Genomic DNA, 144,179 nt, shown 5'->3' with positions numbered 1-144,179 from the left:
AAAGGTCAATTTCAAGATTCTGTATTGCTATCCAACAAGATTTGAAGCATTCAGAGTCAGTATATCTCTGTGTGTACAGAAAACTACAGCAAATTCAAAACCATGAACAATTGCTGTGCAATGAAGTCCTGAACAGGATAATGAGATCAAAACAATGTCGATATTAATATTCAGCCTGAGCTCTATAATCATTTCAACAGTGACTTATGGGTTTTGCTTATGTTCAGCCTGGAGAAAATGTATGGCAGAGACTGGAGCTTGATATAAGACGCAGTTGGCTGATGTGTTCTGAGCTGTAAAAGTTGGGTCTGGGATCAGACCATTTTCAGTCAGGATCCATTGAACAGAAAAATCTTTCCAACTCCAACTAAAAGGTACCCCCTTTTCTTTATTTGCTGAGATGAAACAAACTTGGAAGGGAGCAACTGAATAACAGTCCTGAAGGTGGGAAGTTTTGTGCACTTTCATTGACTATGATGAAATAATGACCAAAAAATGCAATAAAATTCAAGAATTCAGTACAGCAGAACAGTACTGCAGCCCTGTTCATCCACTGAAATAATCAATTCTCTGTGTGAGAGATAAAAGTGTCTCTACAAGCCATTTTTTGTGATGCCATTTTTCATATGGTGCTTTCATTTCACCACTAATGTTTCTAGAGTAATTTCCAGTGGATGGGTTCATTGTCAGAGATGAGAGTAGGGTTATGTCCCATAGCACCAAAGCTTTCTTGTTTCAGAGTAATCTTTTCTGAACCACTTTCCTTTGCAGAATATGTGGCAAATTCCGACAGTGAGTCTCCTGTTTCATTTGTGAGCTCATCATCCAATCCCTATATAACAAGGGAGGTTATCAGACTGGGGTGAACCATAGGACAAGTAGGGTCCTTTAAATATTGATGAGTCTTGCTCAAGAGTCTGGAAAACGATTCTCAGGACAATAGACATAAGCAGAGAATATAACTGAAATTCTCAGGGATGCCACTGAAATGCTTCATTCAGATATGCCCCAGTACGTCGTCACCTTTCATGAACCACCAATTCAAAAGCACCAAGGCCATATTTCAACAGAATGCAACCCGTACTCTGTGCCATGGCTGTGTTTGCTGTTGTCTGTGTCTCTTTCTGGATAAGTAAATTAGACCTGTGAAGGAGAGACCAAGACAGAGACAAAGGGGACCGCAGACTCAAATGTCCAGTCTGCTGTAGCAGTTATGCCCTTGTTGGTGAAGACTTCAGTGTTTGGACGCAGGTCTCTGCTTTCAGCAGTTCTAACCTGCGAGCTTTTAAAAAAATTACATAAAATAAATGTACAGAGCAAATATATGGGATATTGGCCAAGTTGTTTTCTTCACTGAAGTAATCAATTTAGCCCTTAATGTATTAATTTAGCTGCTTAATAATATAAAAGCACACTTAGTCTGTATTTATGTGTCCATTCGTGAAAGTTGCAGCCAGTCAAAAAAATATTCCATAAAGTGCTATTCCATGGATGCTACATAATGCTGTGAGTGAGCCATGAAATGAGTGTTCCGCTAGAGCAAAAGCTATAAATGGCCACATTCTGTATATGTCAATCATAAATACAGTATTCATCCTAAGTATTCAAAAATAGAGTTACTCAGTCTCAGCTGTACATTGGGATAATGTTCAATTTAGTATGTTCAATTATTGTTATGAAAGATGCTCAGCATATAAAAATGAAGCAACTTGTTTCAATATTTCATACTGTAAATTACATTTTAACATCTTGTATTTTTATAACTATGATGTCATCTGCACTGATGTCAAATGTACAGGCTTGAGTGCCAGGAGGATAATGTGGCTTAAAATAACACAAGACAAACAGAAGAGAATACACCACACACTAGATCACACTCTGTGATTGAATACTGACACTACTGAACAAGGACACAGCATGAGTTTTTTTTCCCACATGGGTTTCCCATTTGTGACTGTGGCCAAAGAGGATGTTCATTGCCAGAGAGGCAGATGATTGGCCAAAGGCAGACAGCCCGGGAGAAATGACTGGTGGATCTTCTGCAGCAGTTCTCTGCAGTGAAAGCCTGTCTCCACTTAAGGTGAATTAGCAGATTTGCAGATAATGGTGCTGGTTGGGTGCCTGTCACAGACCTTTTAGCAGATGTTTATAAAATCCATCAAACCTTGACACATGGTGCAGGTGCACCATTCTGGGGAGTTAGGCAGATGGTTTGGGCTATAAGCAGCGAAATATAAATGGGGTAGTAGCTTGATAAGAGAAGTGAGAGAAAGTGGGGAGAGAGACATGCCAAAAGAGTGAGAGAGAGGGAGGACGATGGAAGTGGTGTAGATTGTGCCTGTTTTATATGCTGCCTCCCAGGCACATCACTGCAGGCTTGGTTTTATTAGCCATTCCTGCAGCATGAAAGCAAGGCTTCTGTTTAGCATCCAAATTGATAAGTTGGAAAGCAGGGAGCCCTGTCAGTGTCTTTCTGTTTCTGTCGAATGCTACACAACACGTGCATCGTTGTGCTTTGGTGCAGCGTTAGAACATTTCGAGGAGGCATAGCAAAGGCTCAGGAATCAACAAATATCTCGTCGGTATTTCAAAGCTTCTTATCCTGCTTCTGACTTTAATCTAAGAGGTCTGCGTTGAGCGAGGGAGACTGCCGACAGTCCGGGAAGCTGCACAAATTGAGCGGCAGGAGTCCTCAAATGCTGGAGATCTCCAGAACGCCAGGGGGAAAAAAGGGAGCAAGAGAGAGAACCCCAAAAGTGAAATACTTGCCACAGCATGGGGGAAAGTGGTTTACGAGTGGTGCCGCCTGCAAGACATGCCAAAATAACTTTGATTTGCTTGCCTCACACTGCCTGAGATGGCATTGGAGAAAGGCTACAGGTAGAGGAGTGTCACCCTCAAATGAGAAATAGGAGAAATCCATAGAACAGCATTCAGGTCCAAGGCTCAGGGCTAAATTAAAAGCTTGCAGTGCTGCAACCACTGGCCATGTGCCTATATGGAGGTGGCATTGGAAGGCAGACACATCCAGGTGAAAGTTACATCCATGTGCCGCTCATAGCACCATATTTCATGAACTAAATAAAGAGCCTGGATGGGCTTGACAAGAATGAGGAGCACAGCTCCAGCTGGCACATATCCCCTGCCCAGAGGGCCTTGCTGTAGTGAGTAAGTCAGTCATCATCATGTTGTGCACCACTAGGGAGCTTTAGGACTCCTGAGGGCTTTGATCAATGAAGTGGCATGGGACTATGGTTGGCAGCACACTGTGAAAGCAATGGGACATGACCTTCACTGGAAGAAAGTACCAGGGCACCTGCATCAAGTTCACCATCTGTGGAGCATCAGTACAACCACTGCTTTACTGCGGCCCAGTCCATGTCACATCCGTGGTACATCAGTCATGAGGAAATATTAAGGCATTCTTGTCTGATCCCAGGTTATGACAAGTGGGGACAACTTTGAGGCATGGGCCATGTTCACTGCATTTTTATGTTCCTCACGTGCTCCAACTGCTGGACGCACTCACCTGTGACATCAACCTGAAACAAAAAAAAATAGTAGTCTGGCAACAGCCATTTGAGAAGAATCAGCACTATAGCATGGCCTCCTGCCAGGTCAAATGTGGATACCATTGCATCACATTGACCTAGTGAGACCTTTCATAACTCTGGACATACAGGGGGAAAAAAAAGGTAGCACCCTAATTTGGAAGAAATATTGCCTCTTCATGTAGTAGGAGCAGCTGCTGACAGAGACCTTTTCCACTTGGTTACGCCAGTCCTCTCTTTGCTCATGGCTCAGGGCTGTGTCTGGGCTGCACTTGGGAGAGCTTTGTGCTTCTCCTCTGATAACTTTGCTAATGGCAAAGTTTCAAAATCAAAAATGATGGAAGTCTTTTTGATGGAAGCCACTTTTGAATGGGCTCAAAGTTTTTCCACAAAACTTTGAGCAAGTTCAAAAGTGTGGGGATGGAACAGTGAGCTGCCATCAAGCAGGCGTCAAATGGGTCATGCAGAAACGATGACAGCCTGTAGCAGTACAATAAAATAAGGGGGAGGTGGGGATGATAGTGGACAAACAGTTTTCTACTCCCTTCACATTTTTGTCCCCTGTCCTTGACACTCCCCCACCTCAAGAAAGGTTGGCTTGCTTTCAAAGCCATGAAAAGATTTTGCTGGAAGCTTAGCCACCTATTTCCATAGTAATGGGAGAATAAAAGATGGTCACCCAACGGAATGCGGTTCTTTTTCCCATTTCTGTCTCCTTCCCATATCCTCTTGATTGAACAAAAGTGTTTAAGGATGTCTCAGAAAGCACCTCTAAATAAAGCAGTAAATATGTTATGATTTTCAACTGCCGGTGCAGAAGGACATCAGGAAGGCATGTGGGGATTCGTTAGGGGATATTATTTGCCCTAGCTATGTGCCACTTGGGTAAAAGTTTAGACCTCCAAGACTATTGACTCCCAAGCATACACTCTGCTGTCTGTCAGGTAGAAACTCAACATGCTGCAAGTAACATGGTGTAAGTATTATATTTTATCTGGATTCATTCACCAGCTATCTCCATCATCCCATAATCAAAGCTGAATTGTGTAAGCAGATGTGTCAGTTGTTTATCCAGAATAGTTTTAGAGGTATGTTGTGCAGCATTTTCAGAGCAAGTATTACCACTGCAAGCTGTGCTGACATTACTTTAAACTTCAACAATTTTACACTTACACAGTGCAAATTATTGATATATTGAATTCGTAGGTTTTCCAATAGTAAGAGGAACCATATCTGTATGTAATCTTTCTGTTGATCTGATTAAGCACATTTTTGGTATTAAGGCATCTACATTAAAATTAATATGCTACACTATTATGTACTGCACCTGTTGAAAAACGTATTTAGACTACAGGTTACAATTTATATTGCTTAGCCACTGTAACAGTGCAATTACACTAATAATCACACTGATGTACTGAGTTAACAATGTGTATCAACACACTGTCCTTGAAAAACTGAAAAATTTAATTTCAATAGTGAGTATTAAACTGTAGTTACACACTGTTACACTCATTACATTTACTTAATGGTGATTCTAAATATTTTCTCATCTCATATTTTCTCAGGTGGTGGTCAAGGCTCTGTGTGGTGATTTGGAACAGCTATACCATCACACAAATATATGCAACAGCACATGGAGCATTTTTATCAAGGGTGAAACGGAGAAGGCAATTAGACCCATACAAAATGGGCAAAAAAGCCCAAACGTGTTAATCATGAGACAGTATGAAAATAACAGGGTCTAGCCTGCTGCAAGCACAGTGTTGTGATACTGGCATAAGCATAGCAATATCCATTTGCTTTTCCACTAATCAATGACACCCTGAACACAGCTACTTTACCAAGAATGCTCATTTATTCACTAATGGACACATGAATCATCCATGGGGCAGCTGCACCTGCAAACAAGGGCAGATATAAACATCAGCTAATGATTCCCATAGCAAAGCCATGCTGGCCATTATCACTGTCCTGGAAGGAATCTTTATTAATTAAGTTGAAGAGCATGATCAGAAGGCAGGCACATGCAGCTACAGGCCATCTTTGTGTGTAGGAGCTGAGCCGTATTCTCTGTTTTTTTATTCTTCTCATACTCCCCTCCAGGGGAAAAATGTGTGTTCTGACCCATACCACACCAGCATGTAGCCTTCCCATCGCTCACTGCCCTCCACCACAACACCTACATAGGTGGCACAGACGCCGAGCTGCTCCAAAGACAAGGTCCCTTGCGAGAAAATGTGCTTGATTTAGTTGGATGAGTGAGCCTATTGTTGTAGACTTTATTGAGGAACAGCACTGATGGACGGTGTCCAACAGTCACTGGGGTGCCGGTCCAGTGCTGGCATTTGTCAATTCTAAGAGCACTGCTGTGCCGTGCCTCACATCCTGTGTGGCGTTTCATCTTAATTATGTGCTTTTTTTGTTTGTTTTAATTGCAAACTCCAGCAGCATAATAACATCCAGGGCCACAGAGGAGCTGCATTTTTCTAAATGTCTGTTGATATTTAGGGTGGCCTTACTATTGCCTCCCCCAGAACCCCCACCACCCCTGCACCGGCCCCGCCCTCTCATACAATTTCACTGGTTTCCTCCTGTAATGGGATTTTACAAAGTGTGTTTCTTAGACTGATGTGATCAAATGTGTGGGCTGAGCTTTTATACTGATGTTTGTTTCTTCTTTGCCTGGAATCTATGCTCCTTAGCCCTAAAGCATGAAACCCAAGATTCTCAGAGCAAAGCCTGTAACATGCAAAAAGCATCTGTGTATACTCTCATAAAGATGTTGCTTCAAAACTGGGAGTAATGTAACATTCTCTTCTTCAGCAGCAGAGACCATTTGATCCAAAACCAGTTTTTAGCTTTATTCCTCTTATTCATCACAGGTGGAACTGATGGAATAACTTATGAAAGTACCTGGGGCCTGGCTGGCTAATTCAGTTGCAAATTTATACAGCTATGATAAGTAACCATGTGTTGCCTGCTTAAAAAATCCATCAAAGCAGAGAGAGGTGTAGGAGGATCCATCAAAAAACTACCAGGATCACGATTCTTCCTCCCACACCTTATTCATACTGTAATAGATGTAGAGATATCTTGGAAAACAGATTTCAAATGGTTAATGGGTTTTACATAAATCTAAAATGTAATCTAGACTACACTGTGCTGTTGCTTTCCCTATTGGTAGAGTTTTTTGCGGGGTGGGGGGGGCAGTTTGTGATAAGCATACCAAGTTTCAAAGGGGACCTAAGAGAAGCAGCTTCTTTAGAATGTTTGGCAGTAGTGTACACTCCCTAAACCAGGTTCTGTTAGGTGTTAAGAGAGCTGTACTCACAGATATAATTACTGTGCAAAGGGGTATAGGCCATAAGGGACTTAAAGCAGCTGTGTAAATGAGCAATGTAGAATGGTAAAGAGCAGGGTAGAGGGAAAACCAACCCTCTTCCACTTTGCAATCACACAGACCTCTATCTGTGTTTCTGTTTTAATCTTGGAGGTCTATATCACTCCAAAAACTGACATACACATTGTTAAGCCTAATTCTTAAAATAGCTCCTAAACTATATCCGAGTCTACCCATTAAATCCATCTGAGACATACCAAATTATATTAGAATCTGGTGCTCCGAGCTAATAATGCCATTAGACTCTCTTGATAAAGCCATGCAATTCGAACTGAAAAATGCATTTAGTATTTCCCTCTGTACCCCCCATCCCCTATTCAGTGGTAATACATCTTTTTTTTTTTCAATAGGGGCATGTCTCAGACCCAGCACTGAGCTGTGGAATAATAAGCTGCGAAGGCTCATTGTGAACTTTGTGAGGTCTTTGTTCTATGAGCCAGAATGACAGCACAAATATCTGCTCATTTGAATTACTCTTGAAATGAGCCCTGAGGCTTGGGGATCCCACAACAATAAACACATTACCTTCACATCTAGCTCCTTCTAAGGTTCAAAAGTCTTGCTTCATTGTATCAGTTAGCAGCTAGTGTTACTTGTCAGACAGTGTTTCAAAGGTTTTTTATAGTTCATTTGGAATTCTTTTGGATTGTTTTCTTTTTTCAATCTCTCTTTTTAATTTTTTTTAATTTTTTTTTTGCACTGGGCCAACAATATCTGTATGCGTATAATGGTCCCATTATGTAAATAAGATATAAGAACTGTTCTTAGACTTTCTAATGATCTTTCTGCAATTTTTCAAACACATAAAATTAAAAAGTGACAGAAGAGATGTTTACATAGCAGTATGTATTAAAGTCTGAGGCATAAATAACTTTTGGAGAAATTTAAAGGGGGAGCTTTGGAATTAAAAAAGCTCCTCAGCAGACAGTACTCAGAATGATTCAGTTTTAGTTTAATATCATTAACTCTAAATGTTAACAATACATTTCTGATAGACCATCAAGAGCAAACATCTTCTATATATCCCAAGACATTTTCAACATATTTTTATATTCACTGGTTACACATGAACATCAAAAGAACTTTGTTACAGTAAATCTGCTGGAAATCTGAAGTAAAGTCATACAATAAAATATAAAACAATTGCAATTAAATGAGGAGTGTCAGTGTAATGGTCTCTGTGTTTCTTGGAATTCACAGGATAATAATTCACATTTTCTCTTAATCAGTTATAAAAAAAAAAACAATGTTGAGTTTTTTCCCAGCTGCAACCAAACATTTGCTTTGAGATATTCATCTTTATTTTCTGGAATTATTCATTTACACTAATAAGCAACCCTTAAACAAATAATTTGGGTCTTGAGCTCACAAGATGCAAGGTGCCACAAACCTTGTGCAAGCACTTAACTAACCAAGCCCTAAGGCTGGTGATGTTTTAGGCTTTTGAAAAAGTAGGCCCACATATTTCTCAGCAATCTCACAGACGTAGATAATGTGCCCTTTGTGTGAGCATAGGCCCTTCAGTTAGGGGACATTTCCGAGGGAAGCTCTGTTTCGCCAGGGATGTCAGGCCAGAGCTGGGATCATTGATGTGGTAGGTGAGAGGCTCTGCACCAATCCTCCTAACTAGACAAAGGAATGAGCCCACTTCAGTAGACCAGTCGAAGCTAGTTCCACGCTTAGGCACATTTTCCAGCTACAGCCACTGCTGAGTATTTAACTAGTTCCATTTTCCCCCTGACATGTGCTGATGGACGTGCAGTCTTCTGGTGAAGAGAGCGTCCACTCTGCCATGCTCCTGTGTGCTGTGGTGCTTGACTGATACCGAAGTAAATAAAGCATTTTAAGATTTCCCCTGGCGTGAACTTACTCGGCTGACAATAACAAGAAGCCCCTTCATAAAAGCATGTCCATCCATCGTGACATTCCACTGGAGAGTGTGCAAGAAAGGCTGTCAAAGCTAGAGGTATAAGCATTTCCATATTCAGATAAAAGGTAAAGATGCTTTTATCATAGGTAAAGATTAACAGTAATGCTCTGATCAACTGATCACCATGGTGCTCTTGATCCAGTTTTTTATTTTTTAACTAATCATAACAGGCCATAAAAGAGTTGTAATAATGTGGGCTGGTGGGGCAGCACAATGTAACCATGTTTGGTAAGTTGCTATGTTCTTCCATGTGGATAAAGAAAAAAAGTTTAAAAACCCCTTTACTTTTCCTAATTAATGTATTAGCATAGAAACAAGGAAATGTTAAAATTATTGTCTGTTACCTAGGTCATGGAAGCAAGTGTTATACATATTTAATTTTCTTTCTGACATAGTTTTATCATCTTAAACTGATACTATGTAATGTTCATTCTAATGAATAAAAATGCATTACGTTCTTACTAGATTCAAATCTTTATTTTATTCCCTTTAGGTGTTGATTGGCATTGTTCACAGTACATCTAAAGTTGTTCCTCCAAGAGGTTAAAGCAAGCAAAGTCAAGAAACAAGGTCAAGGCTTCAAATTAATATTGAATAATCACTACATGGTTTCTATGCCTGAGGATTATAACTGAAACTTGTACATCTTAAGACGAAAAAAACTTGTTTTGTTTTTCGAGGGGGCTGTAAAACATTTTGTTAGGCAGAAACCATTTAAACCAGTTTTCCCTTTGTTTTTCACATTTGTTATTCATCTATTGAAATGAACACTTCATGCATTCTGGGACCATCTTATAAGATCCCCTGGAGGTGATTCTGGCTGTTATGCTCAGATGCTGCACTGCAGTTCATGAAGCATTAATTTAGTGATTATTCATTAATTCAGTGATTATTCATTAATTCTGTGATTATTCTGATTGTGTGGTTCACACTTTCATGCCTGTTTCTATTCACTATTCAAAAGCATGTTTACATGCTTTTAGGGCTTTTTACCACCAGTAAACGAACAAGGACACCAGCCTATAATTACAGGCACTTGTTTATTCATTTTCTCAGTTCCTATGTTGTATTGTATAAATATATACCAGATTACATATCATACTTATTTCTGTGTGAACTGAACAGTTATTATTTATCCTGCATTTTGTGTTGCATTTGTGTTGATCTAAATTAAGGGTCTAAGTGGTGACATTGATAAACTGACATGTAATTTGGCAAGAAATGAGCAGCCATAGATCCAAATATTAGGCTACACAGATAAAACAATGTAAACACAGAGAAAAAAGAAAATGCATCTGACTTAATTTATGCATGATTTAGCTGCATCAGTATAAGAACATATGGTGCATGTTGTGGAAATAATGAGTAATTGTGGTCAGGCTGTTAAATATGCACCTTGTGCCCCCACATTGTTCAGTAGGAATTTAGAACAGTGTCTATTATAAGAAACTGGTTGATTTGTGCTCTCCAAGTCAGTTTCACAAGCCAAACATAATAAGCCATTTTTTAAGAGACTAATTCTCATGTTTACGCTGCTTTCAAAGCATCTGTTTCCTGTCTGCGGTGTCTGCTGGGATTCTTCAGTAGGTGTTACTGGCTCTAGTCTCTCTCACAGATTCTCACATTCAGCATATTATTTATAAAGTCATCTCTATCCATCTCCTTGAATACAAATGTAGATTGAGTAAGGGGAACAGACTGTGCAGGCCTGGAATAAGATTACATCGAAAGCCAACTGTCTTGCAACTTTCTTTCTCCTCCTCATTGCCCCCCCCCCCCCCCCCTCCACCCAGTGCTGGGCATGGGTGGGTATTGATTCCACTCTAAAAATAAATTCCTGTCAGGAAAGAATGAACTGCATTCTGAGGGTGGGCGCTCCGCTAAAAAACTGCAAAACAACAAATCCCACAGCACCCTGGTCCTCCTCTGCCATAGCTACAGGCAGTCAGATGGATCAAAGAAAAGCATCTCTTTGTTCAAGAGACTGACACAATATAAGGAAAGGAGATTTAGTTTTAGGAAACAAAATGATAAATGTCAGCCATAGTCATCTAACTTGAAAATCTTGTCATTTCCATAGCAGAGGGAGTGACTATAAGCACTTTAAAACAGCATAAATACATCTAAATGTTTGAACGAAGAATATCTTATGGAAAACCAACATTAACAGACCCATGTGTAACAGGGAATGTATAAGTTCTTCTTTTTCACGGGGAAGTTATAGTGTTCAGGGGTTCAGTGATTTTCTGACATGCATTCCTCTTCTACGTCATTAGGGAATTAAATTGTTTGACTTCCATGGATGTCAAGGGAAGGGTTATGAAGCACTGTTCAGGTTCATAAGCCCTTCACACAGCTCTCTGCATTCTAAAATAAAAAAAGAAGTTGACTTTGGATAAAACTTAGACAGAATTCAAGAAATCAACTGTGTACTTAAAGCTCAATCTGTATGATCTCAATGAGCCATCTAACTGCTTGTATCTTAATTGACTTGAGCTTAATTAGCTCTCGCAGCTCCAACACTTCAGGGCAGCAGGTATAGCATGTATTTCTATAGTAAGCATTTGAGTGAGCAAAGTTTGCAGCATTATATGTTACCCATTCTATTATATACTATTAGGACACATGCTCAAGCTAAAGAGTTTGGGTTCTTCCCAGCACACCTCCTGGACTTAACCAATGGACCTGTCTTCCATCCTCAGCATATAAATGCAGAACTTTGGAGATGAGCCAGTAGATTTAGTCCACATTTGTTTTTTCTGTCTGTACTTTGTGCAGGTGCATTAGACAGGTGTCCAATAGTTCTTGAGCAATATTATATCTACCTGATCCATTCTCATTGTGCTCTGTGGTAAGAGCCAGTCCATACTACCAAGATTTGTAGATTCTCAGAGTCACCATTGACCTGGACAACAACCATAAGTCATAGCAGTTGAAAGGTTAATGAGGCCTAATTTGATTGAATAGACTTATTGTAGGGCACACAGTTTTTATTGTATGACCCAGAGATGGAGAGAAATGTATATTAACTTTTGGCATTTCATTTATTTCTTTTCTCAAACTCCTAGACAAACACACTCAACACATCTCTTAAGAATAAAAAAAAACAACTCTGTTAATTGGGTGTCATTTCTGATTCTTATTGCTTTGTTTTGGTATTGCGGTTTCATTTGGGATATTGATTTGGTATTGCTTTGTTTCATTAGGGATACTGATTTGGTATTGCTTTGTTTCATTTGAGATATTGATTTGGCATTGCTTTGTTTCATTTAGGATAGGGCTGTTGCGTCTCATGGCATGCTGGCAAGCTTTTATGCAAAGGAAGAGCTTCCCGCATGCAGCGTCTTATCATCTACTAATGCAGACCTTCAGAGAACAGCAAGTCAGCACAGGACAGCTCTGAGTCACACTTTTCATGATTGGGGAGTGGGATGTTGTACCATTCACACACTGAGGCAGAAGCAACAATAACAGTAACAATGCAACACATGAATACCAGTCTCTCCTTCTGTTAGAATACATGGGCTTTCACCAGGACAAGGGAGTCCACTAAGTGCTAGTACATCTGTCACATAGGCACTGTAACCTGCCTAGGTGCTTTTCATTTCACTGCCAAAGGGACAAAGTCCCAGCCTCCGTTAAAGGGACTGGAGAAGCTCTCTGACTTCGCCCCCTGAAAAGTGTGTGTGGGGGGGGGGGTGTCTTGGAGGGAGTTCAAATGTAAGTTCAAAGACTGCCAGGGGAATCTATGCATGCCTGCACATCTGCGTGTGTACATGTCTCTGCATGCAAGAGAGACTTTAGTCCATCCAGCTGAACTGCTCTTGTAGTCCTCCATGTAGGGGAGGCAGAGTAGATTTCAGTAGCTACCTATGGAATTCCTGTTGATTACCAACCTTTTGCAACAGGAAAGCAAAAAGGGAGAGAGAGGGGTGGTGAGAGCGTGCTGAGAAAGTGAGCAGAATAGAGGGATAGAAAAGGGAGGGGGGAAATCAATGCTTTATCTGTGTTCCCATGCCTTAAAAAGTGTTTGGCAGAACATCAAGATAATTGCCTTCACTGCTCTCTCTGTCTCTCACTCCCTTTCCCCTCATTTCTCTATCCGTGTGCTGCAGCAATTGATTGGATTATTCAATTAATTAATGTATCTGTCATTGCTTTTAGAAATCTAGTCCTGCATGCGTTGCCTATTGATGTCTAAAACGGGTTGTTTGTGGTATTATTAGCAAGGAATTAAAGGAATTATACAGAAGGATACTGATGGCGCACTGTAGCAGGCTGCATTAATACTAAAATCATAAAATCATGCCCTGTGGCCCTTCCGGCGCTGTAGTGGAGTGCTGATCTCCTCTGATGGGTTGGATCAGCAGTGAAGATACAGCAGTATTTGGTTTTGATGTGTCACCTACTTGACGTAAAACATAGTACAGTGACACTGATGGAGGTGAATCAGCATTCACACTGATGCACCTTGTGGGATTTTGTGTGTGTGTGTGTCTGTGTGTGTGTGTGTGTGTGTGTGTGTGTGTGTGTGTGTGTGTGTGTGTGTGTGTGTGTGTGTGTGTGAGTGGGTGGGTGAGTGAGTGGATGGGTCGGTGCATGTGGGTGTAGCCCTGTAGCAGAGGGAGAATTAAAAGAAAAAGAACATTCCTCTGAAGGGAGACATGAATTCTTAGGTTAACAAACATAGGCTCTACAGCATGGCAACGGCTGCTCAATAGCTAACCAGTTCAATCACTGCAGCAACTAACCCTCCACTGCTTTGCTGCTCAGGGTCAGGTTAGTTTGAGGTTTAGCTGCAGTGAGTGAGCACAGTGAACATGTGAGTGTGTGTGTGTGTGTCTGTGTCTGTGTGTCTGTGTGTGTATATAACTTATTACAAGCCATAGGCTTACAACAAACTGTTCAAAAAGGCCAAATGTGTCCTTCCTGCATCAATCTTCTCTTCTGACAATTTCCAATCAATAGATTTTTTTTATTTCTCAGAATTCTTAGAAAATGTATGAAATAGCCAACTCAGGTGAAAGTAAGATGGTTAAAGGCAGTGGATGCACTTGTAGCAGCTAAACTGTAACACAGGCTGCATAGCTAGCTAATCTTAACTGTTCTGCAGGCTAAGGCAGAGAAATCAGCATTTAATTTCAAACGATGAGCGCAAAGGACTAAAACATCAGTTAATCGGTGACCGCCTTCACAATATCAGATGTGCCTAACTGGGAATGCTTGGTTTTGTGAATGCAGCTGTCTTGAAGGAAACGAGGCTATGTTGAGCTTGCTGCAAGATCCATCCCCGGACTCTTTCATGCAGGAGGCAGGGGGACGTTACACCACAGGCTTGTTTACAAGAGAGCCTCAAATGACATGAGACGTATATACTAGATAAAACCTACCACAACTCGAACGAGCGGAAGCACATAACTCATCGCATGGCAGATGAAGTTGACTATCCACCCCCACCCCCATGATACCGGGACGAGCAGTATGCTCTCGCCTACTCATCTACCCATGCACACTCTCTTTTTCTTTCTATCTCTCTTTCTCTCTCTTTCTTTCTCTCTCTCTCTCTCTTACTCCCTGCTTCGTGCTCTCTTTCGCTGTCTTTTACTCGGTCTGGTTTACCTCTCTCTCACATTGCGATGGTTATTTGTCCGTGCTAAGCAGGACCTTGACAAGCCTCTTTGGGCTGCCAAGTTTGCTACTGACTGCCTTTGCGTCAAGCACACTTCCTCCTCACTGCTCTTTGCCTTGTATTCCTCTCAAGCCAGTTTTTCCACATTATTCTTATTTCTTTCAATTTTGAGTCACAAGACAGTATTGTTTCAGATACATTATAACCTACAGGGAAACTGTAACAATGTTTTAGGGTAAAATATGTTACAGATCTTTAATTCATGCCCTAACACACTTTCTAATCAATGCTCATGAAATTGTTTAAAATGAATACTCTGTGGATATGTTCAATAGGTTTCCCATAAACCTGGCAGTTATTATCTGTTACACATTTTGCGTGTTGTTGCATGAAAATGCATTCTATAAGATCTGAAGCACTGCCTTCATATGTGCAGTAAAAACAGTACAACACTCATGCCTTTGCACCCTCTGATAAGCGATGATATTTCTAGTTCAAGCCAGTAATCAATGGGTTACATATTCTTAATGGATTTTATGGGCATTATAAAAATCTGCCAGTAGATTTTTATGAGCTCCTTTTTAGTGGCTAATTTGACTACTAATACAGGCCACACTAGTATGGGACAATGACATAACTGAGAGAAATTGTTGTGTTGTACGGTGCTGTACTGTTCTGTGTTGTGTTGCGCTGTTCTGTGTTGTTCTGTGTTGTGTTATGCTGTACTGTACCATGCAGTAATGTGCTGTTCTGTGTTGTGCTGTGTCTTGCTGTGCATTGGCCTCTGGGACCATACAGCTGATGAGTACTCCTCTCCCAGGATCAGCCAGAGGACCCAAGGTGCACACCAGTCACAGCCACACCTCCTCTGCCATGCCCTGGGGGATCTCTGCTCGTGATGAGCTGTCCACCAGATTGCATTGGCCATTCAGCATAAAACCAGACTCTCCAGGCTACCATGGTACCCAAGGCCATGAGGGGATACAAGCAGCGCTACCATAGTGACGGCAGATAACTAAAATGATTATGGAAAATGCTTCTTTTATGGATTACACTTCCACAGAGAGGCGCCTGTTATTCTCAGCAGTCCCCTGATACCATACCATGCACTCACTCCATAACATTTAAACAGGGAGCTGAGGCTTGCACCATGTTTCAGATGTTGCTAGGGACCATCTTTCATAATTGACTGCCCACGCCAACAGAAAGGAAACAGGTTTTCAACAAAAACAGGAACATTCAAAACATGGGCCTTGACAAGGCACCTTCATTCTGCTGTAAGTATTCAGTCATTTTAGCTCCTAAAATCCAGGGCACATTAAACTCAAGTTCCAAAATGCCCTTATATAAGGAAGCAGTGTTTTACGATGTTCATTTATCACAGGTTTATTCCAAATATTTCTTTGACACAAGAAAAAAGAAAACTGAAGCCATGTGAATTTCTCTTGGCTTTCAGTCGGGGACAGACCTTTACTATTGTTTGCCCAGTTAAATGTTACAGTCACAGAAATACGCACAAGGTAAGTAACTATAAAATACAACTGTTAGTAAACACTTGGGTTCATCAAATCTACAATGTGTAAAAGTAACTTGGATGTTCACAGATTAGGATGTTGGATATCAATTTACTCAGGGAAATATGGTGGCAAGACATAATCAACCAACAGGCAGTAGTCCGAGTTCATTTGTAACAAAGTCAGAACAAACAGGCAATTTTTTTTTTTCCCGAATTGTAGGCAGGGACATATGTGATTCGAAACCAGTGTAACAATAAACAGGCAACATACAAAATGGGCAAAACCAAACAAACGTAATCCAAAGTACAGGCCAGCTAGAAAACACCAGAACAACAATCCAACGAGAACGCTCAGTATGCATACTAGAAGAGGCAATACTTTGCACTGAGGAATTGTCACAGTTCTATTTAAATAAAATGCAGTTAGAGTCAGGTGATGTCAATATTCAGTAGATGCCACTCTCTGGTGATCTCCTGAAGCATTATGGGATTGGAGTACAAATGGCTGGAGTAGGGCAGCATGACAATATCTTATTAAAAATATATAAGTGGTTTTAGGTTTTTCCTCACACTCAGGTCTTCGACTTCGAAGGCTTAAAAGCTTGAGGGTTTTGGTATCTTTTCTGCTCCTAGGATTGCACTCTTCTGGATTGAGATTGATGTAGTCTTTACTGGGATCTGTTAGAACCACTCTGCTTAAGGGTCACAGCCCCAAGTGCCCCTATCACTGCTGAGAAACAACCTTTGTGTTAACCTTCCACTTTCTCTTTATTTCATCTTTCACTCCCTGGTATGTTTCCAACTTCTCATATTCCTTCCTTTGGACGTTTCCATCTCTTGCGACTGCCAGATCTCTAAGCATTTTGTCTACTGTAGCAATGTCTGCTTGGTTTCTCATTACTTTTTTATCTGTTTTGAGCTGGAGGTCCTACAGGATCTTAGCCACAACTTTCTCCGGTTCCAAAATTTTGGCCTTGGATGTGTCCAGCTCATTTGACTTGCATATTTTCCTGTATATGATCTCTGCCACTTAATTGTGTCTCACAATGTATGCTTTCCCTGGGTCAGGCAAAATCATTACTAATGCCAATAAGAGTCCTTGGGCAAGACTCCTAATGTTAGAATTCACCTACCTCTGAAACATATAAGTGCAAGCTATACATACATACATAAATACACAGTATTACAACAAATACTATGAACCTGTGTGCCTGAGAAGAGAGAGAAATGAGGGGAAAGAAATAAAGTAAGTAAAACTAACTTAAATTGTAAAAATGGATGAATTGGGATAAATAATTAATGAAGTTGGTATCTGAAACTTAAAAAAACACTTTAAATCTTGCTTTCATTAGGGACACACACAGAGAGAGAAAAAATAAATAGTCAATTTACTAATGTCTGTAGTAATATTTATACTCAGAACTCCTCTGTTAAATAGACCTGTTTTAGAGTATGTGTATCTGTCAGCTGAAAAAACATACACATTATTTATTAAATGTTATGGCATGCCCCATCCACATATCCCTACTATTCTCTTCTCTTAACCCACAGGGCAAGGAGAAGTTTAACCTCAGACATATTATTAATAGCTCATGCAGTCTATTCCAATTTCTATTCCACTCCAGGATTTTTTAGATTAGTAAGATTTGCTTAATGAAACATAATAAACACAGTGAAACTCTCAAGAAGCGCACATCCCTTCATTTGAAATGATTGAAAGCACTTCAATTACATCCTAATCATACCTGTGTCTCAGTTAACATTGATGTATTTCTTAATTTTCCTGCAGCCAAACAAAACTTTTTGTATCTGAAACAGACAGGAGATCCACAGCTCACAATCAGAAATTCTCACTCTCCCTAGTGAATCAGACACCTGTATGACTATGTATCATGATATTACAGTTCCATCCATAGTCTTAAACATCTTTAAAAATATGTTTAAAGCTGTTTATCAAGGCAGAGAGTGTATTTGCTCAAAAAGTGGTCCTCCCTGGTAGTTCTTTATCCAAACACTTTTAAAAAGGTTTCTCTGCTGTTCTGATCTCTGAGCATTGGGTGTTTAGATTGTTGTCAGCTTAGTCCATTTTTAAAATTGAAGACAGATGTGTTGATTGTCACAGTTTCCCCCTCTAGTATTACAGTTGCCATGGTGTCAGGCTTCTCATGGGTGTTTCCTTTCATTCCTGATCACCATGTGCTTCTGTTTGTTTCTGTTTTGGCTCCACCCTTCATTTAGTCCAACTGTTTCTTGTTTGCACTGGGGGTTATTCCACAAAGCAGGATTTCTCAGTTTAATTAGATATGCTCACAGCTGAGGATTGCGCAGTAGGAATGTCCTTCAACTGTCATTCTATTGGACAGTCTTTGGGCTTAAGTTATGTGGCTAAACTGAAAAATCCTGCTTTGTGGAATACTCATCTTCTTTTGTATAAACACCTATCCCATGTTCGCTACTCTTCTGTGTTGGTCTTTTTGCTTACCTCCATGTGTTTTGTATTCCATGTTGTATTCTACTCCATTTGTATTTGTTTTGCTTTTATTCTGTTATGTATTCCAGTTTTGTTTAGATTTCTGACTATTCTAGCTTTTTGACTCTAGGCAATTGTAAGACTAATGATTGTGGACTTGCCTTAAATATATGGTGCTCTACTCAGCATTTGTGTCCTGCCTCTGTTCGCTGTGCATTACACTGATTACATTTAAGATTCCTGGACTTTTTTGCTGTTGTTTTTATGTGTCTATTTGTGTGTGTGTTTTGTATGTATATATATATATATATATATATATATATATATATATATATATATATATAAAATGTGTGTGTGTCAACCAATCACTTTTGTAATGACCCTGGTGTTTCAACATCTATCTGTTTCTTCTTTCAATTCCTGGTATTTTTTCATCAAATTCCTGTACACCCTAAACATTATGTTAACCTTTACTGGCCTCTTTCTTGAGTGACCTGATTTTGACTAAAGATGTTAGCTGTATTACCACTTGTATATACTGTTGTATATACTGTTAATGTAGTATATATATATATATATATATATATATATATATATATATATATATATATATATATATATATATATATATACGCATACATACACACGCAATAAAAATTCAGGCTTCACCTACCCTTTTTTTTAAAAGAGGTCATTCATGAAAGAGGCCACGGTTTTCCATAGCAAAGGCAAGCTACCAGCAGTCAGTTAACTAAAAGTACACAAAACTAACTAAAAAAAGGACTGGTAGCCTACATGTAAAGTTCTAGGGTAGCCATACCTAATAAACTGGCAACTCAGTGTGCATACACAGAATATCCAGACATCAACTGCCCTGTTTTTCAAAACAGGTCAGTCATGAAGAAGTTTACTGGAAAAAAGGCAGAGTTCTGCAGAGAACAAGGCAAGTTACCTTCAGGCAACTTCTGAGTATTGAGAACACAGAAAATCTATATATTATATGAGCAAAAAAGTATTGGTAATCAATGTGCATGTGCGTGTGTGTGTGTGTGTATGTACACATACACACACACCACCACCACCACCACCACTAATGAACAATTTCATTGCATGTCATTTTTAGTTTATGTGAACAGTGATGTAAATTTTATTTGCAGTTATTAACTTTCCTTAACACTGAAAATAATTTACTTCCATTTCTCTGTTTTCAGATGTTGACACAAAACATTGACTTCAGTGACACAAATGTGAATGATGGGCACTGTAGACCAGAAAGCATGGGCAGAACGCATTGAGCAACAATCCTAAATGCACTTTACTTAATTGAGGGCCAGGTGCCTCTCCCTTTGGTGGAGGATGAAGGGTTTGCCTTTGTTATGTACACAGTCAGTTTTCTGAGGAATGGGCCAAGCTGGTCATGAGATCACCAAGATCAACTCAGCGACAGCGAGCATTCAAAATATGACCTTAATTTGAAGCACAAGTGCAATAATTGCTCGCCGTGGCAACAAAGGCTTGTCACTTTGGGTGTCCATGTGGCTCTGCAGCCCGAGAATAGGCTTTCAGTTCTTTGCTGAATCCTTTGCCAAGGTTGGAAATCTACATCTAGGTGTCTGCAATAACATGGTTTGACACCTACACTAACAGTGGGGAGTGTGTAGCACATGGTTTGAGAAGCAAACATTCTAAATCCCGTTTCTCCAGAAAATAATATTTCGTGAGCCTTCATGAAAATTCCAATTAGCTGCATTGTTCAAAGGCAGACCTGCCGACTCGATCAACCCATTCTAATTTCTCGTAGTGCCCCCTATACAAGTCTGGCATGCTATGTATGAAATGAGTTCCCTGCATTTTATGCAGTTTTCAGGGCTGCCTGCAGTATTTTATCAAATTGATTTTTATTGATCATGGCATCTTCTGTTGGCACTGAAGAGAAGATGCTTTGCATATGTTGGCTGAGGACATTGTGATTTAGGGGCCTGTTTCATGTGAGACTGCGGACAAGGACCTACAAAGTCAGGAATAAATTAGAAGAAAATATGCATCACATGTCATATCAAGAGGTCTTTTCAATGGAAAGGCCCTCCCATAAGACTGGCTTGGCTTCTGCACCATTCCAACAGTACATACCATCGTTTGAACTTACCATGCATAGCACGTGTGGACATGAAAACTGCAATTTAAAATAGCTAATTAGTTAATTATCCATTGCACATGTGTGCATTCAAAGACCCACTTAAAGATGCTTAAGTACATAGGAAAATTTAGGAACTCATTTAGGAGCTTTGAGCATTGAACCCATATCGTGACACTGTCTACGCTATGTGCAGGATGTAAAGTTTTGTTCAATATTGAAGTGAATGAGTTCAGTTCATGGCAGCCTTTGTCCTAGTGACCTGAATGAACTGAAGTGCTAACTGAGATAAATTGAAAGTACCAAGTGATTTTTGTCTCACTGATGTTTAAACTTTAAATGGTGAAACCCCTCCCCACCCCCACCCCCCACCCCCCCGGAGTCTGTTTCAAACGACAGTAGAATAAGAAACACGAACGGTTCAAATAATGACTCGTGCAGTGCTGAGTCAGCTGGAATTACTGCTTTTCTGCAGTTTTTTATGATACTCTTTAACAAGTTGGCCCCACAGCGCTTATGAGACAGGACTGTGCCTGACAAGACTAGCGATCTTGGTGCTCACTCCACCTTCTTAGTTTTCTTATCCTCTCACTATTTTGGCTTTATAGTCACTTCCAGTACTTTACACTTGCAGTCGGTAAGACTGAGAAGGGTGAACTTAGCATGAAATTTGGAACAATTACAATTACCAGGCCCCTCCCCTTCTGCTGTGCTCTAGCCCGCCTCCAAACCCATTGTGAAATGTGACATTGCGAAATGTCAACATTGCTGGCCAACAAACGAGCAGAAATCTTTTGGATATGGAAAGTGATCCACAACAATATTTAAAAGAACTAGCAAACACTTATTTCAATGTGTTTCTGATAACAGAAACTGTTATGAATAGTACTATGTGATCAGCTTATGAGAACATTTAACTTTGAGAGAAAAAGCACACATAAATATCAGGAGAATCAAAAAGCTGTGACTCCTTAGTGTGGTATCGTCATAATGATAAATAAAATTAAGACTTAATAATGTGTCTTGTCCTAAATTACATTAAACAAATGTTTTCTAAAAAGCTACCTAAAAAGCTTGAACGATTATATTTAGGATAATGGAAGCTCCTTTATTGGCAGCAGCCATAACCAAACATTTTCTGGAACTGCTGATTAGCATTTATGAGAGGTTTTGGCCCAGTTCTCATTTTAAAACCTTTTAAGTGCTTGCATATTTTGGGGGTATCTTGTTTAAATAGGCTGACTTAGGTAATGTCACAGCATCTCATTGGATTGAGATCAGAACTCAGAATTCTGTGTGGTTTGCATCATTCCATTGTTCATTAACTTACTTTGCATAAAAGCCTATTTTGAATTTTAGATCAGCAGCAGCTACCCTGATACTATGCTGTAGAAAGTCCTGATGAAATTCATTGACCCCCTCGGTGACTGCCAGTCATCCAGGTCCATAACTTAGATGGGCTAATAAATCATATTGTACATATTGTAGCAGGATTTTGTTCTGAAAAGTAGGCAATGGGAATAGTTTGTTGTTTGTTATTTATTTACTTATCTATTTTTTAGGATTGGTCATACCCAGACTTAAAGTAATTGGAAAATGTGTCCAATTACTCTCTTTTCAAGAGGTGATTATCTTAGGCTAACATACGTTTTCCAAAAAAAAGACCTTGATTTGTTAAACCATTTGTTCTGTAAATATATAGCACTGTATTTTATTTGTGCAAAGTTTCAGCTAAAGGAATCACAAACTTTTCTTACAGCTGTATATAACATTTAAAAATATTGCAACAAAATAAGTTTAATATACATTTAGTTATTACAATTTTATTACTTGATGGAGGAAACTGGGAAATGAACTGACAATGAAGAGAGCTCTTTAGTCTGATCCCTCCTTGGAGCAATCTTCATAGTATTATCAGCTCTCCACTGGGAACCAAACACATCATGTTCAGACAATACCCATGAGCTTGTTGGGGGGTATGGAATCTGTATGGATGTCAGTATCTTTAAAAAACAGATGAGCCTGGTGTTCTGGGTAATTGAGTAAAGAGAAGTAGTAGTCTCAGCGGTAACCCAGGTACTCTTACATGAACAGGAGTGGAAAAGTCACAAATTATGTCCTTCCTCAAAGAGTAAATCCATGTACTTGCTTATAAGCCCAACACTCCTCAAATGTGGAATTTCATATGTGCAGTAGATTTGTGTTTGCATACAACAATTCGGAGCCTGGTTCTTTTCATTTTAAGAGCATCGTGTTTCATTTGGCTGCCATCTCTCTTCCTTGAGATGGAAAGAAATATTTTCCCAGGCCTTGCTTTTATATATATGCAATTCCAGAAGGAAAAGCCAACACCCACCCCCTCCCTGTCCCTGAGTCTCTGTCTCTTAGGGCCTGCACAGAATATGAGGAATACCTGCCCTGTGGCAGTGCAGCATTACCATTCATACACATGCGGAGTTCCTTATGTATCACACAGCGCCTTCTCACCCTGCATTATTTATTTAAACATCCCCAACTTTATTATCCGGAAGAAATATCAGGACTGTGCAACAGTGTAGAAGCAGTGGGGAGATGCTATCAGATGAAGATGCAGGGCCCGTTGCACAGAGGTGAGGAAAGCCACATAGGTCTACGTTAATTAGGTGCCAGGGTGCCAGGTCTATCAACCTTTGGACCTCTTCGCATTTTGATTAATGGGTTGTAAAGCATAAACTTTCCCCCAAGTTTTAAATAAATAAGTGAGTCCCACACATAAGTATGCACAGTAGCACCAGTAAACCGCACGGGTGTTCAGGAGGGGCCTGTTCATAATTACACTGAAGCATTCCCAAGCAAGCGTGTATGTGGCCAATCTAGACTGCAGAGTAGCTTGTTTCATATCAGACAGGCAGGGTCCCCACCCCGACTTGCCCAACATAAAGAGCATAATGCTTGATGTCAGAGTGGATCTGAGTGCCCGCCCCCTGCTTGGCCATGTTTTGCAAAACGTCTCTGCTGTAGAAGAGACATGTTGACACGAGCGGCTGATCAGTTAAACAGATCTTTAAACACTTTGGCCTGTGACATCACTTCAACTTGCCAAGGCATTTCGAATGCAGCTGAGTTGTTCTGATGCTGGAAGGATATATGTGGCCCGCAGGTCTCTTGCCAACCCTTTCTGTTAATCAAGCAGCCAGTTACTGCCTAATGAGCCTCTGCCATTTCTTTGCAAAGACAGCACTGTCTCAGGAGTGGCAAATATGTACAGATGCATATTAACTAAAGGCGATTTTCCAAGGCACCATTCGCTCCTAATATGTTAAGACAGTCTGACCCTGTTGCCTAGGTGACAGGTATGTAGTGTCCAGACTCAGCTTCACAGTAGTGCACAATAATTTATTCACTACCTACTTTTAGCACAGTAGCAACTGTGATCTCTTTTTTTCTGGTTGCCACGAGATCCCTCTGAACTAGCAGGATAAATGAGCTGTTGTGTGACAGTGACAAGAAAACCAGAGTTGAATGTGAGTGCTGATCGTTTACATTGACTGCCCTACTTCAAGAAAACTCTGCCAGAAAAAAACAAGTGTCTTCAGCCAAAACAAGACGGTTTCTGCAGACCCACTGGGGCTGTGTCGTTGGCTCCTCAGATAACTCACTGTGGAGGGAGAAAAAGTTCATGATGTCACTCTCATGCAGAACAGGTGCAGAGACAATCTGGAAAAGAGCACTTGAAGAGCACATAAAAGAGCTCTTTGGTATAGTTTTAGCCAGGGACCTTCCAGACATTGCCTTGTTTCTGAGAATCCAGCTAGGAACAAACATAACGACAGACTACACCAGGTTTGTTTGTACCTATGAAAAATTTTCATAATAATAGGTTGCAATTTGGGAAGATCTCTGCTCAGAAACATTATTTGTGAGATGGATTTTATATTCATAAGATCTGTGTTGTATTTAGGAAACTGAATTTTCAGTGTAAAACTGATTATTAAGACGTAATGTACAATTTGTAGTGAAGGTGCATATAATGGTAAAAGTCATGGTAATATAATGATAGTTACATTGTATCATATTGGTTTTTCTGTGAGTTTTGTATAATCATAGCATTAGCCTGTGGAAATTATTATTCCTCCATTATTCTTGCATTGACCTTAGAAAAAAAAATAAGCATGGCTGTGCAGATGCAGACATGGTAGAATAAATGACAGCCTTTTTTCTAAAAATAAAAAACATAGCCAACCAAATGAAATCACTCTTGCGGGACAAGAAAAAAGAAAAAAAGCCACGACTAAACCATTAAAATAACAAATATATATATATTAGCACACTCACCTAATTTCCCTTGAATTTTTTTCCTTTCTAAGTTGTCGCTTCCTCCCCCAAGCTGGCAGATCCAGGCCTTTTAACCCGGCAGAAGTGCCTTTAGGTCTATGGGCTCTGCCCATGGACAGCTACACAGGCGGGCCTGGACAAATGAGGCTGATCAATCAATGCGTCCCCACGCAGGGTAAGATCAGCAACCCCAGAATCACCAGGCCCTGCTTCTTACAAGGCACTCCACTGTGACAGTAGGGAGCTGTGTAGCTAATAAAACTGCTAGCCAGACCCTCTTCCTCGCTCACATACCTGCCCCACAGACGCATGCACACACACTTAGTAATGCTATGGAAATTTTTTGGTCTTTTGTCTCTTCTAGTTTTTTAGATAGAGCTAAATACACATACACACACAAACACACACACACACACACACACACACACACACACACTCTGACTCAAAACAAGCTCATTTGATGTCAAGAATCAACTTCACAAGACAAGGTTATATATGAGGGTTAAATGTTCATTTGAACACTGGCTGACAGCCAGGGCCAAAGGCTGGTTGGAAAAGACAGATATGACCCATGTGTTCCACTGTAGTGTACCAGAGGTCATGTAAATGCAGAGAAAAGAGCACACAAATAAGAATGGAAACCAAGTTAAAACATGGTGAGGTCATTGTGGACTGAATATGAATGACTAAAATAAAAAGCAGCTTCCTCACAGTTTGGAGCTAAAAATGTTTGACATTTCGCAAGTGAAGAGAGTGACATTTATTACTGCCAAGTCGAGGGCAAATGCACGTCAGGATGTCAGCTACGAGCTTTTAAAGACCAACTCCCAAACACAATTTCTTTTTCCCCAAACCTAGTTCTTGTCGATTTTTATTCTGTGAAGTACACCTAAGGAGGGGGTATCATAAGCCTTTGTTAAACCCATTTAAAAAAACAAGTCTACAGTGGTATTATTAAGATATTATTGTGACTTGTCATGAAGAAGTTCATCTTAAAATGTTTGTCTTACAACCAGTCAATGTAATTACAAAGTGAGTGTTACAGTGTGCATGCGGCTCTTGTATGTGTGACTCCTGTTTGTATGTGGCTCTTGTGTGTATGTTGCTTTTGTGTGTATGTGATTTCTGTGTGTATGTGAAGCCTGTGTGTATGTGGCTCTTGTATGTATGTGACTCCTGTGTGTATGTGACTCTTGTGTCTTACAACCAGTCAATGTAATTACAAAGTGAGTGTTACAGTGTGCATGTGGCTCTTGTGTGTATGTGACTCCTGCGTGTGTATATGGCTCTTGTGTGTATGTTGCTTTTGTGTGTATATGATTTCTGTGTGTATGTGAAGCCTGTGTGTATGTGTGTGTTTGACTCCTACGTGTATGTGACTTTTGTGTCAATAAGATGTTCTTCAAACAACTCTAGATTAGTGAAGCATAATTGCTTTCTTTTAGAGTGCATTCATGTGGTTTCCTTAAGGTTCCTCTACTGAGGTAATTTTCTTTTCTCTTTTGCAGTAGTCAGAGGGACAAAAGCTTAAATGTACATCCTGATAATTATCTGTATTTGGGGGTCTGATATACTTAAGTTTCCTGGTACTTTCAACAAAGCTGTACCTGAGGAGAAAAAAGAGCTATAATTCAACTTTGAAGAAAGGGAGATGGAACTTAACTGCCATTCATCTTTAAAAGCCCACATATGTAGGTCTATATCACAATAATAGCAACTACTGCAGTAGTATTAATTTTGCATCTAATATATACTTTAGCAAAATGCATGCATTTATGGAGCTGTTTTTCCTGACAATAAAGCGGTGTCAGGATTAAGTCCTTTGCTTGATGTGATTGTAAGTCATTTTTTGATGTAAATAACTGATAAGTAGCAATTACAGGAAGCCTTTATTAACACACCCATTTTCAGTTCTATACGTCCTATGAGTGTATAAATTCATGTAAGTATGTCACTGTTAAAAATTAAAATGAGGAGCCATTGCATTTCATTTGTCTTTCCCTGTCTGACCAGCCAACCGCTGACCTACCTGCAGGCTTGCTATAAATGCCTGACAGTGGTTGAACTCTGAGACCCGAGCCTGTTCCAGCACAGACAGAATAGCTCCGCCCCAATCTAGCAAGCTGTCACAAAGCCACAAGCAGCGAGTCAGGTGAAATACAGCCAGCTCTAAAAAGTGGTAGGCGGGCACACAGCGCTCAACTTCTCTGCATCAGAATAAAGTCCACAGCCACATCGGTGGGGGTGGTGGCCCTGCATAGCCCAAATGCGTAAGGCTGTTGCATATTCATCTCCCAGATTCGCCCCGTGTTATCCAACAGATAAGGCACCCTCATCACCGTGTAGCGATGGTGACCTTTGTCAAGGTCCCATTGATGAGTCATTTATTACCTGCCAAACAGCACCTCGGCCAGGCATGTTTCGCCGGTGAGCCGGTTGGTAAAACAGGGACAGGCAAGCGTGTGGCCCGATGTTTCCCACTAATTTAAAATTCCCCCACAGGGGATATGTGTGCCCCTGCTGCTTCCGAACTCACACGGCCACCATTCCAGCCTTCTGACAGAGTGCGTATGATGAAAATGAATGCAATAGCCCCAGACTAAACGCTGTAATGGCCATAAGTCTAAGAATAAGGCTCTCAGTGACTTGTGGAACTTTATATTTGGATTAAGCATGTGCAAGCCTGCTCCCTGCGATGTCAGAGTAATGGGGTGACCGGGGATCCTTGTGGAGAAAGTTACTGACAAATAGAACTCTGTATTTTATAAATCACTTCATCAGCCCTCACCCTAAAACAGCTGCCGGGTGTTTAGAGTTGAGATGAATTCACTTCAAATGAGTCAAAGATGAGTCACCCCAAATAAAACAAAATTACTAAATGGCTGGTTGAGATGCTTATAACTGCTGTTGTACAACTTACAGTCAGTTGCTGCCCTTCCCCACATTTACAACCCTTTCATGATGCCCCAGTTATCTTACCAGGACCCCTGTAGTTGCCTGCAAAGTAGGAAAGCAAGTGAGCTTCATATTTCTGCATACATCATGGGGACATACGTACTGTGATCCTGCAGTTAACAAGTGTTTCAAGAGAAACCAGCAGAAGAGGCCCAGGGGTATGTGTCTCAATAACTTCCCATTTTCTCTGGCTTTCTTTTACTTGAGAGTTTACACCCTTATACGCTTTCCCAAGTTAGAAAAACTGAGAAATATTGCCACTTGTTCAACTGTGACATTTAAAGCCAGGTGCAATTCTGCTTTTTTGTAATAAGTGGCAAAGAATACTGTCATCATTAGGCTCTAATGGACATGAGGGGGTGCAGCGTGTGTAATAAAGTACCAAGAAGGAATAAAAGGTGAGTGTCAGCAAGTCCTCTGACAGCACCCCCCCCCGCCCGACACAAAATGAGCCTTCACTTCTGCATTGTCTTATCTGCCCTCCAGAACCGCCCAGACTGCACAGCAGCTACATGTTCCCTGAGCAGGCCTCACTTGACTCCCACGCACCTGTGCATTTTCTAGTGCTGATGATTTTGAATGCTACAAACCAAGATCTTAGTTATTAATGGCCCTTTTTTTCAGCTCATAGTCAGCAAACAACAACTTCTCGGACCAATCACACGAAAGCAGTGTGGCATGCAAACGGAGCACCCGAAGCTTAGCGTGTCCTTGGTCTTTAAGCGCAACGCTGCCACCCTTGCTTTAACCCTGATAAAGGCATGTGCCCGTTGAGATTAAAGCAGTCAAGTGTTTATCTCACAGCTCTGCTCAAAGGTGGGTATTTTGAGGCACATTTGCATAGCATGCATATGGAAATCGCCACATGTCGTGCACCCAGACTAACTTGTCCCCCTTTTGAGTTTATCTTGGCAGAAATGTGTTTGTCCCAGTCCGATTCAGAAGTGAGTCCCCTAGCGCCTGACATTTCCGAGGACCTCTCTCTGCCGATAAGGCAGGCAACACTTTGGAATACAGCGGATCCCATAATCAAAGCCCGCAGCCTGCCTAATTTCCATGTTTCCCTGTCTCCCGGCAACCTGCATTCCCATTATAACTTGTTTATTATCATGTTCCACGATAGATGAAAAATATATCATCTACATGATGAGTTGGGTTAATATAAAGAGGAGAAGCCATTTCCTCAGATCAGTGCACATCCTTTACAAACTAAAAAAAAACCCATCTCTCTTACATACTGTCCAACTGTTTCAAATTTGCTAAATTATCTTTCAGCTGCATTTAGAAGCTGTAAGCACCTCTTGCCTGCAGTGAGAATCACTACGTGTGTCTTAACCACCTCTCTCTAAGTCTAGTGAAAGCCTAATTATTATTATTTAATTGCTTAATAGGGAAGATTGAGGTGGGTAATTAGGATGAGGGAAAAGAAAGATAGGTGTTATTACATAATGCAAATATTTCTATAACATCAGCCATCGTTCGCTAGAGTCACATTTAGCTCCAATGGAATAGGAACCTTGGGCCTGAGTGATATGTGGGATTATCGGCTATGCCGGAATGGTGGCTTTAGCGAGCTGGATCCAGAGGTGAGCCGACACCACGACAGGCCACTCACTTCAGGGAGGGGGGTCACATGCACCCAGCACTCACTTCAGGGAGGGGGGTCACATACACCCAGCACAGCTAACGGCTGTGACATGAGCCACAGTGTGGAGAGATAAGGTGCCATATAAGCACCACAGAAGCCCTCCAGCCATAGAGACAAACGGATGTGTTGTTCAAAGGGATATCTATTTAATTCCATATCAGTGCTCTGTTTTGTTAGATAAACCCTATTGACAAAAGCATTTACCTTCAGGTATGCTCAGACTGGGCTAGTCACAAAGAATGACAGCAGGACAGTTGTTTCTTTTCAACAATTGGAGTTTTAGTGAATTTTTCTGTTGCAGCAGCAAGATTCAGAAGTATATTTGGTTGTTCAGTGTTTAATATCTGGTTGACAAAAGCGCTAGTGATGAAAAAAAAAAGTAAAACCTGGAAATAGATCTGAGTCTGTTTATGAACCTGACATCCTAGGATCTTACATATATCTCTTGTTATCAAGCATCCATATGAGTTATTATAATGGTGCAGCATTTTCTCACCGTGCAGTAAATCTGCTTACAAAAGTGTGATGAACACAGGCATTTAGAGTAAGAGACTGCTAAGGTCTAAAACCATTCATGAGAGCACCTTTTTGAACATGCTGCTAGTGAAAAGATATAAAAGTACTCTGGGACATGGCCCCACATCTCATATTGCTGCCCAGAGGGTATAAAATCTCTAGTTATGAGGTTTAGGTAAATAGCATGGGGGACTTGCAGGCTACGTCTATGTTCTGGATGTTGCAGCAAGACCACCCAAAGGGGGGGGTAAAAACCCTGCTTTAATCTTAGTGAAGGTGGAGGTCTCTGAGTGCATTTGAAGACAGGTTGAGTTTGCGTCTACCCACTCAACTGAGAATGCATTCTGTTTGAAGTGCCGCATGGCATGGAGTTGTAGACAGTGCAGTGTGGAGGATATCAAAGGGTTATGTGCTCCCCTGGAAGGGTTGTCAGTTAACAGAGTATCTTAGGATCCACTAGACCCATTTGGTTGCATGTCCCTGTTTGGCAATCTGCCCTGCTTGCACCAGCCCCGTCACATGTTTTCTTTACCTCTAAGGTGTGTATATGTGTGGAAGAACTTAAAGCCTAACCTAATGCCTGCCACTGGTGCCTCTTGCACTGGTAACCTACAAGCAAAGCCGTTCGAATGGAAATGCCAGTCTTCGCCAAAGCAAAGAATCCCAGCCACGTTGGGATTTGAATATATTCATGTGCACTTGACCGTCGTGCATAGCAATGCTAGGAACCATGATGGGAAAGTTTGCGGACCTGCCTGGGTTCACCATGCATCTGAGAAGAAAGACGATTTATTGAACACAGGAAAATTAGGAATCGCATTAGCAAACATTCCAGACATACTCATCTTTATATCAACATATCAAAAGTTAAAACCGTGCCTTGGAGCGATGCCGCAGACGGCAGAGAAATTAATTAAAAAATCCCCATGAAGATAAATATGTTTCCCTATTAATAAAAATGCAAGGATGGAGGAGACCGGATACAGGTGACATCTTGGAGATCTGACAGCCCATTTTCCAAATGTGACCAATCAGCTGGTGCCAGACGCTCACTCTGCGCTCCTCTGGCCGGTTAATAACGCTTGGATCATATTAAGCTCGACGGCTCCAAGTGATGGATCAGACCACTGACTACTAGTTATCAAATGAATGGTTTTACAATGGAGCCCTTTATCAAGACGCATTTGCATAGGAAAGCCAGCTGCACCGACTATAACTATGCTGGTCCCAATAAAGTGGGCTAAGTTTAGCGCTAGAGGATTCTTCCAGAGCTTCTTGGCATAGCAGCCTTTTAGAGGTGCTCACAATTTTTAATGAGAAAACGCGATCGTATCTCGAGTAATTAAAAAGAGGCCAATCTGATTCACTGTAGACAATGACATCTGCTAAATTAAAAAATATTTTAATATTTTGTGTGTGTTTGTGTGTGTGTGTGTGTGTGTGTGTGTGTGTGTGTGTGTGTGTGTGTTCCACATGCCTGCTACGCTGTTAGGGAGAGTGCACGAGTCCAAGTAAACAGCAAGCTTGGCACTGAAAAGTTTTGCACTGCAAAGGAGCCGACAGAGTCACGGTTGAAAAGAGAAATATCAGTGCATTGATAAATGCCCGGGCTTAATCACTGTTCATTCCCAATTGCCTCCCAATTACCTTGTCGGAGGCATGGAGGGAAAAGCCGGAGCGTCAAAAGGCAATTCTCTGTCTAATGTCTCATTTTATGGACTAATTATGGTTTTGTTTTAATAACATTCCTGCCTGGCATTTCATAATGTTGCTATCACTCAGCATCAAACCCGTTTTAATAACATGTACTTGCCTGATTAAAATGTACCGCATTTCAAGTGACACTTTCATACATGGGTTCAGCGATTGTGCTTAAATGGAGCCTGTGTGTGCTGAATTCGCAGTGCCGTTTAAAATAATTGCTGAGATATAGCATCACAGTAATCAGCTTTCATACTGGACCTCCTTCTGTAAATGGTAAATGAAATAATAGCAAACATTTACACAAATACAGACATACAGACACATCACACACACAACAAATTCTCTGTTCCTCACACTATGACCCAGGTATCAATCTCGGGAGGTCACCGGCAACCTTGTAGGATTCAAGCTCTTGATTCATGATGGGCTATCAACAAGCTTCAGCTTAACTGCTCCTGAAGGGCAACCTTAATAGAGGGAGGGAGGCGCCATATTTTTCATGTCACGTTCGTTTTTCAGCTCTTCAGGTTTCATCATTAGCCGCAAATGTGTTTGCCAATCGGGACCTGCCTTCTCTCACGTTTGCCTGCATGTGTACTGTATGTGCCTTGTGTGATCATCCAAACTTCAGAGCTATGTGCCATCTCCACTTGCCGCCGTGATGGAAGCAGGTAGTGCGTGAGAACGGTCGCTTTATTGTTTGAAATAAAAGCGCAAATAAGCTGTGGCTTATCTCATAAGCCTTGCCTTTTGACCCTTGCTGACATCTATATTTCATATCCATTGTACCTTTCACCTTTAATATCGTTTTTAAAAATTGTTCTTCAGTTCTTTAGAGAGCTGTTATTGTTTTCCTTTTCGTTTTTTTCTCCTGTTATTTCTTCTGTTGTTTTTCTTCCCTTTGTAGCTCCTGATAGCTGTGTGAGTAATTTCCAACTGTTCTGTCGGGGGTATTCTCCTCACCAATCCACTGACTCATCTAAGAGCAGGAAAGGGAAAAGGTGGCAAGTAAGCACAAATGGAATTGCTGCTGAATGCTTGCATGTGAAATAAGGGAGCAGGCTCTATGACTTTGCCCTATGCAGCCATTTACAGTGGCATTTATCAACAGGCCTACTGACAACACTGGTGGTACAATAAAAATGTAGACTCAGGATTATGTGTTAAGAGCTGGGTTTCTCCAAAATAGATTTAGTGCCTAGATTTATATTTGGCTGAAATGTTACTTTAATCATTTTTGGCAAGGTTTTTTGCACAAGATCGCATCTGAAAATTCAGCCTTTTGCTTTGACTTTTGAAGTTAACTACTGCAGATGAATGGTGGGAATGAAGTCATGTGGCATAATAAATCTGGGAGCAGATTATGATAATCTACCAGACACTAGTAACTGACATGATATAAGTTCCATTCTCGTTTTTTGCTGTTTGTTTTTTTGTTTTGTGTATGTACATATGTGTGTGTGTGTGTGTGTGTGTGTGTGTGTGTGTGTGTGTGTGTGTGTGTGTGTGTGTGTGTGACAGAGAGAGAGAGAGAGAGAGAGAGACAGCAAGAGTGAGAGAACAAGAGAGCAAGTAACATAACAAGTCTCTATGTCTGTTTTGATTCTTCACCACTTCAAAGCCAGTTTCCTTCTCTGCGGAAACGTCCCTTGGCCTCTGTTTCTCCTCTGACTTTCTCCGTCTGTCCCTCACTCATCTTATCTCAGCTCTGTGTCACCTGTTTCCTTTCACTCAGCCAGTCTGCTCCACAATCCCCCACCCCCTGCTGCCTGTCCCATTCTTTGGGTAGATCAGACACCTCTGCACTGTCTTTTCTGTCTGTCTACCAAAATATGCCTCCTTTCTCTTTCTTTTCTCTCTCTCTCTCTCTTTCTCTCTCTCTCTCTCTCTCTCTCTCTCTCTCTCACACACACACACACACACACACACACACACACACACACACACACACACACACACACACAGACACACACAAACACATTTTAATTTCTTTATCAAAGCCTACAATTTACGATACATGTTTAAAAGACCCTAATCTTATAGAATGCATGAATTGTCCTGTAAGGCATAAACAAGTTATGAACTTAACATAAAATGCCTAAACATACATACACACAGAGAGAGAAGATGTGGTGATTATCTAGTAGACAATGCAATCAGTTGATTAAAAACTGCTTCAATCACAGCATCAGTTATGACCCACAAGCTGCTGACCGTCATATGATGAGAGTGACATCCCATTATCCTCTGTCTCACTTTCATCATATGACCTACAGATGGGTCTCAGTGTCTTCCATCAAGACAACTTCCATGAAGCTATTGCCTCATACCTTAACTCAACAATATTGCTTTTTTGTAGTGATCTGTGAAAATAAAATAAAAAATTCTGAAAAAAATATAAAGTTTTAGTAAAATAAATAGTGAAATAAATGCCAAAAATATAATAACAATAAGAAATTAGAAATTAAAACAGCCACAGGAAAACTAAATCCCTGGTCAACCTGCCACACACCTGCATATATAAGCACTTCTGAATCCATAATTGCACTGCGTGGATGGAAGGGATTTGTGCTGTGTGTTTAGCAAGGCTAGCACACAATGAGCTCCCACTGGGTCATGAAGGCAGGTTTGTGGTCTAATCGCTTTGTGTTTGCACCCATAGCGAGGACGAGTGAATGGACAAGGTCGCTGCTGGTTTTGTCATTTCACAAAATCGCATGTCTTCATTTCAAGATGACATGCATGTGGTCAATCATTTGAAATCAGAATCATTGTGGGTCACTGTTATTCTAATTAAAAAATTTTTAGACAGATTAACACTAACAACAAGAGTCATTGTATACTGGGCCAAAAATGTGTACATTATCTGGTATAACAGCACATAGAATGTACAAAGTGTCCTTTAGAGACATGCGTTGGCTCTCTAGGGATCCAATCGGCTATCAAATAGCAGTTTTGTTTCCGGGCATGCTCAGTGGGCCTGTCCATTATCATTCAGAGGCTTCATGGAGCACGTTGTACCACTTCTGCAGCCAGTTGGACAGAAGGGGTTGCACTAATGAGTCTTTTAATGAAGTTATAAGTCACTGGAGCTCAGCCTGCAGAGAAAAGAAAAACCTTTTCTTTCTTCACTTCCTTCATTCACTCTCTTACACACACTCAGTTTCTTCAGTTGTACACTCACTCACTCACACCCTCCCTCCCTAACACACTCTTGTAAAGAGTACACTGTCTTGCCTCTCTTTTCTATGGCGCTCTTTCTCTCTCAGTAGTGCTGACATCTAAGCCATCACCTCTCTCTGCACACTTACGTCTTCTCTGTCAGAACCTCATATTAAAGCGACACGCTCACACACACACATACACGCACCTACACACAAACTCACAACACTGCAAATCAGGGGTACACAGTTGGCTAAAAAAAAAAAAACATACACATGCACACACAAAATACACATGCACACACACACAGAGAGAATGTGTGCACACACATGGAAACACATACACACACACATGCTGAAACATATACTCGGCATGCTCTGTCATTTCATGGCAACTTAGGAGCAAGAGGGATATGGATGGAGGTGGTGGAAGCAGGAAAGGCAGGAGGTAGCCTGGGACTACTCTTTTTGTGGATGATGCTGAGCTGCAAGCACTGACTCTACCCGTGGCATCAGGCCTGGCACATAGCGGGACCACCAGAGCACTAGCTTACCATCAGCAACAGACATCCATGTGGGTGGCGTGCATCCAGGGCAACATCTCTGCCTGCATCCTGCCATTAGCTGGCCATTCCACACTCATCTACTCAAGAGCTTAATTCATTCCCTGAGGGCACCTGAAATGAAACCGGTTTGGGAGGCCTCCCCCCTATAAATTCTTCAATTTCTTTCTATCTCTTCTTTGTTGTGCATGTGTGACTGCGGCATATTATAGACTAAGCTGCGCACAACAAAACTCGCTCTGCCAGCTGAATGCATTACAGGCGGTAATTACATTACCTGTTATGACCGCAAATGATTGTGAATAATAACAAACAGGAGGCGTTCGGAGGGCCAGTCGCACCGCCGCGTCACCTTGACTCAAGCGCCATCTGCTGACCACAGGAGGCAACTGCCACCCCCCCCCCCCCCCCCCCACCGCTGCCATTCCCAAGGCAGTTGGTTCCTGCAGCAGCAAGAGAGGTATGGAGTATCCTGCAGTTGCAGTGATCTCAGAGACAGGCAGTGGAGTTGAGATTATCAGGTTCCATCTCACTCAGTCTTCACAGTAGTACAAGGGGGTTGTATGCTTACATGTTTTTCTTTGTTTTATTACATGCGCAATTGTTTTATCACACACACGTACGCAGGGCCGCATGCATCCGTGTACACATGGCAAAGATTGTGGTACATGCTGTAGCCTCACTTCATTGTCTCTCTTTTCTGCCTCCTGCCCACCTACCGGCACACACAAGCAAATCCACCGCAGCAGAAGACCTCGATCAAGCACTACCACTATTACCATCAGCAAGCAGAAACCAAGGCTCTGAAAACCAAGAAGACTCCATCAGGCGAGTTGCTCATCGCCGTGTCCCATCCAGCCGCCTCCAGCGGCCACTCGCACTTAGGCCGCCTCTCCCAGTGATGCGCCCCTGACCTGCTTCCTCGGGTCTCATCCACCCCAGCAGCGAGGACTCGGCCCAGAATACCGAATTAGAATGTGGCCCGGCAGCCATCGTGCTGGCTTCTTTCATCCGAAGACTAATTTTCTTCAAGCAAGACCTGAAAATGTCGGCCTGGCCCACAATTTATGAGCCCGACGTCGAGGGAGTGTGAGAAGGAGCTGCAGGCAGTTAGCCCTCCGCCAGCAGGTCATGTCACACGGGCGCCCCCGAGCCTCCCGTGGCCATGGTGACGAGGCTCTCTAGGATCTCCATCTCCTCCGACATAAAAAAACACAATAGAAGAAATAAAGGTTCATAAATCTGCAGCAGACTCAATAGATAAGCTCATTTATGCATAAGAGGTAATAAGAGTGTAGTCATCCCTGTCAGCCCACGATTACCACAGAGGCTGGTGATTCTGCTCAGCACACAGACATGTCGGGTGTGTACAACCTGGCCGTGGGCAGGAGAAGCGCACACTCCTAATTACTCACTGCTCCTCCCCTCATATGCAACGACCCAGTAGCCGCTGGAAGTGTCACTCAGTCGTGGAGAGGTTCCAGCAGTGTATGACATCACAGGTGACATCACAGATGGAAAGGAGGGTGAGCTCACACAGCCTAAATGGGAAAACATGGCCCAGACAGCGCACCGCATGCACTAACACGTGCAAAAGTGCATACATAGAGTTAACATGCACTCACCAGCCAAGAGCACATGCACTCATCTGTGACCACTCCTGCCCTCCAATCAGTTCCAAACCTCCACATATACCACACATTATTCACCTTTCTCGTTTTCTCACTCTCTCTCTCACACTCACACACACATTCCTATGTGCACACACACACACACACACACACACACACACACACACACACACACACACACACACACACACACACACACATAACAGCATAACACTCGTCACTCCATCTTGTCCTTTCTCCCACTCGTTCTCAGACTCCCTATACCACCACTGTTCTCCATTTTGTGCCCTCGCCCCCACCACACCCAACCCCAAGTGGAAGCCTCCCGCGTCTGTCTCCAGTGCAGCCACAGTGCCTGTTGGAGGTGCCCCAGCGTGCGGAGGAGTGGCAGTATCTGGGTCAGGATGGAGCAGCCCCTTCAGCTGAGAGGAGGGAAGTAGTGAGCTATGTCTCCTTTGCCCTACGGTGCTTTTCCTGCAACCTCTTTATCAGGCCTTCACACACAGACACAGACACAGACACAGACACGTGCATGTATACACATACATACACACTTGTCATCAAGCTTTCAAGACTGTTTATGATGCTCAGTGAGAGAAGCTGCTTCCCAATAGCAATTCTGCTCTAACTAATTGTAACTTTCCCAAAACAGAATTTCTCACATTGTTGTCAGGTGTGATTCTTAACAAGGCTGAAAGTCTGTGTATTGATGCATTAAATAATTTGGAAAAATGGGAAGCAAAACTGCTTCCATAATGAGGATTACAAACAAGAATGGTTGTCGGCATTATTTAATTCAGATGAACTCTAAAAAAATATATGAGAAATGGTTGGTTAATCCTCAAGTCATCTGTGCACTAGAGGGGTCCTCAGAGCTTTAAGGAGACAGGCTACTTCCTGAAAAGTCACCTGTTCACCTCTGAAAAACCTTGTATGGATCAACACTGTTCTATTTGTTTGGAAAAGAAGAATGAGCCAGTTTCATGACTTAATAAAGACCAAGCCAGTATACTTCACAGTGAGGTATGGAAACAAAGCACCCTGGCCCAGCTTGGAGTGAACATGAGTTTGATCCTTATGGCAGGTAGGGGTGTTAGCACTCTAGCCTTGTGACATCCATCCATTACTGTCAGGAGGCTCCTTGACTCTCATCGCCCAAAGGGGAGGACTTAGGCTGGTATGGTGGGAGCCATGAGTTCCAGACTTGAACAGGGCTAAACCAACGGTGCTCGTCCTGGTTTCTCCCTGGTTACATCACCAGAAGAGCTGGAGTGTGAGACTGAGTCGGAGCCTCCCTGGCAGTGTCCCTCACGCCGTGAACGGAGATGTATGGTGAAAGATGTAGGATTTAGTTGGGTGGGGAAGGGTGATTTAGGGGGTGGGCTGGGACTAGCTCTTGAGTGGAGCAGGTAAACCTGGCTCAGGAGAATGCCTCTGGAGGAGGATGAGAGGAGCAGGTCTGGGCACAGAGCAGCACAGAGGCCGGGGGACTTAGGCTTTGGGCTGGCTGGTGGCTCATGGGCTGAAGGGGAGAAGAGGAAGAGGAGGAAGAAGTCATCATGAACCTGAGCTTTAAAGGACTAGGGGACTGAGGATTAGGGCTGTGTGTGTGTACAACAGTACAGCTAAACCCCTTTATCTGAACTCTCTCTTGCTCTCACAATGGCCAAGGTCCCTGATCTCGGGCGTCACAGCGAGCTCTGTTCTATCTCCCACTTTCATAATTGCCGTAATTAGTGGCAAGGGCTCATTCTGTTGTTGAAAACATCTGTGCAGCGAGCATCGTCTTTTTCCCAGATAATGAGCCAATGTAATCTGTCTTCCTGTTTTAATTTCCTTTTGATTAAAGCGTTTGTCTTTGACAAGTCTTACTTAATGAGTGGCTCATAATTTGCCAGAAAAGAACTGAAACTTACAAGCAGAAGGGTGAAGTGTTCTTTTGTTTGTGTGATGTCCAGCTGTGAGTATATCAGGCTGTTTCTGCAAACTGAATTCACATCCCCAAGATAACTTTAAGTTTCTTCCACTTCATAAAGTCTTTGCAAATGCCTTCATTCTCAAGGGCAATAAGCATCACTATACCAGTAGAAATTGAATGAGAGATGATGATTTGCAAAATCACACACTTCAACAATCAGCTGAGGCACAAACTGGTGAGGTATTCATTCATGACCTTTGTGTGTACAAAAAGATCACAGGTTGAAAATAGCGAAGATCAAATTTTAGGAGGCACAAATGGAGGTAACTCAGAAGTTTGTGGAGATATTTCTGCTTGTCAGAAAACAGACAGCTTTGAAATATTGCAAATGGAACTTCCAAATGAATACCTAAGGGGCTTTTTTATAAATCAAGGTCAGCCTACTCTATTTACCAGATCAAGGATTTCAAACATCTCCTAAAATGAACTACTTTGGTCTTATCCCAAGAGGTGTGAATGGTTAAAGAGAGCTAGATTTCTTCCCTGCACCATATCTCAGAGTATTAATATAACAGGGACATACTGAATTTACAAAGAAGGACTTTGAAAGCACATCTTTAATTAAACCCTATATGCTACATATTGTGTAACAATTCACATTTATCAAGCTGCATTTATCAAGCTCGATGCAAATGCTTCATTCCTGTTATCTTAACCTCCAACAGTCCCACCCCCACAGGTAACACAGCACACATTCGAGAGCTGCTTCCCCCATTGCCTGCAGACTGTGGTGCATGGTATGAAGGGCCCTTCAGCTGGGAGGGGGGCCCCCACACCCCCGACCTGCCGTTCTGCAGCAGGTAATGAAGCTGTAGCAAGAGACCTTGTAGGATCAAGGCAGGCTTGATTAAGCGCGGGGCACTCCCACACACTGATCACCGCCTCGGTGCAGGCCAGATGTCAAAGGCCCCACAACTCTGAAAGTTAGCGTTCCGGCTCAAGGGGTGGACTGGAGCCTGATGACTCGTCTCTGCTCAACTTTAGTCTCCTCTGTTCAGGCGGAGCATCGTCTGTCCTCCTCTATTTTCCTTCTTCTTCTTCTTCTTCTTCTTCTTCTTCTTCCGCTTCTTCTTCTACTTCTTGCAACAAGGGAAGCTATGCATTGGAATTTTGGAAGGACAAATGTGTAGAGTGGAATATTTAGGAGGAAAGTGCAGAGCTGCCTCAGATTTAAGACTTAGTGGGATGTCCTTGGAGGGTCACTGTTTTACTACACAGCCATTGCCATTTTTGCACCACTGGTGAATGTTGTACATCAGTCGTCTGGTTTGAATCAGTCTGTAACCATATTTTTTTTATTTCTCAGTTGATCAGTGTGAGTAACCTGGCTGCCTTAAAATGTTCTTTAAAATCACCCAAAGTTGAACATAGGTCATCATGTTATGTTGAACGGCACAAACTCAACAATAACCTTACAAAATGTAAAACAGTGCTTTTAATAAAGTCTAATAGCTATTTTACAAAGTATAAGAGGTAAATTGGAGTAAGTTATAAATTATAAGTTCCACCACTATGCACCATCCCAGGAGGCCCTCAAGGATTATCACTAAATTGATCTGAGTAATTCAAGTGTGAAGCAAATGAATGAAACACAACAGCCCTTGTCATGCTGGTGGGCACACTTAACGCAGTACATCCTGCAGCTGGGACCCTCCATCTAGGACCACTCTCCTGAGCACTACCTCAGGGTTTTGCCCTGAGCAAATGCCCTGAGCAAAGCAAATGTCCAAACACTAATTAACAATGAACCATGAAAGAGAGGATCCAGAATATTTTTAGTCCCAGGAACAGAGAACATGACTAGACGAAAAAAGAAAGTATAAGTCATTCCCTTATCTAAATGTAATAAATGTATAGGCTGTGAACTAACCCAGTGGATTACGGTGTCATATATAAAAGCTTCCAGGCGGATGAGGAAGATCTTCCTGCATTTATCCACAGAGGGATAAAACCAGTTTTTTTTCCCCCCTCTCTCCTCTCTCATGCCCTTTTCCAACTATAATGAGGATGGAGCGTTACTATGGTAACTCAACTACTCAGGTACAATTTATCTTTGTGAGCTTTTGCAAATAAAAGCCCAGTTCTCGTTCAAGCACTGAGGCTTCTTGTGGAAAGAGGAAGCAACAAAGCAATAGGCTCTGAGGAAGAAAAAAAAAACAAATCCAATTGTGTGCAGCTTGGATGGATGAAAATTCAATTAATTCGCTACTAATCACAAACAGTTGCCCCTTTTTTTCCTCCTCAGCTGGAACACCCTGGCATGCTGAGTTTTTGTTAATTAGATAAAACTATGCATTTTAGTTCTATTTTTTCCTATCTGATTTCCCTTTCTACAGCTGTGCGTGGGGACTTGATTGTGCCCTGAAATTTTTAATCTCTCTCATATCATCAGATGGAAGTCATAGAAAATGATAGCATGCAAAAACATATAGAGTCCAAATATAATTGTATGTTTCTCCTGAAAGTGAAATTGCTTTGGAAATGCATTTACTTGTGTTGGCTGAGATTCCGATTTGATAGTCTGTGTGGTAGTTAGTGTACACAGCCTCTGATTAATAATGACATTAGTCAGTAATAAATGAATATTTGATAATGAGACTTTCTCAGCTCTTTGCCAACAATTAGCTGCACTTACGCACAGCTAAGATGAGAATAAGCAGATAACTATTGCATGTATCTGTACAATTCATATAGAACTTGTATGAAAACCCCAATTAAGTATTAGCAAAACTAGTTTTATTTCCATATAATTTATAACACAAATAAACCTATAGGTTTTCAAAATAGTGCTACTGCATCTCACTGAAAGCAAAAAGAGTAGAATTTTGCATTCAAATGTTTACTGCTAATGTGATAAATCCCATATAAATTGCTGTGCTATTAAACCTGTCTCTTTATGCCACTGTTTGTTTGTGTATTCAAAGCGCAGCCTCAAAATTTTCAGAGTGTCCCATTTTCACAACCCCTTCTGAAAGTGCTTTAGCGAATTCAATATCGGGAACGGTACTTTGTTGCCCTGAAATCCTTGTTTGCGGCTTTAGACCACAGAGCTCAAGGGAATGATACCTATTATCTGCTTCGAATCTTACGGCCTCTCCTGCATTCGAGTGGGGGGAGGGGGAGGGTGGATGAGGCAAGATGAGTGAGGGGAAGTTTAGCGAATGTGACCCAGGAACTGAGACAACTGCTGACCTTTCACATTACCTCTTGCCAGCTCGAGCTTTGCCCAGGGCTTGTCTGACCCCTAGAAAGCTGGGGCTGTTAAAGAAGCCATGCCAGGAAAACCAAAAAGGGAACTACTCCACTCAGTAACAGTGAAAAAGACAGCACACAAAAGAGAGTTCTAACCCACCTCTAATCTCACTATTCTTTTTTATTTGTTTTATGCCTAGGTTTTCTCCTAATTTCATCATTTCCAACGTTCCACTTGCTAACTACATTTCGTCTTATCGTGCCATTGCTAGAAGTGTGGGAGTGCTAAGGCTAATGTGTGCTTCCTCTAAAAGGCCATACACTGAATCATTTCAAGCCCAGGGCAGCTGAATGCACTGCTGCGTTCTCTATGTGTGACCTAACAAAGAGTTTCTGAGCTCAGTCCTTGGGGCCCACCAGATGGTCCATATTTTTGCCTTAGCATAGGAGAGGGAAACCAGGCCATCCTCACCACCCAGGGAGCAGGGTTAGGGATGCTCCCACAGACTCCTGGACCACAAGGGCTGTAGCATCATTGACCTCGTGATGTATCAACAATAGAGAAACAGCTTAGACACTTAAGCCTCTTGGTACCTAAGTGTCTGCAGGGTGTCAGATGTTATGGTTTGGAATGAAGCTATTAATTCTAGCCAAAACATGCACTCCAAGTTTAGTGCATGGAGACAACAGACATGGAATAAAATCTCCTCCTTGGAACAGGAAGGCATTTTTTCATGAGTTTACATTTTATTAAATCATTGAATTAATGAATTACAAGATTTTTCCTGATGTTACTTCTTAAGTGGTCACTGCAGCAACAGATCCATTAACATTTATTTACATTTGCGTTCACAGCATCTGGCAAATGCCCTTGTTCAGAATGATTTACAGTGCTTTGTAATCTCTATCAAATACATATGACAATATATATTTGACAGTAGATAGGTTAGCAGTGTTAGAACACTGTTAAGAAGTCAGCAAAAATGTTTTCCTTTTTTTAGGAGTCACTTAGTTGTACAGACTGCCAATGGAAGTTCATTCCACCACCCTCAGGTGCCAAGGCAGAGAAGAGACTTGATGCATGTCTTGTCTTAAGGGATGGTGATTCAAGTGGAGCATAATAGAGGCTCAATGGCAGCATGGTGCAGAACAGCGTTTGATTACAGCTTTTAGGTACATGGAAGCTGGTCCAGTTATGGCTTTGTAGCTGTGTGTCAGTGTTTTGAATCTGTTGCTGATATGATATAGGGAGCCAGTAGAGGGAACACAGCAGGGGGGAGACATGGGACAACATTGGGAGGATGAAAACAAGCCGTGCAGCTGCATTCTGGATGAGTTGCAGGGGTTTGATGGCACAGAGGGGAAGACCTGTTAATCTGGAGGAGATCTGCCCGGTATTTTGGCTCCTCCATTATACCGCTGTATTGCTGTTTATTTCTTCTGTACTGCAGTAACTTGCATCAAACTGCTGCATCAAAACGGCCCCTTTCGTTTCAGCTCAAACATCATACTGCACACCTGTTTTTTATGCTTATTGTGGTCATAAAGGTGTAGTGGGGCAGGGATCAAATTGGCCATTGTGATATGCATGAACTACTTTCATTACTGCCTACAATCCAGAAACCATAGGGGTGTTGGTGAATGGCCACACCTTATCTCTAAAAAATGTCCATAGACAAGATATGTGACCTGCACCACCATGGACCATTTCCCATGATGTTTTGCAACATATTTACTGGCGAATAATGTGACAATTTGACACAGAGAGATTCAGATTCATTAAGTAAAGTTTACAGATAATTGCACAGCAGTGAACCTGATTGCAAATGTGATGTCTCCCACAAAGCTGAGGCTGCCCTGCCCATGCAAGTCAATTGTTTTGCTCTGATTCTTATCCTGTTTTATGTCACTGTTCAGGATCTTTTGTATTATTAATTCCACTTTTCTGATCTTTCATCATTTAACCTGGCTCAACAATTGCAATTATTAAAAGTCAGACCACATAATTTGTGCCTGAAGTCATCACTAACTGATGATTTGTAATCCAACATCTTGCAGCGAATTTTTTGTCAATAAAGTTTTGCTATTCTGTATTGATTTTGCTGGCTCTGCACTTCTTTTAAGAAATTATTTTAAGACCAGGTTATCTGTTCACATTACAGTTAAAGTTTTAAATACTGTGCATATTAATTCCTTGTAGTCATTAGTTCAATGTAAATGTCATGTGTACTGTGTATGTTTATCAAATTAATCTGATTAAAGCTCTCCTTAAGATAAACCTCTAACAGAACACTTGCAGTGGGAATGTTTATATAAACTGTTTTAGTTTTTATGGTCTCTGGCAGAAGCAAGAGATTTCTTGCTGGTACAAGTAAGTGAGGTAGAGTACAGATGAAAAACCCCACAGAAGACTATTATAAATCAGACTGCTTAACACACTGAACTTTCTAAAGAACTCTCTCATCTATGTGTGACATACCATTGGAGGATTTGTTAGCAGCCATTTTGCAGTACAACCCTTCCCACACATTAGCTAATTTGTTCATTTCAGACATGGAAACGTTTAGTGCAACTCAGCATTTAGCAACAAGAGGGAGAGAGCAGGAGAGGGAGAGAACACCAGGTTCACAATAGATCTACCAGAAATTTTACTTCAGAGGCAGCAGGTTCTCTTCAGATGCTTCACTGCTGGCTAGCTAATCACCACTGTTTGAGTGTGCTGCCCCCACTGACCTGGAGCTGCTCTGACTGCACTGCATAATTCTGATGCCTGAAGCAATGTGGACTTTGCCTCTAGCACAGAATTCTCCCTGGATGCTTATATCATTGCACTCTGGCCTAAGTATAGGCAATCAATATTCCTCTAAATGTCATGTAATTCATCTTTCTCTGGTTGACGAGAACATAGCCCTTAAAAAAATAAAAAAATTTAAAAAACAGGTTGGGGTTGGAGGAGGAGCATGGAGACAGAGAAGCAAGCCATTCTGCTTGTAGCACTGACTGAGTCATCTGTGAAACCAACCTGTACACAGGAGCTTATTATTTTTAAATAATGTTTCTATCCAGTCTCAAGGTTGGCTTGTGCCCATATGTGAAAAAAAAATCCCTGCAGCAATGCAGAATGAGTCTGTTTGACTCAGTAATCCTCTATATTAAATGCTGGTGGTGTTCACTGTTTTTTTTTTCCTCCTCACAACGTGCATGTGTAAGGGCTGTTGGGAGGAACTTCAATTTTCCAGAGTTAGAACACACTGCCAGACACGTTCACTACTGAAGCTGCTGTTAGTGTATACTGAGCATAAATTACATTAAAGCTCCTGCATTTCAATTAATTTAAATATACTCTATGTGGTACTTTAGTGTAAGAGTCAGTTTCTGCTCTCTTTCTCAGAGTCTCTCTATTCTAAATAAAATCAAATAGATTTGTTAACTCAGTGCAGGAGCCAACAGGATTATAGGAGAAATTAAGAGCACCTTACACTTACCTTTCAGGAGTATGTTTGTAATATTTCCTTCCTCATCTTCCGACCGGAATCAACAACATGCATCTCACCCAGCAGCACAGTTTGAGATGCAGACTGCTTTATTACAGCCCTACATCACTGTTTATTTCTTGAGGAATGAATTTTGTATGACGAGCCTACCTCTATCGCAGGAGCTCTCATCAAGCATTCAACCTGAGCCCCCTTAGGGAAAAATAAAAAATCATAGAAATTCTCATTTTGCCTTTCCACCACATATGTGTCTATTTCACTCTTTAAGCTTTAGCATTAATCTGAGGATGGCCACAGCGGTTTATTTTGTCGTATGGATGAGAAGAATTGACAGTGCTGAATGAGATGAAGAAGCTCCATCAAGGTCAGAGCCTGTCTACCTTATACCAAGCCCTTCAGAAGACAGATGTATCCACAGCAACCGGCTTTCTGTCCTGGCTCCATTCACAGACATGAGCTGCAAATCTCCACCTGCCTTCAGACAGAGCCCAAGGTTTGTTCTGAACAGCACCACATGCTCTTTTAGATGTGGATTTTACTTGCAATGAAACACACTATTACTTTTAAAAGTGTTTCATCAACATATACAAGACCATCTATGGAAATGCAGGTAATTTAAAGTCTTAAATGAAAGAACCTAGTGCATGTTTAAAAGGAACCTGATGACTGATGCATTAATATAATATAAAATGTACACATCTCATGTTGCAAGAGAATTATTGTGTCTTTTGCACTACTCTCATGCTTCCTGCAGCTATTGCCCCAAATATAGGGTCATGTGTTAATGTATGGGGTTGAATTACTGGCCTCTTTTCACTGTTCATTAGGAATCTAGTCATTCAAAAGTCACTGCTGGCCTTTTTTTAATCAAGCAATATAATTTGCCCCCAAAAAACTGCTCTTCAAAGGAATGACATTAAAGCTGTGCACACTGACTCATGCAGTATTAGACAGTCTGATGCCAAGCTTTTATTAATTAATTAATTTATTTGTTTGTTTGTTTATTTAAAATGGAACGTAACACAAAGAAATAGGTAGCTGTTGTCTTCTGCTCTGTCGCAGGTGGATGTAATGGTTACATTGCAAGTCACTCCACTAAGCAGAGAGAAGTCACAATTTCCATTGAGAGGTCTTTGTAAAAGATTTAAACCTGGGCAACTGTTTTTCACTCCACATTACTTGGTCTGATTCCAACTAAATCCTCAGCCTCAATCACTGGGGTTCCCTCTGTTAATTTTCCATGCTTTGTTTATTCTCCTCCCACCGGTCTTCATTAGCTTCCATGAAAAGCCTAGCTGAAGCATTGCAGCTGGCCTGCCCTGGTAGGCCCCTTGGCTACCTGTCTCTGATTAAGAGAATAGTCCCACCCTTGCTCCTCCTATTCCCCTTACCTTCCGTAGCATCTGAAGGAACCACAGGAGGAGAAACATGGGTGCGGTTTGGTGGCTACTGAGCAAGAACGCAAGGCTCTCATGGCAACCAAACACAATGGAGACTTTGCCATATTGCTGTCATTTCCAATCAGTTGACTCAAGGAAGAAGATTGCGTTTGGGACCGTTGGAACCAGTACTTGATCCGTTTCAAACTGGGATGTTTTTGTCCATGGATCACAACATACCAAAACAAATAATCCCAAAGCTTCTGAAAGAATGCTTTTCATCTTCAGTTTTCAGAACCCCTTTCTATTACTGGTCTGCTTGTCTGGCAAACTTCTAATAATTCTCTCCATAATGGAAATGAATATAGCCTGATACAAGAGCTGTTGTTCTGATGATGTAATTTCCACCTCCTTGTGGCTGTCCGGGTCAGGCCCTCACAGAAAGGGAAGCCCTTTTAGTCCTGCTGTCATGGGACGCAGCAAGCTGAAGCCCGGCATGTTGATAAACAGGTCTGCCGGGCTTGATGGATGATGCACGCGGTGGCCACATTTTCCTCTGTAGCTGCATGTAGTCAGTGTGGATTAAAACATTAATCAAGTTGATGTCCTCGAGTCATAAGAGCCTGGGGAGCTGAATGCCATTCATTAGGGAACAGACAGAATAATAGGTATAGACACCTTGCAAAGACTATGCAGAGAAAAAGCCTTGCAAAGTCTATTTAGAGAGAAGGAGGAACAGAGACAAAGAAGGCATCTTCAAGATGGATTTTCCTCCATAGATCCAGCTCGCTTGCAGCCCGATCCCCATCATGTTGATCTGACATGCTCCATCACTCACCTCTACAGGTAGTCCAGGGGCCTGATCACTTCTAAGGGTGCTGAATGAAGGTCCCTTTGTTAAGGGACCATACATAATTTGTCCCAGGCTGACCAACCTTCTCCATCATTCTGTTTGTCATCACCGAGCTCTTCCAGCTTGCTTTAGCTCTTCTGTCCTCCACATGCACTCTTGATGATGACAATACTCTGTGCATTTGTCCGGTATCCATTCCAGGTCAGCAGACCACACACTGGTTGGCTCAGGGGGTAGGAGCTAACAAATGGGACAGAGCCAGGCTGGATGGCGCTTCAGTGACGCTTTGACCCCAGATGTGGTGACAGCAGATAATAGAGCTATGATTAAATGCAAGCAATGTTTGTCTCCAGTGTGCTCACCCAACAGCATCACAGCAGTACAAGCCTTTGGCTTGAAAAGGGTGCTCCAAAACCTTGTAAATGGCCATTTGCTTATGGAGGTCTTTTAGAAGTGCAACATTTCCCTGTTTGACTGTGAGAAAGGGAGTCTGTACAATGTTTGTTTTTTTTCAATTGTGGCATTTATGAGTGGTGGTACATATTTTTTAATCAAAGGAATTCCATCTTTTTCACCATTGGGTACTGTTGGTCATTCATTCAAATGGACTTCGCACAGCATTCAGGAAAGAAACCTTTGTCTCCTATAACTCTGTGACAATACATTTAGACATTTATTTTCCAGAAAAAGAAGCAAGGTATCTGCAGAATAGCATTGCTCTAATAAAAAGGGAGGCTTTTGGATGAAAATGGCTGGCAGAATGAACTTCATGGCTCAGTAATTTATGCACTGTTCAGTCAGTTTCATAGACAGCCAGGCCCATACAGAGCTCCACAAATCCTGTTGTATGAGCTCCCAGGACAGAGACCAGTGGTATGATAAAGTTGAGGTGATTCAAAACAGCCCCAGTCATAGAAGGCTGTGGTGGGAACCGACAGCATCTCTCGAGAATTTAAATAATTACCCAGTGGCAAAAGTGTTGACCTTGAGCCTCCACAATATTCATAAGACCTTTTGTTGTACACAATGAATGACCTGAATACATTAACTCCAAAGACATATAGCTGAATATCCAGTTCCAAGCCCCTCAGCAATTCTGGAATATCGCACAGAGAGGCTTTGTTGCTGTGGAAGGTTAATTTTCATGTCAGCAACACAAAGGTGCAAGTGCAGTAGTCTATCATCATAAATGGCAAGTTTGGCTTCGCACTGTTATGTGGATTTGTGTGTATCTCTAAAGTCCTTATTAAATTATTATATATTTATTTGTCCCCATTCTGGTTTTCTGCTTTTTTGCAATTTTTAGGGGTCAAAACACAACTGCTGACCTGTAAAAAAAAAAAATCCTTATCCCAAGAGGTGCTGAATGACACAAAATGCAAGAAGTACATTTTTGACAGTTCAAATTTGAAGTAGAAGCCAAAAGTTGCACAAAGTTGTTTTTTTTTTCTAACCCTCTTTTACCAGCCTACTTGTTGGACAGAAATTGTCACTGTTAAAGAATGATCGCGAAAGAGTGATTACAGTTTGTTAATGTTCACCTAGTACCCGGTGATTAATAGCTCAAGTACGAGCTCCTTGTCTTAAAAAAATCATAATCTGCACAAACATAAATAATATCATACATAGAACCAAATTACACCACTGATGAGTAGACTGAAAGCAAAACTCATCCCTCTGTTTTCAAAGCACTCGGCATGCTGCCATTTATACATGCATTTATACATACAATGCATTTACATCAGTGAATTTCAACTGGAAAACCCTCTGCTCCACTTTGCTACATTTAAGCTTGGTTTTCAGCTGGTTTTCTGGATCTCCCTTGCCATTAGAGGAAATTTTCTGAAATGTTCCTAGTGCTACTAGACTTCTTTTGTGTTTTATGCAATCTGATTTGACTTATTCAGGGAATTTATTTGTGAATTTTTTTATATATAATGATCAATGATCAGTTAGCATTTGATCCCAACTTTAAAAGTGAACTTAAAATTAATTGGCATTAGTATTTAGCTCCTAAAGTTACCATGACACCAGACTACATGATCCTCATTTTCCATGTCCAGAAGGGTCTACTTGCTTGAGGCAAAAAGCCATGGCCTGATGGATCTCGCTCCAGATTTCACTCTTTCCAACATGTTTCTGCTGTTTTTGCTCAACACCTTTTTGTTCACCATTAACAATGTACATGATATTGGAGAGCATAGAACTGAAGGAGGAAGGCTCAACAATTCACAAAATGCTCTGTCTGTCTCTCTCTCTCTCTCTCTCTCTCTCTCTCTCTCTCTCTCATGAGACTGAACTGGAGAATAAGGATGAAAATGCAGGAAAAGGCAGTTTAACATCAGAAAATACATTAATTGTATACATTGTCAGACATGACAATATAAGATAAATATAAGATTAGTGAAAATTGTTTTCAAAACACATATTATTTAATTAAGCATAGAGATCAATTAATTTTTACATTTTTAAATAAGAATCTAAATACAGCAAAATTCAAATTTTTTGTATGCATTTTCAGTTCAGTTTAAGTTTTCTGTAGGGTACACAAAGCATCTCCACACAATGTTTTCCTCCATACCAAGGAGTCTCTTATTCAACTTTTGGAAAAATAACACCTACTTCCACAGACTTCTTTACAGACATGCAGTGCATTCAGAAAGTTTTCAGACCCTTTCAAGTTTTCCAAATGTTTCAGACTTATTTTTAAATGGATTCAACAATTTTTTTTTCTCCTAAATCTACACACAATATTCCACAAAGCAAAAAAATAAATAAATAAAAATAATTGGAATGTTTTGTAAATTTAAAATCAGAGACTGAAATGTTCCATTTTCATAAATATTCAGACGCTTCGCTTACTTGGTAAAAGTACCTTTGACAGCAATGACAGCCTTAAGTCTTTTTGGTAATGATCCTACAAGCTTGGCACACCTTTCTGTTGGAAGTTTCTCCCATTCTTCTTGGCAGAATCTTTCAAGCTCAGACAGGTTGGATAGGGAGCGTAGGTGTACAGCCATTTTCAGGTCTCTCCAGAGATTTTCTTTTGGGTTCAGGTCCGAACTCTGGCTGGGCCACACAAAGTTTTCACAAAGCCACTCTTGTGTTTTCTAGGCAGTATGTTTTGGGTTGCTGTCATATTGCAATGTAAACCTTCACCCACCCTAAGACCTTGGGCAGTCTGGAAAAGGTTTTCACCTAGGATTGCTTAATACATTTCTGCATCAACTTTTCCCTCTATCCCATGTAGTCATCCAGTCCCAATCACAGAAGAAACATCCTCATAGCATGACACTGCCCCCACTGTGTTTGACCGTAGGGGTGGTCTTAATGAGGCAATGCGCAGTGCCTGCTTTACTACATGCACAGTGCTGGAACTATGACCAATTAGTTCTTTATTTGCTTCTCATGGCCTGAATGTTGTTCAGCTGCCTTTTGCCAAATCCAAGCAAACTATAAAATGCCTTTTATTGATGAATGGTTTATGAATAGACACTATCATAGAGGCCTAATTGGTGGAGAGCTGGCCTCATTAATGTTTGAGGTTCTCCCATCTGCACAAATAAATTCTGATTCTCATGCGTTGGGTTCCTTGTTACAAGGCCCTTCATTCCCTAAACAGTTTAGAGGGGTGACCAGATCTAGAAAGTTTGTTAGAACTCCAAGAGCTTCCTTTTAAGAATGATGGATAGATGATACTGCACTTTTTGGTAATTGTAATGCTGCAGAATTTATTCTTTCCATTCTTATACTACTTTATGCTATGACATAATCCTATCACTTAGGTCTACAAACAACTCTCTCAGTCTCATGGGTTGGTTTTCACTCTGACATACACCAGCAACTGTGAGACCCATAGACATGTGCATTCCTAATTATGCCCAATCAATTCAATAAGGAACAAGTGGACTCCAGTGAGGTTGGAGAATAATTTCAATAATTAATGTTAAAAGTCTTACTTATTTCATCTGGTCCTGCTGCAAGCAGTGGGCATGAAAAGGCTCCTGCTCTTCCATTCTCCCAAAGTCATTCTTATTGAAGTCAAATGAAGAGCAGACTGAACGTCCAGGTAAACCTACGATGTGGCTATCTTCCTTACAGCATTTAGCATCCATCTGATTTATTCAGAACCTGATGATTTTGACCCTTGGTTGTCCTGTGGAGAAACATACTTGTTTCAGCCACATGCACATACAACATACTTGTTTCATCGTTCACTGACAGCCAGCATAATGTCCTGGAATGAGTGAGGTCTATTTCAGCACTTATAATTTAATGCTAAATTGGTCTTTGGAGAGATTTTTGTTGTTGTTGTTGTTGTTTGTTTGTTTTTCCATGTGCCTGCCCAACAGCATGAAAAAAAGATTTGCTGCCTCGTGGTTTATGCTCACCTGAGGCATGATCCATTACGCTGCATTATACGTCAGGTGCCAATAGTAAACATGAATGGAGCTTTTGGGTTTTGCCAGACACTGGAAATTCAAATACACATATGACTCATGAGTGTGGACACAAATTAACATTAAGCCTATGGTAAGAGCATATGCACAGTAAAGAGTACTGTGAAGGTTGATAGAGTTGTTTTGGAGGACTAACAAGTCTGAGTACTGTGCTGTAGGTCATTTCCATGTCACAATGTCATACCTCTTCTAATTTTGTAATAACAAGCTGGGTCATTTCTGTGCTCATGTTTCTATTAAAAGGTCACTCAGCATGGGCACAATATTTTAATTCCAGCTGTCACAGCCCTGTTTGACCCTAAGGGACAACTGGCAATAGGGAGAAAGGAATCGCTTAATCATTCCATGCCAGGCTGGGGCATGATGGCCTATGAAAGGGCACCAAATAGCAGCCTTGTGTTGTTTTGTTTTTGTTTTTGCTTTTGCTTTTTTGTCCTCCCTATGGAGGGAGCCTTGGTGGGGAACGGAGGGCTGAGTGAGCTCATTTCATTTGTGTTTCTTTTTTCCTTTCGACCAGGCCGAGAGATTAGGGTTCAAAGGCGAGTGAGGTAAGCACTCAGCAGACAGATCAAGAGCTTAGTGCTCGACGATGGGGAAATTGCACCTCGGCTGTTCCAGCCACCTCTCCTGCCAGAGGCAGCAGTGGCCCTTTGAGAAATCTCTGGGGACTTTCTGCCACCGAGCAAGTAAATTGGACCACATTGTATTCCCTCAACTCCAAAGTGACTCCAGTGATCCCCACCCTCCCCCCCCCTCAAAGCCGCCTGTCTTCTCTGAGTCACCAGTCATGTTTGAAATTTCTTCAGAAGATGCCTTCTGCTTACAGCCCATTAGGATAAAAACGGAGGCACTTGCAGGCTATTTTGTGTCATCCTTCGCCGTGTCCAGGACTGTGTGATGTTTACATACATTGTAGGGAAAAGCATCTTGGTAGAAATGTATGAGAGGATCAAAAGCTTTAGTTCTTCATCCTACTCAAAACCAGAGACACAAAGAAAAAAATAAAAGTTATATTCTGCCGTATGAAAAAAAAAATTATTGTGCCTTGACACGGAATGAAGTACTATAGTTCAGAGGTCTCTTTAAATGGGTTTTATATATGGAAACTACTTTACTGTGAATTCAGACACTTGGAATATATTGGCAACCCATTCATCACAGGCATCAGCGAAAGAAGTGACAGCAGCAGAATGAATAAGGATCCCAAGTGAATGTGACGTCAAACTTGAACACCTTAAAGATTGTAGCATCAAGGGAAACACTTCTGAAATGCACCACTGCACATATTCACTAAACCTAAGAATTAGCAAAACTGAACCTGAGAAAGTGTTTCTGGCACTCAGAGAACTTTTGTGCACAGGCTTAAAATGGCATAATGGAATACAATAGTGCATTATTTTTATTTGATTTCCTAAGGGGATCTCATGAAGATTAATGATTGTATTTCCCAAGCTTATATACTTCCTCTTCTCTTCTGTTTTCTAGTACCTTAATTCGATTCTCCTGACTCCTCTGGGTAGACAATGTCATTTAAAATATGCGCCTGCTCTCAGACACACATGCACACTTCGCTCCAGCCCAGCCAAAGGCTCCTGTGTTCATTTCTTAATATTATTTATCTTGATATCCAGCTAATTTAGAGTGTATTTATATTCTTTCATTTAAATCTTTATTAACTCTGCAATGATTTGTACTTGGCAATATTTTTAGAACTTACGGATAGTAAATTAGAAACTTGGTCCAAGTCACAAAAAGAAGATTATTTGTTTGGTTTTGCTTTTAAAAAGCTCTGACCCCTTTGTAATGTTGATCGGTAAGGAGGCAGAGTGAGGTTTAATAGGGGCAAATCCAAAATCAGGGTCATTAAGGCATTCCAGGGTCACAGAGCCGACACGGAGAGTACTGGGAAACATTACAAAACAAAAACAGACGAAGGCTAACTAGGGAAGCAGGCTAGGAACTAAGGCTAGAGAACACTCAGGACTAGGAAATACGAAGGCTAAGATAAATACAAAGACACAATCAAACACGCAATCAAACAATGTGAGGACAAAACGAAACTATGGAATGGAACTACACATGACAGGGAAAACACAGAAAATGGAAGGGACTGAACGTGACACCCTTAGGTCTAAACTACAAGTATTAGACACTAGTAATCCTTAAAAAAAAAGATTATTTACATTTGTCTTTTAAATTAATGTCTTTTAAATTAATGCTGCCTAAACAACACTTGCAGTGTAGACTTATTATGAATGAGTATATGGTTGCAGTTTGCAACCAGAGGTTTAATAATAGATTGATCATTTAATAATAGATCTTATGTAATATTTTGTTTTAAATCTAATTAATAAACATTTTAAACATAACTTTGTTGCAAACACATTTTTGCTCCTGGTGTATATACTTATAATAAAATTAGATATGACCTATCTCTCCTCCAGCCTTCTCCACACTGCTTTAGTACCTCCAGATTTGCTCAATCATCCCAGCTTGGTGGCCAAGCATGCATGCCCAGCTTGATTGCAAACCAGTATCGTGGCACAAGGCCGCCTACTCGGGAAAACTCCGGCCTGTGTGTCATCACATCCCCGCAGCACCCCCTGAAGAGACGTCTGCATCTTCTCGGTGGGACAGAGTCAATGTGCCCGTCAGCTGGCCCCTATCAGTGGCCTGCAGTGGTGGCTCAGCCCTGGCCAGGCCCTAATGCCACTGCAGCAGGCCAGGATAATAGCACAGCTGTGCAATAATTACCCCCTCACATTACCGTCCCCTCACACAAATACATGGCTCCTTATTAGCCAGCATGGCTGTGGACATTCTACAAAGCACCACCACCACCCCCTTCTCCCTGGATACAGTGCCAGACAACAGCAGATGTCACCTATCCTACAGCACTAGTTCCCCTATTGTACTGGGTTAGTGACAGGGGGAAGGCAGTATAATAAGGGGCAGGGCAAACTGGCATCACCACCACTGCTAAGTGCCCTCCGGGTTGACATTGGGTAGGCCTGGATGCTATTCAGGACCAGAGATTAATTTAAATGCTAATGCATACACAGTCATGAAGTGTACAACACAATTACAGAGGCTTACCTCCAGCAACCTCTTTGCGTGACTGTTACTTCTGACACTTACTGTAGACATTGTGGTGATATGGCAGGTCACTGCTATTAAAGGTAAAATTAGATCAAAATGGGAACAGCTTTTAATTTACATTTTGGGTACATTGGAGGCACTGGAACCCTCAGAAGTTTTTATAGTACCACAAGTGAGTTAGAAAAACTACTCTGAAGAATAAATGTGAACATTTAATAAGTTAAAATATGCAGACCACTAAGAAACATTGAAACATTTAAGCAGGAACCATAACTGCAGTAAGTTATGTAATGAACCCATTCAGTAGAAAATCTGGAGCACACGGTTTAGATAGTGAGTTGTGTTACCATGACTTCCCACCACATATTTGCAATCCTTACAGGTTCACAGTAAGACTGTGAAAATATAAAGAGAGGAGGCAATTTCCATCCAGGTCCAGCATGGCACCTCCTGCTTCACTCTCATTCCTGTATCCCAAAGTCTTAAAATCAGGTTTTCCAGGCTGTCTCAAAACCGCATCCCACATTTTGGAGGATATTGAGCCTCCTGCCTGCCACAACTATCCCGTCAACATAACGCACATTACTGCTGGCTTAACCTGATCAGGAAATGGAACCAATCAAAATTCACTCCAGATTCATACCCTCACCAGGAATTATGGGAAGCCAGCGTGACACACGCCCACTCTGCCAGCAGCAGCACTAGTTGTTTGTCTGCCATAGTAATGCAGCTCTCAATAAACCAATTCATAGCAGTGACACAGGAGTACTTGGAAATGTTTCTGCAGCACTTGCTTTGGTATTGCTGACAATGGAAGCAACACCTAAGAGATTTTTAGCCAGGCACCTCACAGTAGTGGCCTCTTTAATGAGTCCACTCAACGTTATCTGTTATTCAGGAGTATCTACTGTTGTTTTCACGTCTTGCATTAAGTGCACTGAAGCCTCCACTTTAACAGTTTTCAAAACATGAAACAACACAGCACAAATGTCACTGAGTTGAAGCACCTTGGTTTTCCAAATTAAAATGTTTGGACATTTGTAGAGACAGGTATGGGACTGTATTACTATTTAGCTATTTGGTTAAATTACAGAAACAAAGTAGATGTGGTGATTATTTTTTTAACATGTTAGAAGGATTGCTCTTCCCATCATTTACCCGCAGTGCAGTGAGTATTTTAGCTAAAGGCTTCAGCTCATGCTAGCTCTTGTTTACTGCCTGGAGTGTATACTGTTGACAAAGCAAACCCACTTGCAAAGCTAAACCCATCCTAATTATATGGCTATTTATATAGCAAAAGCCACCTATTCTAACCTCAATTAGCAGATTACTGACATCTGAGGCTGTTTTATGCTTTGTGCCAAGAAATCTGTGAGTGTGAATAATCACACTGTAGGTATGTGTTTGTTAATTGTGGTGAATGCTGGAAGAGACCACTGGTCCCCTCTTGGCCTTGATACTGAAGTAGAGAGTACACAGCTCCTGTCTATATAGAATGAAATGTAACAGGCAGTAGCAGTGTAAATAAAGATGCATGTTAATGCGTGACACTTCTTCACTGACGTTGCCCATTAGACTTGGACTGTTGCCACTGATTTATATTAACTGTTCTATCGTACAATGGCCCATCGTTTTTTGCTATTACCAAGATGATAAGGATTGATTTCGCTATCTATAAAATTTCACTGCACTTTGTGCTGTAACTAAAAAGGGTGAAACATCATGCTCTCCATTGTCTAAAAAGCAATTTAATACACTTTCACAACCCCCTAGACAGTTCCCTTTAAAAAGAGGTTGTTAGTAGGGTTGTGTTAGCCCAGGGCTTTCTTGACAAGGCAGGTTCTAAGCTTTTATGTCACCATGCAACGCTTCAGATGCTGAGCAACAGTCTAAGATGCTGTGCTTTTGTTTTCAAGCTTCTTATCTTTCTCTTGTGCATCTCTCTTTTCTTGCAAAGGTCTGAATGAGTATGATTCTCAGTGTGATGCATTCATGCACCGTTCAAAAGAAAGATGGTTCCATTGACACACAGTGTAATATTGACTAATGTGAGAGAGGATTAGAGAAAAGTGGCTCATATGCACAGGAAGATCTGCTCAGAGCATTGAGGTGTCTTGTACAGCCCACTCTGACTTTTTAAAACGTATAAATACATTTGCCTTAGATCACAAATGAATGACACAAAACAAATACTTAAAAGGATAAAGTTGTGGTTCCAGGCCCTATTTTCAGTGAGTCACATCATCCTAGATTGGAGATAGAACCAACTGTTATGTTAAAGGCCCAGTTTCCTAGGTATGGATTTTTTGGCTTTAAAAGAATATGCCAAATTGATATTGTGCTCATAGATACCCAGTAAACGGAAGTGACAGAGGGGCTGCAGATGACTGCAGCAAGTTATGGGGCATTGGGCAGGCAAAGAGTGCTGTGATATTTAAACACCACTGTGCAAATGCTCATGCAGCAGCTCAGGATAGCATCAGCCTCTAAATGAGCATGGCGTTGTCCACAAGAAAAGATGCCTAAACAAGCTGCATGCAGAGCATCTAAATCCGTGTAACAGTGACTGCAACATTGCAGCTCAAGTCACTTAACCTTTCTTTCGCAGTCCCTGGAAAGCCTGTCTGGGCTTTCCCTCATTAAAAGTTTAATGTGCGGAAAGGACAGCAGTTTAATCAGCTTAGAGTGCCTGTAATACTGCATCGGCACAGACTCACTAAGATAAGAGGCCAAAAAAAGGTGTCAAATTATCCACAGCCATGGATAAATGACTGATCAAAAGGAAATTGCTCTTTAGATAGACCCCAGCCAAGGTGATTAATCCATCCCCAGTTACCCATGTCTATTGTACACATGGCGTGGGGTCTAACTGTGCTGCGTTTTCGTTTCTCAGAAGGTCAGCTGGGTTCCGATCATCTGTCTATGGCTCCCTGCCTTTCTATAAGTGCAGTTCCCTGAGGAGTTGCGTGAGCCATTCGCTCTCAGCCTGGTTCTTTACTCCTGCCATCTCTCAGTCTCAATGGTTAAGGGCTTCCTGTTAAAAACTGCCCACATTCCAGGCATCCATAGGCAGCACCACATGAGCTGGGACCCCCACTACTGGCCCTTTATCTCCCCATCCACAGATGTAAGTTCTCTCTCAGCGGCATGCACGGCAGGTAGCCGTGGCAATGAATGCCACAGTTTGCACGTGAGTACGTGATCTTGGCAGTAAGGGGATGCAAGCTGCATGTGCATGTGGAGGCAAAAGGAGAGGAAGGTTGCTGTGTAATTAAGACCACACTAATTGTCACAGCATTTGCACTAGTGACAGAGGACAGAGGTCATGCTCCAGGCATGTGTCCCGGGGATGGCGACACTGAAGAGACCAGATGGAGGCCTCAGGTAGACAGAACCACACCACCTGCCACCACCCCCTCATCACACAGGTGCAGAGGAGTTTATTGCTTTCAACAAATAATTTACAGGAAATGAGTGCACCTGTGCAGGCCTCCGTTAAAAACCTATTTGACTGTCATGGTGTGCTGAGGCTTCTCAAAGACCATTTGCATTCAAGCTCAAAGTCTGATGTCCTTCTGAAGAGAGGTTCCCATTTTCCAGCATTTTTCCAGGACCATGTGGTGGCAGGAAAGCATAGCTTGTCAAACATGTGATGCCAAACTATAAACAGACAAATCTTGAACCCTGAACAAAGCAGTCAAGTGGTGTTTCTGCCAGTTAACAAGGTCATCGAGTGATGTTTGGGGCCCAACACAGTTGCGATACCACTATAACTGACCACGATGTCAACTAGACTGGCTGCGGCAAATGGTCATCTGCTCCAGAAGGATCACACTGTGAATGGACGCACCTCATTTGTCAGTCGGTCATTGTCCGGCCACAACTAAAGGAAACAAAGCTTAGTTATTCAAGCGACAGACAGGCCAATACATTACTCATGTGCCCAGGGATTCATTACCAGGCCGTGAGGATCCTAATTATATGAAGCTTTATTTAACTGGCATGATTATGGTGCCACAGCCTCCATGGCAGCTCTTCGAACCCAAACGAGAGGCCACTGGAACGATGAGAGCAAGTTATTCGCACTTCCAAAAATATGCTAAACAAACATCAAAGCTGTCTGGGTCACTGCATCCACTGGGTAATGAAGGAATTAACACGTGCAAGTTGTAGCCAGGGTGCATTATTCATCTTTGTCCTCTGTACCATGGGATGCTTTTATTCAGGTTAAAGATCAAGGATAACAACTATTTGTGGAAGTGGCTTTCACATTTCCTCAAGAAAGACACCCAGGCAGAACATAAGAACACATAACCTCAGATTGGCCAAAAAAAGTCGATAAACGTTGCCTCCATGTGGCTTGGTGCTTTGACCCGAGGGGAGTTCTGATTGGACCACAAGCAGCAAGTGGGCCAATACAACACCTGGGGAGGCTTCCCATGTGGGCACAGGCAAAAGACTGGAGCTGGTTTCCAGTGGAAACCCAGCCAATTACTCCACACTCACCCAGCAGCACTGCAGACAAGCAGTGTGTATTTATGGTGTGAGGGCTGAACGGTTGAATTGAAGAACGGGGGGAGGTAAATGCATTGAAGAATGGGTTTTGTTTGTGTTTGCATTTACCAACTAACCAGACACCAGAGGGAGTGGCCGTGCAGGAGCCAAGCCAGGGTGCAGAGGAGAACGGCTGACTGGCTGGCATTAGAGTGCGGTTTGTTAGAAGCTCTGGCACAAAGGCGAGATGGCGTGTCATTAGCTCAGCTGCTTGCCAGGTGGGTCACGGCACCATTGCTGGGAGGCCTTGGCCGGCGCTCTGGCCTTAAGCCCTTCCACAGCATGATGCCAAGACCTGCTCAACAGGAGCAAGGGCGACTCTGTATAGAGAGCCCTGGGCCAACAGACAAATAAATGAGGCAGGACTCGCTTGAACAGCTTAGCCAGACACATGCTTTCTGCTCCTTGGTCACTGCGACAAGGCATAGCCTGTGATCTCCTGGTCCATTTCCCCCTAAAAAAGGCAGAGATCTACTGATGTTGGAGTTTATTAAGGTGTTGGGAAGGTAGTTGGTCTACACTGTGATAAAGCCCACTTCCCGGGGAGTTTCAATTGAGACATCAAATGATTTCCTGGCCCATTGTTAGCAGGAGAGTGCAGTATTAGGATTAACAGAGAACAGTGTAAGTATGGAGACTAGGGTGGAGGGGATGCTCTCAGAAGTTTCCCAGCATAATACAAATAACCTTTGATCTTCCTGCCCATCTTTCTAGCTGCCAGAGTAATCAGACAGAAGCATGAGGCCATTCTAGTGAGAGTGAAGCAGAAGAGGTAATGAGAAAGGGCAGCAGTCTAATGTGAGGGGTGGACAACATCAGCTCAATTCCAAGGCCCCTCGTCCCCATTCTTAGAGGGATGATACCCGTCACTGCATCCCTCTCTTCCCTTCTAAGGTGTATTTGCTAATACACACACACACACACATATCTATATACACACACATATTAATTCACACTCGTTTTCCTGTGGGTGGTCTTTATATATATATACACACACATATATTAATTCACACTCGCTTTCCTGTGGGTGGTCTTTATATATATATATATATATATATATATATATATATATATATATATATATATATATATATATATATATAGGATATATATATATATAGGATTGAATTATAAATTCCCAAAGGAAATTAGAAAAAGGGCAGTCTTCTCTTCAGTGACCTTTCAGTGTGGTTAATCCAACAGATAGAAATCCATGTGGCTCAGATGAGTGTCTAAGAGCCTGACATGTAATCCCTGAGTATGGACATGAGGGAAAAAACAAGGCTCAAGATAAGTAGATGAGGACATGTCTTCAGCCAGTTGTACCCATTGCCCAATTTCCTGTTTTGTGAAGAGCACACAGAGGCCTTTGAACTCAAACACAGGGTGAGGGGGGCCACAGCAGTGAGAGGGAAGCAACAGCAGAACAACACCTTTGACGTTGTTTTCCCACTTAGTGATTTTCACGACTGATCTGGCAGTAGCCAGCATCAAGCGGTTTGTTGTTATGCAGAGCCAAGCGGATCTATGCTGTGGCTATGGCGACCTCACAATCTCAACTTCGATTCCCTTCACCATCGAATGCTCCACATGACACTTCTCTGACCTGGATGAGCGCTGCACGTTGGAGAAGGGAATTGGCACAATAAGCACATTCTCCCCCCACAATGCTTTTTTCACTGAGGCACTTCAGTGTACCTGGACTTCCTGGCTCCCCAGAGTACTTGGGAAAAATAGACATACTTTATTATTTTTTTAAAAAATGGCCTCTGACAAGAACAGCGCTTTTTGGAGAAGGAGTGTAACACCCCACAGCAGAGCTCTAGAATTGTCTTCACCAACAAGTAGAAGCTGAACTGCTGTAAATTGTAGTTGAGATACTACCCAAGCTAAACTTCATGAGAAAGAAGATTGCTGGTTTGTGCAGAGCAAACCTTGACTCTAAACACTTAGTGCTACCTTTCTAAATGGCACCTAAATTACATGTTTTGCAAATTTGCAGTTCAGGTCCAATCTCCATGTTGTCTTACTTCATCCACTTAGAAGTAAATGCTGTTTCCTGTTCCTGTTCCCTGTTCCCATATCATGCAGCAGCACCATCCCTTTAAGCCGAGATCTTACAGGTCATAAAGTCATTGATCAGCTTGTAATATATTTCTCTTGCTGGCTACAAATGCCAATATGTGAGGCAATCGCAGGAATCTCAGTGCAAGAGTAAAAAGTTGCTGAGCAGGGCCAGTACATCCCCCTCTCCATCTTCCATCCCTCAGCTCTACATGCAATAAAACTGCCAGCCTGCCTTCTCTCTCTCTCTCTCTCTCTCTCTCTCTCTCTCTCTCTCTCTCTCTCTCTCTGTTTCTCTCTCTCTCTCTCTCTCTCTCTCTCAGCCATGCCAATCAATACTCTCAGCAGCAACCTCAGCCAAAATCCACCATGCCCCGAGGTTCAATACCTGCCACTGGGGACGCTCTCCGCTGCCACTGCCACTCATGGGACAGAAACATAGCTGGAAAATGTGTGTGTGTGTGTGTGTGTGTGTGTGTGTGTGTGTGTGTGTGTGTGTGTGTGTGTGTGTGTGTGTGTGTGTGTGTGTGTGTGTGCACGCTTGTGCTGCAAAGGTTGATGAAAGAGCTGCTGGAATAGCCAGTTAATTTATTCATTCCTTCCTTCAACGATATTTCAAAGACAGATGAATGATGGGCAAAATGTGATATGTGAATAAATGGGTGAAAATTAGAAATGCACTTGAACCCATGTATCCTGGGGTATAATTTTTTCATAATTATAACTGATTTTGGAAACAAAAAAAAGGTCTTTTTAGGTCATGAAAAATCTAAGATTAATTATTTTATTCCCTTTCATAGTTTCAACCCTATTTGAACTTCTGCATCTAAAATACAGACAATCTTTGCTGTGTCATCGTGTATACATATCACATAATGTGTTTCCAAGGTAACTGTTATTAATTCAGTTCACAATTTGATTCAAAGTCATATTTATTTTCATACATCTTTGCATCTCTAGTGAATAATATTACACACAGAAAAACGAAAGTAGAAGATCGCTTGGACAGAGATCAGAAAATCAAAGCATCAGGAATCAGAAATCAAAGCATCTTGTTGGCATTGGAGAATAGGCATGTGGAGCCACAGATATTCAGTCTCTCTTCAAATCTCTAGGACATTGCACACACTGGATACAATGTCAGACAGAGACAAGTGTTGTTTCCTTTGGACACTGGGACCTAGAAGACAATACACAAACATGCCTTAGTGCAGTGAACAGAAGTAAAAACCTTCTCCCCCCTTCTCTCACCACTGTCTGTCACTTTCTTACTGCCTCTGGCTTCTCTGTTTGTCTGTTTCCTCTTGCTCTCTCCCCCTCTCTCTTTCTCTTTTTGCCTTTCTATCTCACTATCTTTTTCTCTCTCTTATTTAATTATCTGTGCTTCAAAAGATCAAAATGAAAGCACCATGGTAACCAGTCAGCAAGCAGAAGTACAGTCTTTTTTTTCCTCTCTGATCATGTCTGTATGCTATAAATCCATATGTGGTGGAAGAGAGTGTGTGAGAGAGAACGAGGGAGAAAGAGGGGGGAAAGAGAGAGAACCTGTTAAAATGCAGCACCACTTCACGTCTGCGAGATCATTAATGTCATTTACCTCTCGGTGACCACCCCCCTACATCACTCCCCTCCCTGCTACTGACTAAACCACAACATCTACCCACAGCTGATGATTCACTGCTATTCAGGTGCAGCCTCCAGCTGAGCCACAACCCAAGCAACATAACGCACGCTCCAGACCCACGAACCAAGCTGACTTTCCCACTTCTCATTGATCCGGGAGACACCCATTCTCCCCCTAACCCCTCCATCACAGCCACCACACATACCATCCCTAGCCCCTATTTTCCTGCACTACCATATTCTGCCCATAATGAGAGTTAATAACAAAGCACTAGATAGGTGTTGGAGAATGATCATTTAGTGCTGGAAGCCCACTCCAGCAAGTTTTTAATGTTACGTTTTAAATGATGTGGGAAGGGAGGAGCTGCATATATGGTGATGATACCTCCTTAACTGAGTGAGGAGACCATTATACATAGCTCTCCATCTCATAGGTTGCTCCGGACACTGCTATGTTCCTAGCTGGGAAAAAGATGGTGACAATGTAGAGAATTGATCCATGCTCCCCTTTGGAGGTAGCAATGGCAGTGGGCAGGGGGGGGAGTGGATCGTGTAGATCTATACCCACTCTCCTCGCCCGTTTGTCATGTTAGTTTGGTTTTGAAGTGGAGAGAAACGGGATGAAATCGTGGCTTACGCTCAGTGATGCCTCAGCTGCTCGATGAAGCCAGTCAAACAGGGATCCACAGCGACATCTAGTGGAAAGACTTGGAACACTCAGCATGGTACAGCCCGTGCCGACTGGAGCAACTTTATTGAATCTGTTGATTAAACTGGGAAGCAAAGCCTGCAGCCAAACATAGATAATGTACATGATCCAAAATTCTCAAGACAGCAACACAAAACATTCTAGACAGTATTTTAGACAGTATTTTAACACAGTCCTTTTTTCTTGTCATTGAAAAGAAGAAGAGCACTGTGATAAAGATATATAATTGTATTATATTAAATTAAGGCATAAATAATAAATTGTATATTAAAAGATACATAAAATAATTACAAGTGGTATTACATATTCACTGCAACATGCTCCATCAACAGCTCACTTGTCTTTGAATGAAACCTGCTCTTCTTGAAAGTGGCAGCGCTTGCTTTTGAAGACAGGAAGAACAGAGAGGCTAGAGCGGAGAGAAGGTGAGGCCATTGATGTGCTGAGCTTGGAAGAAACCCGCTGTTCCTTGTGTGGACCGCCCTCTTGTTTCTGAAGAGACAGAGACCTCATTAAGCCTCTGCCCCTGTCACGTAGAGGTCCTTCAGATGCTGCAAGGACAACATTGCCCTGCTCCTTTCCAGTAGCTCAACATTAGCAGAACTAAGTCTGCACCAGCTCCACATAACACCCATCTATGGCCAAGGTTCAGAAGGGTTTAGGACTGGTCCTTAAGGTGAACAAAAGAGATGGAACGCAGCCAAGCGGGAGAGCGGAAGGCCTGACCTGCACAAACTGCGAGGCCAACAGTACTGGCAAAGTGACCTCCAAGGATGAGGCTGATGTAGAGGGAGGCATGGGGGGGACACTGAGCCAGGAGCACCCGGGGTGCAGGACGTGAGCAGCCGGGAGACTGAGGGTCGTCGCCAAGGGAGACACACTGCAGTGCTGGCAACGGCCATTGTTGGGGGCTTGAGGAGCGGAGCTACATCAGAAGCAAAGCAAGCAGATATAAATACAGAGAGAGAGAGGAAGAGGGGAGAGAGAGAGAACAGATTAGATGAGACAGGGGAAACAGACGTTGGATTGAAACAGACTGAGTGTTAAGGAATGGCGATGAGAGAGATTAAAGAGCAGAGGGAAGCCAGAAAAGTGAAGAGGGAGGGGCTGAGCAGAGGAGGACCGTCTCGGTTTTCTTGGAGGTGTCTCTAGCAGCAGAACCTGCCCCAGCCTTGCAATGCACCAGCACAGAGCTCATATAGCTCTGATCCCTGAGCAAACAGAGGGAGCGAAACCACTCTAGATGGGGCAGGCGTGGAGGGGCCGACCGGAATGAGATAGCATCGCTGGCTCATCTCTGCCGAGTGGCCTGTTGCCCAGTCCCGGCTGCTGACAGTCAATCGCCTGCCCCACCTAGTGTCCCCAAACTCCGCCTCTGAATGAAAGTGGCAGCTTATTGACACTAAGGAAAAGTATATATGTGTGTGTGCGTGCGTGCGTGTGGTGTGTTCTGCTTGTCCATGAGGAGGAAACCTTTCCTTTCTATGTTGATCTACCCTTCAAAGCTCTATGCTGGCATGATTATATGCCAGACTGGAACAGCACTGATACTTTCTGTCAGAAGAACAAAGACGATGATCATAGCCTCAATTTCATCAGCTACTGATGCCTTGAAAGATGTTTATTTAGTCTATGCGGAAGTACAAGTTCTAAATTTGTTTTCACAAGTTCTAAAAATGTTTTCACATAGACAAAGTTACTGAGATATTTTAGCAATCAATTTATATGCCATAAATACATTTATGTACTGAAGCTCATGTACTAAGGTTTCTCCAGATACAGGCAAATCCCAGGCTAAAAAATTATTTTAAATTCAGGATCCCCCTTTGACAGTGCACTTTAGGCCAAGACTAGGATTAAACCATGTCTACAGAGGCACATAGGGTACCTGACAGTTTCTTTGAAGCCTTAAATTTTGGCCTTTTTCGCCTGACATCAACAGCACAACTGCGCGCGTGTTCAAATGGGGGAAGAGATCGCCATCTAGTGGTGACAAGAATAAGCAGGGAGACATATTTTCTGAAACATTTCTCTGAAATCACTTAATTCATTATTTATTTATTTTAAATTCACTTTTCCTTCATGGGGACTTTTAGCCTTTTAAGAGACCTCTCCAGAAAAGAAAAAAAAAGAGAGCTAAAGAGCCTTTTTTTATGTTGGGCTAGTTCTGGGCTGGGCAGTCCTCCACATAAGGTAAAAGTATCTTAGGTAGTGAGCCTTAAATGCTATGTCCACATACTTTTTTATAGTTTGACCCTCATTCCATGTTTCTTTTGGGCTTAGAAAAAGCACTTTGCACTTCCTGATGGCTTTCAAAGATGCTTCTGAGCACATTCCTGAAACACACATCCCAATACATAGCTGCACACACTGCATTCTGGATCTTGGGTGAAGGAGGAAATTGGAAAGTTAGATAAGCAGGGTCATGAATCATGAGATAAGCAGGACCTGAGGGATGCTCCTCTGCTCTATGTGTGAAAACACATATCTTTGGACTGTCGGTTAATTTCACTCTTGCAGCTTTTACTCATTTGTGTGTGTGTGTGTGTGTGTGTGTGTGTGTGTGTGTGTGTGTGTGTGTGTGTGTGTGTGTGTGTGTGTGTGTGTGTGTGTGTGTGTGTGTGTATGTGTGTGTGTGCGCATGCGTGCATGCGTGTGTGCATGCGTGTTCACAGACTGGTGGTTTCCAGCATCTGGACACACCATCAGACAGAGGGCTCAGCACAGAGAGCTGCGTGGGGCGACCTCCACCTCCCATATCCCTGCTCCTGGGCTGTCCAGCCTGCCTCCCTAGAGCCTGAGCTAATTTACTATGGAGGTCCTTCTCTGTGGCCTACATTTCAGAACAAGCCCCCAGCTTGCCTCGAGCCTGTGGAGACAGAGAGATGGTTTTTCCACACTGATTCATGTGTTACCGATTAGTTACTATCAGCTTTGGCTTCAGACTATTTCAATCCAGAGATGGTCAAGTTAAGTCTATTTTGTGATCCACCCAAAGCTCAGGAAACATTGCATATCTTCAGAACAGCTTGAATGAAGCATTCTGGATGAGTTTGGATGTTTGCTGAGCTGAGAGTCTTGCTCATACAGGAAATCAGTGATTTTCTATTTTTTTTCCTTTTCAACTATGTCACCCACATGGGCCTATGATGATTATGTGAGAAAGCTCGAGTTCTTCATGGCTCATAAGGCCCAGAGAGCAAAAGGGGATTATCCGCTAAAGATCTGAGTGAAGTCTCCTTGACCAAAGCCAGACAGTGTGAAACAAAACTCGGACCGGGACCCAAACAAACACAATCTCTCAGAATTCAGCATGAAAGACTAAGCAAAAAGACAGGCTTGTCTTCCAAAGGCATTGTGTTGGGAAGCGTGTGCATCGTGCAGTATTGCAGCTGTGTTTGCTTCTGCATGTGAGTACATGTAACTGCACACTTCTGGGTGGATCCATGCTGAACTCTTCGCTGCACATTGCGGAAGGCTCAAGAACAAGTCCCTCCAAGTCTGCGATAGCAGCTCTAGTGCCTCTGCTCACAGTTATGCCATCTTAACTTGCCTTCAATGGAAACCAAAATATGTCCAAAGAAGAAGAGGACCAGAGACCACTGTAACTGATACTCCACACATTAAAAGAAATACTCTTTTTGGCAACTACAAAAAGCAACTACAACCTATCCTTCAGGCACTTATATCCATTAATAATGCTGAATAAGAAGCATATATCCACTTTATATACCTTTCATTGGTAATCACCTCTGAAAGACATTTGCACAAATCTCTGTGCAAGACCTGGCTTGCTGGCCACTTTACATTGGAATGTAAGTGCAGAGCTTGCTTGCCTTTGAGCCAAATGGTGAAATAATCATTATTTGCCTTTTAACCCCTTTAGGGAGCTCTGGTATAACGCTGTAGCATTTGATGTGAGTCTAAATGGAATGTCAAGGCTTTATGGGTAATAACAATCTAATAACAATCTAGACCAGTTCTCTGCAGGGTACAGTGTTCAGGAGGAGATAACAAAGTCTCACTGTCCTATCCCTATAAGAAAATCTTCATGATAATTAGAACTCAACTCTTCCTTAAGACTTAAGGGTCTCATTTGCATATTTACGGGAGCAAATGAGAATGTTCATTCTCGATCTGCATGCATGTTGTGACCAGGGGGCACAGCACTGCTCAGGCGGCCAGCTGTCTGTGCGTGCTGCCAGAAAAGCCCGTTCCCCTGCACAGGTCACGTGTGCGTGCGTGGAATCCAGCGGCAATCAAAGGAACATGCGTTAACCATATTCACAGCCCATGCCTTCAGAAGCGGCAGGTCCACAGTCTGTGCACATCTGCTGCGATTTAGTGTGCGAGAACACGCACTTCATGTCGGTACAGCGATGCATGGGCACGCTCACGCGTGCATGCATGCATGCGTGTGTGTGTGTGTGCGTGTGTGTGTGTGTGTGTGAGATTTGAATGCATGTACCTGCTTAAGTCACTAAGACAGGAATTCCAATGAACTGCCTGGAGTTTTCTCATGAAACACACAGACAAGGATTATGATATATTATATAATGTATAATTCATTTTGTGCATCTGGGACAGTGAACAGTCCATACACAATTATGAGAACTAACTAATCTCATTATAAAAACACAGAGCACTCAGTAGGTGGTGACTCTTAACCCTACATGGGTTACTGCTACCCATGTGGGACTGGTACAGGTACAACAGAAGAGCATTCCAGCCAATGGCATTCAGTCAGATGAGCCAGCTATGCTGTTGCCTTCAGTTACAGGTTACTCAAGGCTGTGTTTTTAACTGCCCATGTGCTGGGCCAGCCTGGAGCCAGCTCTGAGGGGGCCCACCTTACCCAACACGCTTGTTTCGTCCCTCTCATCTCAGGCTGATCCAATTCATCATAACTGGACACGTTTAAACACAGCTGCATTCAGCCAACTTTCTTTATAACTTGGTATTGATTATCACATAGAGCCTGAATATATATGACTTACAAATGAGCTCTGCTTTGAGCTGTTCTTCTGCAGGCTTACATTTCCCTTAATGTCTCTATCAAAAGGCTTGGTAAGCACCTTTTAAGGTCTGAAGGAACTAACATACCCAGCTCTATCTGTTGCTTGCCATCAAGATTGCGCTTCCATTTGGTCTGTTAAGCAATGCCTCGTTGTGGAGTGGCAGGTCTGTGATTGTTATCAAGGCTCATCGTGAGGTCGCAGAAGCAGATACGGCCCTAGGGCCAAGAAGCGCTAGGTGGCTGTTTACACCATGGCATGCCAGGAAGTCTGGCCACGAATGAGCCTATCAGCAAGCTTGCCACCCTAAAGGGAAGTCCCCCTAGCAGATGGTTTCCATATCACACCGACCCGGTCAGGGGCCCTGGCCAGCAGATACAAATGTGGTCCTGGCCCAGTTACTGAGGGTGGGCATGGTGAGCCATGATGTAACGAGGTGGCCACTGCAAGTAGCTGAGAGGAAGAGGGAACACACAGCAGCAGAATCTCACTCCTGGCTTTAGTTCTTAACCATCGCGTTTTTTGAAGCCAATAGGTCATATGACTTTTTGAAACATAGCATGGCAATGCTTTCCTCCTAGGTACTGTAAACTATAATATTTTCATCTAATATCTCAGGGACCTTTGCTGGAATAAGGCCTGATTGTATAACAGTGCTGTCAATGATTTTGCTTCATTCACAACCTTACAAATCTTTCTTTTAGGATGATTAGGAATCATATTCTTATTCTGAATTGAAGAGAAAAGCTGAAGGAAATTAAGGTCTTAACAAGTCTTTCACAGTGTATCACACGTATTCTGTTTCCTAGAAGCTTGACAAAGGCCGTGTACTCTGCTAACAAGCTTATTTTTCTTGTGGAATGGAAACAGATGTTTTTTTCTTACACTTCCTGTAAAGATCACTTTTTTTCTACCTTGAATGCCTAAACACCTCTCTCAGCCAACAGCTCAGGCTAGTGTCATCCAAGCATTTTGACAAAGGTCAGGTGCCAAATACCACTGGCTCCCCTTTCGTTCTCTCACTCTCTCCTCCTGCCTCCTCTCTCTCTCTCTCTCTTTCTCTGTCTTTCTGTTACGCTCTCTGACCACAACACTTCTGCAGCTACATACTTCTCTGTGAAGTCCCTCCGTGTCCACGTTTCTGGCCTGCTGCCAACACTTGCGGGACGGGCGCCCCAGAATGCCAGGTAGCTGCTGAGCTGCGCCGTCTCTGACGGAAGACTTTTCGCATGTTTGATGTCCTCCCAGTGCTGGCATTCCCCCTTACTGTCAGCAGGGCTCAGACAGACTCGATTACATAGATTCCAAAGCCCCCTGAGATCCATTCTCATGGTCTAATGAGGTGTAGGCCTGAGCTGGAATCAATGTTTGGCCCGTCTCCGGGCATTCTGCCAGACAGTTCTTTCAGCAGCTGATTATATAGGAGCAACGTTTGATTATGACTCTGTCACTGAATCAAGATCGGTGCATGATTAAACTCATGTTGTGGATTTATAACACACCTTCGACCATCCTTAATTAAAAATCTCCAAAATGTTTTTCTATCTATATAATGCAAAGGAAAGTCTAGAGTAGTAATGAGTAACTGTAAATAAATGTGCAGCAGCACTAGAGTTTTTTGTTTTTTTTTAATTTCTGAATAATTTCAAATGTTGCTTACATGAATTTTATTTTGATATTAAAAATATCTTTTTGAATTCATCATAACACTCATCCAAGAAGAATACCGCTAAACCAAAAACAATCCACTGCAGCGATCTGAAAGTAGCCATAAAACAGCCCCACCTAACACTATTTCATTTAGTCCACATGTGATCACGGGTCCATTATGCCGAAATCGTCATCACGCTTTGTGAATTATGAGGAGTCTGCCTATCAATTCTGCTCCCATCTCAGCGTTAGTGCCTATAAAACCGCCGGAGACCATTCTCAGAGTAGTCAGACTCTCAACAAGGGGCTTCATCATCTCCACAACCTGGAGGGCCCTCCGGATCATTCAAACCGAGGAGCTTCCGGAGTGTCACCCGTTCTGCCTCCTCTCATCACCTTCTAAGCGGACACCCATCGCTGGAAAGCACTCGTGCTTGGGTTCACTTCTCCTGCCCTGCGCGACAACCACAGGGGATGATTGCAGGTCCACCTCTGCCTGTCAACTGCAGAAAAAGAGGGCCTGTGGAGCGAAGAGCAGGGTCTTGGCCAGGCCTGACAGGTGGGAGCTATTAAAAACACTTGGTGCCAGATCTCTTCACAGCTTTCACCTGGGAGTGATGAAGGGCCATGAGGCTGGGTAACACCTGCTGGCAGAGGTCTCATGCCCTGGGAAGCTTCTTTTCTTTTCTACCCAATGGAGCTGGAAGGCTGGAAACAAAAGACATCTGTGAGGTGTACTGCATGGCATTCTTGCAAAAACAGGAAGACTTCATCATGGCATAATAATCATGGCAGGGTTCTTCATTAATATTCTTCTGTTTTAATGTATCTAGATCAGCTAGTTCACCTAGTCAGTTGTTTAGCAAGAATTGATGTATGCTGGGCTTGTGTAGATAATTAGCTTGTATTGTACTAAGAATGTAGCAACCTAATTATAAAATACTAAATATGATCCATACATTTAGGTTTAAACTATTTCAATTGCTGAAGCTATTTGTAGAAGTAATTCCACCTGGACTCTACCATTTACACTAGTGAAGTCAACGCCCTTGATGTATGGGCTATCAAATCCACAGAAACCTTCCTCTTTCCAGTAAAGGCACAGCATTTAGTGAACTTGGCTGGCATTTTGGATGTAGCTGTGGGTCAAAATCCCTTATACAAAAGCACCATGAGGAGTGTGCACCCTGAGGTCTCATAGGTGAAGAACTGGGCTGGAGAGATTTACAGGCAGCTCCATGAGGGTGGGTGGTGCAGGAGAGGTTGTGGATCCTCTAGAGAACCTACTGGGTTGCAGTTCAAGCCAGGGGCTGATAGCTTGGCTGGTCTCACCCTGTGTGTCGAGCGATGATCAGCAACTGGTATCTGTTATACCGATTTCCACAGGCCCAGTCCTGTAAGAAGAGCAAAGTGTAGGTGATCCACTGAACCTGGCAACAAGAGGAAGGATGGAAAAGCAATAAAGGTTTTATTGCATTATACCCTCATTCCAAAAAGTATGCATTAAATTAGCAATTTATTTTAATTGTAATGCTTAATTAATTTAACAAATTAGTCACTCTGCCATGTTCACTGTGTTGTGGTTCAGAGTTGAAGTATGAGTCATAGTCATGGTGATATGTGATGAACAGATGCCTGAAGTGATTACATTCAGATAGTGTATCTGTGGAAGGAGGTATATCTGGTAAAAAATAAAATAAAATAAAATAAAAAAACAGCAGATGCTTCAGGGTCCAAGGTCTGTTCTCTTTTAATGGTGTTCATCATCACAAATACAACACCAAAAGAAGCACAGTTCATCAGAACACAATCAAACCTCCAGCAATAAAGCAATCCTAAACAGTGGTTGTCCAAGTCTGGATAAAACCATGCCGTAGATGTTCACAAAAGGAAGACCAAATGCATCCCTTTCAGAAAAAGAATCATATTACTTTACATGGACTCGGCTATTAAGGGAAAATGCAGATGTTCTTTAGCTCTTCAAAAAAAAAAAAAAAAAAAAAAAAAACCTGAAGGAAACATATTAGACAAAAAGCAAAAAAGTAGAAGATTTATGTATCTTTATTAACATTGTTGAACCCCTCTCATGACTGAACAGCCTCTCCACTATTACAGAACAAAGCAATCAGTCCCTTTCATCCGTTCCTCTGCAATGGATTACAAACAGTCAGTATTAATCCTTTTCTTCCACTGAACAGAGAGCCGCATAAGTTCCTCTTAGAACTTTTTCCCGTCACGAGCTCCTGCAGGTCATAAATCAACATGCCACACACTTGAGAGAATACGGAACTGATAGAGCTCCCAGTCTATGGAAACAAATGGGGGAGTCTGGTAAGTGTCTAACAGATGTACTTCAGAAGGAAGGTTGTGCATCATCTGGGTTTATAACTCAGTCTGGAGGCATCAAGCACAGTGTTCCTGCCAGAGCTCTGAATATGTCTCCTCCAGTCAGGCTGTCTAAGCATCTCTACTTCGATTGGTAAATTAAACTCTTTAGTTACCATGGTTGGAAACAGGAGAGCATTCTGGTTATGATAAGATGACACTAATGTACCCCCCCAGAGCACCTCTAAAAAAGTCATATCATCTATTGAATGCCAACATTTGTCACTGTAATTGCAATTTCAAATGCAAGAACATTTTTTTATATAATATGAAAAAGAAAAATTCTAACTGCTCATCACTGGCATTGGAAAAAGTGCAGCATACTTTTGATTTTTGAAAAATGTGTGAAGTACATGGCAATGACTAATACAATCTATAAATCTATCAAGAACAATAACTTCCAGGCCTGAAAATCCAAGCACACACAATCTGACTTTTTCAAGCAGGATAAAAGAGCAATGCAACTGCACCAAAAGCATCCACATCTGATCCCTGTTGTTCATTATTATATTATTTTGTTATTATACATTATTTGATGTACATTATTAGTATACTTAAATGTCATTATCTGAAGAAGAGACTTACCAGATATTCCAAGGCAAGATCATTAGTCCAGCCAAGAGTCTTCCTGATGCTGATCAGAGCACTGAGAGCTTCTGTTCCCCTTTAATCTTTTAATGGGTTCCTTTTGAAAGCTTTCAGTGTTTCACATGAGGATCAGCACAGGTGTCATTAAGTAGTCATGCTTTTCTAAAGATGTGTGGACTGATTCACACTAATCTCAAACATCAAACGTAACCAAGAACTCCATTACAGTGCCCCAAGCCCCATTTCCAGTGCACAATCCAAATCAAACACAAAATGGAGGAAAACCTCAATGGCACCGCTAGAAAACTGCATGAGTGGCCAACAGTACCCATTCAGAACAAAGAGGCCTGCCCTTCACTGCACCGCATAGCAATATCAGCACAGCCCAGACACACCGAACTCTTTGGCCAGATGTTTCTCGCGTTCCACAATCTGGTTCCTCATCAGCTGAACTTTCTCTGTTGTGATTGCTGGGCTCAGCCATGGTGGGAGAGGACACTATGCTGGAACAGCTCCCATGGGGCTGAAGCCCACTGGCATGGCTAATGGGCACCGCAGCCCCTCCAGCAGGACCAAGAGCTGTATGCTGGCAGCCAGAGGCAGCTTGGCCAGCAGCCTACAAGCCTCCTGCCATCTGCCCCACCTAGCACTGCTTCTCACAAATTTAATTACAATCTGAGAAACCTCCAGCGCTTTCAGCCTCTCCACATCCCTCGTTAGTTACAAAGTACAGTCTGGGGGATACTGGTTGCAAAAGCAAGCCGTATCCCCCCCACCCCCACCCCCACCCCCCCCCACCCCCGCGATATGCACTAATCAAATTTGTAATGATTAGTGGTAATTAGACAGTAGGAAATGAGAGCAAAACCCAAAGACTTCTCCAGGGAAGCAGAAACAGTAGGGGTATACATATTCAATAAACATCAGACATGCGGCAATCATGATAAGCAGACATTTACTATATCCCTTACACTTGCTGAGAGCGTGAAAGAGATAATTTCTTTATTTAAAAGTCAAAAGAGATATATTTTTACAGGTTCAAAAGCATGTAGACTAACTCAATTTTAAAGCTGATCCATTGATTTCAAATGTGCCTCTGCACACTTCTTGAAGAGTATATTCTTCTTGTACAGCTGGATATATGCTTTTGGAGCAGATGTTTACAATGGAAGACGATGATGATCCAACTTCACTTAATGATTCGCTGGAAAGCAGAAACGTGAATTCCTCTGAGTAAAAGCTCCTTTTCAATAGTTACATTTGTTTTTCTTACTACAATTTAGGTAATGAAAGTAGCTTATCGCTAAAGGCTGTAGCTAGTTTTTTTACTTTAAAGGTCTGAAAGAGACAATTAGTGCAGTTTTTCTTTTGCTTGCTAAGTAAACATGCTATTGATTGTTACTTTGGTTACTATTTAGTACTGACCTCTACTGGACAACACTAGCATCATTAACATGCCATTGTGTTGTATTCAAGGCAAACACTACACTACCAGAATGTGGGAGGCAGAGGTCCTCGAAGACCAGACTTGGGAACCACTGGCATCGAATTAGAAACCACTAATTCATAAGGTAAATTATATTATAGTTTAGATTACTTGCAGACCACAGCACATCTTTACAAATATATACTTCATGTCATAATTATACTGTGTATAAATCATCATAAGAACATCACAATTAAAGTGGACATATATTAATATACTTCATCCATATACATTTCATTCTCAATTGAAAGGCTCAGGAATTGGCTGAGGGCTTTCAAAAGTCCATGACCTAAGGTAAAATGATGAACCTATGCATCACAATGACGAGTGTAACACCAGAGTATATTAAGACTGCATCATCTTCTGCCACATCTCTCTGTCTGCTATCACCAGGGTACTTCAGGATACTTCACACTTCACACAAACATCTAGTAGACTTCTCAGAAGGTCTCAATCTTCATAGAAGGGCAGTTTCTCAAGTGCCATTGCCCTATTAAATCCCACCACCACTTCAGGCAGTATGGGAGTATAGTGTTACTGCAGTCTGGGGTTACTTGCAAGTGATGACAGCAGTGCTTTGAGAACAGGAGCTGAAGCTTGTTTGAGGAAGCTCAGCTCTCACCCCCACAAGACCTTCATATTTTCCAGAGCTAGATCACATACAGTCCTCCACTGTGTTTAACGACAGCACCAAAATATGGCACCAATTATGAGCAAAACAGGCAAAGTAAACTGCATTATTAAAATGGCACATTTACCACTTGGCACTTTACCACAGCATGGAAGCAACCGAATACTGTTCTTTGTTATCCCTGACTTGGGGCCTTTGTGTTGGGGTATGAGGGGAGGGCTAATTTGGTGTGTGTGCATATGTGGCTGTGTGTGCCTGCATGTGTGTGTGCACACCCCGTCTCGTTTCAAGCTTTTGAATTCCCATGTGTTATAGAACGATGCCGTATGCATGCATATCTCAAGGTTCCTCTTGGTTTCTCATAGAGTGCGTAATTGTTGTTGACCACAGGCTTCAGGCCCGCATGCAGCACTAAAAAAGAAGGCAGGAAACAGCCAAATGCATTTTCCAGCCACAGCATGAGACGCAAGGGCCGACCAATGAAGATTGTGTGTTTACTTCTCGGCCAGCAGAGGACCCAGGCCCGGTCTGAAAAAGAGGGCAGAATGGATGCCAAATGCCAAATTCAGAAGTACTGAGAAGTGCAAGCTGGGAGAGTGAATTTGGAGAAACACTGTGATATTTAATGTGCCACAGTACGTGTATGATAGCTGGAGGCCAATTAAATAGCAGACCTCCCATCAGAGATGAATTCAGAGCCAAGAATGGAATAAATCATTTTTTCAAAACTTTATTTTATCTAGCATTATATTTTATGTTTGTATATCAAAAGCCTTAAATTCTGCTGTATGAACAGAATCTCATATGCAATAACATGCAGAGTTCCTGTACTTGCATTATCATTTCATAACTTCTAATTTGACAGTTTTCTAAGATGGATGTCTGCATAACTGATATTCCACAGTTCTGAACATACTTTGTGCATAGAAATTGTTTTGGTTAGAGAAAACACTTATCTAGAGTTTGGACTGTTGGTTAATTTCATTCCTGTGGCTTTTACTCATTTTACTATGTGTGTGTGTGTGTGTGTGTGTGTGTGTGTGTGTGTGTGTGTGTGAGAGAGAGAGAGAGAGAGAGAGAGAGAGAGAGAGAGAGAGAGAGAGAGAGAGAGCGAGAGAGGAAGAGGGAGAATGAGAGAGAGAGAGAGAGAGAGAGAGAGAGAGAGAGAGAGAGAAAGAGCAGAGAGAGAGCATGAGTGCTTTTCCATTTGCTGAAACAGAATAAAACTTTAACACAGGGGATCCTTTTCATAGTATTTTCAATATTTGTTTTGCTATACCTTGGTATGATTAATGATATGATTTAAATAACAGCTTTGCCATTGGCTACTAGTCAGTTCACATTATGCATACATTATGAATAATAAGTTACAACTGCTCTGGTGACCTTACAGACAGGGCCTGAACCCAAGCCAATGTGGAGACCAAGTACCCCCTCTACTGAAAGAGAAAACATGGGAACATTAAGACAAGTGTGGGTGTATGGGTGGGTGGGGGGGGAGCAACAGCAAGAGAAACAGCTGCACCCATGACTCTGGAGACACAGGTAACAAAGGGAGAGCAAGAAATCACAAGAGAGGAGGAGGAGACAGAGGAGTAGGAGGAGGAAGAGGTGGGGAGGAGAGGAGGTGGCCGCAGGCCAAGTCAGCCAGCAGCATTCCACCCGTGCGCAGGCCAGCACAGAGCAGGAGTGGGGGAGATAAGAGCTTATCCAGATGTGGCAGAGCTTGGACTTCAGGAGGCAAAGACCGAGAGCTCTCCAGCCAGTGCTCCATCACTGCAAACACACAGTGCACCCTGCATGGTAAATAAGAAAAATACAGCATCAAACGGCTTCTTTCTCCGCTGCTCTTCTGAAGTGCTAATCTAACAAACTACACTGAAGAGTTAGAACTCAACTTCTTTTAAATACAGACCTAAAGGTAAGTCAGATTTGAAAGAGACTTGATTATTCATGTTTTTATGCATTCGGGGATTTGTTTTAGAAATGGACTTGTGGTGAGTTTACTGCAGAGTTGCTTCATAGTTATAACTGTTTCATCATGTAGCCATCATGTTTCCACATAAATGGAAATAATCTTTAAACACAAAAGCGGGCTTTGCGATTGGATATTTGCACATAAAACTTTTGACAATTATTTAACTGTGGCATATTAACATGAATAAGAGTTCTGAGTCTTTTGATGACACTATTACGGGTTAACATGCTTTTGTTTCATGATCGTTTTTCAGATAATTTAAAAAGGACGGTGCTCTCGGTTAAAACATGGGCATGTGCGCAGTATTTATAGCAGATGAGTGTAGAAAAGTCAGCTTTAAATTTCCTCTAACAGAAAACAAGCGTTACCTCAAGTTTCACAGTGTTTAAAGATCACTTTAAGATAACATTATGAACCTTCATTTCCGTAAATGAGTTTAGCATGTCTTAGAACAGCTGCTGTCTTCTGAGGTAAAAAAAAAAACAACAAAAAACATCCAGTCACAGACAAACACACACGCACACACACATACATAGATGTGCACAAACACATGAACACAAACAAAGTAAAAGAGATTTCATATGGATATATGCAAGCTATTTTTATGCTTCCATTTTCCTACTAAAATGAAGATTATACAAAATGATTCACTGCTCCTAGAATATAAAATGAATCCCCAAATTTAACAGGGACAAGCCCATAGCCAAAGCTTTGATTTTAATATAGACTGATGGAATGCACTGTTGAAAGGATCCAAATGTGCTGCATTAATTTTATGTTGTTATTAGGTTTAATAGCCTCTGGCAGTTTCTCTTCCCTTGCTACAGTATAGAAAGTTAATTCTACCATAATCTGGCCAGAGTAACTCTAAGACTGGTTTTCTGAAATCACCCAAATCATCATGGGTCATTATCATTCCACTGACAGGCAAATAAATCATGCCTCACATTTTGCAATTATTACTCTTGAAACAGAGGAGTCTTGAGCAACTCAAAATGGCAAACAGGCAATAAAAGGAGAAGAGGCAGACACCCCTGGCGTTCCTTGCCCTGAAGTCTGAATATTTTGGCATTTAGGAAGTGCGGCACCTGTCATCATCCTCTTAAAGATTGTGGTATAATTGGGCTGTCGAGGCTTTGCTAAGAGAGGAAAACACTTGAGTAATGAATTAGTCCACAAGGAGAACCAGCAGTGGAATGACAGATCACAACAAATATCTCACTCAGTTATTATGCAATGCGCAGTATAAACGTGAAGAAGCCCAACAGCATAATATATCAAATTACCCTTTCATTTGCATGCCCTTCTTTTAGTACTGCCACTCATAACTGGTTAGTGTTAATATGTACATATAATTACAGATATTATTAAATTAAAACAGATGCATTTAAAACTCAGAACTGCCTGTCTTTGAAAAAAACTGCCTAATGATCAGCATGATTCTGTGTCATGTTCCAAGGAGCTCTTTGTGATCTGTGACTCACCCACCTAGTATTGCACAAAGCAATGGTAAAAGCTCCCTGGCCTAAGAAGTAACTCAGCGAAACGTAGCACGACTGCCCTCCCTCAGCTCCATTATCATCCTCATTATTTGTAAAATTGTGACTGTCTTCTGTATAAAAAGAGCAGATCCTTAAAACGGCACACGCAAATCGGAGGATGGTATGAGAGAGCCATGGCTCCACTGGGTGACCCTGCTCCCTGGCTGAAGGTGGCGCTGTTGCTGCTCCTGCTCTTTTTGTCCGCATGTCTGTGCGCGTGCCCCAGGTCCTGCAGCTGCCCCAACCCGAAAGAGGTGCACTGCACCTTCCGCCATTTGCCCTCGCTCCCGCGCAACCTGCCTAAGGACACAGAGAGACTGAACCTGGGGTAGGCAGCTCTGCCACTGTTCTCTGCGTGGAGGCATGTTAATGTGAAGTCTAATCACTGACTCCTTTTTTGTTATAATAGAAGACAGTTTTTGTTATCTTATGCTGTCTATTTTGGTGCAATGCACTTACAGAGAGTCAGGCTCTGCTACCACCATCAGTCATGTATAGTGAATAGTGAATATGTGAATAGTGGCATGTTAATTTTAACTCATTATTATATAGGAACTGCCAGTGATAAAACATTGTCAATGATTATACTTTATAGTAGCATTTACGTTTATCTGATACTGTTCATCTGAGATAGCACACTTTGCTATATCTTACTTGGCATAATTGTCTGTAATAAATCTCCATACTTGAAAAGTGAAAAGAACTGTTACAAAATAACAGGAGATATCTTAGGCAACTTTTCAGACAAAGAGATCCAATACTAAAAGATAAAAGGACAGATGTATTTCCTCCTGAATTTTAAAGTGAAACCATGTTTATGAGCTCCCGTATCCTCCCTGTAGCTATAACAGTATTGCCGCTGTGGGGCCCTTGGATTATGAAAAGCTGCGCCAACTTGAGATGCTTATGCTGCATGGGAACGACATCACGTCTGTGGCTTCAGGATCCTTTTACCACTTACGTTACCTCCAGGTGATTGGAGCCGTGTATGTGTGTACGCACACACACATGCGGGTATATGTCTATATGTGTAGAAATATGCACTTTTTATAAATAAAATTTGCACTGCACTATACCATGCACCACTCTTTGCCTTAAGTACAACCATATGAACGGTCATATCAGGTATGGAGCCTTCTCTGTCTGCTCTTCTGTACCTATCTTTTTTTAATTTCAGCTTCAAAGTGCTGCAGATACTTATCAAGTTCTACTTGCATTTCAGAAATTGAAAAGCAATTGAACTGAACATGTCTATTTATTTATACAGATATTAAAGCTGAGCTACAACAAGCTAAAGACAATAGACCATGGCATGTTCAAAGGGATGAGCAGCCTAGTGCGTCTGCACCTGGACCACAATCTAATTGGCTTCATCGAGCCGTTCTCCTTCACTGGGCTACCATCACTCAAGCTCCTCCAGCTGGAGGGCAACATGTTGCACGACCTCCACCCACACACATTCACCACCCTCTCCGTCCTGGGCACCTTCTGGGGTTCGGGCCTGCGTCACCTTCACCTCGCGGGCAACCAACTAGAGTACTTTCTGCCCGGCACGCTTCAGCACCTGAGCAGGCTGGAGCTGCTCTCCCTGCACAGCAACCCCTGGATATGCGACTGCCACATCCGTTGGCTCTTAGAGTGGGACAAGAAACACGAGGGTGAGGTTCGCACAAACTGACATGAAATGTCGGCCTACACGCACCCTGAACTCATAAAAGTCACCTTCAATTAATGGGATTTGGATTGGATCAATCTTCAAATAAAGAAAAAACCTCCACAGAAAAACCTTTAAACCAAATAGTGACTAGCACCACTTTATATACACTTTATATATGTAGTACCTGTGTGTTAATGCATACAAATATAAATACCACTACATTTAAACAACCGAGTAATTATATATTGTTTCCTCCTTCTATAACTGTGCATACCTCCTGAGATGGGACATGCTGGGTTAAAACAGGGACTCCCATTAATAGATTTGGCTCTTCCCCTTTTCCTCTTTCTTGGTCATTGTCTATTCCCATGTTTTATATTTTGCTATTTTGTCTGTCATCCACTAAATGACACATAAGCAGAAAGTGAAAATGAATTATCTGATTCCATTTGTGAGGAATCTGTTAGAGCATAATAATAATAATAATAATAATAATATTTCATTTCACTGGCTATGTGAAATTGACATTGTACAACGTTGTAATTAAACACTACAGAGCTCCGTTTGTAAAAAAAAGTTATTTCATTTAGGAATAATGGAGAAGAATGTCCAGATTCTTTTCCCATAAAACTTCTAACCCACTAACCAATGATCTAGCATGCTTAGTTGGAGCCATTCATCAACCCTAATCTGTCTCTCTCTCTCTCTCTCTCTCTCTCACACACACACACACACACACACACACACACACACACACACACACACACACACACACACACACACACACACACACACACACACACTTGCTCACTGTCATTTTTGCAGGTGTGATTAAGTGCAAGAAGGACCAGGATGCTATTGCTGGTGAGAACTGTGCTGCATGTGCCTCACCACAGCCCCTCAACAGCAGCCAGGTTCTCCAGCTCTCAGCCCAGCAGCTCTCATGCAACAGACCTTCAATCCTCTCCCCGCTGAGGACAGCCGAGGGTGGCACCTGGGAGGACCAGGAGCCTGATGTCCCTTATGTCAAGGACCTAGAGCATCCACTGGGCCACTTGACATTCACACTGTCCGACAGCCATGGGAATAGAGCCCATGTCGCCTGTGACGTTACACGGCCAACTGAAGGGACCTTGATAGCATGGGAACAGCTGAAGGGGTCAAGGGTGGTGGAGGCAAATGTGACCCTGCTCTCTCTGCTTGAATGTGAAATCGACAGGGATGCTCTCCAGAACCTGTGGAGACTAGTTGCGTACTACTATGAGAGCCCAGCCATACTGGTACAAGGAGCAAGGCTCGAGAACACTTCAAAGGCAACCTTTCAGTACTTCCAGGCCACAAGTGAAGACTCACCTTACTTTACTGAACTCAAAGGGCATTTAATGGCTGATCCGGACTGGCTTCTGCAACCCAGGGTTACTCTTCAGTTGAATCGACGCAAGACCACAACAAAAAAGCTAGTGTTGAACTTCTCTACTTTTATATCAAAGCACATCAGTGAAAGAGGAGAGCAGGAAGACAAAGTCTCCTCCTGGGCTCTTATCCTGAGAGGAACCCCAAGAAGGATTCAGATAGCACTGGAACACTCTGAGGTCACTCTTGACTGTAATGTGCTTAGCTCTGGACATCAATCAATGGAGTGGATGCTTCCAGATCTGACCACTTTAGAAAAGACTGATTCTCACAGAATTGTGTCTGAGCATAACAGATTAGTCATCAAAAACACAAGCCTGTCAGACAGTGGGCTCTATCACTGTTTTGTGCGGACTGAGACAGATGTGGACATAATTTCCTATAGGCTCACTGTCAGGGAACGTCTTCTTAGCCCCAGTGACTTAAATGGAAAGAAGATGTCTGTGGACTATGGGGAATCACTCATTCTTCCCTGTTCAGTTACTTCACCTCAGCCAGTTGAGACCAGATGGATCCTACCAAAGCATGAGATTCTAAATGCATCTGATGCAAAAGGAAGAATCCATGTGTCACAAAATAACACTTTGATCATTAAAAACGTGTTGGATGAGGATACTGGGGAATATAGCTGTTTAGCAGCTAACCTTCATGGGGTGGATATGTTATCTCACATGGTTGTTGTAGCAAGTAAAAAAGAGGAAGACTCTTCAGTTAGTAGTGTGGTGGAAGGGGAGTCACACTTTCTTCATAGTGAGGACACAGAAGGTTCAGGATACCAAGAAATCAAGTACCCAACTGCGAAACAAACTCCTCAGAGAACAGATGGAAAACACAGAGGTTCAGGTGGAGTCCATCGACGGGGCTTTAAAGGAAAGCGCATCAAGGAGCAACCAAACAAATATGTCAAGGAGTTTGATCCAGATCGCTGGCCACAAATATTTGTAAAAGCTAACGCTAAAGTATCTACTGTGCAGCCAGCAACAATTATCACAACACAAGGAGAGACCACAACTGTGAAAATAACAACTCCTGCTCCTATGAGTCCTTATCCCACTACTGCTTTTGAATTTAGGTCTAGCAGTGCTACCAGTAGTGCCCATAAATATTATTTCAGTTCCAAGCAGCTTGTACAAGCCCCTCACAGAGAGCATACAGACTACAGTTCAGCAGAGCAAGAACAAATACATCAAAAATCTGTTAACAGGTTTAACACTCCGAGTTTAGCTTCAGTTCACCTCTCAACCACATTGTCCCCTATAAATTCAAATTTGGCACATGTGACACAACCAGAAAAACAGACAGACATTCACTTAATAGAGGAGAGAATAAGGGCAAATAGCAATCCCACCCTGAACCAAAGACGGAGGCCTCCATACAGAAGAAGACTTCCACCAAGAAGGCCACGACCACAGAAACCTATGCACCCCCCACCCACCACAACAAAAATAACACTCACAACTTCATCTTCCACAGCAGCTCCTTTATCTCCCATGTCCAGTTTTTTTCAAATGAACAATAAAAACACAGGGAGTAGACCTGTGACAGATTCTGAGATTCTGAGTGAACTCGATCCTCGTATTAAAAACCCTGTAAATGTGACAGTAATAGAGATGTCTCCTCAACTTAATAAAAAAACAAAACTATCACATGAAGGAAAATTAGTTAAAAATCAGGATAAAAACAAATATAATGGGTCAGTTGAGCTCATGATTACAGCTCCTATCACACTTGCACCCATGCAAAATAAGTGGTATAAACATGAAAACAGGGAAGATATTGGCTGGACAAGTAACAGAACAAATAAAAATAAATACATACAAAGGATAATAACTACAAGCTCTCCTAGTATTCAGATAACCAATACTAAACTTTCTATAACAGAGAAAGATCCACTAACCACAGAGAAACCAGCCTTGATTAACATCAGTAGAAAGAATGTAGATAACTCAGCAGTCAAGCCTGAGATTCCTGAGTTGCCTATCCACCCATGGCTAACCCAGAGAAGAAACCAAATCTCACCTGTGTCCAGGACTTATACTCCTTCTCCCTTCTGGACTTACACCAACCACATCCCAGTCTGGCCCACGATTCATGGATCAAGGCAGCACTCTTCATCGGACAGAATATGGCATTTACCACACACAAAGGAAAGGAGACTAGGGATCACTAACCGACCTGAAATCACAGCACAAACTGCAAAGCCCACTGCTTACATCCCCTGGTCAGCAGTGACAGCCTTGCCCCTAACCGTAGCACCACACAGCAGCACATCCTCTCGAGTAAGAGATTACTTGCTCCTAAGTAGGCTTCGAAACAAATACCGGCAATCCCAGCTTGATGCTTACCGTTTAGTCCAGCTGGGAAAGCCAGTTACTCTCAAACCAAGGACATACCAGCCCACCCCAAGGCCTCATCCAGCTCCAAATTTCCCAAGCATCCACAAGCCTGTGACATCCCCTTCTGTGGTAGCAGCAACAAGCAAGCCACACACCACAGCCAGCATACTGTATGGGAGTCGCTGGCACTACAGTCAATTTGGAACAAAGAAGTTGAGCACTGCATTGCCCTTTCCAGACCTGTTGGGTAGTGGCGCGAAACCCAGGATCATTGCAACTGACACGGTCAGTGTGTCTGCACTAGCAGAAGCAAATGTTCTCCTGCGCTGTCAGTCATCAGGGGACCCTAAGCCTGCTATCTCCTGGACTAAAGTCTCTACAGGTACGTAGCCTCATACTGAATTTAGAAACTATTCTGTGCTTACAATCAAAATAATTCCATCCTTGCACAGTAAATTAATACAGTCAACAGTTAAAAATCTATATGTAACATCAGCATGCATGATTACATTTTAGCTTTCATCAGAAAAATTAAAACCCAAAATCTACATAGCAACATGTGTTTGCTATGTATATTTGAGTTGTGTTTGATGTCCATCACAGGATCTTGCAAATATTAGCCCTGTTTAGTATCCTAATACAACAGATGTACTTTATTATCTGTTATCTATTATATATACCCTTTACAGGTGCTACAATTCAAGCCAGCACAAAACATGGACAAAGATTTGAGGTTCTTCCAAATGGTACTTTTGTTATAAAGAATGTCCAGCTGCAGGACCGAGGCCAGTACCTCTGTACTGCACAAAATAAATTTGGCTCAGATCGTATGGTGCTCACTCTTGCCATACAAACAGAACCTCCCAAAATACAGGGCCCCAAACACAGAGACATCTCTGTCTACCTGGGTAAGCCAATCAGCTTGGACTGTACTGCAGCTGGCAAGCCGCAAGCCCAGGTCTCCTGGATTCTACCGGACAGAACTTTTGTACGAGAGATAGTTGTTCTTGACAGACCTATATCACTTTTTCCCAATGGAACCCTCAGAATTAGATATGCAAACTTTTCCAGCAAAGGAGACTACAAGTGCATTGCTAGTAATGCAGCAGGTGCTGATACCCTGACCTACCACCTGCATGTTGCTGCACTGCCACCAACAATCAATGAGGAGGCCTCAGAAAGTATATCCCTTAATGCTGGCCGAAGCATTTATGTGCACTGCACAGCCAAAGGTGAGCCTGAGCCTCTCCTTAAGTGGGTTCTTCCTGACAGTTCACAAATGAAACCAACACAATTCATTGAGAGGCGCCTCTTTGTATTCCCCAACGGCACACTTTATGTCAAAAGTGTCTCACCCACGGACACAGGGAGGTATGAGTGCTTGGCTGCAAACGTGGTCGGCATCACTAAGAGAGTGGTGGAGCTGGATGTTCAGCAGGAGGCTGTTGGTCCCTGGAAAGGTCTGGTTCAGCAGCACCATGTCTCAGCCATGTATGGGTCCATGGTTTTCCTGCATTGCCCTGAGTCCACACGTTCCCACAGAGGCACTGTCTGGAGGCTGCCATCTAGAGCTCTACTGGAGCCCCGCCAAAGGTACAACTGCAGTGTTAGCATTCCCCCTCCCTCATACATATATGCCACCCCCAATACATACATACATTTTATATAGATAGATAGATAGATAGATAGATAGATAGATAGATAGATAGATAGATAGATAGATAGATAGATAGATAGATAGATAGATAGATAGATAGATAGATAGATAGATAGATAGATAGATGTATGCATTAAATAGATGTATGCATTAAATACATAGTTGGATTAATATTTGTGTTAACACTGTAAATCAGGACATAGGATTTTTATTATTTATTTATTTTATTATGTGTTATTTAGTGTTTAGTATATCTACCATCTGCAGTTGGATGGACTATGATTCTAACACATGTGGAAGGGTGTCTTTCTGTGCAAGCATAATTCATAAACCACATGCTCAGAATGTAGGAGACGCTTTCCTTTACAAAACACAGCTGGTGTCAGATAATTAAAGCCATTCATGTACAAATATAACTTCCATTCATACAGTTTCAACCATAACTGGCACTTTAAAACTCACCCCAGATTAGCTTCGTCATTACTGTAATACAAACAATGTCTTACAAATGTGAAACAGCCTGTGGTGTCAGACAGAAACCCAAATAAACCCTGCTGATCCAGACAATACAATAGTCACATTCCTCATTATTGAGCACACAGAAACAGGGTCCTCTTACACCTCATAGTAATATATTTAATTAAACTTTAAAGAATATTTCACCAAACCTCATAATTACTTATTTTGCCATAAACTGACTATGAGGCAAATTAATGCTATGAATTTACAAACCACAACCATCTAAAAGAGATAAATATCAACAAGCATAAATGAAAAAGTCAGAATATTTTAAGTTTACATTTGAGAAAGAATTGCTTTCACAGTTATTTAAAATAACGAAACGTGCGAAAATGTGAACTGACAGTTTCTCTGCTTTTGTCTCCAGTCCTCAGAGACACATAACTGCTTTCTCTAATGGCACTCTCAGGATCCTGCAGTTGACTGAAAAAGATGGTGGCAGTTACCTTTGCATGTACCAAAAGCCCAATGGAGAGGAAATTGAATTGTTTCAGCTGGAGGTCCTCATGAAACCACCCAAGATAGAGAACATAGGCACTCCACAAAAGAGAGTCACTAATGGAGACAACTTCCTTGTGGATTGTGTAGCTTCGGGTCTTCCAGACCCAGAAGTATCATGGAGTCTGCCTGATGGTACAGTGATAAACAATGCTCTGCAATCAGATGACAGCGGAACACGCAGTCGTCGGTACACTATCTTTGGTAACGGCACTCTCCTGTTGCAGCAAATGGGGGAAAATGATGAAGGCGATTATACATGCTATGCAAAAAACACACTGGGGGAGGATGCAATGAAGGTGAGTGTTGAGGTGATCCCAAATTCCCCCCAGATTTCCTCCAAAGACCACATGTCTCTTTGGGCTTCTCTTGGCCAATCAGTTCAGATGAAGTGTGATGCTACAGGTGAACCTGTACCCACTATTATCTGGATTTCACCAAACAATGAGATAATAACCTCGTCTTCAGTTAAATATCAAATATTGAATGATGGGACACTGATCATAAAAAAGGTGACTTTGGCAGACCAGGGAAAGTATGCATGTGTCGCACGGAACTCAGCTGGTGATGACATTAAGAATGTGAATCTCCAAGTGGAAGTCCGCGAGCCACATATCAATGGAAAAAGAGGACAAACAGCCAGTAAAATTTTGGCAGTCTCCTATCAGACTCTGTTGCTGCACTGCACTGCTGAGGGCATGCCTGAGCCACAGGTAACATGGACCACATCTTACGGTATGTCTCTGCCCACACCATACGTTGGGGGCAGGTTCCAAGTCCACAAGAATGGAACTCTTGAACTACGAGGCCTCCGGAAAACTGACGAAGGTAAGTTTCTCTGTGTGGCCAAAAATTATCTGGGAGAGGCAAGTCTAGTAATTGATCTCGAAGTTGCATCACTTGCTGAAAAGCCAAGCTTCCCAGTGCCAAACATTGAGGTTTTACCCCTCAAACTAGATGGAGATGACATTACTTTGAAATGCCAGGCTGTAGGGAGACCAAAGCCAGAGTTTGTTTGGATTCTGCCCAACACTACAGTGCTGGCTTCAGGCATGAAACTTAAGAGGTTTATCCACTCCTCGGGAAATGGGACTTTGTACATTATTCAACCAGTGCCAAGTGACAAAGGGGTTTATCGCTGTCTGGCCAAAAATGTAGCAGGACAAGCAGAAAAGCGCTATGCTTTAGAACCCGGAAAGAAGCCCCAAATTCGAAGTACAGCTTCATCTATGAAGATTTCACTTGGACAAACACTCAGCATGCCATGCACAGTGGATGGCTGGCCCCAAGCAACCATCACTTGGACTCTCCCAAATGGTCTGGTATTGGACAGGCCTCAGGTTATTGGAAGAGTCACTTACTTATCAAATGGAACACTTCATCTTAGAGAAATTGCAAAGTTTGACAGAGGAACGTACACTTGCAAAGCCACTAACATGTTTGGATCGTCATCACTGTCATATCCTGTAACTATTATGGTGTTTCCACCACAGATCACTAATCCACCACCATCCATAATAAGAGTTGCAAAGGGGTCTCCAGTAACACTAAACTGCATTGCTGCAGGTATTCCTAAACCAGACATTTCTTGGACTCTACCAGGACGCACCACACTTGTGCCCAACAATCGCTTCACTGCATTAGGTGGAATTCACATGACCAAGGATGGCAGTTTGGTAATACAGGATCCCAGCCTAATGAACTCAGGGATTTATAAATGCAATGCCAAAAATGCCCTGGGTACAGACTTCAAAGCAACATACCTTCAAGTGATCTGAATGTGTGGAGTAGAGAGATATTTGAAGTTCAAATATTTCAAGGTACGTGCACATCATCCTTGTAAACAAATGTAAATAGAACCTAAAATGACTTCAGCTGCATTTAAAGTTAATAACACAACCTAAGGAATTTTCACATGGGCATTATTCCTCCTTCATGAGTGTGTAAAGAATTTTGTTACAGCCATGGGATTGGAACCAACAAGCTAAAGTTCCAGTAACGTATGAATTTTAAACTTCTGTATACATAATTTAAAGAAATATTGGTTTGTACATAAAATTATATATTCAAATGTTTGAAACATATATGCTTGTGTTTTGATAATGTATGAAAATGCATATTTTTAAATTGGAAATCAGATGCGATTTGAAGGGAAAATAGGCAAAATTGTTGTTTGTATGCAGAGTAAATGTACATCTAATATATACCCACAAGATTCTATGCATTTTCATTCAGAACAAAACAGCCTTTCACTGTCAGAGTAGAAGGGAGCCTTGTATGGCACAAATGTTAGCATTGTTCTGATATCCGCACCAAAGATGAGACACAAGCGGCCAGTTCTACAAACTGATTAGTTACTGACACACTGGGTGAGTAAAAATTATTTGATGGGAACATTTACAACAACAGAAAAAAATTAATTAATAAATTAATGTGTAGCCTAAACCCATTAATATCTATTGTTACACCGCTCGTAATAATTTCAATACTGTATATTTTTATTATTTTTAAAGTAATATAATTATGGCAAATGGATTTAAACATAGTCATTAGAGCTGTATAGTTCATGTCTTCACGTATAGGCTGATTAACATAGCCTATTCCACGAGGTTGTAGCAGCGAAAATAAATGAACAGAACAGTCTAGTGTCAGATAAGCCGCGTGCGTGTTACAACTTATCACAGTGACCAAAAATAAAAGTCCGAACATAGATAGCTAACATTCTATCAATTTACTATGCACTTGCCTGCAGTCCTAGCCTTGCATCTGCATACGGGAAAGAAGCGGAGGGAGGGGATTTGTACCACCCCTTCCCCCATCCTTACCAGCAGAGCAGTGGTGCACAAGTGTACGCACATCTTTTCACCGTAATGGCAAATGAAGCAACTGAAAATAGACGAGGAACTGCAAACGTACGAAATGCTAACCTCACGTCGTCCTTCGACTTGAGCGCGTCTCTGGACCATAGTGTGCAGACACGAATTTTTAAAATCATTGTAATCGGGGACTCGAATGTTGGTAAGACGTGTTTAACCTTCCGATTCACCGGTGGATCCTTCCCGGATAAGACCGAGGCCACAATCGGTGTAGATTTCAGGGAGAAAGCCGTGGAGATCGAAGGCGAGAAAATAAAGGTGGGTCGTAAGGATGGGCTCTCGAAGGCCGACATGTCATTGTCTTAAGCACCACAATTCGTAATGTATGTTTCAGTCAATGGCATGACAACGAACCAGATTCCTCTGTTACGAGGAAACGTCTCTTGTGTTTGGTTCCTTTTATGTTTGCATTCAGATCAATGTCAAACTTCGAATGATCGCACTATGTGTGGGTTACAAATTCACGGTGTTCGTGTCTGTTGTGACTGCTGTTTATTTGTAAGAATGTTAGCCTTAAGTGATTACAGATCCCAAGAGACCTCTCCTCATATTACATTGGACTCTGAATTTAGCAGGATATTTTTCTTGTCCATTGATCTCTTTTCATTTGATGTAGATTCTGGTGAAGTGTCATTTCACGTTAATTAAAAATACAGTGAAGGCCCCTTGTATGCTTTTGTAGGAGTATTGAATGAGACCAAGTTCAGTGAGTGCCATGCTAATTCAGTGCAGCTTTATCTATATAAACTACGTGGTAACGAATGTAACATCCAGAGTACAATGTTTTAAGAACATCAAGAATGAGCTTGAGACATAACATTGATTGAAGATTGGGAAAGTATGGTTACAAAATATATAAAATACATTCTATGGAAAACTTGCGTTACTTGTGAGTATCATTAAAAGATGCTTTTTCAGTCTCTTTTCTCAGTTATCAGCATCCTTTTTCTCTTAAAATGATCTGCACTGACACAGCACAGCTCAGTCTCCTGTGTCTTGGTTTCCCTTCTGCTGCATTTGTGTGAACGCACAGGTGCAGGTATGGGACACCGCAGGTCAGGAGCGCTTCCGAAAGAGCATGGTGGAGCACTACTACCGCAATGTACATGCTGTCGTTTTCGTCTATGATGTCACCAAGATGGCCTCGTTCCAGAACCTGAAGACCTGGGTGCAGGAGTGTGACGGCCACCGTGTGTCACCCTCTGTGCCCCGTGTCCTCGTGGGCAACAAGTGTGACCTGGTGGACCAGATCCAGGTGCCCTCCAGCACAGCACTGAAGTTTGCTGACGCCCACAACATGCTGCTGTTCGAGACGTCAGCCAAGGACCCCAAGGAGAGCCAGAACGTGGACTCCATCTTCATGTGCCTGGCCTGTCGCCTGAAGGCCCAGAGGTCACTGCTGCATAGAGACGTGATGAGGGAGGACGGGAGGCTGAGGCTAGGCCACGAGTCCGAGCCTAAGAGCACCTGCCCCTGCTGAGGACCCACGACTGTGAAGCCTGCAATGCCCCCTAGTGGTCTTTCCCTAAGGTCCATCCACACTGAGGCCAAAGAGGGACTAACATTGATGGCTGCAAACAAAGAACGTGCCTGCAACTAATGACATTTTAAATTTGTGGTGACTTTTCAGTAAGCCTTGTGTTTGCTTGGTTTGTTGTTTTTCTGTATGTATAGTTCTCAATTTCTGGTTTTATCTCACCTGTCACAGAAAACATGTTTTGTACATTGGAGGATGTGATCCACACACTGTAATGATGCTCTGTTTAAATTTGTGTATTCTCCTAATCTTCCTGAATATTTAGAAATAGGGACTTCTATTCAGAATTCCAGTCACCCAAATAACATTCAGCTGTGGGAACTTGTGTCCTACCAATAATCTATTTTTATCTTCAAGAACACAATCAACTCAAAAGATTACTGCGCGCAATAAGGCATACTATACCAAATGTGATTATTTATTCATCAGGAGCCAAAACCTTTTGCGGTCAGGAACTGCATAGAAATGGATTTGCTGGCCTCAAGGAGGTATTGCATGTGCCATGTATTCCATTGCACATGGGGTATTTCTAGGTATTCGTTCAAATGTTTATATGCCTTAAAATATGGGGCTCATATAATCATCTATTATGATAAGTGTCTTTGTAGACAAGCAATATCTCACACTTCTCCTTATACAATAACAAAATAATGACTAATCCTGATTAACTGCATGTTGTATTATTGGACAGTTATAAATGGTGATTGCTGTGTATGCAGTCATATACATGAGATAATAGTGTGGATGGACATTTGGAAAGTATATTTAAGTTCTAGCAAGAAGACTACATTTCCCATCAAAGCATGCCTTGAACAAATGCTGTAAAATGTGAGGTTGACATGGTTTATCATGTAGCAAGATGCCAACTTGCTTCTGTCTTTAGCCCATCACGTATCTGAAATCAAAGTGATATTTCAACTTCATTCAGCCATCTGTAACAGAAGGTCTCAGGTAAAGCATAATAATAATAACGACTCCCATTTCATCAAAAGAGTAAAAAATACAAATATTTGATAGGAAAACAAGCGAGAAGTTGATGTAACAAAGATATTAATTTTATGCTCAAATTAATGTCAGGATGAAGGCTACTGCTTGTGTAGTGATAAACCAAGTTTATGGTTGCCCCAGTAATAACATACACTCAGTCAAACTGTTGTTCTGCCAGTATTCTTTTCCTTTTTTACTTCTCTTTTCCTATATCCATACCTTGAGTTGCCTCGGCTTCTTTTGCACACTTTTCTTGTGTGGTCTCTAATACATGAGGAAGGAGTGTGTTTTTTACTGTAAATTGACATGTTTCTGTGCATCTGTTCAGTTTTGAGCTCCAGAATTAAATGTCCAAACCATTTCAAGTGGCACTCAAAATTTTGTGACACAACTAAAAAAATGCACACAACACACTGTTACGTAAAAGAAATGTAACACATCAACTAAATTCCAAAGTTGGCAGTTTCTTGTATGTCCAAAACAAATTACAAGCTAAATGAACCAGTGCGAATGGAGAGAGCACATTCTGAAGTACACTCCAGCTAGTGCACCTTCTTCACACCAATCCAAGTCTGTTGATGTGTTTTTTCAGTCAAAGAAGCAAAAGAAGTAATGATGTAAAATGCATGTAAGGTAGTTCATATTAATTTGTAGTTTCATAGTAAGTGAAGGATAAGTATATTTAATTATAAAATTACTATGCCATTGTAAGCTGTATATACCACAAAACAAAATGTGGAGCTGCAACAATATTGAAATATGTAGCATCTTAGCAACATTCAAAGATCCAAAATATGAGATTTTTCCATGTTTATTTTAGCAAACCCTAACTCCTACACGATAACAATGATATCTTTGTTTTTTTAATTTTACTAAATAATAACAAACTCACTGGGTGACGCTACAGTAGAATGAATAGTATTTTGGGAGACAAATGATAGAGCCTCTCAAAGGGCTTGTATTTTGAAATTCCCTTGATCAGCTTTGAAATTTGCTGGTGTTGCCAAAAAAAGGGACGAATTCGAAGAATCACTAAGCCAGTCATTTCTAACAGTGGCAGGGGACGTTGCTTTTATGCAAGTCCCATAACTTTTACAGGAATGGCCGAATACAGTCAGACGGGTATATTAACGGCATTGTTGCTGTTTACAGTCGTCACTCTGCGAGATATTTACCTTGGCAGGACCATGACTCAACAGCTTGAGCATCAGGCTTCGGAAAGCATGGGGCCCGAGAGTTATATGGATCAAGATATCCACACACAACGGCATACCAAGCCGAAATTCTACACAGGTCCAGTCCTGAAGTTCCAGTACTGGTGAGGCGCTTAGATAGATATTTAATCTTAGCGGCTTCCAGGCGAGACTTATGTTTTAAAGCTAGCTAGCTATCCTAGCTAACGTAAGATAGCTATCGTTGCCTCTACATTGTGAATGGGTAATGTAACCTAGCTATTAGCTAGCTAATACCTAACGTTATCAGATAACCAGTCTAGCTAGCTATCTGAATTACTGATCAATTAATATTATCCTTTATGACCTCCACGTACTGAGCCCTGCTTTATAAGACTCGTCGTTTCTGTTGTTACATGTTTATGATAGCCATGTCTCGTCCTAAGAGACATACAAGTGAGCTAAGGTAGGTCAGCTAACTAACTAGCTATCTTACTGAATGGAAGCTTACTGACTAGCTGGAATAGTAGCAATTTTGTCAAGCTTTCCACAATTAGAGGAAATTGTTACTTTCCTCTAATTTAAAATTGTGATTTTAAAATGGTTTGCAGTGAATTTATAGCAATGTTGATTCATAATAATGTGTTAATGTGAGAATTTCCTTGTTTTCAGTATATCCTGAGGTTACAGTAAGGTGTTCCAGGAGTACTCCCGGTCTATTAGCCAGTTGTACCCGGACATCCGAATTGAAGGCGAGAACTACCCTCCCAAACCCATCAATAAGTGAGTCAATTATCCAAAAATATAGTGTCTGAAAGTGACATGAATACATTTTGAATGAATACATATAGCTAGAGACGTTAATTCCTGCCATTCATTTTAATGGGACAAAGTAAAAGTGTTCTTTTTGTCTAATGTCTCATCTGACACCTGAATAGGCTGGCTGCAGTTGATATTGTCCCTTTCTAAATAATTTTTTTAGATTATCTTCTGGGCACAGGTTGTGACCATTTGTGGCGGGGGAGACTTGCCTTAAGTGTGCCTCACAGATTCATTGTGTGTTTCACAGATATATTTCAAATTTAATCTCCTACTTCAAATTGCTTGCCATTGCCCTGATTGTCACTGGACAAAATCCTTTTCAAATGCTTGGAGTGAACACACCAAGAGTTTGGTCCTGGGGCCAAGAAAATAAGGTATGAGATTACTTCTTCTCTCACCATGCTGCATGTGAGAAACAGTGCAGGTGTATTCCAAGCATATTTGATCAGCAAAGTAGGTATCGAGTTGTCTTCAAGTTGTGTATTCTGTCACAGATCATTTATTAGCAGTTATTAAGATTTTTAAAAATTCATGTATATAGCCGTAGGTATCACATTTTTGCCAGTGTACAAATGTAGCAGGCTAGTGTGAAGTAGTTCCATATCTAACAACTTTTTGACAACTGATTTTCTATAACAGCACTTTAGGAAAATGTGGATTTCTTTATTATTATTCTGTTCAAGCACAGAAAACCTATGGGATCCTATGTGGGGGGTTTGGTTGTTGTCTTACTAGTCATAGTTTTTGGGATTATTGTTTATTTGTTCTTTCAGATATTCTCGTGTCTCATGGCATTCTTCCTCAGTAACATGTTAGAAACCCATTTCCTGTCTACAGGAGCATTTGAAATAACATTAAATGGTGAGATTTCTTTTAAGACCACCTGCTTGACCATTCTGAAACATCTAAGCATTTGCTTTTTGTTCTTCATTTTCAGGCTGGCTATCCTGCTATTCAAACTATTTGCAGATATTTGTATTGACAGTTAGTCATGAGCAAATTCTTAAATCAGCAACTATTTTAGGTTTATTAATGGCACGACTTGTTCTCATTATTGATTAAACTGTCCTTGTAGTTTATTAGTTGACACTGAACTGACAGATTTATAGATGAAAATAATTATTGTGGCCAGATTGAAACTGAAGAGCTCTTGGGTTTAAGGGAGCTTGACCAGAAAATTAATAACTATTCTTAAGTTATTCTTTCTCATGGTTTTAGGTATTGAACCTATTTTAGTTGGTTGCCAGATATTCCAGTTATTACAGACAAACTTCTTTGTGTTGTATAATACTTAGACTAATTATGTCCTTTAGTGTTAAGTTGAATGTGTGGTTTTTATATCTGTCTTCTCTGTATGTGTTGAATTGCATACTAAACACATTGAACTTAATGTCTGTACCTGCCTTTTTACATGTGCCTCAAATATGCCTATTTTTTTGTAGATGTTCCAATTTGGTCAAAACTGCAGTCAGGTTATGTACCCAACATTCAAGAGCTATTCCACATCCTAGACAACCACCTCAAGATGAATCAGGTCGACAAGCTAAAATTCCCCTCACCATAGTACTGTTGCACAAGCTGAGAGACAAGTAAGTGATAAAGGCAGTATATTGCCACCAGTGTTTTTGTTTGTTTGTTTGTTGTTGTTTTTTTTGGGGGGGGGGGTTGTCAGGGGTCATCTCAGGATATACACTGAACTTGCTTTCCCTAATATGTTCGGCCATAGCTTAATTAGCCTATACTGATTGATTGGTGCAGGCCCCTGGGGCGGTTTCTTTGGTCAGTGGGACTGTGGACTGTGGCGTAATGAAGGCCTGCACTGCAAACAGCCCGCTGTGTGTGCAGACTGGATACTCGTGCCACCACACACACTTCCCCTGCCCCGTGACGCACTCCTACAGGTCGGCTACATCTCTGCTGGGCAGCATGCTGTCTCCACTGCATCCACTTTAGGAGACTCACCTGCAAGATGGGCACATTGAATTTGGTTTTAAATGACAAAGGTGAAGATTTGCGCAGAAGAGAGGTGAATTGACCAAAAATGTGGTCAATGGATTGTGTTAAATTCTAGATCCAAATGTTCTCTTACTTAACTGTGATTGAATTTTTTTTTATCTTCTTTTTTTTTCATTTTATCTGAAAGTCTTTGAATGACCATGTAATTGTTGGTTTGCACTGCTGTAGCAATGTACTGTATTTGGGATATCTCCAGCTGTTTTCAGCGTAGCTGAAATGATTGTGTTCTGCTGAAATGTGCAGTTTGTTTAGATCACATTCTGTTTTAGGTGAAGTGCTCAGAGGTGTAATTTCATGTCTTTATAATATAGCTAAAGTTTAACTTGGAAAATGTTGTGCTCTTGAATGGGGAAATATTGTATTATTTGGATCTACAACCTCATACTTATCAGTTATATTCGAAATAATCTAGTCTTGAGTCCAGCTGGCTATTTAGAATAATTGTGGAAGCAACCACTGTCTTGAAACACTGCATTAAGCAGATAGTTGGGAATGGTACTTGTATTTCCAAACACTCCTTCAATTTTTACATCTCTCTCCTTGTAGATGTGGGAAAAAAGCAGTCTTCTGTTTTAGTCTAATTGTTGGGAATTTGTAATAACATTTTATTGGGATTCAGCTTGGGGGAACATGGTGGAACTTTTACATTTGTTTCAGAGTGATGTAAAAATAAAGAATCAAGTAGACAAATGTATTCACTTTCCCCTTGCCACTACATAGAGATAAGAAAACATGACTAAAATTGATCTCCTGCTTCTTTTGTAGAAACTTTATAGGCTTAAAACATTTATTAAGGAATAAAGCATTTTGGTAGTGTGGAAACAACAAAGGCTAAACTATCAGGCTGCCTTAGTGCATACTGCACAGTGTATAGGACATCTCTGCATGTAACAGATTTTTGTTTTATTTTTTGACAGTGAAAATGCAAATTACAGTTTTCACCACTGTTTCACTGCCAAAATATCCTATTTTGTGATTTGTTTATATTAATGAAAGTTATATTAGTCTTGCATTGTTAAATGTTACATTGCTACAAGTTCTTATAATACAATGGTTATAGTGATAACCGTATTCGTCTGTCGGGTAAACATTACAAAGAAAATCCCAGACGTCTGTTTTTAATTCTCTTAACTAATTTATAATCTTGCTCATCTTGGACCAATCTTTTACCATTTTTTTTTAAATCAGATAGGATTGGCATACGTCACGCTTTATTTAGTTTACGGTTCTAGCACTGGAATACAGAAGTCCATGGAGTAAAGTACTCCAAACCAGTAGATGTCACCGAGAGTCGTAGGTAACGTTATTTCGCTGTTATTGCGTGTTACTGTTTTTTTTCCCTCATTTCAAACAAGCTGACTGGTCGAGTGTTAAGAGTATGTAGCTATACAACTTTATATTTTAAGACATCTGAAACAGTTTGTTTTAGTGGATGTAGAATACAGAATATAACAAAAAATATTGCTGACTAACCTATTGGCTTAATCATTTATTCTGAAAATCTGCTGTGTGTGTTGGCTAGCTATCTAGCTAACGCTAACTAACTTATTTGAACTCGGTTTGAAAATACTGCAGTATACTTGGCGCAGTGTCGGTGTCGTTTGTTGTTTCAGGTTACAACGTGGTAGCTAGCCAATTGAATTATTTCTTGAATTAACTAGTACCCATGAGTTTACGTAGATAAGCTATCTATTCTAAATAGCTTGACACGATACCGACTAATGTCTATGGCTAGCTAGCTAGCAAAACGTTGGTATTGTTAGCCATGTTTGTAGGTAAACGTAAATTTAGATGGTGCTGCAAATAACTATTACTCTGACTACTCGGTTATAATATAACTAGCTAAATAAATTTGGGGTTAAACGAAAAACACGTAGCTAGTTCAGCTAGCTAGGACCCCTAATTGTTGTCTCCTGTTTTACAGTTGGGTGCCTACACGGTCATATTGGAGATTGAGAAGCTCGCTAGTTAACTATACCGTCAATGTGATAGCTTCACACTGCTTAGCACCGCACGCAACATGAGTGGTTTGGTGAGAGGGTTTTTATATTTAAACACTTGAACATTCACGTGAACGTTACAGATTAGATTTACACCACAAGAAACTGCTTTTAGGCCTGACTTTATTTACTTTTTGTCCCACTCAAAACGAGTGTTTTGTAAAACTTTCCTCCTAACAGACTCAGCGGAAAAGACGAACAGGTTCACTCTCATGTTCTCGGCGCAGCAACAAAAGGACTAGGACTCAGATGTCTCAGACGGTCATGGAAACCATTGATGTGATGGAAAACGACAGACTAAGCAGTGAGTGCAACCTAAGTTTCAGTTAGCTACTTCAGTCCTGCCCCCTCCCCTTAATCACTGCCCTTTTTTCTTTTCTATGTACTTCTATGAAGGTGAGGAGGTAGTAGACCTAACCTGTGAAGGCTCAGAGCCAGCTGTTGTTGATCTGACCAATAATGATTCTGTTGTGGTGAGTTCTTAGCTTTTACTTTCACTATTCACTATTTCTAAAAAGAAGAGATGGTCGATTTTCTTCTTTAGAGTTTACTTGTACTGCATTTAAATTGGAATTTTGCTGTTTATGATTTTTTTGTGTGTGTTCATTTATTGTTTTGTCTATGTTTCATCACCTTGTGGAAATCAGCTTGTAGATGAAGGTAATTATCTTGTTGTTTTCAAAACTACAGTATGTGGACCTTTTGCCACTGACGTGCTGTTGTGTTTGGTGGGGGGTGTATGTGTACTTGTTAATTTGGTATATGCTAATATGGAGAAGTCAAATTATAGCATTTGAGAGCAGTTGGTCCAGCCTTCTTTCATACATTTGTAGCTCATATAGTGTATTTTATATGCATGTTCATGGATATTGATATTGTAGTTAAACTTTGTTTATTCTATTGTATATAGGAAAGTGACTCACTGTTATTGCTATGTACCAGGTACACAGAGCAGAGATGGACAGGGCACAGAGAGTTATGTGCTGAGTAGTGATGAGGAGGAAGACACAAGTCTAAATCTCAATCCATCTTTACTCTCTTCTCTACATGCTAGCACCAGAGCCAGGTAAGTCTAACTTGCCACATCAGGGACTAGTTTAAAAAAAAAAAACCACACACCTTATTTATGCTTATTGTTGAGCATAGTGTCAAGTGTCAAATGCATCAAAATAAAAACATAAACACCTACCATGTCAGTAGCTGTTAATCTGTTGAATCACAGGTCTAAACCAGGAACGGTTAGCTGTCCTGTGTGCATGGATGCATACGCAGAGGTAAAAAAAACAACAAAAAAAAACAACACTTGTTTAACTGAATATATTGTAGGTTAAGTGCTTATTCTTATATGAATTGTTTTTGTGGACCTGAGCTCCTCACTAATCTTTCCCAGATCGTTGACAGCGGCCGGCTCATGGTATCCACCAAGTGTGGCCACCTGTTCTGCAGTCAGTGCATCCGCGACTCCCTCGCCAGGGCCCACACCTGCCCAACGTGCAGGAAGAAACTCACTTACAAGCAATATCACCCTATATATATCTGATGTCAAAGAAAGATGTATTTTCACTGACCTGTGACAAGAACAGTGCACTTTTACAACCAGTTTGTATGTTTCTGCCAAACTTCTTATCTATGGCCTTTGAGGCATCACCTGGACCTCAACGTTTCGTGACTATATGCCAACAATGCGATGATAAAATAATCTGCCTGTTGGAGGGATGGACACAGCCAGAGGAAATCTAACTTTTGAAGGGTTCTTTTTTCACCTGGTCTATATGCAAGCTGCTCTTAAATCTAGTACTCCTTCATAAATTTGGGGTTTAGATGTTGAGCACTAATATTTAAGTAATGTGAATTGTTTTACTGCCCTGTTCCCCAGGAATCTAGCAGAAATATATCTCATGGATTCTGGAAGAAAAAGCAAGAATGTTGCTTTGAAATGGTGTATGATACTGTTGAGTCAGCCCATGTTACTTTACTCATGTCTACCATTAGAAGTTAACCAGATTCACCATGCAATTTGGAACTACATTCCTTTAAGTTTGATTCTTTATTTTTTCAGACAGTGCTTTGATTTGCTTTTGGTGTGTGTAAATGTAATCTGTTGTAATAAATGTGGGTGCAATACAGTCTGTTCACTGCACCTATTAATTGTAAATGTGTATGTATTTAATGTATAAAAGTTGAGCAAGGTTAGAAGACTGGCAATACAATGTAAAAGGGAAGTTTGTTTCAATAAAAGAGTGAGCGCTATTCGGTTGTTGATATTTTGGCGTCGGAATGGGGGGCACCGCTTCCATGAATGTGACCTGATGTGAAATGTGAGCGTGCAAATAAGTCCTTGTAGTAACCTGAATTTAAAGCAAGGCTCTGTAAAGCAATACCCGGCAGTGTTTAGATGCCAATGTTTTATAATTACCACAAGATGGCAGTGCTTATAAGAACACAAAATCCCCCCCTTTTAGGTTATCTTTGAATCTTAAAACTCGATTTTTCCTTCAGAAAATAATTTTAATTAGAGTAATTTTACTTATTGGCAAGTGTTTATATTTAACCTCTAATCACAAAAATGTCTAGTGCGTTTCAGTCTGCAAAATATTACACGTACGATTTGCATCTGTCAATGGACTTTTAAACCAAATAAAGTGAGATATTCTTGATTTTTATTCAGTTGTGGTTACCACTTATTAAATTGATAAGTAAATAAGTTTGCATGGAATAATGGACCTTATGTGTCTTTTTGTGTTTCCAATTCACGGGAAACATGGATATTGAGAAAATAATTTTTTTTCCTTGACACTTGAGATATGAAATATATAGTGAATTCTAGTTTTATATATATATATATATATATATATATATATATATACAATGGTTTGGGGACAATGGTTAAATAAATATGATTATATAGATAATGGTTTGGGGACAATTATAGGGAGGTAAGAATTGTGTACATTAGTTTTTAATTTACCTCCGAGGTTCCTGGTTCACACAGCAAGGCTTCTGCGAAAAGAGTAATTTTAAGCCTTATCAGTGTAAGACTGTAAAAATACGGTTACTGCATGGACATCCGTACTGAACGGGGTGGGGGTGGGGGGGTAAATACAGTACTGCATTAATACTGTTCTATTTGCTAAGGTTTGTCAAGGAAAATAAAATATACTCGATATTACACAGTAAATATTTTGCTGTTAATAATAATTATGACAATGATGCAATTTTTAATAGAAAGGAGGCAAGTAGTGCAGAACATTTTCTGCTACTGAATATAAATAACACGGATCAGAAACCTTCGTTGTGATTGGTCAAAAGTTCACCGTAGGGCTGGACCGTCGTACGGACTTCAGTGTAGTGTGACGGGACGTCTGACAATGTTGTTTGGCTAAAATAAGTGACTAACGGTATATCGCAGGCGTCGAGTTTTAACAACCACTGCTAATTCATCAGGTCCTGTGCATTAGGAAGGCACTACCTCAATATTGACGTTTGTAAAGACCAGACAGCACAAAGTATATCAAATTTCGAGTTACGCCAGAAGTGAACTACATGCGAGAGCTGTAGGCTACGGTACGGTCTATGGTGGACTGTCATCCAAAGAATTTCAGCGCTTGTTTAATTTATTAGACCGCGTGCGCAAGTTAGTAAGTTAGCTAGCTAGCGTTAGCTAACTTGGAAAATTGTTCTTTTTAGCATAAGCGTTAAAGCAAGCCGTTGTTATTTGTACTGGCTGGATTTTTTATTGTGCTGACAGCGGATTTAGTTCGGATACTGCTGTCAGTATTAATAGGTTAAACTTCATTTGTTTGGACGTTTTAGTTATCGATGTAAGCATGATATTACTGTCATTTTTGGAGGAGAAATTCGTGGTTTTCCTCGACTGTTGGTAAGTTTCTATTTTCCCTGAATTGTTTGGTTTTCCTTTGATTCTTAGTGTTCAACCCAAAACGGCGGAATAGCCTGAAGGTTTTCAGTGTGTTAAATAATGTATCAGAGTGTAGTGTGTTATCCTCTGACAATAAGTAGTCTACACTTAAATGCTAGGTACCCCGCTTTTTATTGATTTGAATGGAAGGAAAAGGTAGCAAGCCAACTAGATATTTTACAGTGACCATGGGAAAATTGCACTTCATTATATATATATATATATATATATATATATATATATATATATATATATATATATATATATATATATATATAATGTGTGTGTTGTTTTTTTTTTCCTGTTGAATATTTTCAACATGTGGAATGACAAACTCTTCTTGTGATTGGTTACAAGACTGCAGTTTTGTTTAAAAAAACAAATCCTCAGTGCAAATTTCCCCTAACCCTAACCCCCTCCAAAGTAAAAATCTATTAGACATTTGAGTATCTTTGAGTACAGCTGTTTAATGTTGACTTTCTATGAGCAAAATTTATATTTTTCTACTTACTAAGTGCTTGTTCATGATTTGCCATATAGATTCAGGAACCAGTGGCCTTTTCTAGGAACATCATGGACCTTTTATGGATTGTTTTGGTCCTTTGTGATATTATTTTCCTAACAGACTGTGCTCGGGGTGAGTAAAACTGTGGTTTTCTACTTTATAAAGTGTCTGAACTAACAAATGGCATTTTGAATGCTCAGAACAGGTCAGAGGTTCACTACCAAAAACTAATATGCAACACATCATTACATAAGACCTAACCTTTCTTTTATTCATAAATACAAGATTGACTTTCTGTGTCATTCTGTGTCAGAGTTTAAGCACATAAATGCTAACAGATTGTAACTTTTAACAGAGCTTTGTGCTTGCTGTGTATTGTGTTTTAGGTAGTGTTTATCATTTACAACTAAACATGATGGAATGTGAATAAAGTTAATTATATGGTTAAACATTTTATTGTTGTATGCCTCAAAGAAAACACAATTGATAAAACAGATCCTTTACTAAGCTCAAATGTTAATAAGTAGCTTCGCAATGAAGGAAAAATATTCTAAATGTAAATACATATGTATTTATTTAAAAATAAATAACAGGTAATTCAGTCATGCCCCATGCAGTTTAATTCTTCTGAAATTTCATATTTTGCCTCATTTTAACTGAATACCTTATAAGTTTCCAACATCTTCAAGTTCAAGTTTGGTTTATTTGTCACATACATAGTCATACACAGTACAACACGCAGTGAAATGGTGGATTTCTTAAAACATTTAGGGGCATAAAAAGGCTCTAGAACTAGATCTATAAAGTTACTTTCCAGAATCTGTAATGTGTAGAGCAAAGTGACAATTTATTTATTTCCTGAGTCTCCTTTATACTCCTGAGTTTACTGCATTGAAATACAACCAGCCCAAATCCAGAAGGATCCCTTGAACCTCCTTAAGTTCAAAACCAGGTTTGGAGCATGAAACCTTCAAAGCTTGTCTCTGTCTTTGTTTCACTGAATGCGATCCTCTCACATTAGCCAGTCTCCGGCCTTCCTCTTTGGGCTGCAGCAAACCATCGTTTCCATTCAGCAGTGGCTGAATGCAGGCCCAGGCTGCTGATGGGAGAGATAGCACAGCTCACTGACTCCACTCCATCAGGGCTGCAGGTGAAGCGTGAGCGGAGTGGATTCTCCCTTTTTCCCTTAGCATATGTCTCAGACTCAACAGGCTGTCGCCGAGACCGGCAGAGAAAAGATGGGGGTTGGGGGGATGGGGGGTTAGAAAGTCATAGAAAAGGGGCGGAAAGAGAGAGGGAAAGAAACCGTCCAAGAGCGGCATCAGAGAAGATTGCATCTGTGAGGGAGCTCCGGAACAATGTGGCATTCACGGACACACAGCCGCTGCCTTCACGGAGACGCTTGGGCTAAAGTAAACAAAAATGCAGTGAGCATCACGATTAGATTAGGCAGTTATATTTGTTTGCCGCACAGTGTCGTAGATTTCGGATGGTCAGTTCTTGTAAATCAGCAGCACCGACTCGCTGCCTTGATCGTATCAGGACATGTAACCGCAGGCTTGTTTGATATGTTACACACTTGATGCTACAAAGGGGAAAGAGGGGAAACAGACAAAAGTCTATCTGTTTGTCACATGAAGACCAGCCAGATGGCGATCATGTTATCTTGGGAATTAGATATTAGAGAGTGCAGGCTTTTGTGTTTCAAAGCTAAGAAATTCGATTAAAGGATGGTTTGGCACCCTTTTGCCTTTTGATAGGATGCTTTGGTTTGGTGTCCCTTGTTGCTTGGTAACTCCATTGTTGTGAGTTGTTTACTTTTATTTGTCAAATTCTTTAACATGGGATCTTAGGAGGAGATATTTATGGATGTCTTGTTATCTCCTTTAAAAATTTAGTGCTGTTATTAAACAAACTATTGAAGATGAGCTCAACATTGAAAATTGTATAGAACAGTTTTCTTATGCTGCTCCTTTGCTCTATAGGGAGTATGAAAGATTGAAAGAGTGTGACCACTCAGTGCATATTAATATTATTGGCTAATTTTATGTTTGCATCCGTTTTATTGTAATGCATTACAAGCTATGTTTCTGATATTTCTGTGTTATTAAGTGAATGGCGTCCTACATGGTTTAGTAGAATTTTCCGAAATTAGAGAACACTACTAGAAGTTTAAATGTCATGTTCTGATGTTTTATGTATGTCTGGTTCATTATTATGTATTATTTACTGTACCCACACCTTCATTATCAATTTGTTAAAAAATTCCTCCATTATATCTGCAGTAGTTCCTGAACTTGCATCATTGTCTTGGATACATGTTGCACCATTAGCAAACAGTCAAAGATCAGGAAAAATGGATGACCATATTGTTTAGTGCCAGGCTGGGGATTCACTAAATTGCTAATTTTGTGACCCTTGTTACATGGGGACTGCAGAAGACTGTAAGATGAGTAAAATTTAGCAATTTGCTTGTTGAAGTGCTGTTTGTTTTCTGCTGCCAGAGAGACACACATGGACATATTCAGCTTTCACATAGTTTCTGGTCCTGAGCATTTCAAAGCGGATGAGTTAGCATCTGTGTCTGTCCACTGACCATCCCAGTCATTGTGTGTATGAAATCCCAGTTAAGTCAGTTTTGGCTTTTTGGCCAAACAGCTAGAAGCAAAGTGCAACATGGAATTCCAGCAATTTGTTGATATAATGAGAGTTTTTGTATTTTATGATGCAAAGTTTACAAATCATAAATAGATGTTATGTAAAACATTGACAAGATCTGCTAAGTCTAAATATTTACAAAGGAAAGATTTGCTACTATAGTTCAGCATTAGAAATTTTTATGGACTTGCTCTAAAAATCTGAAAATTAGTTAACCTTGTTTTTAAGTATATACTGAGTGATCACTACCGCTGTTCCTAATAGCCTGCCCAACACTTTACAGACAATTATGCTTTGTGATCCACTGTTCTTGGCAACATTATTGTACTCTGAATCAGGTGACAGACTATACCGAACTCTGTACCATTGTGTCAACTTTTAATGGACTCTTTCATGAGTGAATGTTTTAAATACAAATTTACACTGTAATTGTACATGTAAATGCTGTTTACACAAGCTCAGCGTAAACTGATTTAAATTATATACACAAACTATCCAGACAGAATCTTTTATAAAATAAACAAACAAACAAAAAAGACACATCCTTCATGAATGAAGCCTCTGGAAACATGGCACCATTATGCAGAGAACTAGACAAGTATCCTCATCAGTTGACTTTTGAGCCTACAGAACTGACTGCTACCTATAGCCAAAGTAAGTCTACCTAAGAAACAGCGTCTCAGTGTATATTACATATTGGGTTACAGAATATGAAATTACATAGGATATTTTTGTTTCTATTGGCCTTATTTTATTATTCATAAATGTAGTTATTTTTATGCTCAGTTTCTCCCTGACAATATGAGGTCAAACATGCAGTAATTAAATTATTTCACAGAGGAAGAAAAGAAGTGAGAGTAGGATAGTTAAAGACCCTGTGGGTGTTTGTGGCCTATCTTGAACATGAGCTGAGGTGTTCAGAGGTGCCTGCTATTTTGTTTATACTGATGTGGACCACCCTTGTTGCAGATACACCTTGAGACATGGAGCAGAGGCTTTGAAGCGTACACAGTTCTGCTCCTAAAATAAATAACCTCCAAACACATGATTGGATGTGAGGAGAAATTGGAGATTAGAGAGAATTTTTTTTAATTACAAAGGTTAATTAACAAGAAATAACAGAATATGTGGATATAAAAAAGGTATTACAGAAATCTAGACATTTGTTCACCCCCACCCCCAAATCCCCTAACTTTCCCTTCCTCTTCTTCTCACTTTTTCTGTGCTTTTCTTACCTCCATGGTTTATGACCATTGAGAAGCCAGTGGAAGTTAATTTACCTTGTTTAAGAAATAAGGTGTCACAGTTGGCATGCCTCACTTATCCCCAGAGCTTTGCTTTAAGCAGCCAAAATGTGTCAAAACAGTGTGGGATAGATGCTTGGCTACTATGGCTTATCCTTTATCTTTTTCCCTTTTAGTTAGATGCAGCTGTTAATGTTATGAACTATGGACCTTACTTACTAGTAATGATTAAAGAGATTTGTTGCTATAAACTTTGGAACTCTAGTCCCCAGTAATTAAAGAGTGATTTGTGAGATATTTAGGCTATCTAGGGACACTTTGGCATTAACAGTACTGCCAAAAAAGTATCTTCTTTTTTTTTTCTTTTTTTTTTAGAAAAATACATTAGTTGTTTTGGGGAAAATAATATTAATCTTAATTGCATTTTAATATGGTCAAATAAATGTTTGTGTTAATAGCTGTAGAATGTTGCCTTGTATCAGCACTAAGGAAATCGCCACCATAAATGACTCTTGTTACTAAGATGTCCACAACGACTGGTTCCCAGAGAGAAGTTGTGAGAAAGCTGTGACATGTGGTCACACTATGCAAGGAAACAGGAAGAATAGCTGTTAAGTGGGCCCAATAAAGTTATCATGAAGTCAAATGGTGTTTACACAGAGACCATTTTTATATCACCTTCTCTCATTAGCAATAGACTGCAAGTGGCCTTCTTCTGTAATAAGGTGGGGGAAAAGTCTATTCGATGTAAACGTGGTTTGCTACACTAAAGTACAACTGTCTCTGTAAAGCCTTGCACAAGACTAGACTTTAGGCATTTGAACAAAAAAAAGTACACAGAATCTAGACAGTATTTTGGGAAAGGAACAGTCCCATTGTGGACTTATCACCCATGTGGGGCACAAGCTTTTATTAGCCTATCTGATTAGGCTCCTGGGGTGATGCAGAGACATATGGCAGCCTATGGACATCTCCCCATCCATTGGTTTCTTGGAAGGCCTGAAGAGTTCTGCCGTTGGCCTTGGTGCCATGTGGTGCCTAGATGCTGGTACAGGATCATGTTGCTCTATTCGGGAGGTGTCTTCTCTGTGGGAGTGAGAGAGAAGAAAAACAGCCTGATTTGAGGGTGTAGGGGGCTGTAAAAATATTTATCTAAGCACAAGACAAGGAGCATGGGTTCAGCACACCAATTGTGGGTAGAGCGTGAGGTTGTAAGATGGCACTGTTAAAGCTACAATAACAGCAAGACTTCACATGGTGGGGCAGTAGGTACACAGATCTGTCACATAGAGTCATCCCTAACTTCACCCCGACTCCTTCTACACCTGCACCTGCTGTAATTGAGGGTCCTACAGCAGTCACTCAGTGTTGTGGCTGTTTTGTTACTTGCCCTCCACTAGTGTACAGCAGTGCCTATGAAGCCCTGATGCATCAATGGATTATTGTTGTGGGCCGGTGGTCTGTGTTCAGTCAGTTCCTCATGAAAAAGGGCAAAGGTTAGATGAGACAACCAGAGAGTGGGCCAGGTTGGGTCACATGCCTGACCTTTCACCAGAGGTCTTAGAATAACATGTTAGTTCTCCCCTGGTGTCCGCCTGTGTTTCCAGTCTTGGAGCATTTTTTTAATTAATATCGCCTTTTCAGTCTGCCATTCTCTTTCTCATTCAGTCCTCGCCCACCCCCGCATCCGTCTCCAGCTGTTCTTTTGGGCGCGTTACAAATGAGATGTTGAAAAGCAGTCTTCTGACTAGAGACAGCTCCTCTTGTTTTCTTTGGGATTTGGCATGTCAGTTTGTGTTGGGGCCTGCTCCCTTCCAGCAGCTGTGTATATGTCATGTGTTGGGGAGTGCTTTGTGGCTTCTTCAGAGCGAGAGAGCAAGAGAGCGAGAGAGAGAGAGAGAATGCCACACCAGCCTCAAACAAAACAAGGCATGCACATGATTGATAGCCCACACCTCTTCCACTAGCGTCCCCCTCGTCACCCTCTCTGCTGACACACAGATGTAGTCTTTTTACAAAAGCCCCATCCCCCTTTCACGAAAGGAGCTAGAGCTTAGGATACTCAGCTGCATGACTCCCAGGCCAGCTATGTGCCATGGCCCAGATATGTACTGCAACTCCACTACCGCCTTCACTGTGTGCCAATATGCCATGTGACCGTCCCAAATTATTAGGGTTGGAACCTGTGCTCAAGGTGCTGGCGCCCAGAGCGATGGGACACTCATGGCTGCTACCCTTGAATTGTTCAGGGTGTTGACTGGTCTAAGGCCAGACAGCTCTGAGCCCAGCATCTCTTCATCCACAATCTCTCCGGTGGCAGCACAGTAGTGCTCACACAGAAATTCTCCAGCAGCATTTAAGAAACCTGTATCTATTTTATATAGATCATAGTTCCCATCACTGTAAAGGTTTTTGTGTTTCAGTCAACGTGCAGCACAACTGTGCAAACTGGCCCGGACACTTATTTAAGGATTAGATACTCACACCCATCTGTGGCATACATAAACCAAAACTGCCAGTTCCAAAATGTAACACTGATCATACATTGTGCAACAGAGTTTACCCTCTTGGTTACTCACAGTGTGTTTTTAGGTCTTTTGGGAATGTAAACTGTTGCCCCTGATAATACTCTGCTGTCTTTTTGTCCCTTCGTTATATATCTGTCTGTTGCTGGGGTATCCTTTTCAAGGTTAAAGGATCCCCATACCGCCACAGATAACATGCATAGCAGTGTTGATTGACATTAAAAGTCTGGCAGAGATTTCTACATCATGGAGGATTTGAACAGCCTTTCTGCTCACCGCAAGTTTTTTTTTTTTTCCCCCCAGCCACCTGTTTGCGATTGTTTGCATGAAATGTTGACTGTTTTAAGCTCATTCATCAACAGCTCTATTTTTATTTTATTTTATTTTTTTTACTGAATTTTCAGGGGCTGGATATTTTTTATCTTTATTTGTTTAAGTGGAGCAGTGTATCGTGGTAAGCTAAAGCTTGACTGTCAGTGGCTTTTCAGTTTTCGTCTGTCGTACCGTTGAAAAGCCTAGCCAGCTGTTGAGGTCGAAGCCCAGAAGTTGGAATGTGTAAAGTGTGTGAGAGTTGTGGGAGTGGTTTAGGCCCTTGGGAATCTGACACGATGGCAGGCGCGACTGTGAGAGTTGTAGAGGTCTGGCACCCAGACAGCTTTATCCATCCTCTAGCATGGAGCTTATACTTTGGCCATGGGAAATGCATGCACCACACAAATGGCATGACCGGAAGACATTCAATTGGGTTCACTGTGATCGATGGTTCTGAACTGAACATGCTTGCACCTGTGGCAGTCCTCATCTGCTGCTGGCTGTAATCCATCTCTCATCCTCTTGAAGGATCTGGCCTTATTAAATGACCTATGTGGGGATATGAGAATCTCTGTCTCTCTACTGACACACACGGGTGTTGTTTATCCAGTATCACATACATTGTCCACAGGAGGTCCTGCAGTTCTATAATCGCTATCCGTAGTCTTTAGTCTTTAGCCTCTCCTTCTCTTCTCGCCTCTTGCTGAACCTGTTTGTTTTTTTCTCAATATTTACCAATCCTTTGTATTTTCAGCTTCATGTTGTGAAAATATGTTTAAACTATATTTGTAGCACACCAGTTCCATTGAGCTATGAGGCTGCTCCTCAATATATAATCAACGTGAGCAGCTGATTGCTGCCAATCTCCCATGGGCTTTATCTCTTTATTTTGCGAAAGGAGGCGGGCAAGAAAGCAGCAGCTCGTAGGAGCAAAGCAGCAAGTGAAAGAGGGACGCTGGTATGGTGGCCAGATAAAGAAAAATTACTGTAAGGCAGAGGACAGATCAGCACCACACGATGGGGCAAGATTCAGCACACACTGACAGGTACAAGTGCCACGATGAATGATTCATCTGAGACGATCGTCCGGGCCCGCAGGCCATGTGAGCAACGTGGCCATCAATGGACACTTTGTAGGGTCTGTCCCTCCAGCTTTTGGGCGGGCAAGTGGGTGGGGGTGGATTGGGTTATTCTTCTCTGGCGGCGCCACAATGAATGCAGGGGCAATGCACTTTACAGAGAGAAGCAGACGGGGGATGGGAGAAGGGCAGGAAGGGGGGCGGGCACCACAGAGTTGTGTGGAGGTGCTGCGTATGTAATTTAATACAGGTACTTTATATGGAGTCCTTATGCAAACACCAGGCTGTAGATTTCCCTCGGAAACATACAGTACGACATTGCATCACCTGGCCATTTTAGGTTTCCCATTTTTTTCGATCTCAAAATAAAACAAGCAGTCTATGTGAACAAATTTTATAGGCGAGTCCACATTGAGAACATGTGCAAGTTTGGGGGCTGGCACATAGCCCAAGTGTCAGACCAGCATTGCTTTACCCACAGCTGCCTTTTTCCCCAGGAGCTTAGGGTGGAATGCTTTCTAGCTCCCTTCCCCTGACCAGCCTGATAACCCTTCTTCCAGCTACAGGTCCATCTAAGATCTTTCCAACTGTCCCAGTCAACATCAGATCTCTGTATTGGATGTCAATTTGTTTTCACAGGCCTGCATTACACAGGGAGGCTTTTGGCCTTTAGCAGTTGCCCACGGAACGTGTGCACCAACCGTTTTCTGACAGAGACTTAAGCAGAGCAAATTGGGTTAGTCATGGCTGAAGCATGGTGTGGAATGTGGGAGGCTAAGTGGAGCTTCGGACGAGAGGAGTAAAGGCGTGCTCCAGAAAGAGAAATGGAGAGGAGCGACTCCGGCAGAGGGCAGGAATGTCAGCAGAGAGGATCTAAGGGAGTAGAGCGGCAAATCATTTTCTCTAGCATAGCCCATGGTATCTTTTGATAGTTAAGGCTAATGGTATTGGATTAAGATGTCGGGTCATGGTTGGCTGCTATTGTTAAGCGTGAATGAGGCTTTAATAGTAGCTGGAAAATCATGAGCTATGCACATGTGTGAGCTGCCAGAAATTGCTTTCTTGTGAAAATAAGCCCGATAGCAAGTGATTGCTTTCTCACTGTAGCTTTACTTGGTGTGCACAGTAAACATCACCATTAACCTGATATCATGATAGCCTCCATGTTTTTCTTTACTTGTTAAAATACGAATTGTGATGTGAAGTAACACAAACTGCCCTTTATCTCCACAGGAAATCGTGCCAAACTCAAATGGGTTTATCTCAAGGTTGTTACTGAAGCACGGATAAACCACTGTTACATAAGCTGCTGAGGCTCTTCCACTTAACTTGTGTTTGAGTTTTGCAGGTCCAGTGTAGGGTGCCTAGTAATCAAATATTGACAGTTGATTACAAGAGAGAGCTATTGCAGGTGCCGGCCACCTATCAGGAGTGGAGGTAGGGCCCTCTGTGTGCCAGATAAGGCCAAGGAGGAGTGCGGTTGGCCAAACGCTCTCCAGGTTTTATCAGTTCACAGGAGGCAGCTGCAGTTAAACATTAGCTGTAGAGATATGTCCTGCAATGGGCACTGCAAACTGTTTCCCTTTCCTCTCAGGTTTGCTTTTATTAGTAATTTAAATTGCAATTGTCTTATTTCTTACAGATTCAACTCAAATTGACTTTGGAACTTGTGTACCATCATGTGGCATTTAGATATTAAATCTTTTAACATCTACTCTTAAAGGTTTTCTTCCACTTCTTCAAACTCTTGTCAGCACTCCTGCTTTTCTGCCATTTACCCTAATCCTCACCTTGACCCTTGTCCTGACCTCAAGCCATAATTCAAAGCAAAGTCACCTTTCACACAGCTATTGGCCATTGTTTTGGATGGGGCAACATTTGTGGAACTAATTCATCATTTTGTTAATTTTTACTTTACATTCTTACCACTGGGTAGGCAGCCTGATATCATGAGATCTTGACAATCATCACATTGAGAGTTTAGAATCCAGCAGTAGGGTTGTGGAATGACCCAAAGCATATATGCTAAGGAGCAGTGTGCAGGCTGTGGTGTAGTGGGTGACCATTTATAACCTTCTGTTTTCCCCACTTTGTTGTATGCTGGGGGGGGCTTATATATTCATGCCCCACATTCCATGCCTGTGTGAGCTGTTTGGCTGAGCGGCAGAGTGGAATTAGCCTCTCCAGCCTGCCAAAGAGCACACATGCACATGTTTTACTAACTTGGTATATTTGTGTGATATAACGCTATGTGTCCTTTGCATTGAGATATTCACGGTGAGCTTGTTGTCCAAACAAAGTCCCCTTTTTTTTCTTTTTATAATAATCAATGGAACTGGCCAGCCAAACTAGAACCCTTGAAATTCTACTAACTCAAAGTTAAGCTGCTAGCCTCCTCTTTGGTCCCCATTTCTGATGCCACTATCATTTTCAAGTCCAGTCAGGTCTATCATGGCTCCTGGTCTGGGTCATTTTTATCTCAACCTCTGTAGAACATAAACCCCTCGCAGCAACCACATGTAATTGAAGTTGTAGCCTTAAACACAAATTTTTTTCCCCCACCAGTACACAGTAAGAAGCTCGCCTTTTCCCCGGCTTTCCAGCGCCAGTCACAGCCCTGGGAATTCTCTGCTCTCAACGTATTTTTTCAGGCTCCCCTTTCACTTCCAATACATCTGGATAATTGTCATCCAGGCCCAAGTTTTTCTCCATTGAGTTCCCATAAAAGACTTTATAACCTCTGCAAGTATGTTGTCCATTAAAAAACTCCTCCAGGTTCTTGGCTTGCTAGCTAGAAAAAACAACGCTTTTGAAACTCATCCGTTCCACTGCTTTTCGCCACTCCGTTCTCTAGACCTCATTGCGACTTTTCATTTTTTATTTCACACTCATGCTGAAGAAGACAGGTGCTATTCAGGTCGCTTGTGGTCAGGGTTAATTTCGCAGGACAGACTGCTCTTTGTTTCCAGTGAACCTGTAGCCACTATATAAATGAAACAGAGGTTTACATATTTCAAAATGGGGAGTGTCTGGACTAAGTCAGGTTGGTTGCTTAAATGATGTTAGGCCCAGTCTTTCATTTTCTTGACGTGTCTCATTACTTTAACAAATCACAGAGCATTTTTTTTCTCTAGGACCATTTCAGTCTTCACCTGATATGTTGGCTGCTTTCTAAGTTTATTCAGTGATATAGACTGGAATTTTTTTTTTTATCATATTTACTGGCAATGAACAGTCAGGTTAATAGCCACCACTGCAGATGTCCTATCTGAATAAAAATGATCAATGTATGTTGTCAGACAAAATACCATCAAGTTGTGAAATAAAATGTATATATTTCTGTCAATTCTTCCTTCAGTTATACATTTCAGATAGTAACATTCTCAGAATTCTCATGGGGATTTTTGTTACTTTTTGTTACTTAAAATAGACTTTTTCTGTCCCATTTTTATGTTTAAATTGTCTTTTTATTGTTCATTGTTTTTCTTTGACATTCAATGAAAATAAAACTTCTGAACATGGTCATATGCATTATTCATTTACATATTACTTGAAACAGCCCTTTATTTTCATCATAATTATAAATTATTTGGGATATTGCATAGGTCATTGGCCTTAGAATCTGACAGTTACTGAGTGTATGGATACTCCTTTTCCAGGAGGCAGTATTGTCTGGATTCCATTTGTAGCCATACTGGAATTAGCCCTGCCCCTTCAGGGAGGACAGAGGTTAACTCAAATAAAAGAGTCCTTCTAACAAGCTGCATAATGAGACCAGGTGACTCCAAATAGGAAGCACAGTGCAGTCAGTCGGGTGTTTTTTGACTTTGTGTGGTGCCTGGAACCAGACTCATACCACTTAGCTCAATTCCACAGAGAACCTACACTTCTGAGCCTGGAATCAGCATTAGCATACACTGTGCATGGTACATTCCTCACTGTGGTTTGGAAATGAATAAGGGTTACATTTTCAAAGGTATGTCAACTTTTTAGATTTTTAGAATATCAAGGTGGTGACAGTGCAGCTTGGTTTCCACCAAAGTCAAAGGAAGGAAAGAGTTGGAGGTAAAATACAACAAGAAATGTTAATAGTGTTTTTTGTCACAGAAGTGCCACATTTGATTTGTGTCAGTTAAAGGATAAATTTGAATTTGGGCAATTTTTTAAGAAATCACTCCATGTATTTGTGTATAGAATAGGATACAGAGGTAGAGATGTAATGCAATTTCTTGAAACTCCAGTAGCATCAAAATAGCAGTACCATCAATACCATTGCCCACAATCACCCTAATAGAAACAACATTTTTGCAAATAAAACAATAGAATTGTTTTAGAAGAATGAGCCGAAGTGTAGGTTGGTGTTGCCTTCCCATTCCCTGCAAGTGCCTCTCCAACCCCTGCCGGGTGTGGGGAGAAATGACAGGAACTTTCAAAAACTTGTGGAATCTGCTGACTGGTCGGCGTGGCAACACGATCCACTCAACACCCAACACCCTGCTGGCTTCTGGTCCTGGGATTCCCAGAAGACTGAGCCTTCGTGGAGGACATGGCAGGAGCAGGGGCAGAGGGAGTCGCAAGCCAAAACCTCACTTTTCCCACCACTCAACTGCCCTTCATTACATAAACCGCCCTCTCAGTCACTGCCAACCTCCGGGCTCCAGCTCAGTAGAATGCTTACGGTTATCGCTTAGTTGAGCACCCTTTGAAAGTGTATTGGCTGCCATTATGCTTAGTATGTTGTTACTTTTGATCAATCTTTTAAAATATAAAATACATGCAGCAACATGAAAGGTCTATCAATCCATTTGCTTTAGATATATTGTACTGCTGTATAATTACTTTTAGTCTTTCCTTTTTTGTAAGAACATTTTTGGAGAATGTTTTTCTTCTCATCTGACTTTTTTTCATTGTTTTGCATGCTTTTTAAGAAACATTGTAAATACTGCAATTTCTATGCATTTAACAGTGAGCAAAAAAAAAAAAGCATTTAACTTACAAAAATGCAGAAACCTTTGGAAGCTCCTTCTTTGAAGACGAGCTGCCCATTAACACAATGGGTGGAGCATGTGCCTGGATAACAGTATCTAATGTAAACATGGCCAGCCCCTAGCCGCGGGGTAGTGTTAACTGTCATGCTTTAGCAATTGGTAGCAATTGACCTATTGACAGCAGGGGAAATGAGTGCTCTTTACCTGTCTGGATGAATGGAGTGTGGTCTGTGTAAATGGAATGTATTCATCACTTTGACCTGTCACCCCAGGCAATGACAGAATCACAGGCAACACAGGAGAGTGTGAGCAAGAACAAGCAGCTACATTTTGCTTTGATAGGGCTAGAGTCAGAGCATGCACAGTCCATGACTTGCCATTAGCCAGCATATTACGACAGTCTGATACTGACCAGAAATGCAACTCATAGAATTAATTTTGGCATAAGCAGTTCTTAATACATTTTGCAAATGAGCTGAGAATAGCACATATAAATGGCCACCATTCTTCGTTGTAGCTAGTCTTTCTTTCTTTTTCTTTCCTCTCAAGACATCTCAAGACATGGCTCATTTTCATGTTTCAGATGTCCTGTAGGAGTTTATTTTCATACTTTCAGAGATATCTTAATTTCTCAGTAAACAATAACTGGTACCTTTCATTGTATTGACCAGTTTTGTTTGTCAATGGAATGTATTTGTCTGAAATGGAGTCCTTCAGGTTACATTAAATGCATGTTACTTGCTCTAAATCTTTGGCAGCTTTGACCCCATCCAGCAGTGTCTGTATAAAAGACTCCATTCCCGAGACGGAAGACTAAACGCTCTATGTTCACCACGACAGTTTGTTTGGAATTCACCGTGTAGCTGTTGGCTTAGAGGACTTCATGGTGGCAACATGAGCCATCCCACAAACTTTTCATTCCAGCACTTCCCCAAGTAGACCCCATGCTCAGTCTTGCATACATTTTTAGGAGACCTTTTATTCTTGTCAGACTCGTTTTGGCTCCCCTCCACCTTTTGGCCCACTTCAGTAAACAATGTGGAGTATCTGGAGCTTGTAGAGTCGGGCTTTTAGGTGGTAGTTAGTCACTCAAACCTACCAGCATCTGAAGTGTGCATGCACTGAAGTGCTGTGGAAATCCTCTGGATGCTTTGATTGATAGGAGTCAAAGAGGCAGTCATAACGGGAAATGTCAGCATGATTTGTCCCCACTGACGTACCCACTTCAGTTTAGGTTTCTGTGATGCTATAGACATAAGCGAGTTTGTGTAATTCCAGCCCCATTCTGTCAGACCCAGAAATAGCTGGGATTCAAGGCCTATTCAGCTGATCGGAAACCATATTATTAATCATAACTGGAATTTGTTTACACTCCTTGTTTACTTTTTTTGCCCAACTACATACCATCACTCAAAATGGTACTAATCCAGCCTAATTACTTCTACTTTAACATGATACTTCAAGCATGTAATGCCATTCAGACACAGTGTCATATTTTGGTATGTTAATGTCAGACAGAGTTTAGTAGTTGTGGATTCACACATTAATCCCATTCAGCAATAAAGTGACTTAACTTTGACCTCAACTGAAACAATATGAAGAGCATTGAAAAATAATAATTGAATAATGTTGTTTTACTTTAATTTTTCAATTTTTCTCAGTGGATTGACCAAATACCAAGCCAAATAGCACAAGCTTCCTAGAATGGACAACTGTGAGACTAAGGAAGTTGAGGCAGGGTGAAGGTTATCCTCCTTCGTCACTGGTCGCTTCCTGAAAGTGAAAAAACCTGGCACTTTGTCAGCTTTGGTGCAGCTTAAAGAAAGCATAATCAAAGCCATTCATGCACCCCATTGTGTCTCCCATGTTGCCCGTGTTTTGCCAACAAAAATATTTTGCGTCCGACTTCTTTAAGACCAAAGTGCTGTATCTCACAGGCTCAAGGCTACATACTGGCTTTTAGGGGAGAACTCTCAACACAGCAGATAGTGCTCTTAAGAGCCAGGAACAAGCTTACTGGCAGGGAGCGTCTGCTTTGGTCCTTGGTCAAGAGTCTTCACTGGAATGCTACTTGTGTTGGCCTTGTGCTGAATCCTGGCCCCTTTTTTTTCTGTCATTAGTGGACATTCCAGGCCTGCATGTTTGGCTACCTTAAGCCAGCAGGCCATAAAAGGCGAAGGGAGATAGAGAAGGCTGCAGTTTTCAGAGTGATCCACAGCACGGCGACAGGATGAAAAGAAAAGGGCAGCCTACTTACGGTATTTTACGGTGGGTCGACTGCATCAGAGGGGAGTGTGTTTAGGTTAAATGAACAAAACAGACCGCTGTTAAGAGTAAGCCCTGCAGTTCACCCCTCGCTGTTCAGCCTTAATTCCTTCTCCACACGTGTACTTGCACACAAGCACACATTTGGAAAGGCACATGGTTTTTGATTGGTTCTGATATTTAAATTTTATTTGTTTATTTCTCCCAATACACTCATTGATTTACTTGGTTTATTCTGGCACAGTAAAATGTTGATCCTTCTTGCATCTTGTACTCAAGTCATTTCTCTTTCACTTTGTTTGGGGGGGGGGTGTCTTTCTTTCTTTCTTTTTTTTTTTTTAGCCCACAATTCACAGCCCTAGAAAGTTGTACGCTGGCTCGCTCATTAATTCCCATGACAGACAGGGAAGAATAGAGCCAAGTGTAGCTTGTGAAAATGTGGGGCCTTTGTTTGTGCCTGCACACCTCTGATCTATGAAAAGCGCCGTTCTGTCAGCCCCTGGGCCTCGCTGGGGAGGAGAAGCCTTGGGCCTGACCCACAAACCTCTCCCAAACAGAAGGCCGGGAGCAGGACGCTCGTAAATCTGTCCAGGGAGTGGGTGTATGGCTTTCCAGAGAGAATGAGATTTCAATCTGTGAGAATGGTTCACCGGGAAGGTTTTACTTGAGGTTTGTGTCTGATGAGAAAGCCATTTGCAGAGAGAGAAGGAGGAGGAGAATGAAGGGCTATGGCAAATGCCTGCCTGTGACTAATGTCTTTTTCACACTCTGAGACCCCATCTGTCAAAATGTCAGTTACCCGCTTCCTCCTGTAAGAAACGGTAGTGTGATGTGGTCAACTAGGCATAATACCTGGCGCAGAAAGTAGATTCTCTTAAAGCTGGTATCCGTAAATTGTTGTACTGTCATGTTTGAAATATGTTGAAACTTAAGAGCATGTGTGCCTTTTTGCCGCTTTGGATTTGTGTGATGGTTTTCAGGTCAGAATATATAGATAACAATCATTAATTAGTATAGTTCTGCTTTGGTCTAAGTGATCAAATTTGCATTACCTACACATTCAGGGCTTAACAGTATTTTTATTTCCATTGTATTTATTTCATCTATGCTTTTCATTTATCTAAGTTCTTTATTCATTTTGGAAATGGTTAAATGTTGGCTAGAAGCCTAATAAAAAAGATCAAACACTCCATCTGGCCCAGTAATCCCAGCATTGTCTTCAGATATGCACTAAAGGTACTTTAAAAGATCTTCCAAATAATGCCCCGCATGCAAATCACTGCTTCTGTAAATCAGTTCTGCTTTTTCAAAGCCTTTCCATCACTGGTAAATATATCTGGTATCAGTCTTGCACAAACAATCATAAAGAGTGACTCAATTGGGAGCAATGAGTGCGGACGGTATTTACACCTTTTGACCTGCAGGATCTCAGTAGAGCCACCAGCCAAGCAGCGCACAAACAGTGCTACCCAGTCAATTCTCAGAAGCACAGCGAGCCAGGGAGACATGGCTTCCTGACAAGGGACTGTGGTTACGATTTCCCTGCAGACATAAACAGTGACACTGTCAATTTCCTGCCTCCAAGTCTCTTAAAAAGAAGCAAATGAGGGAGACTGTGCGTGGGCTGGGGGAAGCCTCTCTCTGCTAAGTGGGACCAGTGCCACCTAATGCTAAAGCATAGCCTAGCTGCTAGGGTTTGGTATATGAATATGGCTAGATTTCATGGTTACAGAGATGAAGCAAACAAGGATTTGGAAACCACAGATCAGATTTTCATGTTCAACTACATCGCTGGCATTCTTATATTGTCAACATCTGTCAATAAGAAAATAAAAGCTAAATATTTCATACAAGTTGCTATTTCCTTATCTGAGGCCATGTATCAGAAACAACCAGTATGGTGTCTTGTTAAGCACAGCAGTTGCTAAGTAGATCTCAAACAGGGTTACACTCACGTTGCAATAACTGGTTCATTTGTCCGCAGGTCCCCCACGTGTTTCAGAGAAAGTTGTCCACCGGCAGACGGTGAGGATCGGACGGACCATGAAGCTACAGTGTCCGGTGGAAGGTGACCCACCACCACTCATTATGTGGACCAAGGATGGGCGCAATATCCACAGCGGCTGGATGCGCTTCAAGGTCCAACAGCATGCACTGCGCATCAAGGAGGTGGAGGCCGGTGATGCCGGTACCTTCATCTGCAAAGCCACAAACGGCTTTGGCAGCGTCAATGTCAACTACACCCTCATTGTAATCGGTGAGTCTTCTCTTAGTATACAGTTCTCAGATAATGCATGACAAGTCTCTACAAAGATGTAAAAGAGTCAGCATGTTCCCCTTTTTTTGCCTTTGTAGAGAATGGTTATGCATTTATGCATTGAATCATTGTTGCAAGTGATTTAAGGTTCTGATATTTACTCTTGTTTACAGTAGATTTTGTCAAATAACATGCTACATTTTAGCCATTTCACTTATTAGTAATTTATTATGCTCTGATGTTATATTAGAGAGCAAGAATAGCTCTCTTCTGGTTTTTGACTATTATGTCTGAGGGCATGTTTAAACATTAGTCTCCCTTTTATGGGTAAAAATTAAACATCCTTCTTCAACAGTCTTGTAGGCCTCTAGTTTCCTATCACCGAGCACTGTCAAGCAGAACGGCCTGAATCCTGTAAATTGGCACAACCATTATTAAAATGCCTCATCCACTTCTCTTCAGTAATTGCGGCCAGCCTGATGGCCTTGCTCAAGTGTAACATCCAGTGGTTGTGCTTTGGGAATCCACTCTCTACTGGGGGTAAAGGCAGTCTCGTATGAGCATGCTGGCCAGCTGCCCAATTAAAAAGGTCCTAATTTGGCCAGGTTCCTCACAGAGAGTTGTCAGCTCATGCTGGGGAAGGACTGCTGGATGGGTCTTGTGATCCCATGAGCCCTCCTGTCAGAAGGCTGAAGGACATGAACCTTGATCCCCGATTAGACAACTTTGAAGCCTGCCATTTTATTCAAAGCACCAGCTTTAACCAGTTATTGTAGTATCCTAAGCCATTTTTAGCTTTCTTGTACCACTGGATAAATGAATACAAAGGAATACAGTCAATACAGAGAAGTGTTGTAATAACTTTGAGGTGCATAAAGATATATATTGGCTGAATAACCTCTAATCTGAAAGCTAAAAATAAAAATGGGCAGGATAAATTGGGATAAAAAAGGAAGAAAATATCAAGAGATCCTCTCAGGGCCTCTTTCAGGGTTAGTTTTACATTAGCCAATGTGAGTTAATTATTCTTTTATTTTCTTGTCAAATGATCCCTATGTAAAGCAAGACAAAGGGCCTGGGTTAATGCAACTGGGCACATCCTCACTGCTGAATAGACTGTTTACAGTAGATCATTAGTACTCCTGGCCCCTGCATTTGCATCTCTCTGTGCAGAGCAAAGTACCAGTTGTTTTAAAGTATACTCTGTAGAAATATATGCTGTGTACCCTTGACAGTAAAGCTTGTTCAATTGGGGTTTTTTTCTTCCTCATAGCGTTCTACATTATGTCCATTCTACTGGCCCTAAAAACACTTCTTTTATATCTGTCAGAACCAGCATTTTTAGTCAGTGAGACAATTTGAATACAATGTTGCATTTTTATAGATTCCAGTGACCATTAATGTGCAAATCCTATTATTTTTCTAAAACATAAAACTCAGAGTCCATAGCAGCTTGCCGGGGTCAAGGATTTTAATTGACCCCTAGAATGCCCTTAACAGTTCTGTGTTTTTGGTTTTTGTTTTTTTTGGGGGTGGGGGGTGGGGGGGCAGCTGCCATGATGACCTCAGGCAAACAGCTGCACCCAATGGGCCAAGGCAACCAAGTTGTGCCAGGCCAGCTTTGATGCGTTGCGATGGTCTCTGCCATGCTGGTTAGTCAGGGCCCTTGAATTCCATTTTATTCCCTAATCTCTTTGCTGGCTCATGTAACTCAAGTCTTTCCAGCTGAGCCATAGTGGAAAGTGTGGGCTGTTGTAATTGCATGCTTCAGAAAGGTTATTGTTATGTATGTGTAAAACTAATCATTACATCTTAATATTGCTGCAATAATAGGATACCAAAGGTTTTCCATTTAGGAAATGGGTCTATAAAAAGTTGAATATCTTAAAGGTCGTGCACAATTATTTAACCAAGTAGAAGGTTTATACTTTGTGGCTTATTCTCCCCCTGTCGATGGTACAATTATATTAATATTTTTATAGTGTGACACATCCACCATAGCTTCAGTGAAGGCCGTGCATATGGTTCCAAAGCAATCAAAAGCAAAGTGCTACCATGTTTTCTACCATTGAACAACTTTTGAGTGATGTATTCTGAACGTGGCAATTGAAATTGATCTTCCCAGGATGTGTGTGGTTTCAGTAAGTAATCTAGACCCCACCTGAATCTTTTGTTGTTCAATATTTGTAGGTTCCCACTCACTGAAGAACATTGACACCTTTTTCTTATTACGATTCCCCTGTGCCTCTGCCAACCCCTTCCTTCCAAACCACATTTCATTAGGATAAATATTTTCACAGTTTTGCTTTTCAGTGTTATTATATTTGGTCACACATTTGGTCCTCTGTTTGCGTCTGTGAAACCAGGCCCAGCGTTTGTGACAGCACACAGAACAGGAGGAAAATTGCAGGAATCCAGCATTATCTCCACCATCACAGCATAGTTCAATTTGTTATTATTGAGGTAGTCAGTTCACTTTACCATTTAACCTCTTCATTGCCCCTTCCAAAACCACCAGTGGAAGAATGATCACTTGCAATGCAACTTCCAGAACCGCAAAGTCAAGTGTTGCCACTAGCTCCAAATATTTTGGACTCCAATTCGTCACAGTTAGCCCATTATAGTGCTGAATCCAGGTTACTAAACATTGGCAGACCTCTAATCTTATCCTAATCTAGGTATAATCCCCATCTTCCAAACATTTTAAGGTCCACTCATCAATTAGATTAACTTCAGTACATCCCTCCATCCAAAAAAGAAATCATCTTGGGGCTTTTTGAATAGGGGAACTGCCTGTGTAGGCCTTCCTGTGTTTTGTGGCTTCATGATCAGATGCCCCAAGGAGGTCTGAGGGTCTGTGTTGATAGGACTCATTAGTAGCCTTGCCCTTCCACAAACCAGATGGGAAAGACATTAGCATCCATCCATCAGTGACTGCCCTGGTTCTGGGAAGCACTCGTTCCCTTCATAGGTCCTAACTATGTTCTCCTTTCCATCTTTCAGGCTTACTCTGTTTCTTTTTCCTCCCTCATTCAGTGATATCTCCAAGTTCAATGAAAGATTTATTTTTCTGTGCACCAGCAAATATTCTTATTTGTTTACTGATGCCTGTATCCAGCATTTGTATGTTCTTTATGGTCTAGTTGTTTGGGTTAACTTCCGAACAGGGGTAAGGTTCGTGTTATTACACCAGATGAGGAAACTGTGCGTCACTGGCGAAACTAATGAAAGGAAAGGTAGCCTTGAGAGGGGCCAGCGGAAGCAGTGGGTCATTATATGATGCAGGTTGAGGTTTGGGGGGTGGCAGAAAGGAGGTTCTATTCCATGGCGTAGTTGTGTTTTAGGTTGTGCCACCATAAAATTGACTACAGAAAGAAATGAAAAAAAAACACAAATCACAAACAAGATAAGATTGTTAGCTTGTGAAAGTAGTGCAGACGTGACTCGAAGTGATTACAAAATTGAGATGTGTAAGAAGCTACAAGAAGTGCCTGGTGATTTATAGTGATTTGCGGGGCTTGCACAGGCCTTAGAAGCTGCTGTTCAGCCAACATCTGGTAGTGATCTTGAACCAGGAAAACTGGAGTTTGAGATATCTAGTGATCTGTATGCAGGGTTTCCCTTCGGATTTTGAGAGGCCCCTAGGTGGTCAGACTGGTAGTATGCATTTGTCAGTCTCCAAGTTCTATGGACCTTAGCAAAGAAAGTTTGGAGAATTTTGCCATCATGGCTGTAAATCTGTATGTATATGTGTTTGTGTGTTTGTGTGTTTGTGTGTTTGTGTGTTTGTGTGTGTGTGTGTGTGTGTGTGTGTGTGTGTGTGTGCGCACGCGCATTTTGTCCATTGGCTTTCCTATGCTTGGTTGGTATTTGTGTATGTTTAGGTTGAATAGGGTTCCCATCTTTTCACAGGATTCTTTTTAGGCCAGACAGCATGATAAGAGAATGAGATGGTTGGATGCTCTGAATACTGATCTTGTCAGACCTGTGGCCAAGGGCTTTATCAGTAGCCCCCTGCTTAGTGGATATCATAATCTGCTTTTCTGGTTTTCGTGTGTGCTAAATGATGAACAGAACATTCCTATAGTGATTTCTGGAGCCACGCATGTAACTGAGCTTAATGTGATTAACAACACTTTTTTTTCTGTCAGAGACCCATTTTTAGTTTAAATGACATGTAATTCAAATGTGTAGATATTTACTCCAGATCATCTAAAATGAAACTCATATGGATTGTTAAGATTAGACATGAGGACATTTCAAAACTGATATTTCGAAGATACGTCTGTTAGACTGCTAGAAGACAAAATTTGTTATAAACAAAGTCTTTAGAAGAACATATGTGGAAATATACAGTTTTAAAGTTCTCTGCTCTTCCGTGACTTTTCCAAAAGGCTCATGCATGCAGAAGGGAGTGTGTTTCACAGCATGCATTGCTGGAATCAGTCAAGAGGAGGACTTAAAAGAAAGTGGTCCTTCCGCACTGCTGAGTAGATGAATGTGATGAGAATGAAAATGTCTGCCTGCACTCTCCCTAATCTCTTCTCTCTACGCACTCTGACACAAGTGTCAGATTCCACAGCTGTCTTGGTGCAAAACCTAAGAAAACAGATCGCATAGCAGTGCGATTGCACGACCTTTGTGAGCTCCCGCTGAAATTTTCTATTAGATATTAAATGAAATTAAAAGCTTGACAAGAACCAGGGTTTCTGAAGTTTAATTGAGAAATCTGCAGTCCCCAAGGCAATCCCTAAAGCCAGTTCATGGATGTAGAACAGCAGGACCGATCAGATCAGAGGGATTAGATTCATGGAACACTGCAATGAGATTTTAGACTTGAGTCAAGCACAGCGTGTCTTAATTGCTGAGACATTTTACTGATTTTTGTTTATCCACTGCCATTTCTTAAACATTATACTTTTTCCAGCAGTGAAAAATAAAGAGCTAATTTTATTTGTAAAGAAAAAGCTAGCACTGTTGGTTTAAATGTTGAATACCTATACAAGAGGCTGATAGCAAGGGAATTGGGAAGAACAGAGGAAATGGGCGTAAAGACGAATGCAGAGGCCCCCTCCCGCCTCCCTTTCATGTGCTAACCAGCCTATTGTGGCAGCCTTCTCGCTAGATTTGTCTCCACTTGTACTTCGCTTGTCTTCAATGGTCATGCGTCCGCTGGCCTGCCAGGCACCACAGCATGTCCGAGCCTGAGTGACATGCTTGGTGAAGCAGGGCCAAGATGGATCAGGCCCTCCAAAAAGAAAGCAGAAGAGGCCTTTTATTTCTTTGCTGTTTTTGTACCAACTCTGTTTCCTTTAAGATGGAAAAGAAAGGAACATAAGGATGCTTTGGGCTCTGCTACAGAGGCCAGCTTGACTCGAGCAAGGAAGAAATGGAGAGAAATAGTAGCTTATGAAAACAGAAAAGAAGGACCAATCTGACTGACCTTCAAATTTTTGAGTGCATGGATTTACGATTAAGGTGGCTATTGAGTTACGAGTTGGGGTTTTTACAATGTAATGCTGAATCTATTTTTCTTTAATAATGCCTCACCACGCAGGCTTCATCATAAATAAACTTATATAACCTAAGAAAATCTCCAAAATAAACTACACACAAACTTCACGGGAAGGGATGAAGACTTGTTTGCAATTAAGAGTACATCATCCAAACACTGGTGTATTCTGATCCTTGTATTCATCACTGCTGAATGAACATTCCATTTCTCATGTATAAATCAGAATAAACTTGGATATCAACCATACTCTCTTTCATCAAAACACCCCCACCACAAGTCAAACAGTTCCTCTCACTTGCATTGTTAGTGGCCAGCTCCTCCGGAAACAAGGCTGAGGAAATGAAGATGCCATTTTAAACACACAATAATGTAAACATGGCGCTCATCCCTCTACAGGTGGGGGCAAGCTTGGGTTTCAAAGGAGCTGGCAGGAGGACCCACTCCAGATCCGGAAAAGGGGGAAACCACAAACAAAGCGGTGAAGCAGCCATGCCCGAGTGAAGGCGCAAGGCCTGGGATTACATTTCACGCCTGCCTGTTTATGAAGGGGACAGAAGAGAGGGGAGCAGTCACAGGGCCTCCACAGAACCCATATCACAGTTCTGCATCATTTCCTAGTTTGTAGAAGACAGCGGCTAGGAAGGGAAGAGAAAGGAGATGCATTCCAATCTGCTGGGTGGAGAATTTGCGAAATGCGCCTTGGCTAGGAGTGTCAGATATGATTCATTTAGAGGAAGGCAAACAGAGGTGAAGGAGATGGTGCTGAAAAGAGTATGTATGGGATTGACTACAGATTAATTGTAAAGATGCAAAGAACTATGATGTGCAAACTGCATGGCTTGTTAAGCCTATATATTTTATCTATCATTGTATGTTTTGTGCAATAGGCAAATATTATTTTGGAGAAACATGGAAAATCTTCTCCTCTGATTGAAAGGCTTATTAATGAAGTCATGCTTAAATATCTCCTAACAATGAACTGACTGGCCCTGCAAGGCATGATCAAGAAAAAAGGCCACTACTTCATCTGCACAGAAACCTCCTTCATCAGTAGGTTCTGTGAATGGGTTCAGGTCTCTCAGTTTTTATTTTTTGTTTTGTTTTATTTCTTGAAGGTCCCCCTCTGCAACGATCTCAGTTGCCAGGATCTGATAACAGTGCTTTTGATTAGCAGCATAGCTTGAGACAGGGACTGTTGCATGAAAATCCTCTAGTTTCTTCTCCTTTCTTATGTCCCAGATGCATGGTTGCAACAATCTTTGAGTTCCTTTCTCATGCACTGCATGGAAATGCAAAGAGACCACTTGAAGGTAAAGCTTCTTTGCATTCATTCGAGGCCTGAGCATTCTCACGGACCTCGGGCCTCTCTCCTGTTCAGACCCAGACACTTAAAAGCTACAGGACAAGAGAGGAGGGGACCTGCAAAGGAATGAGGATTTGCTGGGCTGAAAGCACAGAGGCATTTGTCCCTGATTAGTGGTCAAAGAAGGGAGAACATTTTTGCGCTGAAAAGAAAGCTTATAGCTCATTATGAGCTAGCCAGGATTAAGCTTGTTCCCCCATTGTTCCCTGAGGAGGTACTAGGGGTCTGCCACAGAGGGTGGTGCCTCTTTCCTTTTGAGCTCTGCATCTACGCACCTACCCTAAGTTTTTCACCCTTTTAAAGATGCATAATGGATTTTTTTTTTCCGGCTGCGGTGGGTGACCGGTGCAGTGGAGGAATCCTCTCTCATTAGAGAAGCTTTTTGTTAGGCCCCCTTGCCTCTTTTTGTCCAGAAGACCACTGATTATCAGGCCCTGACTACAGAGTGGTGCAACCTTTAAAGAAAGAGACGAGTGGAGTGTGGTCACAGAGAACAGACGCACCAATTAGTTGAGATGTGTTTGAGGAGAGGATGCAGCCTCATGGTGGAAAGGCCTTTGAAGTCTTGCAGTGCTTTGTCTCGCATTTTGGAGCATGCTACTTTTTGTTGGTAGCTGGTCTGTTGCCATGTTTTTTCCTATACAAAAATCTCAAATGGCTTTGATCATAAATTAGAATAAGGGAGGAACTGTTTGCATATGGTTACTTTATTCTAACAGTTACTGTAAAATACTAAAGCATTCTCTTTCACTGCCGGTCAAGCTTTACGTTCAAACAGTTACATGGATTATAAAGTACTGTGAAATGTGAATGATATCTTTCTTTAGAGTTCTATGCCTTAAACTTTGTAATGGCTGCCTCAAACTGCTAAATTAAATTAGTGCATTATAGAATATGTTTTATTCTCATTCTCATTGTAAATTTAAAAAAAGAAAAAAGATCTTTAGTACGATCTATAATATGCTGTTTTGTAGCTACTTATGAAAAGAAAGGCACTGTAAAAAACATGCAGGGGAACTTGATATTTAACATGCCTAATTTATAGCTAATTCTAAAACCTAATTTTAATGAATAGGTTAAGACTAAAATATATTTTAGTTTCTATTGTAGATTAACTAGCCTGAATGCATCTGGAAAACTGGAGAGCAACCATAATAGTGAATGTTTAATAAGTAAATGATAGCTTTTGCACACAGTGAAAATGAAGTCCACTGTGCGTTTGAATGTATTAGAGTAATCATCGCAATCAAGGGTTGGTAAAAAATAGTTTTCCACCTGATTTCTGATTGCAGTAAGTCCATAACTAAAAGGACGACATGGTTTATTTAAAGAATTCCTAAAGTGTGTTTTAACACAAAGAGGCTTATATGTTAAGGTTTACCACTGCAGTGGACCAGAGCCAATGGAGCTAAAGTTTCCTTTTTTTCCTTCAAGGTCCTCTTTGATGTGGTCTTAAAACCTCCCACTTTGTATTCTGTTCATTCTAAGTAAGTGTGACTTCTGAGGCACATACAGTACAAGGGAGCCAGCAGGGAGAGGGGGCACATGATTCAAGAGTGTGAGTAAGCCTGCGGACATGTGTTGTTGATTGTCAGGCAGAACGTGGGCTGTGTTGAATTGGCACCAGCTCCTTCTGTCATCCTCAAATGCAAATGGGGTGCCTCAGCAGAGCAGTGATGAAAAGATGTGCCATATAAAATATACTGAGCACTATCAGTCTTTGCTTATTCAGAGTAGTGTACTCGTGGTTAGTGTGAATTTCCAGGAGTTTTCATCAGTGTGCTGCGTGAAAAGATATTTGAAGTCCATTCTTAGTTGATGGAAGTTTTTGGAGTAGCTCAGTAGCTGATAAATGGTCCCCATGTGACACAGCATGAATCACAATATCGTGCTTTCCAAGATCTGCAATTGTGGCTTCCAGAAGTCTAAATGAGACACAATTAGGAAGTTTAGAAAACTTGGGAAACCTCTCTAAATTGTGATCATAACGTATTATAAAAGTAGATCAATTTGTCAAAGTATGTTACTTTAATTGACCATATACCATATGTATATGCCCTAGTTTTAGTCACCTGTTCCACATCTGTGCAACTTCAAGTTGATTGAAGCTGTTTTTGTTATTCCCTCCATTTAACCCCTGTTACATTAAGTGTTCTGATGTGTTTAGCTTTCGTCAGTACAGTAATAACTGATGTTTCATGCCTGGGTTAAGCTAAATGCACTGTTTCCTGTTTACCTAAATATAGTTTTGCCAGTGAGTTTTGCACCTTTTAAGGAGCCTTTTTATTTCTAAACAGATGCATGTTCAAAGTGCTGGGGTGGAGGTGTCTGTTTCAAAGGAAGTTCCTTGCGATCAATATGTGAGATATGTTAATTCAGTAAAGCTCCGTCCTGTCCTTGATGTTTGCTAGAGTTACATGGGGGCAGCTGGGACAAGAGGGTGAAGGTGGAGGGTGGGAGTGGTGCCCAAAAGCAAGCTGGCAGGGTCTAGCTCCAACCCCTTCCAGACATGCTGCATATGTCCCCTTGCCTCCTTCAGGCAAATGTGCTTGTGTCTTCACAGCTTGGTGTGAAGGCGGACCATTAAAACAGTTTTGTGGCCCTAACTTTGCTTGTCATACAGTCTTTGGGCTACCAGGTTATGCTTGTGGTTTCAAAATGAGGATTTGTTTTTAACATTCTTTAACAGGCTTGATTGCTTGATTATTTTTAGCATTACTGAAGTATATTTTAGCACATTAACAAAATTGGAGCCTTGGATTGGAGCTGTGATGCTATAAAACTATCTCGCTTAAATAATTTAGAACATAAGCAGAATACTTTTGTTCTCATTATTACAACTTCAGCATGGAAAGATTATGAACTCCTTTCAGTTAAATGTCAGTGGGGGCCCACCTTGCATGTACCAACTAAAACTCACAGACTTTGCAAAGTTTCAGGAAACATAGCTTTTGTTCAGGGGTCTATACATACCCATCTTTAGAAATTCCTCCACTTTCATATTTTGCTGCATATAAATGAAGTGTGAACATGATGTAAAGCAGGCGCCAAACACAGGCATTAGGAAAATGTGCTTTCCCACTGGGGTCTGTGAGAAGCGAACCAATTGGGGACTTTTACTGCAGATATGTACAGAACATGATACTTGACACTCTGAGTGTAACCCACTAAAATATATCAAAGCTGACATTTACTGCTCAATTTCCACATGTTCACCTACCATGCTGTTAAAAACTGTCCTTAAGCACACTGCGTAATGAATACAGCTGAAAAGAGGAGACTGTTTTAAAGCAGGGGAAAGAGAACTGGATGTCACAGTGCCAGAAAGAGTCACGTGGAAAAGGTTATGACATAACGCAACCCAGTGATGACTGCGAATAAAAGGAAGTCTTCATATGTTCCTCAACAGCGTTTGATCCAGCTGTGCCTTGCTTGAGCTCCTCTTCACTCTCACCTCCTCACGCAGCATTGCCCCCTAGTGCTAGCATGGTGTTGCTTTCTTAAGTGTTGCTGTGGGAACATCGGCATGTACTTGCCCATTGCTCTCAAGAGGCTTTTAAGGAGCACAGAATGCCTTGGAGAGGCCATCATCATCCTGTCTAAGGTTGTTTTTAGACAGGATGGCTGATCTGTCACATGTTTGTCATCTTCTACCCAATTCAGTCTGTAGATACGTTCTGTCTGCATGTGATGGTTTGCTGAAAGGACAGGTCAGCACACATGTGGTCAAGGTTGCAACTGAAATATCTGGGAACATTTTTGTTTTTTTCTTTTTCTTTTACCCTTCAGATAGTGCTTTAGTCAGGGGCAATATCCTTTGCATATACATTTCCCTGAAGAAATACACGTTTGGGAAATAGATACTGTAAACACTAATGTAATTGCTTATAAATATCAACATGCTAAATTGGGTGCAGACTGGGCAGGGGGGTATAAGTGTTCTCCATCAAAAGGTATACCACAGTGGACATGCCTTTAACATGCACAGAAGGGTTGCTGTGCTAAGAGCCAGCTGATGTCTAATGCACATGCCCCCCTGGCCCCACCACACATGTGCAGCAATGAGGTGGTGCAATGCAGGCTTCTCTTTATCTCCTCACACATGCTCATCACCAAGGGCACATGATCAAACACCGCTCATGCACAAACAGCGAGCAGTGGTGCACACCTGCAGAATAATATTTTTATTTATTATTACCTGTAATTAAAAATATTATTCCTTTAGATCTCTTTTTTTTCTGTATTGAATTTAGCTAGATTTCTACACTTAGTATAATGCAATTTTTCTGTCTTCAGTGACCTGTACATTTAAACACGAGACACATACAAAAATGCCTTTAGGAGACACAAATCTCGGCTTGGGTCTTGCTGTTATTCTTGATTTATAAAAGCCTGAGGCAGAAAACAGCACAGGCCAGATTCATCATTATCTCCCTCTGTGCCAGTAATCCTTAGAAGCGAGAAGGAAACACTTAATGCAGGGTCAGTCCTCAGCTTGATGGAGTAAGGCCCTACCAAAGCTCTCTTGTGCTCCTCTGGCAGAGTGTAGAACCATACAAGGGCCAGAGACAGACTGACAGGGATTGTGCCAAAGCAAGTTGGACTGTAGGTATTCAGCACTGCCTCAGAGTGGAAGACTATGGTAGGACTCACGGTGAGAGCCTCTATAGTTACTTGGTAAATTATGTCAATAGCCCTTTGTAACTTTCAGAAACTCCCTCAATGCCACATTATACATGTGTATCTCAATTTGTGAGTGGTTGTGGACTTTGTCATAAGTAACTAAAGTCACATTGAGGTGATGATCAGAAGGAAATTGATGTTTTTAGAATTACTTGTGGAGTTTGTGGTTCGTTTAGCGCTTCAAAAAGTCCACAGAGTGAAAAGCATATGGAATTTTTTTTTTTTTTTCCCGTGAAGGCTGCACCCTTCTTGCAGCTATTCCTACAGCAAATCAATCCCAGAGTTCCAGAGGAACACGTAATGTCCATGGTTGAACTGAATTATGGAAGGTGTTGTCACTCCAGAACTGCAGCACTGAGGTGCAGAACAAGGTTAATATTTGGACTAGTTGTGAAACATTATTGGGCTATCACTAGTGATGTCCCTCTAGCCACAAATGTATAAGCACCTCAAAGATACATTTGTGAATTTGAACATAAATACACTCGACAGGTAGTTAATCTGTCAACCTTTCAGTGTTATTCATTCCCAGGTATGACTGTAGTCAGTAATGTAGTAACGTCTCTGCTGTGATCATGGCTCATAAATTTTCACTGTTTGGAGCTGGCTGCTAATACGAGGCTGTGTAGCACCAGAATCAGTAATGGTTTCCATAAGCTGCATGCTGGAATTGAGTAAATCAAAGCCAATGACTAACGCTAGCCTTTTGAATCGCCTGTCCTCTTCAGGCCTCTTGCAAAATGTGGATGGCCTGCAAAACACTCAGTCTTGTTTTTTACTGCGGACATGACCAGAGACACATAAGATGATGACACTGTTAGCACAATAGGTTCCGAACACCCTATTATTCACTTCGACTAGAGGTGCTCTTCAGGCTCCTGAAAAGGTGCAAGCAGGGACATGGCCTCAGTGAAGTAATCATTTGGATCTTAAGCCAGTGCAGGAGGTCACAGGCTGAGCAAACGAGAGCCATAAATCTTTGACACTGAGGTTTTTTTTTGTTAGCCCTGACAGAGTCCACACAGCCAAATTGGACATACTCGAAAAGGGACATGGCTCATTGGCCTAAGCCAAAACCCACAGAGACTCCTGGAGCAATGAACCAGCCAAAGAGGAGAGCATCCACTCATCAGCCCACCACCCTGAGAGCCCCTAGACATTTAAAAAGTCTGACGGGTGCAAGCAGGGAAGAAATCTGGGGCTTAGCGCAGCGCTTGGGTTTCCCACAGAACAAGGCCCGTTTTCTGCAGCCATCTCCACAGCAGATGTGAAAGAAAACATGCACAGGGGTTATCCAAATAGTTCCGTCACACTGACCCCACTCGGAGCGGCAGGCCCGCCAGGCCAGGGGATGTGTGAAATGTAGCACACTGCAGTGTCGCTCCTGCATAATGAAAGGGAAACAGAAGTTTGTTTCGCTTAGAAACCTGACGACCCTTGCGTCTCAAAGCTCTGTTGACTTTTCATGAATCAAACTTGAGTTTTGCTCAGGCGGGTATGTCAGCATTTTATGAGCTTGCACGAGAGTATACATACATGTTGGTTCAACTTTAAAAATTGGCTCACGATCTAACCAAAGGGACCAAACTGCTGTTTTGGCCTTGACAAGCAGCTTTATGAAAAATACTAAACATACATGCAGTGAGCTTTAAGCAGGTCCTTGGGCCAAGGCCGGAATCAGTTATTAGTGGTCCAGTGAACATTCTGCATAATTGAGTATAACAACTGGAGTGAAAAAAGAAAGCAACTCGCTTGGATGACAACTCACGCTGGTGGGGATCGGTGAAGGGTATACAGGGATTTTGGAACGCAGTAATAAAGCCGTTAGTGCCGATGGACAAACCTTTCCTCCACCCAGCCTGGAGCCACTCTTGCAGGAGTGTTAAACTGAGCACACACTTAGATCAAACCAGCCTGCCGACAGGTTCAAAGAGCTGTCAGCCCAGAAAATGCCAGTCATGTGGGGAACGGATGAGCAGAGAAGAGGGGGGATGTAACCGGAGCAGAAGGGCCCTGAATTTCCACTCTCACCTTTCACTCTCCGCCCCTCTTGACTCACCTCTTGAAGTTTGAATTTAGGAACAGAACTCATTTAGGTGCAAACCTTTGAATTACACACAGCCACATTACAGTTTTGTCTTTTTCACTACATTTGTCTTGACAGTTGACTTATTCAGTTTTGGCAGGGGGTCACTGTGCCTTTTCAGGTAGCACACAACATTTCACTTGCATGGTGGTATTTGTAATCTAAGCGTTCTTGAGAAGTGTCAGTGTTTCTACAAATATTGCAGGTAAATTCTATAAATAAATAAATAGAGAGAGAGAGAGAGAGAGAGAGAGAGAGAGAGAGAAAGTCCTGAAAGCCTTCTGCTAATGTTACAGTCGAGGTTGCCACCCGGTGCAGAGTTCAATCAATCACAAGCTTACAATATGGGGTCAGTTATAACACTGCTCTTGTGTTTTCTGCGAGTTATCTCAAGCAAGGTTTATGCTAAAAGTCAAATTTGCATCAGCACTGAAGCAGTGGCATACATACTAAAATGACTGAAAATGCAAAGAACTGCTCTGATATGTTAGCTTCCATGACATTTTCTCTCTCTCTCCACAGGTGATTCGATCTCAGGAAGGAATGATGCTCAGGGAGAACGAGAGAACTCCCCCGAGCCATTAGGAAAACTGGGTAAGGTGCAAGAGTCCTGTAGAGCCCCCTTTTACCTGCCTCAGTCCTATTAGCCTTTAATTGCTTCCAGGACAGGAGGAATTATTTTCTGTATCTCTCAGAGTGTTTCATGAGTAGCTTTTCCCAACCATAGCCTGTTGTGACCAAGGCCTATGCATTACTTTTCAATGGTAAAAGAGAATGTGATTTACTACAAATGCAGGCATAAATACCTTTTTGTCCCTTTATAACCACAAGTGGCATTTTCTTCCCTGCAAATACCTAAAAGTGCATGTGCAATTAAAAAGGGCAGCTAAATTTTTAAAAAGGCCACTTACTGAGTAAGACATCTGTATACACTGAATTGATGCCTCTTTATTTTCCCATCAAACCTTGGTCTGAAAGCCTGATCTCCAGAGATTCAAACAGGCAGTGAAGCCTGTGGTTCTGTTCAGATGGTGTCTCTTCTGTCCCCCTTGTCCTACACTGAGCTGATATCACATGCTTCCCCAACTATAGACCTAGTGTTTGCTCTGGTAATTGCATTTGACAAGCCAAAGAGCAGGCTATTTAAGTGAGGAGAAAGGGGGGCCAGTATTCCCTCTGTCCTGGGATGTGACGAGGGTGCTACAGTGATAGCGGCCGTCGAGTTCCATGATGAGGGCCAGCTCCGCTTGTTTTTCAGGCGAGGCCCAGTCAAAGCTGAGGCCCCTCAGTTTGGCCGAAACCCTCAGCACACAGACACAGGATGGCAGGAGAGACAGACCGAGTTCACTATCATGTTTTCTTTCCTGACGTTTGTTCGGACTCCACTGTGAGGGCAAATAGAGGGGTGAGGAACAGTGGCACAGGGCTTTCAGATCCGCTGCTGTTTGCTTTGTCAAACTGCCCTCGCGTGGTGGCGTTTCACTCAGTACAATAAATGACTTCCAAAAGGGCTTTTGCATCAGCCCTTTTGTGGGTTATTTTCATTGTAACATTATCAGTGTTGTGGAAAACATACAGTGCCTATGGAAAGTCTCTAACCCTGGCCGACTTTTCACATTTTGTTACCTTAAGCTCTGCAAAATGTAGAAATTATAGGTGGTCTTTTTCAGATGTTTAGTTTGTGAGTACTTTAATTCATTCTTAAGGGCCGAGACCAGATTTTGTAACATAAGATCGCTTAACCAGCATAGTAGAGGCAATGCGCTATTACCAGCTTTTGTTTTTTCCCACCATGTTTTATATTTTATTTTTTAGAAAACACACACACATTAAAATTTGTCTTGTTCTGCTCCTTTCGGTACAGTGAGCCCCCGCTTCACCCAGCCAGCTAAGATGAGGAAGCGAATGATAGCCCGGCCCGTGGGCAGTTCGGTCAGGCTTAAGTGCACGGCCAGTGGTAACCCCAGGCCCAACATCATGTGGATGAAGGACAGCAGGCCCCTCACGCCGCAGGAGGTGGGCGAAGGCAGAAAGAAAAAGTGGACACTAAGTCTGAAGAACCTCATGCCCGAGCACAGCGGCAAGTACACCTGCCACGTGTCCAATCCAGCCGGGGAGATCAACGCCACCTACAATGTGGAAGTCATCCGTGAGTCATCTGCTTGTGTATATGTACCTGTCTAGGAATGTTTTGGAGCTCATGTGTGAGGGTAATGGATCTGGGCAAAGGGAGATGGGAGAAGGTGTCTGGTTAATGCGCAGTATCTGCTTCTCATTTGTTCATTTGGCTCTGGAACAAAGGCATTTTTAAAGAACTTGCTGGCTTTGAAAAATTGATTTGTTTGTTTTTAACATCATATAAATTGACTATATAAAAGTGAGACCAGAGTTAGGCTATGATATATTAGAGTTGAATTTTATTAGTTTCTTACTGGAGTTTTGAATAATGAAGTATGTGATGGATAATTGTTGGGATTTGGCTGTTTTTAGTGGTGAATTTGGTTTGCCACTTAATGGGTGTGCTAGTAAGGCTTAACCAATCGCTTCATCACTACTAAGTGGTTAGACTGGTTTACTGCGCAGAGTTAGTGTTGAGTGGCAAAATGAGTAGAGAGCTGGAAAAAAGGATTCTGTCTATCTCATTTGCCATCTGCTCTCGATTAAGTCCCAGCTGTGCCTGCTGACTTTACAAACACGAATCCACAACCCTGTATGCCAGGGAAAAGGAAAATGAACTCGATCTCACTTTGGTAAAATGTGGGTTTTCTGTCTTAATGGTGACTGATTACCTTTAGAAATACAGTTTAATAGGATTAAAAATGAATATGTCACTTTTTTTAAATTTAATACACATTAAAGTTTAGTTGGTAATTTTCCTGTTCTTTTCAGAGCGCACAAACTCTAAGCCCATTTTAACTGGCACCCATCCCGTAAACACCACAGTAGACTACGGCGGTACCACATCCTTCCAGTGCAAGGTGCGCAGTGATGTCAAGCCCGTCATACAGTGGCTCAAGCGAGTGGAGCCCGGTGATGAGAGCAAGTACAACTCCACCATTGAGGTGGGTGACCACCGATTCGTTGTGCTGCCAACCGGCGAGGTGTGGTCTCGGCCAGATGGCTCCTATCTCAACAAGCTTCTCATCACCCGGGCCAAAGAGGAGGATGCCGGCATGTACATCTGCCTGGGGGCCAACACCATGGGCTATAGTTTCCGCAGTGCCTTCCTCACTGTGCTGCCAGGTTAGTGTCAACTACTGCCCTATTGTCTTTGATATCATCTCATTTAGTGGCATAGCAAGTGTATACAGTAGCAATACACATACTAGCTATCTAGGCTTCAATAATTCCTCTGAATTTACAGTTGTTGTCATGTTGGGTTTTCTTCTGCCTGTTCAGACAACAAGCCCCACTTCTCCCCAATACCTACTGTGTCCTCCCCTGGGCTCCCCTGGCCCGTGATCATCGGCATCCCGGCCGGAGTGGTCTTTATCCTGGGCACCGTGCTCCTGTGGTTTTGCCAATCCAAGAAGCACTGCTCCTCAGGGGCCATGGTGTCCGCCCAGGCCCTGTCCAATGGGCACCGTCCTCCCCCGCGAGAGCGTGCCCTGCCGGGCGGAGACAAGGACTGCACGGGATCCATGTCCTACGAGGAGTACTTGACTCAGCAGCAGCAGCTGCTCCTGGCACATGGCGCGCCCAAGATCTACCCAAAGATCTTCACAGACATCCACACACATACCCACTCACACGTGGATGGGAAGGTCCACCAGCACCAGCATATTCACTACCAGTGTTAGCCTCGGTCCAGGCAGTGTGAGGCTCTCTCCGCTCCTGGTCTATGCTCAGCTCCATCCCTCCGCAGTCAAACTCCCCAGCTGGAGTTCCCCTTTGTAAGTTTGGACCTGCAGAACTTCAGCCAACTTTGATAAGTCCTTGGGTCAAACTGCATCACTGCTACATGTTTCTACAGCCAGTATCTGGAGAGTACAGACACGTACATTTGAGCAAAGTCATACACTTCCATCTTCCAGACTGGATATCAGAATAATGTTACCACGAAATAGATATGGAATGTGGAAAAGGAAAAAAGGACAATGCATGACCCTGAAGTAAAAGAGATGGTGTGTTTCAAACAAGCAAATCTGAACACAACAGAGAGAAAAACATTTTATGATTATATTACAAGCAACCCACAATGTGCACGGTAAACAGAAAAAAAGTGAATGTATGGTCTCTTTGCCTCACAACACATTGTGACCATTGAGATTTATCTTTACAGTTATGGCACCGCCACTTCTTTGTCATTTTAGCTATACTCATGGACTCAGTTTGTGGATGGGGCCAAATGGTTCAATTTCAACAGGCAGAACATTTCAGTGACACCAGTTTGTGTTACTACACACTATTCAGAATTACTTGCCTGTCTAGGTGCTTGCAGGTATAGAGGATTTTTCACTGAATCTTTATATGCCCAAAACATATTTTGTTGGACCCCCCCTTAAAGCTAGTTGATTGCATGAGGACCTATATGTATACATTATTTTTGCAAGAGTCTTTATATCTGGTTTAATATATGAACGGGACTTTTGTCTTTGGTACACAAATTTTCATAACAATAATTTTCTAATCTTTTTTTTAATTTTTTTATTTAAGTATATCTCTTTTCCACTTGATGGAAAGAAAGAAAACAGACTTGCCTGTTGTCTCAGACAGTAATGGTGGTAATTTTATGTACTGCAGATTTTGGTGAAGTTACTTATAAAAATTCCAGTAAGGAATGTATATCCGGTCTAATCAGAGGTACCACAGTCAGAATTTCCAGCTTTTGCTCAGGTGGCCCATCCTTCTATTTCTGTTCTAGGATGTACTTGTATTACCTTGACCACTATATGGAAACTGTGTGAAAAAAAATGCCTTTGACTGCTCAAATAATGGCAGCCCTTGAAGATTAAGAGAATGAAGTTGGAACTATGGCTTCAAAATTAGAGTGAAACCCAAAAACTTTCCACAATATGGAGTGTGAAAAAAAACTATCCCAGCCCAGTGTCTCTGTTTTTTCTGTGCTTACCCTAATTGTCACAGTAATGGGTGAGTGCTGAGCAGACTGCAGAGCTTAGAATCCATAGGAATGCACTTACCCCAGTATTTGTTCTGAGTAGTGAAATTTTTAGGATCATCGCCCATGTCATTTTAGGAAGTAACCCAAAATGGAAATCTTATCTGGCTTTAGCAGACCTGAAAGACAACATGTTGTAGTTAATTTATTTGCTAGCAATATTTTTGTTACCTTAAATTGGGCATTACATAAATGATTTGAACCAAAAACAAGTTCAGTTAATGTCTTTTTCTTTTATAGTTGCAATGTAAGCTATGTAGCATATATCAAGTGTAAAATATTTATATGTATTGTTTAAAAAGTACAAAGACTTTTTAGTAATTAGTTATCTTTGTATGGACAATCTTGTACAGACTGGCCTCTTTTTATGTTTAAAAATGTTATTTGTTGTCACATCAAACCATTTAAAGTCATTTTATCACCAATAAAATGATGATCACCAATAAAATGATGATAAATCTTTTTTGAATATCATTTGTCAATTATAAAAAGGTATAAGTAACATCCTATAGAATGTCAATATCCACTTTCCAGTATCCACTCTTCATTCTGATCTTTATAATGAAAATATGTCAAACGTATTTATTTTACAAAGAAGTAGTCACCATTTTGAGCTACATTTAATTTTAATTATATTAAATGCAGTGTTACAAAGACTACAACCTGAGTAAATGCAGCATGAGCTAACTGCATTTAGCAACTTTACTTTAACTTTTCTTTTTCTAACATGAACAACTGTCCGTATGCTGATGAGAGTGCGTCTTCATTGAGACTTACTGAAACGGAAATTCTATGAGTCTGTGAAGGCAACACCCGGGAATACCTGGTTGTTCCTTTCAAAGAATGAGCCCTCTGTTTGCGTTTCTCTTTTTCCTTTCAAACAGTCATAATGGTCCATTTTGCAACAAAGCCAGCATATGAAAGACTAAAAATAAAAACACCCCCTCTGCAATGCATACTAGCAGTTCCCCTTAAATGTTTACCGTGCTCATAGAAAAGGGAGGGATGCAAAAACAGATGAAGAGAAACAAAGAGAAGGCAAGGGTATGGGGGGATCTGCAAGATGGGACTGGTGCCAAGGCCTTTAAAGTCTGCCACAGAACCATGACAAAAGAAGTCTAATCTCGGTGTTGTCTTTCTGCCTTTCTTTACACATCCTGCCAAGCAGCCTGAGAGGAAAGGAATCTCTCCGCAGCCCTGCTGACATCACTCAAGCATGGGATGAAATAGGGTCATCAAAGACATCCGCAAGCAGGACATCTGTGCAAGTACAGCGGGAGTGGAAGCATGCAAGCAAACCCGCTCCTCCAGACCTTACCTGCTCCTCGCCGGCCCGGGCCCCAACCCCCAACTCACACCAACCACCGCAGGCAAAGGGAGAGACCAGGGGGGCGGGAGGATGGGGTGCCAGATTCGTAATACAATCACACATTGGTCCGCAGGAACAGGAAACAGTTCTGTAACCGCTTAGAAGGTTCGCAGTAAGGATGAGTTAATTGGCCCTTTTGCAAAGGTTACTCTTCGCCAGTGCACTGAAAGAAAGCAGAGCTGTACAGGAACATGGAGGAGATGCTGGTACTGTACTCAACAGGTGGTAGAACACATTGCTTGCATTAAACAAGGCTTTCAGAGTGTGTCCTTTTAGTTTAGCATATTTCCTGTAATTACTCAAAGGACTGCAGGTCAGGGCCAGATAAATTGTCTTTTGCTTGCCTAATTGCACATCATTGATTGATCACAGCTGTAGCTAAAATCATGCATACAGTGTAACTGATGATAAGAGACCAATTATTACCTAGGTTGACAAGTTTTGTTAAAGGGCCAATACTGGAGATAAAACAGCAGTGGTTACTGAAGAGGCACAGTAAACTAGACAAGGCCATGTAAAACAGCAGTATGCTCTGAATTTTCAGGCCTGTTTTCATTATAAATAAACTTTATACAGTCACTGTATAATGAAGTATACAAGATCATTTTGGGGCCGGTAGGTTGACGTTGAAAAAATAACACATCAAGAATATAAATATTTTCATATTCAATACTTTATAGTATAGTATACTATAGTGTACTATAGAAGTATATTGACAAAGTATTAATAGGTTGAAGTCATGAGCAACTCCTTGACACTGGATGCATATGTTAATTTATTATTATGAAAGCAACTCCACAGGTTTACCTTGAGAAAATGTTACTCTAATTCCTTTGAGCTTTACTGGCAGCAAAAACATAAACATCATCATAACATTGAATGGGGCAAAACATTTTACCTGTTTGTGAATAAGTTCAAGATGTTGCGGTAATAACTTTGGTGTGTAAATCATTTCACTACCATCAGTTGCACTACCATCAGTTTCACATTGTCTTATAAAATGGCCAAAGCATTGAATAATGACTTTTGTGCTGCTTCCTTTATCTCTTAAAGGTGGCACGTCTCATTTGTACACCCCGAGGCTGTACAAAGAGAAAGGTCTGATTTTTTTTTTGTTTGTTTGTTTCTCCTCCTGCATGACACAATGACAGCTCGCCCAAAGGCTGAACTTCACTCTCGATGGACCTGGTGCAGGAAATTACCCCAAATCCCTCTGAAGCCCAAGTTCATGCACATTTCATATGTACAATAGTGTCTGTTCACACCTTGTCCCTTTCAGAAGGCTGGATGATTCGACAAAGCAGACACGCTACCGGAATGGCTCTTGTTGCCTTGGGCAACAAAGGAAATACACACACGTAACTGTGAGTTACTGGTTTGGGCAAATCATGACAAGTAAAGTAATGATAATAACTTTCCATTCACATGCAGCCACTATCTGTCATGTATTGCAAAAAGCATGAAATGCACACACACACACACACACATACACACACACAGATAGAGAGAGGAAGTATACTAGCAAATAGAATACAGCATAGTAGGCTTATCAACCATGTGTTTAAACCCAACATTTCCACAAACATCATTTTATTATTTAAGATATTAAGATTTAAGGTATGTCTACTGAATAGTTTTTACCACTGAAAATTATTCAGAATCAGATGATAATTGTACACTTTAGTGCCAAGGTTTGGGGGACTCCATAACTCAGTGATGCTTGACACATTGTTTCCTAATGTTTTTGTTGGCAAGGTGCCTGTCTGTTTCATTTGATAGGTCTACTTGCACCCAGCCAAGACTTACTTACATCTAAATATCAACACTGTTACTTCCAGTTTCCCCAGACATGATACAAAAAACTCCCCCATTTCCATCTTGAATTGTATGTCAAACACAATGTGCATAACTGCGTAGGTGTTCGACTTCAAAATATTACTGTGGCATGATGTTCTTTTATGGTGTGGACGCTTTCATGCGGTACACAGAAAGCTGTGTTTGTGTGTGTCTTTGGTGCTTTTAGAATCATTTGAAGTGGTTATAGAGCACCATGTTTGCTTTCATATTACTTTGAAAATGTTGTTCTTTTGTGGTTATTGAATGGGTTTTCCTTTTTATGCCTTCTGTCAGTGTCTTATGTGGTTATGTCTGATTCTTAATTTCTGTTGTCATTGCATTAAGGCACCCTTCCCCTCTATCCTTACTCTTTAATTTTCTTACTACTTGACTCATTAAATTGATAGTGAGCTATTATTTGTCCTTAGATTGTTGGCTAAAGTAAAAGTAATTATCAAAGTTGTCCTTCCTTGAATAAACACACTAGGCCTATGGATCAACTTCATATTTACAAAGAAGCAATTGAGCATGCCCAGTTATGTAATCTCTGCTGTTCCCAGTGGAAGCCAGTAGTTTTAAATATTACTGACCACAATTATGTGCACTACATAAATTTGGTGCCCTCCTAGCACGTTTTACATTTTTCTTAAAAACTGGTTTAAAATTTGCAAATAACATATTATAATTTTTCTGTGTACTTAGTGAGGGTGAAGGATGGCAGTGTGATTCAGAATAATTGCTCTCCATTTATCAATAATAAAAAGTAGCCTATATTAAAACAGTTATTTCAGAAATGTTTTAGTGAAATATTTTATAAACACTCTATACCAGCACTGTGCCCAGGGACATATGCATCAGGATCTGGGAGCCTACCTCTCACTTTGAATCTTCATTTTGACTGTCAAGAATAGCTTTATCCTAATAGCGGAATTACTCGATTGCAAGTGTTTTTAATGAACCGCATAATACATCCTCTGCATCTGTACAATACAATTAAGCCATTGTTCAATCTCCCCACTGCCTGAAGAAATGTCATAAGCCAAACATATGTAACCTTGCGTTCAATTAGGGCCACTTGAGTAGCTCGTCAAACTGTAGTTAGCCACATGTAACTTAATGCCCGCAATATCTTGATTTGTAGCAGCGCCATAAAAAGCATTGT

The 144,179-nt window shown here is 41.5% G+C and overlaps 4 protein-coding genes and 1 long non-coding RNA gene across 10 annotated transcripts; 4 read left to right on the top strand and 1 right to left on the bottom strand.

Moving 5' to 3' along the window:
- Positions 1-63,151: 63,151 nt before the first annotated feature.
- Positions 63,152-74,855, bottom strand: LOC113572500 (uncharacterized). Of its 2 annotated transcripts, none has more exons than XR_014117740.1 (6): positions 74,166-74,855; positions 72,483-72,589; positions 71,804-71,903; positions 64,868-65,022; positions 64,459-64,608; positions 63,152-63,378 (listed from the first exon to the last, which is right to left on the bottom strand). It is a non-coding gene; the product is annotated as an uncharacterized LOC113572500 (long non-coding RNA). The 2 variants fall into 2 exon arrangements; XR_003410119.3 differs by having other exon boundaries at positions 72,528-72,589.
- Positions 74,856-77,519: 2,664 nt separating this feature from the next.
- Positions 77,520-93,649, top strand: LOC113572481 (ras-related protein Rab-33A-like). Of its 3 annotated transcripts, none has more exons than XM_081699538.1 (8): positions 77,520-78,088; positions 79,888-80,132; positions 80,647-80,776; positions 81,072-81,462; positions 82,287-85,592; positions 85,900-86,803; positions 87,754-89,704; positions 91,794-91,916. In XM_081699538.1, the coding sequence occupies exons 1-7, from the start codon at positions 78,086-78,088 to the stop codon at positions 89,660-89,662; spliced, it is 6,888 nt and encodes a 2,295-aa protein (XP_081555664.1). In that variant the 5' UTR covers positions 77,520-78,085; the 3' UTR covers positions 89,663-89,704; positions 91,794-91,916. The 3 variants fall into 3 exon arrangements, with proteins under 3 accessions (XP_081555664.1, XP_081555665.1, XP_026857910.2); XM_081699539.1 differs by having other exon boundaries at positions 77,520-78,206; positions 87,754-90,253; positions 91,794-91,905; XM_027002109.3 differs by lacking the exons at positions 77,520-78,088; positions 79,888-80,132; positions 80,647-80,776; ... (2 more) ...; positions 85,900-86,803; positions 87,754-89,704 and adding an exon at positions 90,276-91,018 and having other exon boundaries at positions 91,794-93,649.
- A 627-nt stretch (positions 93,650-94,276) lies between these two features.
- Positions 94,277-97,988, top strand: selenot2 (selenoprotein T, 2). Its single transcript, XM_027002129.3, has 6 exons — positions 94,277-94,602; positions 95,129-95,239; positions 95,526-95,652; positions 96,052-96,139; positions 96,721-96,867; positions 97,037-97,988. The coding sequence occupies exons 1-5, from the start codon at positions 94,385-94,387 to the stop codon at positions 96,840-96,842; spliced, it is 666 nt and encodes a 221-aa protein (XP_026857930.2). The 5' UTR covers positions 94,277-94,384; the 3' UTR covers positions 96,843-96,867; positions 97,037-97,988.
- Positions 97,989-98,131: 143 nt separating this feature from the next.
- On the top strand, positions 98,132-101,544 carry rnf4 (ring finger protein 4). Of its 3 annotated transcripts, none has more exons than XM_081699548.1 (8): positions 98,132-98,591; positions 99,219-99,326; positions 99,475-99,598; positions 99,691-99,767; positions 99,942-99,954; positions 100,237-100,360; positions 100,517-100,568; positions 100,685-101,544. In XM_081699548.1, exons 2-8 carry the CDS (start codon positions 99,315-99,317, stop codon positions 100,832-100,834), a joined length of 552 nt encoding a protein of 183 aa, XP_081555674.1. In that variant the 5' UTR covers positions 98,132-98,591; positions 99,219-99,314; the 3' UTR covers positions 100,835-101,544. The 3 variants fall into 3 exon arrangements, with proteins under 3 accessions (XP_081555674.1, XP_035387829.1, XP_035387830.1); XM_035531936.1 differs by lacking the exon at positions 98,132-98,591 and adding an exon at positions 98,596-98,670; XM_035531937.1 differs by lacking the exons at positions 98,132-98,591; positions 99,219-99,326 and adding an exon at positions 98,603-98,670.
- A 1,090-nt stretch (positions 101,545-102,634) lies between these two features.
- On the top strand, positions 102,635-140,260 carry fgfrl1a (fibroblast growth factor receptor like 1a). The gene is made up of 7 exons (XM_081699547.1): positions 102,635-103,174; positions 103,754-103,850; positions 120,774-121,046; positions 135,216-135,287; positions 136,558-136,842; positions 137,583-137,936; positions 138,093-140,260. The coding sequence occupies exons 2-7, from the start codon at positions 103,787-103,789 to the stop codon at positions 138,491-138,493; spliced, it is 1,449 nt and encodes a 482-aa protein (XP_081555673.1). The 5' UTR covers positions 102,635-103,174; positions 103,754-103,786; the 3' UTR covers positions 138,494-140,260.
- The last annotated feature ends 3,919 nt before the right edge of the window (positions 140,261-144,179 follow it).

Source organism: Electrophorus electricus, chromosome 16 (assembly GCF_041902795.1).
Source record: "Electrophorus electricus isolate QZ-2024a chromosome 16, ASM4190279v1, whole genome shotgun sequence".
Taxonomy (NCBI): Eukaryota; Metazoa; Chordata; class Actinopteri; order Gymnotiformes; family Gymnotidae; genus Electrophorus; species Electrophorus electricus.
This window is presented reverse-complemented; position numbering and strand designations above follow the sequence as displayed.

Coding starts and splice junctions, on each gene's coding strand:
- rnf4 (XM_081699548.1), top strand. Junction 100,361..100,516: donor CATGCTAGCACCAGAGCCAG/GTAAGTCTAACT, acceptor GTTGAATCACAG/GTCTAAACCAGGAACGGTTA. Junction 100,569..100,684: donor GCATGGATGCATACGCAGAG/GTAAAAAAAACA, acceptor AATCTTTCCCAG/ATCGTTGACAGCGGCCGGCT.
- LOC113572481 (XM_081699538.1), top strand. Junction 80,777..81,071: donor ACCACTTACGTTACCTCCAG/GTGATTGGAGCC, acceptor TTATTTATACAG/ATATTAAAGCTGAGCTACAA. Junction 86,804..87,753: donor CTACTGGAGCCCCGCCAAAG/GTACAACTGCAG, acceptor TTTTGTCTCCAG/TCCTCAGAGACACATAACTG.
- fgfrl1a (XM_081699547.1), top strand. CDS start 103,787: ATGGACCTTTTATGGATTGTTTTGGTCCTTTGTGATATTATTTTCCTA. Junction 136,843..137,582: donor CTACAATGTGGAAGTCATCC/GTGAGTCATCTG, acceptor TGTTCTTTTCAG/AGCGCACAAACTCTAAGCCC. Junction 137,937..138,092: donor CTTCCTCACTGTGCTGCCAG/GTTAGTGTCAAC, acceptor CTGCCTGTTCAG/ACAACAAGCCCCACTTCTCC.